This window comes from Osmia lignaria, chromosome 2 (genome assembly GCF_051020975.1).
Source record: "Osmia lignaria lignaria isolate PbOS001 chromosome 2, iyOsmLign1, whole genome shotgun sequence".
Taxonomy (NCBI): Eukaryota; Metazoa; Arthropoda; class Insecta; order Hymenoptera; family Megachilidae; genus Osmia; species Osmia lignaria.
In genome coordinates this window covers 12803728-12947906 of record NC_135033.1, presented here as the reverse complement: position 1 = coordinate 12947906, position 144179 = coordinate 12803728, and the positions used below count along the sequence as shown (strand labels likewise).

General features: G+C 36.3%; 8 protein-coding genes and 1 long non-coding RNA gene across 21 annotated transcripts in view; 4 read left to right on the top strand and 5 right to left on the bottom strand.

Moving 5' to 3' along the window:
• The window catches only part of LOC117608603 (uncharacterized), an 11898-nt gene extending 10288 nt beyond the window's left edge, over positions 1 to 1610 (bottom strand). Inside the window, exon 1 of the long non-coding RNA XR_004582382.2 lies at positions 1476 to 1610. This is a non-coding gene — a long non-coding RNA (uncharacterized LOC117608603). The remainder of the gene's footprint in view (positions 1 to 1475) is intronic.
• Positions 1611 to 9381: 7771 nt separating this feature from the next.
• LOC117608551 (uncharacterized) lies at positions 9382 to 12248 on the bottom strand. The gene is made up of 7 exons (XM_034333843.2): positions 12066 to 12248; positions 11839 to 11961; positions 11088 to 11150; positions 10962 to 11024; positions 10813 to 10854; positions 10661 to 10735; positions 9382 to 9520 (listed from the first exon to the last, which is right to left on the bottom strand). Exons 1-7 carry the CDS (start codon positions 12126 to 12128, stop codon positions 9446 to 9448), a joined length of 504 nt encoding a protein of 167 aa, XP_034189734.1. The 5' UTR covers positions 12129 to 12248; the 3' UTR covers positions 9382 to 9445.
• A 1847-nt stretch (positions 12249 to 14095) lies between these two features.
• LOC117608550 (arginine kinase) lies at positions 14096 to 23301 on the top strand. 2 transcript variants are annotated; one of them, XM_034333842.2, is made up of 5 exons: positions 14096 to 14347; positions 14759 to 15305; positions 15409 to 15574; positions 21433 to 21734; positions 22578 to 23301. In XM_034333842.2, exons 2-5 carry the CDS (start codon positions 14793 to 14795, stop codon positions 22740 to 22742), a joined length of 1146 nt encoding a protein of 381 aa, XP_034189733.1. In that variant the 5' UTR covers positions 14096 to 14347; positions 14759 to 14792; the 3' UTR covers positions 22743 to 23301. The 2 variants fall into 2 exon arrangements, with proteins under 2 accessions (XP_034189733.1, XP_034189731.1); XM_034333840.2 differs by having other exon boundaries at positions 14096 to 14358.
• Positions 23302 to 23649: 348 nt separating this feature from the next.
• On the bottom strand, positions 23650 to 31330 carry LOC117608600 (venom allergen 3-like). Its single transcript, XM_034333965.2, has 7 exons — positions 31265 to 31330; positions 30188 to 30358; positions 29996 to 30080; positions 29529 to 29664; positions 27310 to 27611; positions 24020 to 24251; positions 23650 to 23804 (listed from the first exon to the last, which is right to left on the bottom strand). The coding sequence occupies exons 1-6, from the start codon at positions 31271 to 31273 to the stop codon at positions 24094 to 24096; spliced, it is 861 nt and encodes a 286-aa protein (XP_034189856.1). The 5' UTR covers positions 31274 to 31330; the 3' UTR covers positions 23650 to 23804; positions 24020 to 24093.
• Positions 31331 to 34801: 3471 nt separating this feature from the next.
• On the bottom strand, positions 34802 to 56905 carry iav (transient receptor potential cation channel subfamily V iav). Of its 2 annotated transcripts, XM_076689984.1 has the most exons (14): positions 56349 to 56360; positions 54575 to 55748; positions 53512 to 53737; positions 50178 to 50293; positions 48024 to 48260; positions 46962 to 47113; positions 42110 to 42326; positions 41082 to 41243; positions 40541 to 40738; positions 39350 to 39459; positions 38239 to 38570; positions 37549 to 37797; positions 36805 to 37120; positions 34802 to 35039 (listed from the first exon to the last, which is right to left on the bottom strand). In XM_076689984.1, exons 2-14 carry the CDS (start codon positions 55397 to 55399, stop codon positions 34871 to 34873), a joined length of 3309 nt encoding a protein of 1102 aa, XP_076546099.1. In that variant the 5' UTR covers positions 55400 to 55748; positions 56349 to 56360; the 3' UTR covers positions 34802 to 34870. The 2 variants fall into 2 exon arrangements, with proteins under 2 accessions (XP_076546099.1, XP_076546096.1); XM_076689981.1 differs by having other exon boundaries at positions 54575 to 56905.
• Positions 56906 to 60652: 3747 nt separating this feature from the next.
• LOC117608740 (virus-induced RNA 1) lies at positions 60653 to 82483 on the top strand. The gene is made up of 4 exons (XM_034334301.2): positions 60653 to 60904; positions 75545 to 75757; positions 81487 to 81602; positions 81884 to 82483. The coding sequence occupies exons 1-4, from the start codon at positions 60838 to 60840 to the stop codon at positions 82172 to 82174; spliced, it is 687 nt and encodes a 228-aa protein (XP_034190192.1). The 5' UTR covers positions 60653 to 60837; the 3' UTR covers positions 82175 to 82483.
• Positions 82484 to 84860: 2377 nt separating this feature from the next.
• Positions 84861 to 87248, top strand: Syx5 (syntaxin 5). The gene is made up of 6 exons (XM_034334168.2): positions 84861 to 85034; positions 85097 to 85785; positions 86015 to 86271; positions 86332 to 86523; positions 86596 to 86717; positions 86804 to 87248. The coding sequence occupies exons 2-6, from the start codon at positions 85416 to 85418 to the stop codon at positions 86961 to 86963; spliced, it is 1101 nt and encodes a 366-aa protein (XP_034190059.1). The 5' UTR covers positions 84861 to 85034; positions 85097 to 85415; the 3' UTR covers positions 86964 to 87248.
• A 127-nt stretch (positions 87249 to 87375) lies between these two features.
• On the bottom strand, positions 87376 to 94544 carry Tango1 (transport and golgi organization 1). The gene is made up of 17 exons (XM_034334154.2): positions 94338 to 94544; positions 94107 to 94240; positions 92264 to 93986; positions 92002 to 92163; positions 91817 to 91905; positions 91594 to 91734; positions 91364 to 91480; positions 91221 to 91298; positions 90913 to 91137; positions 90505 to 90672; positions 90206 to 90428; positions 89997 to 90135; positions 89829 to 89918; positions 89636 to 89732; positions 89429 to 89552; positions 88568 to 89077; positions 87376 to 87866 (listed from the first exon to the last, which is right to left on the bottom strand). The coding sequence occupies exons 1-17, from the start codon at positions 94459 to 94461 to the stop codon at positions 87808 to 87810; spliced, it is 4203 nt and encodes a 1400-aa protein (XP_034190045.2). The 5' UTR covers positions 94462 to 94544; the 3' UTR covers positions 87376 to 87807.
• Positions 94545 to 98514: 3970 nt separating this feature from the next.
• LOC117608685 (uncharacterized) lies at positions 98515 to 143476 on the top strand. 11 transcript variants are annotated; one of them, XM_034334158.2, is made up of 14 exons: positions 98636 to 98759; positions 113868 to 114388; positions 129812 to 129875; positions 133641 to 133900; positions 135732 to 135795; positions 137359 to 137454; positions 137735 to 137835; positions 138042 to 138173; positions 138264 to 138437; positions 138778 to 140694; positions 140796 to 140934; positions 140988 to 141110; positions 141184 to 141573; positions 141851 to 143476. In XM_034334158.2, exons 2-14 carry the CDS (start codon positions 114179 to 114181, stop codon positions 141892 to 141894), a joined length of 3714 nt encoding a protein of 1237 aa, XP_034190049.2. In that variant the 5' UTR covers positions 98636 to 98759; positions 113868 to 114178; the 3' UTR covers positions 141895 to 143476. The 11 variants fall into 11 exon arrangements, 10 of the variants coding, with proteins under 10 accessions (XP_034190051.2, XP_034190049.2, XP_034190056.2 ...); XR_004582390.2 differs by lacking the exon at positions 98636 to 98759 and adding an exon at positions 111540 to 112344 and having other exon boundaries at positions 141184 to 141650; XM_034334162.2 differs by lacking the exon at positions 98636 to 98759 and adding an exon at positions 111541 to 112344 and having other exon boundaries at positions 141184 to 141369.
• The last annotated feature ends 703 nt before the right edge of the window (positions 143477 to 144179 follow it).

Here is a 144179-nt window from a genome sequence, read left to right as displayed (position 1 = left end):
TAAAGGGACAGTACACAAATTTCACTTTGGTCCATTGTTTGCTGCAACTGACAACCAGCCGCCACTTTGTATGCAGAACACTAACCCAAGCTTTGTGAAGTCATTTTCATCAAACTTCAAGCTTCAAGCTTCAAATTGATCCGGCAAAGTATTATTTTACGCTGTTTTTCAATTACCAAATCATGTTTGCTTTTTAGATTTCAAGATTAACCGCACTTGTCATGCAACAATCTAATATTTATCTAGGGTACTGGTTCAATATTTGCCAATGAATTAGTGCCAAATTGGAAATGTACATAATATGTATATAATATCTGATTTTATATGAAATATCTTTTTTATATGAAAAAGATTTTTCCAATTGAACTAGTTGAAAAATAATTCTTAATCAATCACGGTACCCTTTCCTTCATCAAACATAAATGCCTAAAAACTATTTCCATTTCAATGAAATCTATCGAAAATCTGTGACTCGTCGATTGGAGAATTCTTTTCTTTCCCTTTTTCTGCCCAAGCTATTTGCTCTCGCTCACTATTCCTTCGTTTTCTGTATTTTATTAATCATTCCAACAGAACATTGTACGTGTCACCCCATTCTGACGAACTTTGAAACAGGAGAAAATAGGTGCGTCGCGTCGCGTCGCGTCGCGTCGCGTCGGTCCTTTAACGGATGAAAATTGAATCACCACGTTTCGAACGCAACCAGTCAATTTCTAAGCGACTGGATGGGATGCTCGATTAGTCAGTGGAAATCTCGCCAATCCTTCCGTTTCAGGTTATGTCTCGAATCAATAAAAGAAAAACGTGGAACGGTGTTTCTCCCGCGAAACACTGAAATCGAAAGATTGAACGCTGACGCGCGACAAGGCTTCGTAACTTCCTGATTGATGAATGCTCGAGATACCCGATCGAATTTGCTGATGCGAGCTCTAATGCACCTGCTTCGTTATTACTTGCTCGTGGGAGAATCTGATTTGCATTTTAATATTGTATATTACATCGAAAATATTCACCATTTATACAATACTCTTTACACACGGCAATCAACAAGTTGAAACTTTCTCCGAATAATATATTTTCAAATTTGTACTTGACTTTCCCTTTCGCTGATGCCGGTTCGTAAATGTTCGTAAATGTTCGTAAATGTTCGTAAAGAAGAAAGAATCAGAGACGGTTGCTGGCGAGAAGGGTTACCATCGCTAAAGGGCTCACGTGTTGGAGGGAGCGTTACGTAGGTTAATGCGAACGTATGAATTACTGTCACGTAGCGGGAAGGTTTTCTGAACGGGATGCGTAATTTGTACCGGTGCCTGCAGCGTCGTGAGATGAATAAATCATCCGACACTTATCACAGGGAAACTTTCATACGTACGACGCGACGGGGCTGTATCCCTCTAACATATCTACCGCCCTGTGTGCACTGGACCCGTTTGCTTTTACCCTCGCCATCGTCACCTTTTCATATATGTACATACCTTTCTCTTTTACTTCCAAGTCGTCCAAGATTTCATTTATATCATACATTCAGACACCGAGACGTTTAGGCAAGGTTAGCTAAGGCAGTGACGACAGACGCCATAAAGGAAAAGGGGGTGCATTATTCCCGCTTTCATAAAGTACCTACTCAAATCAATTGTTTCCAACGCAAATTAATGCGGCTCGGGACTAGTTAGGTTTGATGAGGATTCTTGTCTCATGTTTTTTATAACTTGATTGGTTTACTCACTGACTAGATTACAAATGTGCACGCGAGGCGTCGCGTGTCGATAGATATGTCAGGTGTCCTATTGTGATTTGATGCGAGTTTATCATCCGTCAATCGGTTCACGTAGCTATCTATGTATGTATGTACAATGTATGTACTTCGTAATGCGACCGTTGTTTTACCCTCGTCGTTCTACCGTGGTACCGTGGTATAGAAAATAAGCCAATACATTCTCAGAATGTACTGCACCTATCAAATTTTTAAAGCTTTTTACAGCTTTTTCAAATTTCTCTGTATATCATAATTACTTTTCTACCAAATTTTCTTGAAACTTTTCCTTAATTCTACATTTTTTACTTCCATTCCTTAATGCAACATCTGAACTTTGCATACAAGGAATAGAATTTCTTCTTTGACTACGATAATACATGTAGGATCGCGTGATACCTTAAAATGTTAAGCTCCTATGGGGAGAAATACCCAGCCACGATACAACCATGAATCAGATTTAAGTCGAACGCGGAAACTGCAAACAAACGCGAGTAGGAATCCCAACGACGATAGATTTCGTGCATCCATCGAGATCGTAATCCCGTGGATCGCGAAATCACCGTGGAAACCTTTCTCCCTAGGTATCATTGTTAGTTTACGAGCGTTCAGGGCCGATGTTCGGTCCCTCTTCGACGAACTTCCTTCGAACCGATGCGCGATGAGAAAGTGAAACGGCGAACGTCCACCGCACGTGTGGCGCACGATACTTCGTGACACGCGTAAATCACGTCCTCCAGGGGAGTTTCGCGAGTTTCGAGTGTCTTGCCAACCCGAAATCGCCGATATACAATGTATGTAAGTGGAGGAGTGTTCGATCGTGCTGGTGGTGGTGGCGTGTACAGAAACACGGATCCGAACGTACGGATAGGAGGAGGGAAACAGAAGGGTGTTAGGCTGCTTTCAGACCTGCATTTCTTGGCCCATAATATGTGACCCATTGTAGAAAAATAAAATAAAAAGTGTAGTAAACAGTGAAATGTACACTGCTGAAAAAGGGAGACCAGTCAAAATTACCACCTCGAATATCTTTCCTCAAACTGTAGGAGTTAGAGAAAAAAATTGTCAAATAAAAATTATTAATAAAAACAAGATTGTGATAATTAATTCACAGAGGGTTAAGACAACAGTATAGTACTTGGACCCTAAATACTAAAACCAAATTGATGTATACCATTTCAGTGTGTTACGGGCTTTAGGCATAGGAAGGAAGGAAGGAAGGAAGGAAGGAAGGAAGGAAGGAAGGAAGGAAGGAAGGAACGAAGGAAGAAGAAAAAGAAGGAAAAAAAAAGAAAACGTGCAGCACACGTGTGGCCCATTCGTTTTGAATGTTCCCCTCTGCCAACGGGACCAGTTGGGGGAGCTAGGAAAAAACGGTGGCACACGGAGGGTAGTCACGCTTTAGGGGCATTTTTCAGCAGCCGCTTGTCGGCTAGCGTGTCCCAGCGTCCCTTCGTCCCTTCGTCCCTTTGCCACCCTCCTTTCCCATCTCTGGGAAAGCTCGATGGCTGCGTAGACGCCTGGCGTTACTGCAGCCCTCGTTGTTGATGGAGCAGACTTAACGGATCGATTTTCTTTTCAACAGTCTCTACGATATTACAACGGCATTTTTCTGTTCTTTGTTTCGAACGAAACATTTGTCACGACCAACTGACCGATCCTATCCGATCCTATCCGATCCTATCCGATCCTATCCGATCCGATCCTATCCGAACCGACTGAAGGAAGGACGGTAATGATTGTACGTTGAATCGAACTTTGATTACTTTTCAAGCTAACAGATTTGCAAGACAGTTATGTTGGAATCTTGGCGAAGATTTTTCAGCTTTTTATTAGCTAAAAGAATTGATAAATAAAAATTTATTTCTTAATTTTTTCTTTTCATTTTCATTTTTGGACTAAGATTTTAAGGACTTGTCTAGGTGAAATTAATGTTTGCTTTTTCTATTAGTTTTATTATCCATTTAGGACTGTAAATTTATCTGAAAGTTTATATGTCACGACGACGTCTTTCCATTTTCTATGTATGTATGTCCAAGCTACTCAAAATTCTTGTCTTCGCTCACAGCGAAGGTCGTAAATACGATCACGTCCCCTTTCTTTTTCTGAAATATCGTCGGTTGAGTATGAAACAAAGATAAATTTTCCATTTTTTATGGCTCGTTTAGGAGATTCTTGCCCAGTGCGTTCTTTGCAATTTAATTTGTACAAAGTTCTTGAATCGTATCGACGATGCTCATCTTGCTTGCTGCTAGTTTTACGCGTTTATTTTTCCACACTTTACAAGCTCGAAACTTGGAGCTTCGTTTCTTTCTGATTACGACGTGCTTACACTTTTAAACTATCTTTTCTTTAAACACGTCGTTCACCCTTCTATTTTTTCCTCGCTTTCCATCGACTTTCCTTTTGTTTTTCTTTCAATTTAATTAGTTCATTAGCTAACCTTAATGTTGGATTTATCCAGGCTTGAACAGAAAAAATTAATGATCTGATTAATTACTTCGAAGGCTGCGTGATTTATAGACAAATTTTTTTCAACTCTCTTTCAATGTTGATAATCAGAAATTATTTTTTGAAAACACTGTACATATAATGGTAGAATAATTTCTCTTGAATAAATGTACGATCGTACAGGATATATGAAATGTTGGACGTTATATCACATTTATCGCGACAAACGTCAAATTTTATATACGAAATGCCATTTATTTTTCACTAGCAAGCTCTTCAACGAAAGGTTGAATTATTGAGAGCACACCTGACTTTACGTATTTATGGAAACGCTTCGACGAGAACAGAAATTTTTTCTTTCAAGATTTCTTGAATAATTTAACCATTCTTACCGTCCCTCTATTCTTACCGTATTTCGTTCGTACTAATTCCTAATAGTTTAGACTTTAGACCTTAGTTTCGTGTGGAACAAATCTAAGTCATTAATTTTATTTATTTAAAAATTATTCTAATTTAATTTAATTAATTCTAAAGTTTTATTAATTTTCTATCCACCATGTTTGTACCATGTTGAAATAATAATAGTTATATATTATAATCGGCCTATATAAAGTATTAAATTATAAGTAAAAAAATACCACGTAGCAAATAACCATCACAAGTCACCCCTTATCAATGCTGTCAATTTTTCATGTGTCCATCATCTTTTATTCATCGAGGAAACGTCATTTCTCCTATTAATCAATGCGTTTTCGTTTCCTTGTACATATTAATATACGGGAGGGAAAGAAAGCGAGTGTCAACTCCTACCTATATACATCATGGAATAGAGAGCTGGTCAATTTGCACAATTCATACATATATATATCTCATCATTTTTCATAACTCATTTTTCTACATACATATAATACTTTCCATTAACGTCTATGTAGATTTTTAAAAATAATTATAAAAATAGGTTCAATTGTAACTGACAATGAGTAAGGAGAGAAGAAAAATGGTTCGAGAGAAGAAGCACTTTTCTCCCTCCACAGAGTAGGGGCTGTGTTTCGAAGAGAAACGAGAGGAAGTTTTAAGTTCACAATCGATCAGATGTTACCGTTTAATCCTTAATTAAGGATCGTACACACGGTGCTTTCAGGCGAAAAAGTCATCGTAATTGTTCATCTCTGAGGATCCGTTACATGTTCCGTTAGCTCGGGCAATTAGTCACGCGATATGCATGTGCATAAATTAAATAAATTAATCGGACCGTTCGATGAACGGGTGGGATTGGCAATTAAGGTGGCTAATTAAGCTTCAAGTTAATGAATTTTACTGTAAATCTTCATCGTACTATGGGGCTGAGACATTTAAGACAGGCCAGCTGAATAACTGAAAATATTTTTTCTGATAGAGAAGGTACTTGGAGTTCTTTTTAGAATTAAAAATAGCTATTTGTTGTAAGACACAATGAATTAATTATAATTATTAGCCTAATACCAACGCTATTCAAAATTTATCTACTTTTTATTTCGTTAATCACTTAGATTGATAAAATTAGATTGTTTAAAATTTGTAGTTACTGTACATTTTAAATCTTTTTCTCCAAATTTTACCTTGCCCTGGATTTTGGGACAATTATTAAAACCATTAATAATTTTAAATAAGAGAAATATGTAACATATTTCTGCCACGTTACTTTCAAAGTATTACGGTATATTCTAATTATGACATACGCGCAAAAATGAATAATGAAATTTTGCAAAATGTGCAAGTTAAATCTGTTATAGGCTAGAGTTAGAATCAAAGCTTTGATTAAAACAGTTGACCAATTTAAAAATTCTGTTAATTATATCGAAATATGCTATATGGGTATGAATTTCACTGGGTGGGCAATGGGTTCCTTCGCAATTAATAAATAATAATAATAAATTATTATTTAGAAATGCAAAACATACAATACGTAGTGGTAACTGGCTGGTTTCAAAGTTCCTACATATAATATCAGCTGTTAGGCAACAGGAAGATAGGGGAAGAGGAAACATAGAAAATATTATGGGGTATGGGGTATGGGGTATGGGGTATGGGGTAGTAATACATAATAATCCGAGATGGGCTCGACTTATTTCTCAGCCGAGCGAAATAATCTTCTTATCGTTAGCCCGAGATATCGCACTGTCTTTTTGCCTCGGTTGAGAGACAGAAAAGGTACGAAAACGGCGGCCAAAAACGGAAGAACGGAAGAACGAACTGGAAGAAAGCGGATAAAAAGGAAGTAAGTAGAAGCAACAAAAAGGGGAGAAAAGAAAGACAAAGAAGTAGAGAACGCGTTTGCATTTTCTTTATACCGGGATGCATATTACCGTTGTTGGCCCCGATAGTCTCTTCGATCGAAACGAAAATACGTGTAGGTATAATGTATAGGGTGTCGTGTAATCGTAAGTCAAAAGTAAGTGAAATAAAAATTTCAGATAATCGATATTGAAGGCTCGTTTGATATTGTATGTTCACTGGTTCGATACCTTATTGGATCTGAACATAACACCGACAATTACCTACCACTTGGTCATGGGTTTAATATTGTATTTATACGCACCAAAGAAGCCTTTATAATCGATTTTCTGAATGAAACATTTTCTTACTTATTTTCTCATGCTGGATCGACCTAACCAGTTAGGTGGTGTACCCTAATATACATAAAAATAAGTGGAAAGTATGGAAGAAAATTGCCTCGTACAAGTTACATTTTCGAGAAAATCGATTTTCAAAACTGTTTCGGATTCTGTTCATATTTATTATTCAAGGTACCTATACAATAAGGAAACAAAAGCACTTTGTTCCTAAACATTACAACTGACGTATTACAAACAATGAATCTTTTCATAGCTTTCAAATTTTTGTTTTTCATTTTTACAAATTTTTACATTAATATTTTCAATTCGTGCCTACCTACATATATGTATTTGTTACGATTGAGATTCTTTTAATCCTTTGCGAAGGAAATCCTTTAAATCTGTTTTTAATCCTTCACGAACGATTACATACCGAGGATGTTCCTGATACCTGACAGTTGATGTGAAATACGATATGCGGAAATAAATTTCCAATATTCTTTTTCATCTTAATCAGAAAACTGTGCATTTCAATTCCAAGAATACGATAGAATGTATTATCAGTAAAATATTATTGAATTGAAAATGATCGTCAAATGTCGCTCTCACTTCGCTCTGTTATAAAAGCGGATCACTATTAATTATAATTATTTATTATATTGATACGATAGACTATTGCAAAACTAATCTAAAATAATTTTATCAATAATATTTAAATCTCCGATAAGCTACGCTATCAAAGCACAAAAGCTTGAAAAAAACTGCTGCAGTATAACTCTATGATCTCCATTGAATATTGATGAGGATACAATATCCGAAAGCTTCTGCAATTGAGCAATTGAGCAATTGAGCAATTGAGCAATTGCACGAGGACATTTTAATAATTTTCATAAAAACTGTTTCATTTAAAAATTGTAAAAATTGTAAAAATTGTAAAAATTGTATACGTTATGTAAGTTTTGGTCTCGATCGATCCAAAAAGTAGGAAAGTTTGGTCAATCGTGAGGCTAGAAAATATGAAAAAAATTCTGCTCTCACAACAGTGGTACGACGTCGGTATTATAATATGTAATTGAACCTTTTAACAGGGTTAAAGAGGAAAGGACATAAGAGAGTATTTATTAGGTAAATTTTTTATGAAGAAAATGTTTACGGCACAGTTTCGTTCGAGTTGTTTCCTTATCGAGAATCGCTAGTTTTCATTTAATACGAACAGAAGAGCAGTTAAGCGACAGCGTGTATTAGGTAGTACTTATGTTAGGCAAAGTGTCGACCTCCATAAAAGCGAGATGCGTGCACGAGGCTGCCATGCCGGCTGTCACCGATCGATTTTTCGTATTTCCGTGTATCGATAGCCACGAGTCGCGCGGCAGCCCTCTCTGATAAGTGGATTATGAACGGGGATTTCGAGCGACAACGCGTTACGTTTGACGTAACGAGAATGGAGGAGAGTCGATGGCAAGGCGCATGTCGATGTTCAAGGCAGCCAATGGACTGGTTGAAATATTAAACGGGAGCAAAGACCCAGCACGTAGCCGTGGTTCAATTTCTGCGCCAGAGGCGACCAGCTCGAACGACGACCGAGGCGAACGGAACGGGCTGAATGAAAATAGACGACAACAGCCGAAGAAGGGGCTAGAGAGGGTGGGAACCGGGTGGACGCGACGCGACGCGACCCGACGGGGTGTTAGGATTTCGATGCCACTACCAGCGACATCTACATTCCGCGACTAGCTGCAGGGGTGGAAAAAGAATGAGTCGGCGCGGCGGGCGCATGCGCCCAACTGGAAATCTCGGCACCGATTCACCTTCGTATACATAGATATTTACATACATATGTTTAACCTAACGGATGCCGCTTTCTTACGGTTCATCTTGTTAGAAATAATTAGGAATGGCAGGGGTTGCCGAAGAAAATTCTGCACTTTTTATCAGGCCTCGCGGTGTCTATATAGGCTGACGAATAAACGAATGAGAAATTTTATTTATTCGTTACTAGTTGATAGTCGACTGTGGTCGAAATTGTCATGGGAGAGAGAATGAGGGACCGACCACAGGGTATTATTTGAATTCAGTTCGACCAGATTATTCGGTTTGATTAATCAACACAGAACGATGGTGTCTCAAAAGATAGCCGGGCCCGACCGGGGAGTTATAGTTATGCACACAGGGACAGTCCTGAGTTATTGCTGTCGCGTTACCGTGCCTCTGTTGTTCCATTGTTTCTATTATTACACACGTCAAACACGCGAATGAATTATACGGCCTGGTAAACGCACAACTTGATTCGCGGGGCTAACGACGTGTATGGTATGTACATACTTACATACTTACATACTTAAATACTTACATACACGGTCTGTTCGTGTTGAGACGATTTAAAGAAATTTAGAGTTTTTTAACATCTTCATCGCCTTGCCGTAATTTTCATCGAATAATTACAGAAACAGCGTTTTCTCAATCATGAGAAAAACGAAAGGTATTAAAGTGAAAAGTGAAAGAAAGTAGTGCAAAATTAAAGAATTTCCTCCTTCGTAACAGGAAAACTTTTAATGGTGCAGAAAATCGTAAAGTCATAAACGCGTACGAAGTCGATGCAGTTTGCACGTTCTTTATTGGGCAAGTTTGTGTTTGGTTAATTACATTGTTACTTCGACACGGGGGAGTTAATGGGACGATAATACACTTTCGGTAATTTGCTCCGCCGCCATTCAGTCTGCGCCTGAAATAGGTGCGAATTCGTTTTAGAAACGTCCCTTTTAAATCTGAATTTCATTTTGATAATTTTACAGTTATTTTCCTTTTATTTGTAAGATTTTTTTTAAATAGAGTATAATTTTTTTTATAATGTTACGATACAAAAATTAATTGAAAAAATTAATTGAAAGTAACGTTAACTCGCGGTAAATCAGGACAAATACACGACTGTAAAGGGTTAAAAGTCGCGTGACAAGTTAACTTAGCGTTGGCAGGTGAAAAACGGAATTCATTGCGAGAAAGGAATCAGTCGCGGCTTGGAAAAAGCTTAGATTTTACGATGCGATAATCACGACACCGACGAGAAAGCCACGACTCGAAAATTAGATTAAAACAATTAAAAGCCAACCCCTTTAGCCGAAAGACGCGATTCTCATCTTGTTAATTAGGATGAACTCGCAGAAATTCACATAGTTACAGATATGTATGTATGTATGTATGTATGTATGTATGTACAGGGTGACCCAAGACAATATCTTTGAGATATTTTTTAACAATAAAACTCTCTTAAATTTCGAGAATTTTTAGCCAAATTATGTAAATGAGACATTCGTATTAGTTAAGGAGTACGTGACACAATGTATGTACAGTTGAAACTTTTCAACTTTTCAACTGTTGTGTATGTTATCGACTGTTTCTCTGCCCGTTGATTTTATCGACGATTTCGCTGAAAAGCTGTTAAATGGAGAAAAGCACATCGTAAACGAAACTCGTGACCAACAAAAGTTTCAGGTATTGGCTGAAAGACTAGTTTGATTCTATTTTTATGTCACCGAGTCTCATTAAGTAACAGTTTCCAGTAGTTCACTAAAGTTCAGAGTTTACTGACTGCAATATTAAATTTACTTTTAAAGCTCGTTAAACAATATTCTATTAGTTTTTCAATCATTTCAACACCGTATTCAATTAATTGGACTTTTGTTTAAAATTCGATAAATCTATAATTTGAAATTTCAATTTTGCAACCTGTTGGACGATTCGTTTTTCTACAATAATCATTAGAATAACTAAGAATAAGATGCTTTTTTAAATTCTAAATAAAATTATAGACTTAATAGAAAAGAGATAGAAGAAAATATTGAAAAAAAATTTTCAAACACCTTACCTCTGGCTTCAACAGCTTGTTTATACAATTGATTTTGCTGTTCAGTATTTCTAGCTCCAGATGTTCCTTACAGAGCTGTCGAAATAAAGAGTTTTAGCCGCGATATGTTAGTTCACCGCGACCGCGATGAAATATATTCGAAAAGCACCCACCATTTTCCTCGTCTTCTCTTGAAACACGTCGGTCTGTTGCAGCTGGAAATCAGAAAGTAATTTACCGTTTCCTGTAACCGTGTATTGTTAAGAAAGACTCGACCGGGTGAAACGTGTTTTCCAGCAAAATTACAAGGAAACAAACTTACGTGTTTATGAATACAATTGTACGCCGGTCTGATGTCCGTCACGCTTTTCTTCCGGGGGATTTTCTGTAAATTAAATGTAATTACTGTTACTTCGCGGTCATAGTTTATTTGTCATCGTAGCAGTACCTTTTTCGTTTCCTTGTACAACTCTAGGAAGTCCTTTTCGTCTGAGACGATCGTTTTGGTTACCTGCAATTTTCAACAATACTTGAAAATATTTTATAATTTATTTTAATAGGGAAAGAATTGATAGGTTAAACAAGGGTATGTATGTAACCTAAAGATAATATAAGAAAGTACATACTATATGTATAAACATGCGGAAAATTCGTATTTTTCTCGTGAAAACAATGATCCTACTACAGAATCTGGACGGGTCGCGAATCTTGGAGCTTAAAGGTTTTAAAGCTCAAGGTTCGAACCTGCAGGGTTCTAGGTGTTTTGAATCGTGATTGCAGCTTCCATAGTTTGCAGACTCAAAGTTTAACAATATTACCTTCAGGTAAATTCGTAAGAAATTCGCAAAACGACAACATTTATATATGTACATATTTTTTGCTAGAAATCCAACTGAAACAGATCCGTGCAGGATTCGAATTAACTTATCTCTCGTCAGTCAGCTAGTTTATTCCCGATAAAGAAAGTAAAAGAAGAAAAAAAGTGAACTGTGTTACAGCGAAACGAGGAAGGAGTAACATACATATTTTTCTTAACCTCTTTCCCCTGCACTCGTACCGGGATACCGGGATCCCTGGAGAATCAACGATTAACGAAGCAACGAAGCAACGAAGCAACGAAGCAACAAATTAAGAGGTAGGTTAACGCGAAGCAAGTCTGCAACGAGGCAGAAGTTTGAACAACTCCTTGTGAAACTCACCAGCAACGAGCAGAGTAGGATGATCAGTATCATCAGCCAGGTGATGAACGTAACGAAGCCGCAATGCGGACCCAAATTAAACGTCTGCCTGAGCTTCGCGTCACTGATCAGAATGTGATAGATCTGAAACGAGAGTATACATCGTTTTGACGCGGCAAATTTTTCCTTCTTTTTTTTTCTTTTCCGTATTCGTTTCATCGGGTAGAGAGGCACGTATTTCTACGGACCAGCCATCGAAAAGGATTACTGTTCCGGGACCTGTAATATCTGTACAGTCTCGCGTCGTCCATGGCACAGAGTTAACCTGATAATTCTTGATTGTCATCACGTGAATTTCACCGAACCGCGCGTGTCTAGAGAAATACTGACAGCTTCGGCGGATCGTTTCTGACAGAGAATGCTCGACGTGTTGCGTGTGGCGGCGAATGTTGAAATATCGAGGTTTTATATTCAACCAACTTCAGAATTTTATTTTCAAAACGAAAATCTACAGAAATCAACAAGATTCGTGTGAAAAAAGTTTTCATTTCTTGTCAACGTAATAAAAAAATGTCATTTCGAGAAAAACACATTTAAAATTTCATTGCTTCTTGCCTCAGGTGGTGTAATATTTTTCCTACATTTTCCATTAGTTTAAATTTTTCGCTAAAAAACTAAAGAGCAGGAGAGTTCTTTTGTTTATCCCTGTGGATGGTGTAATACTGAACAAAACCTGTTTGAAATACGTTGAGAAATACAGATGCCAGGTGTCAGCGTGACGTTTATTTTCCCTGGTAAAAAATCTTGATCAATGGACGCAGTTAAATATTTTCACGACGTGCAGTTAGCGCACCGGAAACGGGATTTCATGGTTGTTCGCGATCGGAATGTCGATGTCGGAAGTCCGGCTGGTCGGATCAAGTTCGAAACAAATTCGAAGCGCTATAAATAAAGGACTATCCGGATACATTTCTGGATTTGTTCATTTACCTTTTCTGAATATTAGTATAATTTATGTTAGATCTTCTTCAAGAGAGGGTCCCTCTGAAAGTTTGAAATTTTCCAATTTTCGAAATCTATAGTTTAAAAATTTGTAATATCTGAAAATTTTTAAACGACTTCAAGAAATATTTTCAATTTGTCATACGGCTTTTTATCCAACTTTTTTTCAACAGGTGTATAAAGTTTTGACAATTGAAATTCGCTTTAAACTTAAATGATATATTTTAGAAATAAGAAGTAGTATACAGTGCGATTATACACTGCGAATTACAAAATATTCTTTTATATTTTAGTACATCTAAATGGTACATATCAGTTTTTTTTAATCAGTCTAAATGGGGTGCACTAAATACAGACCAGTTTAATAAGTTTATGGCTCGACGATTAAAAGCTCAATATGTATCTTTTTTTATCGTTACGTTGTATGTATTTACGTGTCTCTATGTGATGCTTTATTACCGAAGGAGCTTATAGCATTACTTGTGATAACTTTGCGACATATGTAATACAAGGTGAGTTATTAAGAATTTCTTCAAAACAAACTTGTGTAATATTGAAAATTTTCATGTAATATTATTTCATGTAACAGATTTGCAACATAATGCAATACTCGTATTTAAATGTCACCCTTTTGAGTAAGGTTTTCTTATATTATTAATAAAAGTATAAATAAACAATGGTGTTTTTAGGATATCGGAAATAAAGAACTGATTGTATCTCTATGTGTTAATTGTTGAGTGTTTATTTTAAAGTAAATTCACCTTGTTTTTTCCCGTGCTCCAGCTGTGTAGCTGGAAAATAAACCAGAAAAAATGTATATATCTTGTTTTATTTATACCGTAAGTATGTCTCACGTGTGCTCCTTAATTACGTCCGTTAACTAATTCCTTTAAAAAATGGCGAACGCACGAAGATTATTATTACTCACGGCTTTAACAAAACGAGTATGTACATATGTATACCTTTTTTTCTTTTTTGTCATACAAGTTTACAATCTTCTTAAAAGATTTATTGTGCATAGCGTTGTACAATAGTATGGTACTTATGCGTATAATGATACATATTAATTTTACAACAGCTACAAATCATTACCGACTGTTTGGAGTACTTTGATACCTCGACGTATCATTTTGAATATTGACAAGATTGCTTCGGTGCTAGTCACTGACGCGACGCAAGTACGTACGTACGACCTCGAAGACGACATGGACGACAAGAGACGAAAAGTTGAAGGCAGCAGCTTGCCGATTTTTTTTTTTTTTTTCCTACGAGTGGGAAACGAGATTTCGCGGTCGCATGGCGCGGCGCGGCGCGGCGTCGAGATGGCTATGCCAGAAGCGTCAAAATTCCGAATATTCACGTCGCCGTCGTGTAGGGTCCTTCTGGCGCACACCGGCAGCCTTGAGAGCGGCTCCCACAAAAAATATGTGTAATTAAAACTCGACGCTTCGGGGGATGCTCCGCGGCAAGGGAGAACGAAAGGGTCGAAAACGATAGAGACGTCCAGACGACGCGTGACGAGCGAGAGGTTAGAGAACAGTATGTAACGATTTTTCATCCTATGAGAATGTTCTTTCTTTCGAGAGCAGAGATCTTCGAGTTTCGATTTACCCGTTTTTGACAATACTAATTCCTAAGTTAGAAATTTTATTGTCAAGAAAAAAAATTCTTCAACTTAAAAAAAACATCTAGTGTTATTCTAGTGTTAAATAAAAATATGCTTATTTAAATTACTGAATTATTATTAGACCTCATGTTAGACTTAGGTATCAGTATAATAAAATAAATAACTGTAAACAGTGAGCCTACTCTGGAAATGTTGCAACCATGGTTTTGCAGCGACTGATCACACGCGTCATCTACACCAAACCAATAGACCAGCACGATATGTATGTACAAAAGGTTCATTCTTTTTCCCAATGCCCCCCCCCCCCGCCAGGATTAAATGAAGAAGTAGTCGAACTTGATTGAAAATGTGCGACAAGAGGTTATGCGCTTGCGGTAAGAAGTCGAAACCAGCTGAACCCGCCTTCATGAACCCAGACGACGAAAAAGTGAAGGCTTTGGAGGAGGCATACGCTGAATTTTCGAATACCGAAAGCAATTCGTTGCTGAAGAAACACTTAACCGAACCAATCTTCGACAAACTGAAGACACGTATGACCAGTTTTGGTTCCACGCTGATGGACGTGATTCAGTCGGGCCTGAAGAATCCTGACTCAGGTGTTGGCCTGTACGCACCTGATCAAGAGGCCTACGACGTGTTCGCCGATCTTTTCGATCCGGTGATCGATGAATATCATAATGGTTTCAAGTCTGACAACGTTCATCCTGCTTTAGAGTGGGGAATAGCCGAAGAGCTTGGCAATCTTGACCCTGAAGGAGAATTCGTGATCTCGACGAGAATTCGGTGCGCCAGGTCAGTCAAGGGATATTCTTTAAATCCTAGAATGACTGAAGCTGACTATCGGGACTTGGAGAACAAGGTATGGCCGGTTTCAACGATCCATTGTAATAGCTTACAAAAATTTCTCCATTCAGAGAAAGAAATAATTAGTATGAAAGGTATGAATCCTTTCCCACTTTTAGGTGCAAGAGGCTTTAAGCTCATTAGAAGGTGAATTGAAAGGAACCTACTGTTCACTGGCCACCATGGATAAAGAAACGCAACAACAACTGATAGATGATCATTTCCTGTTCAAGGAAGGAGATCGATTTTTAGAAGCAGCCAACTCCAATAGATTCTGGCCGACTGGTGAGTAATGGAACCCTCTTTACCACTCTAACTTTTCTCAAACTTCAGCAGATCGATCTCGTTACTTCTGCTTTACTTTTAAAACTGTTCGAAAAATTTGTCGCTCCACTGATTTTTCTTCGTCAAATCGCGTTCGGGATTTTCTTTGATAAATAATTCCAATTTTTTTAAATTTAATCTCAGGGTTTACTGTTAAATAACTGAATAAAGGTTTTACATTCTTCTCGATTGCATTCAAATATGTACTGGGCATTTGAAGCTAACGTTATTTCCTGATAATTAGTATTAACAATTTATTTTCTTTTATAATTTCAATTTATAATTGACACATAATTACAGCAGCAACAGCAGTTTACATTAATTTCTTACCACCTTCGTTTCGAAAAACGAAATCAATATCGTTCCTTCTATTTCCAGCATTTCCTACAAAGGTATTATATTTATACAATACTTCCTCAGGTTACGAACCGTAACCAAGTTGTAGGCATGTTTCATATGCTTTAAAGTCAACCGTGAATTCGAAATAACTTTAACTCGCTTCCGTAAAGCGATTCGATTAATCCTTGCCCCGAGTCAGCTTTAAACTTGGAATTGCTTTAAAGCGTCTCTGCATGTTCTCTTCGAGCAAGAAAAACCGTTTCAACCGTTACACATTCTTTTCATCCTTTTCATCTTCCTTTTACGAATTACCGACCGGTATGTCACGTTTGCGATTTAAAATAGCTTCTTCTTCAAGTTTAGATAGTTACTTGTTTTTTCTAAGTCGAACTTTAGAAATTAATGGAGAGTTATCCTTTAGCTAAGAATAAGTGTAGGGAAAAAAGTTTTCTACTATTTGTCTTCGGTGTCACCTAGTGACCTAGACACTACTTCCTCTTAACTAACTAATTGTAAGGGAACTAAGGGTGCCGACTGAGGGTATCTACACTTTTCCTTATTGCGAGTGTACCTACGTTCTTTTATTTACGTATATAGAGTGATTCAAACCAGATTATAAAAATATTATAAAACTAACAATAAGACTCTGTCATGCTGATATCTTTTAAGTATGCAAATAGATAATGCAATATATAATACTCCTACTAGCAAAGTTATTTTTTTAGAAAACTGTTTTCCGTTCGTTCAATAAATAAGAATTGCTGCACGATAAATTTTTTCTTCGACCTCAATAGCCTTTGCGTGTGTTACACATATACAACCCGAGTTTCTGAAGGGCTAGCGCAAAAACTTTGCAATATACGTAACTAATATTCACTTTACACTTTTCTTCGCCTATTTATTATTTCTATGTACAATATAATAATCAATATTTCTTCAAATTTCTATGTATTCAAAATCAAATTTCTGAAAAATTGAAGATGTTGGTTTTTTTCAGACTTTATTTGTTATTTGAAATTTCCGAAAATATTCCAATATAATTTATTAAAACACAGGGTTTTAGTCTTTAGGGGGTTCAACTGACTCGTCTGATCTCCCTTATTGTTAGTTACGGTAACCAGGACCAGGTGAAATGTGTGCACATCGATCCGGTCGATGAGCCGGTCGATGAGCCGGTCGATGAGCCGGTCGATGAGCCGGTCGATGAGCCGGTCGGAATATGCATAGGGACAGATTATAAAAAGGAAAGTGCGAAAATACAAGAGTAAGCAGGTTTCAAGTATTTAGAACTCGTTCCGGTTTATGGCGCGGATTGTTCTCAACTGTATGTACATAAATACATATGTAGATGTTTGGGTTGCCTCCTACAGACACTTGACTTGGTTTTAGCTGGTTTCTCACTTGAGACAGACCGAAGACTATACGACCACGAAGCTGATTACACACGTTCAGTGAGAACTGCATAGTTCGGCTTCTGGAATTGTGGAAATTACTCGCATATCAACAATGTGTTTGATAATTCTATATTGATCTGTTTATTTAAACGGAATAGTAAAATGAAGCAGTACATACATGTATTTAAATCATTCTAAATTAGTACATCAGCTGATCATTTGATAATTTGATCTTTATAAAACTTTGAATAGGAATAGAACATTTTTAATTCGCATCGTTTTTTTATTAAACTTCAACTTGAGTTATTCGTTTTACTATTTATTGTTTAACAGAGGCTATGAAACCTTCGAAAAGCCCCTTTAAATAACATTTAATCGTAAAGAAAAAGGGCAACAGTAGAAAAAAGTTTGATTGAATATTTTTTGACGTAGTATACGTATACAGAGAGTTCGAAGCAAACGTTAGTCGAATCGGTTAAAGCTGGTTGTAGCCAGCTTGAATTCACTTAAAACATTCAATTACACAATGCCCGAAGTTGGTTCGGCTCGTTGGAAAACATAAATCCTCGGTAAGCCAGACGGTGGAAATTGGGGGTGGTACAAGTTTAAACGAAGATTAAGTCAAAAGTTTCTCAGATTAAAATGAATTCGACGGGACACGGAGTAGGGAAATAGCGAGTTGACGAGTGTTACGACGAGTGTTACGACTGGGTCGGGTCCTCCCCACCTGTTTGTTGACATTTGTTGGTTTCGCTTTTCTCTACTAAATCCTGCATCCGGGGGTTAAATGGTTCGCGGAAACTTTTCGAACGGTCGTGAATGTTTCATACTGAATGTAAAAACATGAATTATTTTACAAGAGAATTGAGAAAAAATACAATTAAAAGGGTTAATACTACTAGACGGTAAATTATTGCGCGATGGGACCCTAATGTGTGATTAACTATACCAAGTATCTAATCGAAAGTTGAACGTTAAATAAAATACACTTAACTTGGCAACAGTTTACGACAGTATAACAAGCAATTACGAAGGCAAGGGAACAGATTAAAAGGTAATAAGTTATGTTGACGAAGTCTTCATGATAAGAGGGGGTAGAAGGGAATATCTCCTTTGGTTGGCTTTCAAAACTCTCTCTCTCTCTCTCCCCGAGTAGCTGATTCTCCCTTGTACATGCCCTAATCTCTTTAATATCCTTTAACCCTTTTGAGCCGTTTAATCTCACCAGCAAAGAGATTTCCCAAGGCCATCGTGATGAAAATCACTAATGCAAATTCAGTTAATCACGAAATCCGTAGTCAGCTTTCTGGATGACTACGAACCGCAAGAAGACAACCGTTATTTCACACATATCAAGCTTCTATTGTATTTCAATTAATTGGGGCAAATTGGTAGGGCCGTAAAGAATTGCCAAATACTAAACGTAATCAGTAGCGTAACTAGAAGTATTTTTAAATAAGAACTTATTAACATCATAATAATATCAAGTATAATTTTGTATTCAATTTAATTGAAATCAGAGTCGGGATCAATTGACTCCCTTTGTTAACTACACCCCTAGTTAATTTCTTACAATAAAATATCATACAATTTTTTAAAGTTAGGTTTGCTTTTGAATATACTGAAATTTGAAAAAGATACATTTCCTAGTCGTATATACAAATATTATTTAATTTCACGATGAAGAGAATTTTAATAATCAGTTCAATCCGGCGACTAAATATATTGTAATTCAATCGTTAATCAATCCAATGGTGATTAAATGCCTGCTTTAATCGTAAATTGTAATTGATATAAAGTAAAATATTCATATATTCATTATGTATGAATAAAATATTTCAATTGCTATTTCAATTATTAATCGTTAATTGTATTAAATATTTCTCTACGCTCTGTTGTTACGAAGTATTAAATGATCGATTTTGAAATGTAAATTCCGACAAAATTTGATGGCATAATATAATTATGTAAAGAAAATAGTAGGTATTACAATATACAGTAAGACCTAAATAGGTCTTTAGGTTTTGATCTTTGATATTAACCTTTTGTTGCATTATTTTGCAAATCTGTTATATGTATAAAATATTAATAATATACCGATTAGACGATTTAATGCCTATCACAGAAGAAAAAAAAAAAAAAAAAAAAAAAGAAAAACAGGCAACTATAAGTAGTATTGCATTATCGTAACGATACAATTCTGATTGTTATCCTATTTTCCTTTGACTCTACCCTTTTTTGCTCTCTTTTGGACGACCGATTTATTCGTTTCAAGAGCACATAAAATGATTATTCTAAAAAGCTCCTTTTCCTATGTTGTTTTGATATAATTGCACGTTTCATTCGTCTCTTCCAACTATCGCTTTTTGTATTTTACTTTTGATTCATGTTAACATGAAGATGGCTTTTGTTCCTAATTATCGTTGCTTGTTATTTCCAAGCTGTTCTTATTTCTTTTTTAATATTTTTATATTTCTTAAAAAATTGCATTACAATCTTATTCTGTTGACTGGTTACATGTTAAATTATTCCGATTTCCAATTAAGCGGATATTTTTTTTAATATAAGTTAGCAGTCTCCGAAGAGCATAATAAGGATAATTCTGGTAGTTTGCAACACGAAAATCGTTTCGTCTGGATAATCGAACCGCCGTCGTACCGTATCGATTTATCGGACCCACTTGCCTCCCCTTTTATCCGGATAATCGACGTTCGCCTGTACTTGCACTTCTTTCAAAGACTTCTTTTCTTGAAGATTATTCGGTATTAGGTCCTGAAAAAGCTTCATTTCATATTCTTCGCTTTCTTCGGTTCGTATTCAGATGTATCTGTTGCTCTTTTCCCTTCGAATATTCATTTTAAATTATTCTGTCAAATATTAATAATAAAATCATGTTTTTTTCTCATGTAATTTTAAATGTGTGGTAAAATGACAACTTCGCCAGCTAATAAGTAAATGTAACCCTCTCAAAGTGAAAATTATTCACCGTGAATCAAACAAAGATTAATCGTATATTTATAAAAATTCCCTTTATATCCTGCAGCGTACAACTGATTCGCATGATAAATGTCAAAAGCGAAATCTATTTCGTTGAACACGCAATTTCAATTTCCTCGTATGAAATATTAATATCTCTACGTAATACATTTTCAAACCAGAAAAGCTATGTTTCATAGAATTGTAATTTAACCAGATTCCTTTTGCCCGTATGAACTTAGTTTAATGGATAGAGTATACATATTTTCGGAAATTATTTTTAAGTAAAATAAAAATCTCTGGAGGTAACGCTGTAGCTTTTATTATTCAGATAATTTTAATAAACAAAGTATTTATTAACCGAAATGTGTTCTAAAAAATCTGTATTTTCGGAAACTGCAAATTGTTGAAAATTGTTTAGATCGTGAAACTAACAACCAGACATTTTGCATTGAAAACATTAGATGAAGGTTTATTTAATCATTTTCATCAGATTCTTAAGTTTTCAAATTAATGTACATAAAACATAAAAATGATGTTGCATTATTTTACAACACTTTCGTGTTACCAAATTCGGTCACATTTTTTTTGAGTCGACCAGTACCGGATATGGGAGAAAGTGCATAGCAAATCCGCTTAAAGGATTGTAACAGAACTATGATTTGCAAAATGTAAAACAAAATCATCGTTTCAGATGGATTTATATCAGTTTATATATAAAAAAAAAAAAAAAAAAAAAAAAACAAAACATTCATGCAATTTATTATACCGTATTTGAACTCTGTTATGTACTATAAATATTTATAAAAATACATCTATCTACAACTAAAAATATAATGGTTCCATCTAACGTAGTATAATATTATTTCTGAAAGTGAAACAACTAACTCCTAATTTTCTATTTACAACAATGTTTATCTAATTAGGAATTCAGAAGTTCTTAATTTGACTATAAAATCGTGGGAAATATTATTTAATATGCCAGAGACAATATAAATTGAAATCTCCAGAAAATCCATGTTAAGATTCGTAATAGTTATCGTATGGATACATATCGTCAAAGAAAGTTAAAGAAAAAGAAAAGTAACAGACGAATTGTCGAATTTCCAGGCAGAGGAATATTTTTTAACGAGGAGAAAACTTTCCTTGTCTGGTGCAACGAGGAGGATCACTTGCGTTTGATATCGATGGAAAAGGGTGGGAATCTGTCGTCTGTATACGCGAGGCTCGTTAAAGCAGTTACCGAGGTCGGGAAGAAACTTGAATTCTCGCCACATAGAAGACTTGGCTTCCTCACCTTTTGCCCGAGCAATCTGGGAACCACCATCAGGGCGTCCGTTCACGCACGCTTGCCGAAATTGAGCGAGGATTACGCGAGATTCGAAGAGATCGCGAACATGTACCATCTTCAGGTAAGAAACAAAATCAACTCACCTTCTTTTTCCCCTCGATTACTTTCGCTTCAGTCGTTGAATCTTATTTCGCGTACACTGCCACAAACTCTACAAGGTACTTCAACTAATTACGAACTACACTAAAACTATTAACTAAAATTATTTATCGCGAATTCGTCGCGGATCGCAAGAGCACGCGTCTAGTACTAAAGACTGACAACAAGCATTGAACTTGTAGCCAACTTCACTGCGACAAGTTCAATGCGAACCCCCCTGCCCTTGGCGGTGGAATCCAAAATATGTATTTCTTATTTCCTACAGTAGTACATAGTACATATCTAAAGTTATATCTAAGGTAATGAATGTACTATCACAAGTAATCAAAAACTTGGATAATATAAAAGGTCTTGAAAATTTATAATCATTAGAGAATTTAGTAAAATAATACCTCGGTATAAGTAACATTTCATGAACATAATTATTTTATTTCTTTCCATATGTTGAATTAAATAATTTCATGTATAAATGGTGCGATAATTATGATAATTCATAATTAAATAAATATAAAGCAAAGAAATAGAAATACAATGATTTTCGGTTTCGCGTCGTTCATCGCGGTGACGAAACAAACGCAACAAGTTTTCACGGCGAAATTAATGTTAATCGTTCACGCGTAATCCCAAGGGTATGCAATATAAACTAAACGAACAGCTGGCCATGAATATTTTCTGCTTACGAGATAAATATTTCACTCAAATTCTTTTTCTTTGCACCTATGAAACTTAAAAATCTGTTTTTTTTTCTCTCTGTTCTTTTTTAATCCCGCTGTAGGATTAAAGATTATTTTAATGAAATATTCAGATCAGAGGCACCCGTGGCGAGCACAGCGAAAGCGAAGAAGGCATTTACGACATCAGCAACAAACGTCGGCTGGGCTTGACCGAACGGGAAGTGGTTTTCGAGATGAGAAACGGCGTGCTCGAACTGATCAAACAAGAGAAACAGCTGCAAGGGGATACGTCGTAATATCGCGTGTCCGATAGAAGTCGATGAAGGCCTCCCGGTACCACCATACGTTTCCATCGATTTTCCCTCGATTCGACACGACTGCCCCTGTAATTCTTATAAATCGAAATATCCAAACTGTTTCGATTAATGTTTCCCCCTGTGCCACCAATATGTTTCCGTTACGACCACCGACAGTCAGAGAGAACAGTGAGAGAGAGAGAGAAAGAGAGAGCAAGAGAAAACACGAGCTTGGTTATCGACAAGTTGAAGCGGTACTCGTCTATTTCACTGCTTGAAAACGTCTGCGGCATTCCTCTCCGCTCTCCACTTCCCAGCGAAGAAACATCGATTCGTTATTAACTTCTGAAACCGTTGTTCTGCAACTTGATGCTCCTGATTGCAAGCCGCTGTTCAACAAACAATATTGATACAATGAATATTCATACTTTATTCTTTGTTTACTTCCAATTTTTATTCTGTTACGGCGCAATAACAAACTCATAAAACCAAGTAGATTTATATGCACATCTATTTTCCTGGAAAAATTTCAATTCTTAGGCGCTGATATAATGTAAAATAAAATTGTTAATATTATAAAAGAATATTCAAAGTTTGAGAAAAAAAAAAAAAAAAAAAGCGTTAATCTTTATAAATATTATCGTTAATTATTCATATCCTGTTTGTGTAATTTATTATTCTTTAAATAAAATTTTTATGTGTCGCGTTATTAGAATTTCATAATTTTTCAAATTATTGCTTTTCATACAAAAATAATTCATGGTCGATGTACAGAAATAAATAAATTTAACTTGACAACTTTCAGTTGTTATTTACGGGAGATTAACAATCACGGAAGCAGAATATTACATTTTTATTGCAGAGACCTTTCAGATCGAGTCTTCCTTCTTCTCTCTTTTATTCCGTTCTTAAAGATACGCTTTCGTCGCGTGAACGTTCCAGCAACTTTAAAGTTATTTAATGCCAAGAACCTGCTATTCTTGACACCGTGAAAATATCGTACACGTGAATGTGTCTAGATATAACAATAACGTGGAACGTAACATCAACAACCGTCTGAAACTGACAAGAGAACGGTTATGAGAACGGTTTCTCGGATATCATATTTGTGAGCTATTGCACCGGTGTGTGACTCTGACAATGAGAATAAAACAATGCTCTTCTCATTTTTCTATTAACAATTTATCAAGCATTTCAACAACTCTTCATTATTCGAGACTTCCTTTTAATTTTAAAATTCTAATAAAATTACTGAAACAATAAGAAAAATGCTTTACTTGGTAAACGGTTTATTGATAGCACTGTATCAGACAAACATTGCACCAGCAGAGTAACAATAAGTGGGTGGGGATCACGTCCACAGGCGTGCCAGCAATAATAACATCAGGTGAACAGGATAAATCGTTCCTTTAATCAGGAATGTACCGCTGGTCATTGTTTGGCTGGTTCTCTTCTGGCTCGATTCAGTCCGACGCTGCAACTTCCGTGACGGCCACTTCTGGGATTTTTCTAATAAAAATAAATCATTTTTTCTGCTATTTCATGATACGATTTCTTACATACGTTATTACAGTACTCTTCACACGGACTTTCATGCACCCTATATGTATGTAGTTGAAATGATCAAAGTTGATTGGTTCCAACACACATTCAGTGTACAGGGTAGCAGCTAGAATAGTGTATTGTCAATTCTTTCCTGTTTGAGTGTCGCCTAATTATATTATACCTACTACTACTTTGGTACTACATACTCTCCTACTATCCTTGCACATGAAATTGAAACGAATGCTCAAGTTCTGCATAGAAGAACCTCTTACTATATTGCACTCTTACACTATAAATTTTCGAATATAAATCATGTCGAAATATGTATTTAATAAAATGAAGAATATTTGCATAAAAAAGCTTTAAATGTTGGTTTTTCTTAATGTAGATGTTTCAACTACAGGTACAGTTGAGTTTCTTTTTTTTACTAAAAATTATTTCAGAATTTTGTAAACTAAATTATCATTTTTCAATGTTTTAAGAAAATCCTTATGGATAGTTGTTTGACAATTTTAGAACATGCAAGAATATCTTTGGACAAATGCGACCGCGTGATTTTCTGGATGTACTATACATCAGGCTATCCTATGAGTAATATCGCTTCGTTTCCTACGTCAAATAAACATAGATAGGTATCTTGTTTATACGCGATGAACGCACACAATAGAAATGGGCATTAATTTCTCGGAGCAATGTAGTGTATTGTAACCCAAACAAACCAGAACGGAGACAAAACATACTGCTTTAAGGCACTGTTATACCATGCTGTTTCATCACCTTAATTATTAATAAATTCACCGACGCGTTACCCACTGATGACACGACATATATGCGAATATAATTTGATTAAATAATTAAAACATGATAACGGTGAAACAATGACACTACCATTGGTAATATTTTATTCTAATTCAAAGTACTTTTAATTGAATATTAAAATTAAATTCAAAACTAACGTAAAAAAATTTACGTTGAATTTTATTATTTTTATTTAGAAGTTTGTTTAGCGTGGAAACAAGCGCCAGTAGCAAAATTGATAAAAATGAAATATTTGCACTGCTTGAAATAATTGGAGAATCAGCTTCGTAAGTACTTTCCTTTCGCAGTTTGTCCGTAGGAATTTGGTATTTCGTATTTCGTATTTCGTATATGAAACGAGTCACGCAATTCGAAACTGGTCGTTGGCGTTGTTTGGTCAACGACGAGAGAGAAAAAGGTGGCAGTGGAAAAAGTCGAAAGGCGTGGCGCGGCGCGGCGCGGCGTAACAACGGGCTTTATCTGTTCACGACATCGCTTGTTCGTGGCCGTTTCGTTTGTACTGTTTTGTGGCGCACCGTGTGTCGGAGAACCGGGAAATGTTTTGCGTTGTGTAATACCACGGGGGGTGAGGTCTTTCGATACTGCCCTATAATTCTCTGCGAGCTTGCATTTAAACAGGGGCAGGCATGTCGTTTATATTAATTGTTGTTGCGTGTCCGTTTTTTTATGGGTCAGTGATTGAATTTTCTTCTCTGGTTACCTGATTTCTTACCAAAGTTTATAAAGTTTCATTAATGTAATTACTCATAGAATGTTTTATAGTGACTCGCATGTTTACAAACTTTAAGAAAAGCCATGTAGAAACTATGTCCAAAAGGAGTTGAACCAAGAATTTGATCGTAGAGACCTCATGCGGGGAAACTGAGAAACAAGTTGAAATCTAACAATTCCGTAGTTGAAAAGCAATTCCGTAGACGAAAAAGCAATTTTTTTTTTTTTTCACGATTCTTTTGTTTAAATATTCTTGGTATAATTGTACAGTAACGTGCAGAACCTGATTTTCCAATTTCGCCTTTAAAACCTTATAAATAATGCGTTTTTATAGAAGAGAATTTTTAACATTCATTAACTTTTCAACTATTTCATGAAATATTTGTAATTGAGATTAGAAATGTTTAATTTCATTGCTTTCATACATATAATCAGACTACAAAAATCAGTTGAAAGAGAAAAAGAACATTACATGGTTTTGATATTAACCAGCTATACCTAGAGTAATTTCATATTCTGAGAAAAAAAATAAAATGTTAGATCTTCTAGTGGAACCGGGTACCAAGTTCTTGTGGGCAAAATTAATCCATTCATCATCCCGCTAAGTTTCTTACCGTTCCAAACAGTACGCGTCCCGTGACAGGCAAAGAATTACGTTAACCCGGTCAAATGGTGATCCGATAGCCTCTATTCCCGTTTCCACGATAATGAATCAATATATTACGTTATTAATTAAACTTTGACCGTCGATCTCGTCTTGACCCTCTACTTTAAAGGAATAATGAAATGCGAACGGAAAGAAGTAGCTACTTTGCGTTTGCAAATATTTTTTTGATATTGTATTATATTGTATTATACAGACGAAGTTACGCAATACCAAGGGGATCAAATTTCAATATTACATTTGGGATAAGACTGAAAACCATGTCACCTCTTGCAAAAGAAAACTAAAGCTTGGGCAAAGTAAGAAAAAGTAGAAGAAAAACTAGCTTCACCAGAAAAACAACAAAGATTCTTCAAAGCAAGGCAGCCAGAACGCTGAATGTATTTTTTGTAGTTATTTGTCTTCTGAATCCATAGAAGGTTGGGTTAGGTTTTTTGAATGTCAAGATTGAAGTTACTGTACAAACACCAGAGAGAGAACAAAGATAAGCATCTAAACGCTATCTTGGCCCATACATAGATTAAGAAATAATATTAACATTAACATTACTTCCAAAATTTATGTACCATATGTAACTTGGAAAATATCTACCTATGGAGGTAAAAGAGTCAAGTCTAAGTACATGTATAATATGTGTGTGAGTAAAACTGATCTGGTAAAAATCTATGGAACGATCGAATATTATTGAATGAACACGATCCTCTCGTCGCCATTCGTCAAAAGATTCATCCTCGTTAACTGTTTCGTCTAGTCCTAGTGGAAATGGTTAACGATCGTGGCGAGGAAGCGTGTCCTGAACGCAGGAGACACAAGGGAGGAAACACTTACGACAAAGTGCTGCGTATCGCGAGCTACGGATCGTCCCCTGCGGACAAAGAGCCGGCACACCATCTTCGTAGAGTTCCCTCGGTCTCTTCCGATCGAGGGGTCCGTAATTGCAGACGAGGGTCTCCACGCGATCCCCGAAACCGAGCTGCATTGTGCCCGTGACAGTAGCCGTCTCTTCACGACCCGGCGGTGAACCATCTTGCTTAGCCGTGTAAATTGCACGACCGCAACCGACTTGGCTAATTATCGCCGATGCGAATGCGATATATGAAAGGTTGCTTCGAGCTGTGAAGTTGACGAACCTGCAACAAAGATTAATCAAATTTTCATTGTTTCACATGCTTCTTGCCACGCTAAACTTAAAATTCAATCACACCCAAACGAGCCACTTGTCCTGGGCCCCTCATTTATAAATACTTAAAAAATTGCTAAATTTTTCATGAAATGCACTAGAAAGTGATATAAATAACAGTTCTAGAACTGTGCAATCGATGTAAGTATAGCAGGTATTCAGAATAAAGATTCTTCAATAACTTTGCAAAAAGATAATGTAGGAGTTTAGTGGAAGGGAGGGTACTAGTCTCCTCGGACTCAGAATTGGTACTGTTTTTGCTAGCAGTCGAATATACTCGTACACTCAGGCTTTTTCCTTACACTTGAAATACTTAAAAACAAAAGTTTCACGAATAGAATGACACGAGCTCGTTTCAGAAAAGATATCTTCAGTTTCTAAGCGATAACGTGAACCCTCGGAAAATTTAATGATAACGTCATAAATGATGTAAGTTTCAAGGCTGAATAATATCGAAAATATTAAATATATTTTTACATATGAATTTTATATTCTTTCTACAAGTTGACAAATGAAGTTTCTACTGTAATTGGTGTGCTGGGATTAAATTATAGAATTGTGTAGAATACTTTGCAAACTTTCACTATAAGGTTTATGTTGAAACAATAAGAAAAGCTTTGAAAAAAGCTTGGTAGCTTTGTCTACACCAACTATTTTTGGGTTGATAATTTCTATATAAATGTTCATTCGATCGTTTCTCCTAGTTGAAATCGATCAGTCGTCGTCAAATAGAATGGTTTGAGGTGGGTAAAGGGTATAGAAAAGCGTTAGCTGAATCGAGTGAGAGAGAGGAAGCGGTGTAAACCTTCTCCTAAATTCAGAGGCAAGTTAGCAGTGTGTACACACACGCACGCACGCACGCACACACACACACATCCATTGACAAAGCGAATGCCTTGGCACATAAGAGTCGTTTCGATCAATTCAACTTTTAGAGTATCATCGCATGCTGCGTTGAGAATGACAATACGTGTGGATTTTCTCGCGGACCAACACACGCTGATACGCGAGTTATATCACGTTGAATCGAGCACTGAAAGGCCTTATGTCTTTCAACTCCCTTTCAACTAGCCCACTTCACTCTTGATCCCTAGAAGCGTTTATCGTCGAATAAAGAACCGTGAAATTCTATTGAACTCGTTTCTTTAATCGTCTTCGATCCATCGTCGCTGAAAAATTCATACCGCTCTGTTTTTCGAATCTGTGTAAAGGCGTATATCCTTACTAATATATAATACATAGAAGAAAGCGGTGCAAGATGAAATTATTATGTAATTATTGACAGTATTTTGTCAAGTATCATTAAATACTAACAGAATTAATTCAGATTTAGGACATTTCCGACTGTTTGAAAAAAATATCCAAATTGATCTTGGCGGTCTCGCCTGTATGTATGTATGTATGTATGTATGTATGTATGATCTGCGGCTCCAATCCTATGATAGCTTTTTTATTGTTGATTGGGTAATGGCAGAAGCAATAAGCCCTTAATAAGTGAGCTCCATGATGGAGGTAAGGTAGGAGAAGTACTATTCGCGACCAATCAATTATGCAGCTCTGCTTCAGGTTCTGCTTACTTTCGGGTCGAACTACCGAAATATTTCTTTGAAATTATTGATACGAACAGTTTCGAAGAATTGATTGACAAGACGGCAGATTACGAATATCTAACTCAGAAACAGATCCATTAACTATACTATATATAATTCCCCTTCAGAAACCGTTGAAAAATAGCATTTCCAGCGGCAGTATAATAAATCTGGCACAACTTTTGACTCAACCGTGTTAGAAACTCTCTAATGCTCTCGAGAAAGGAAGAAAGAATGGGATAGGGAAAAGTGAAACTGTGTATGTACAGTGGGCTTACCCGAATTCCGCAGAATCGAAGTCTTCCACTTCGTCGTACCAGGATTGAATATGAAAGTGAATCCTAGCGGTGGACGTTGCGTTTCCCACGCTGTTCATATCGAGCACGTGCACGTTTTGCCATACTTGAAATCGTTCTGCAAAGAATATATACATACGATTCGTAACATTTAGTTATGTCTTAATATTTTCCAGGCTAATTGATACTTTATTGAATAAAAGTACCATATTATATTATTTAAACAAATGAAAATAACCCCAATTTTTCATTGATAAAAAGAAAGTTGGTTATATGAAAATAGGCAAACACTACATAGAAATATAATAAATTATTACGAAAATATTTTCAAATGGCTTTACTGGTGTAACACTGGTGTTCACGTTCGTGTACCTATTGTAGATATTGAAAAATGATGGGTGAGTAAAGGAGATTGAAAAAAATAGGATATATCGAAGGATGTTACTTGCCAACGTCTCGGCATTGATCTTTCTCAAAGAGGTTGCACTGCAACGCCCATCGCCTAGCGATAAAAGCGAGTTCATCATCCCAAAGCTGTAAAGAAAAATATTATGTATCGTCATTTATAAGATTACTTTAAATTGATCTTTTATTAAAAACAAATTAATTAGGGACTGCAGATCGATTTCGTTCAATCATACCAGCTCCATCATATATTTTGCTGGTCGTTGAGGACCTGGATTCCCTCTTTGTTCTTCACCACTAGCCACCGTGTTACGATAAGTATTGTGCCAATAAAGTATCGTATCAATGTCTTTCTGATCTAGATCAGCAGAATCAAGGTTTGAACATCTGGTTCCATGATCATCATCCTGAAAAAAAGAAAATTGAATATTAGAATTATAATAGTAGTGTAGAAGATAAGGGAGATATATATCAGACAAGGTAGGAGGAGAGGTGAAGATAAATGAAGGAGTTAGAAAAGCAAAAAAAAAAGAAACAGATGGAAACAGAAGGGAGAAGGTCGCAAGGGAGAAGGAACAAAGTGAAAGAAGGGATGAAATTAATGAGAAGAAAAAGGAACAACATACTTCTCAATTAACCCTTGAACAGCGGAGGCTGGGTCAATCATAACCTAAGCTTACAAATATATACAAGGATATTAACCTAAAGTTAAATGTATAATTTATAAACAAAAGGGTTTCATATATTGAAAAAATAATTCAAAAAAAAAAAAAAAAACAAAAAAACAGCGTATAATGTAGAAAATGAAAATGTTATGAAATACAAAATTAAATTAAAATCGTGGCTCTCTTCACGATCCATCATTTAAGGGTTAATAAATAAGGCATCGAGCAGAAATCTGTTCTAATTTCAAAACTCGTCTCGAATTCATTAATTAGTGTTTCTTTAGACTGCGCTTTAATTTCTACAGAGGTTTTATTTCGATAAAGTCTAACATTTGTCTCGAACTAAATAAAAAGAACCGACTATATTCCAATCCTATTAGATTTCATACTACCCTTCTGCGTTTAAGCTCCTAACAAGATGTGGATTAATATATTCTAATAACCCTATAATACAGATTTTGTTCTGCTCTCTTAAGAATCATTAGTAATCGAAGTTGGATAATGTCTGAACGTCTGTTTAACAATTTTCTTTTCTTCGACCTGCAAATCTCTAAACTTTAATAAAAATACTCCTTTTACGCTTTACATATGAAGTGCTATCGGATTTAATGGAAAGCTCCTCGAGGCAGCCACTTTCTTCAAACACACCTTTGACATACTGCTTCATCGAATTCGCTTTGATGCGCAACAGAGGAAGTGGTCCTTTCTTCCTTTTTCTTTTTTCTTTTTTCTTTTTTCTTTTTTTTTTTTTTTTTCTTTATGCTGTCAATAAATTTTTCAAAAGCTGCCAATGAAATCTCCTTCTTCCTCCTTTTGCCTCTATTTTCATCTCTGTTTGATTGTTTTGCCTAGCAGAGAGACACAGATTCAATCCTTTTGTTCTCTTCTCAAATTGATGTTTGAATACTACTTCCAATTTAAAATTGATTAAAAAATTGATTCTTACACTATTATCATTAAAATTCCTCGAACTTTTATCAATAAACAACCGCAATGGCTTTTGAAATATACTTTTGAAAAATGTTGACTTTTATTAAATGTTTTCATTCTACTCGTTCCACATACTTAGAATTCCATTCAGAGAGTTCTGAAGAGCCATTTGATCATTTCATTAGCCCGGTATTCAGAAAATAATTGAATCGAACGTTACAGGGAATTTCAAATGGTAGCGGGTGGTTGAGAATTACAGGGAAATTAATGATAACGACAGGGTACGATTGACCTAATGGCATTTAATCGAAAGGTTTCTTCTCGCTTGGCTCTTGCATTAACGTTGATCGAGTGTATAAAACAAAGCTACCCGATGCACGTCAATCACGCGATCCGCTTTAGCGATTCCGAATATGTATTCCTCTGGTGCTTCTATTTTTATACTGTTTTTTTTTTTTTTTTTTTCCATTTCAACTCTATGTATATCCCTCACTCTTTTCCTATCGACATTTAAAACGTTCGACAGTACTGGCAGACTATTCAAAATCTATGAAAGCTATGCACAGGAAATTAATAAATTCCACTTCTTCCCTAATTAATGCGTTGAATGGCAGCGTAGTAATTCCAGTTTCGTTTTATTAAATGCAAAAGTATTAAGGTATCCTTATCTCATCGTCAGGAAAGAAATTCATAAAACAAAAAGGGGTTAACTCGTTACCTTTACAATCACCGAGGCATAATAATGTTCCTACATGATCCCCCAAGAAAAGCCCAACATATCCCAAGCGAAAGTGAAATATTAACGTCTCTCCTCTGTCCTCAGCCCCTTGTAGCCACGTTTAATAATTCTTGGATAAAGCAGTGAAGCGTTACGTACCGGAAATTGGCACATGGTGTGATTTGCGGAAATGTGGCAGTAACGAGTGGCATCGTGACGGAGGATCGGTGATATTGTCCCTCGTAGCATGCAATCGCAGCAGCCCGTTAAGAACAATAAGAGGCAGAACGGGATACGAGCTGTCATTTCGACGGTGGAGCTTTCAACGACCGAAAATCCGCCGCGACATTTTATCTTTTGCGTTTCACTGCTGTCGGGTGGGTAATCTCGCCGCTACCTTCACCTCGGGCCAATGTTTTCCGAATCGATTTTCCAATGAAACAGCGACAGGCCCGCGTGCGACCAAGGATAATATTTTTCCAATCTGGTAACGCAGAAGCAAGAAAAAGAACGGGTTAATAATGTCCTATGAGATCGATAAAGATTTCTTCCTCAATCGTTTCAATTTTTCAAGTTTTATCATACTTGAAATTATTCGGAAGAAACTTTTCTTGGATATTGAACAATAGAGCCTGTGGGTCAATCGTAATCGAAACTTACAAAACATATTCTAATACGAAGCAGAAAATTCAATTTCCATGGTCTGCCGTTCGAGACTATGTTAAAACAACTATTCCAATTTAATCTGACAATGAGTATATGTATGTATGTATGTAGAATATAAATTGAAATTGTCAGATTAATTTTCTTTAACAATTAATGACCCTCGAAAAATAGTAATAATATTTCCTGTTGTAAAATATAAATTTTGATAATAAAATTGTGTGAAAAGAGGTGAAACAGAGGAGTCGAAATATTACATGTACGAAATATAAATATGTACGTATATGTCATTTTCGTGTTATTTAATACATTAATTTTTCTATTTTCTACTTAATTATAAAACTTGGCATATTTCGTTGCATTTCCGTCGTCAGGGGGTGAGTTCTTTTTCGTAATTATGAAACGCGTTTAACAACGCGATTGACACCTTCCTACCTTTATTGCGACGTAACAGTCGCAATCTAAATAATTCTAATCACAGTTTTCAATGTTTTGTAAATTATAATACCAATTAAACACCTACCACCAGTCTTCTCTAACTGTTCTTTTCTGGTGCTGTAAGAGAAACTCGGCCTCGTGGAAAATATAAAATTTCGGTTACTTGGTTGTTTCCGAAGTGTTCTTTTGTGCTCTGCCGTTCTCATTTCGAGGAAACCACGAGCGGTCGCAAAACTAGCTTCACCATCTCGAAAACTTTCTGCCTCCCACGCGTATTGAAACAGTAATGATACGAGAGAAGGGAAAGGGTGTCGGCAGGATAACGAAATGAAAACAGAAAACACGTGCTGAACATCTGAGAATCGTCCAACTCGCTCGAGTTGTTGTCGGTCTCGTTTACGCGTTACGTTTCCGCCGAGGGAACGATAGATAGAATAGGATAGGATAGGATAGGGTAGGATAGGATACCACTGATTTCAAATAAAAATTAAACATATACATATAATAAATAAATGCTCCTGTATATGCCCGAATTCTGTTATCATAGTTTTTAACAAAGTTAGTAAATTTATATTAAGTTATATTATCTGAATAACTAGATTTTAAGCATTTTTAAAATATGAACCAAACTCAATTCTTTCGTGTCTTTCTATGTAAAGTGTAGAGGATGTAAAATGTATACCCTTTGGCACGCAGCACGATCTTTTTAATTTGGACTTTCTAATTAACCTGGGAATATACAATCCTCATAAACAGCTACGTTCATCCTAATATTCTGTCTGCTTCAGTAGTTCCTGGAATAATATTCTCCTGGAATAATATAAAGGGAGACTCGTGAAAAGGCGTACATTTGCTGAAACGCATTATTATTCAAATCAAGTTATCTTCTTAAAATTGTTACGAATTAAATGGCACTAATTATCGGATACTTAATAACTCGAACGAATGGTGAAAACAATCCATCTTCCATTCTCTGAAAACTCATCTCTCGAAGCTGTTATGCTTCCATCAAAAACATTTGTCTCGCACGAGTCCGAGCAATTAGCCAGCCACGTTTGTATAAATATTTTTCCACATCAATCTTTGTTTTCACTGTCAACAAGTAGCGATCACTATCAAGAGGAATATGAAAGACAATAATAATTTTAGAAAAACAGTGTAAAATGTAGTAAATGAAAATAATATGAAATTAAAATCTACGTACACTTGGTAGTTGGAAAAAGAAAACAAGTACATATTTCTAGATTTTTTTTATCATTACAAAATTTTTTATTTATTTTTCCAAATCTCTACTGCGTTGTATCCTTTTATACTAAAATTAATTCAGAAGAGAGGAAAATTTTCAAACGAGCATACAGAGCATCCATTGGTTCTTCAGATTTATTATCAAGAACGGAATTTCCTCAATTACCATTTCCGTGGATAGCTTCCGTCGCGTCGCGTCGCCGCAAAAACAACGTCCGTTGTTTTGGCCAACATGTCGAGGATAATATCGTAAAGTTTCGTTAAGGACTGTCCGGCACATTTTCATCCCAAGCCAATATCGTGTTCATGTCTTTAATGCCGCGTGTGCTCCATGGTTCGAGCGGATCGGTGGTGGGCGACGTCGCCTTATTCCGCTCGATCGATTCCCTTCTCCTTTCGCCGGAATCCTCCGTTTCCTTCGGCGATACCCTGTGCATGAATTGTGCAGAACAAGAATACCATTAAACCAACGGTCAATCGGAGAAGCGGCTATGGTTTCGGGAAACTAGGGGAACTCGGCCGCGAACGTAAATTTCAGAAGGGTACAGGAGGATGGGATGCTTGCAAGTTGCGATTTACCGGAAACTTCCTTTCTATTTCGAAACTTTCGTTACAAGAATAATTTTATCAGTTAATTGATTATGTGATAATAATTGACGATAATAATGTCATTCTAATGGGAATTGGTATTAATGTCAAAAAAATTCACCAAATATCAAATAAGACAAATTGTAAGAAAAAAAAAAAACGAGGAAAATTAATTCCATAAATATAGAAAAATCATTTTTATAAAGTGTACTACGTTTTACACTACCACAAAGACATTTTCTCCCTTCATGGTATCACGGCACAATTCCAATATTTTTTTTCTTTTTGTTTCAAACGGATTAATTTTGTATTTGACATACACGAAGCAAACAATTCAATTTGTTTTGTAATAACTGATTGCTTCCTGCGTTTACATTTTTTCTCTCGTGACCCATATCATCCTGGTTGTTCTCATCGTCAGTACTCTTTATCAAATTGTTTCGTGTATGTACAATGCGTAGTCCGATTCCATTTTCCGCGAACATACGTTTGAAAAAGAATTACTACCGATTGATTGATAATTTATCGTTTCCAGCCAATTACAATAATTCAGATTTCACTGACGATGAAATCAGATGCAACAACAACAACAACAACAACAACGGACACGTAAAATCACTTTTAATGTTAACATCGTTTCCCTTAGGGAAGCCTGATTTGATCGCGAGTGTAATTTACATGATCCCATATAAGAACGAAAAATATAAAAACCCCTTTTTAGACCCGTTTTTCCTGATAAAATTTTTGCTATTTTATATAGATCTCTAAATACTCGCCGTTCCTCGAAGCAAGGAGCTCTATTCTTGTCTCGAAAACGTGTCCCAGTTCTTGCTTTTCTTTTTATCAACACTTTCGTGACTTCCACGAAGCGTACCGTTTCATTGTTCAGGTTCGAGGTGTCGTAGCCTCGAACAACGGGGCAGAGCAACGATTAATCGTCACAATGAAATCATTGTATGCAGGTTGCACGAATGGTTGACAGTGTTACGTGGTAAGAGCACAATTCTAGAGAGTTCGAAACGCGATCTTAATTCCGGCCACGGTCGAGGATTTAGATAAAAAAAAAAAAGGGAAACGAAGAGAAGAAGACTTGGAGGAAACGTGGCTGCGAAAGTTCCGTAGAAAATTGCGACAGAGGAAAACATCGACGAATCTAAATGGGAAATCTATGTTCCAATATTGCGTGTTCCACGAGTCTCAACATGTCGACACAATCGATTGTCGATGCTATTGTGCAGCCAAGCCGAGCCGAGCCGAGCCGAGTGTTTCCAAGAGTCTGTGTGACTTGCCACGAACGCCACGAACGCCACGAACGCCACGAACGCCACGAACGCCACGAACGCCATGAAACCCTTTCTGGACGACTATTATGTTGTAATTACTTTTTCAAGCCGGAGCAGGAAATTGTGTGTTTTCTATACTTTCGTTTCTCTGCCGGATAGAGTTTCGTTGAAAGAAGACCGACCTTCGCTTCGGTTTATTTCAATGCACAAGCGAGTTTCATTTGCCTCTTTCCTCTTTCCTCTTACAAAGTTACCGATCATTGTTTTGCTTAGATTTTTCAGAGTTGAGAAGATGTAGAAAAGCTTATAAAATAATCTGATACCTGTTTCTGGCCGTTTTTGGTCGACGCTTCTGACAATGAACTTTATTCCTCGATCCACAGCTAACATCGTTCTGCTTTGTTTGCGACTTAATTGCCTCGATGGATTCGTTTCGACTTTCACTTGAATGGTTCGATGGGTTCTCTTCAGGCTCGTTGCGCAACTGCTGGTATCGAGGATTTCCTCCGTCACCGGATGCGGAAGACGTCGATGACAGGTCGTCATCGGTGCGCCGCGAACGTCTCCGTGCCGTGATAAATCTGCTGTTAGCTGATCTTATTCTACGGAGACGGGCAACCGTTCCTAGCAGGTTGTCGCCTGCGATAAGACGATCAATTTTCTTCAATTCAACGCGACACTTGCTGCTCTATCGATCGCCATACTATCACTTATCTTGGATAATTCTATTTATTTTTCTATCTGATCCTGAGTAGCGTAACGTTTCATGATTTAGTTGGCTGTTTGACTTATTGTTAATTAAGAAATTTTCTACAGTTACCCACTACTGTGTTTTCGAAAATTTCCAAATAAATTATTTTTTATTTCTGATTAGGAGTCTTTGAATTGAGCAATAAATTAAATTTACCAAGGACGCCTTATTAATACAATAAATTATGACAGAAGTTTCACAAAATTAATTGATAAACTAATTCTCCAAGAAACTAACTATCTACTAAATAATATACCTATCAAAGATATTAATATTTACATATACGTAAGAATTACAAGAAAAAATTCATAATTACCAGCAAAATCGTTATCGCTCGATTCAATGAAATATTGTTTCTTCTTGACGATAACTTGTTCCTCCATCGGTATCTTGGTCATCGTGAATTGTTCCAAAATTTGTAGATTTATTTTTGGATTAGCAGGCGAATCAAAATCATTGGCAGCACGTTCCGCTATTTTCAATAGCATTTTAGAGTCATTCGTACTTTCAGAGGCAATCACAAGTTCCAACAGTGGATCCTGATAATTTTCAGTCAAGCTCGAACCTATAAGACAAACAAGTGAAAATACTTGGAAATTTTTCTACCTCCAATTTTTAATGTGATTACATGCAAATAGTAGACACTTAAAAAATTCAACAATTCCATGTATTTATTCTTTTCATTCTAATTGTAAAAGAGAGAAATATAATAACAAGTACAGTATCGATCAAAGTAAACTTCTCTAATCGTAAGTAACTTCTATCTTCTTAGAAGAAACTTATTTTCAAATGTTTATGAAACACTTTTTTCTCGCTTGTAAATGAGAATACCCTCCGCATTGCGGTGCTTCGGTGCCAAGTGTCTACATATGTATAGGAGATTACAAGTGCTCAAATATTTCGGGTTTTTGCGTTGTTAAAGATGCATATTTTAAAAAAGTATAATAGATTGATTTTTCGAAGCCCGATTATAAAAAATTTCATTATTAACAATATTTCTACTTACTGTTCGCATTCTTCAAGTTCTTTTCCTGAATATCCACAGCTTCGTTAAATTTCTTATCAAGCTCAGTTTTACCATTTTCTTGCTTGTTCACGATCTCTGGAACGGATTTCCCTATTATCGATGCTTTATCTTGATTATCCGTTGTCAACTTTGTTTGTCCATCATTGGCAATTTTTGCTTTCGATTGTTTTACGTCAATGTTAGTTGGAATCGATCCAGTGGCAGTGGAGATGTCCAAGTCATGGGCAAATGCCATAACGTCCAAGGCTGCTGTTAATGCATCCCCGAAACCAGCAGTCACCGCTGATACCCCAGGCTCGGCTACGTTTGGACTGTAAAAGCAAATAAAAGAAAATTATTTTCTTTCTAAATCACTTTTAATATATTAATATCGACAAAATTAGGGTTTTCACAATTCCTATTTCCCTTATGTCGCCATTTTCCCAACGGATGTCCACTTTGCTCCATCTGTACATGTTAATTCACTTCTTTTTTTCTACAATTATTATTTTCTACAAATTCCTATGTGCATAGAGAACATACGTTCGTTGATGGTACTGGAATTCTTGAATATTATCATTTATTTTTTCATTCTACAAAGTAGAATAAAATAATACTACAATATAATTGATTATTGGTTCGATTCTGAGAAATCTATTCTCTACTATAGTCAACAGTTTTATTGTTCCGCATTTACTCTGCATCTCGGTTAAAGTTTCCAGACCATTCGGAAAGTTAATGTTGCTAGAAGTGGAAACGGGCAAGCAATTACACAGGTGATAAAAAGCATCGTCGTGGTACGCTCTGAATCATCCCGTGCAAGGTCGACAATTGGAAATTTATGTTCACGATGTTCATGGACATGTGGATTCCACGAACAGAAAAATATCGGTCTTACATTTCTAACTCTAGAAGTGATAATAAGTTTCTTTATATTTACAGAACAAATAATAGCATAGTCTAATTGCAAATATGTTTCACATTGATATGTTTAAATCAATGCTTCACAGATTATCTCTAGAGTCTAAAAAACTATCATAATGTATGTCAATTTTAAAGTATAAAATATTTAAAAAAAAAAAAAAAAAAAATATTTTAGCAGTATTATTACCTTGCTCTAACTGGTGTAGAAAAGGAAGCTCGACCCCACATTACACGTCGCAATTCTTCTCCTGTCATTCCGCGTTTTCTTAACTCGTTGATTGTTACTTTTCCCACGCGCTACAAACATAGAAAAAAAAAAAAAAAAAAAACAATGTTATACCAAAGGTTACTTCAAAAGTCTTTACACACTTTTTGAGCGTGTTTTTTTGAAATTTAAATTCTTTGATAAACGTCTACATTTCTGCATAGATATTCTGCAAGTAGACATAAAATGTAGGATGAGTAATTAAAATAAGACGGTAAGCTTTCCTAGTTTTTAATATGATATCGATCAATTGATAAAAAAAATGATAAGAAAATATTTAATTACGTAATAAGGTTCACAGAAAAATATTCAAAGATTTTTAGATTAATCTAATAGTTTCATTGACAATCGAGATGTCACAATATTATCTCTCTAATTATTACATCAAAGATTTACAAATCAACAGCATACAATAATGGAGAGTACACAGTAGGTAATTGACGTTTACATTATTGCAGAGAAGATTCTATGGAAATAATTAACATTATTCGATACACGGGAGTACAGCTAATTCCAAACGTTTACTATTTCATGCGATTGTTCTATTCGGTATACAATAATACCGTCCTGATCCTATTATAACATTCTCGTTTGAATTAATCAAATAGATAATCGTCTTTGATCGGGAGTGTCTCCTTCAACCGTTCAAATTTTGACTCTTTCAAAAAATATGTAACCTGTGACTTGTTAAAGGATTTATAGAATGATCTGCTAATCCTTCCTTCTAGAAATTAAGAATTCTCTTTTTATAAAATAAAAGATTCATAATAGCTTCTTTCACACATTATACAAAAATCTCGGCCTTCAGTAAATCCGGTTCCATCCTGGGCCTGTTGAAAGACTCGTCAAGAAGGCTCTCTAACAGGACGAAAAGCTTAGGATACAAGATCGGATTAACTGTGAAGCATAAAGAGTAGCCGAGATTTTTGTCGAGAAATGATGCACGTACTTACATGCCGAAACGAACCAGAAGGTTTTAATAAGTGTAGGAAATTTTTTATTTTTTATTTTTTATTTTTGATTAATTCTTCTTTTTCTTTCTGATTGATTGATGTCATAAAAATTGATAAATTTCTAATCGAATGGTACTAATGTTAAAAGAAAAAAAATTACCTTCCAATTAGCCACAGCACCTTTCCGTTGCTTCGCCTTCGTCTTCGATTTACTTTTAATCACCAAAACGCCGCGTTGCTCCGATGCTGGGTTGTTCGGGTCATCACCAGGCCCCAGTTTAATACTGTATTCTTGCAAATAATTCTGTGCATCCTTCTGCGATACCGCTCTCTCCAGGGAGACCACGATTTTCGCCCACTGGAAGCAGTTAATAAACTCTAATGATTTTATCGAACGCTCTAGGTTTAGAATCTAGAAGAAGGAATGAAATATTTGTGAAATATTTCACAAAAGAAATATCAAAGTATACGACAGTGTCTTGAAAACAGAAAATATGCCATTTCTGAAAATTCTATGCCATTTCGAATGAAAGAAAACGAAAATTGGATAATCTAGATCACTACAACTGTTAATTTCTCAATTTATTGAGGAAGGAGTTTCTGTGGAATCGGCACAAAGTAGGTGGACTAAAGATAGCAAACAATTTAACACGTTAGTTCCCGAGATCAGCAGTTAATTATATCGTTCAGCACATATTTACTTGCTTCACCCACTCCTTCTCGCTTTGCTCAATCACGTGCGCGTAAGTGTTACCCATCATGGCAATTAGCATGTTCAGTAGTAGTATAGGTACCAATACCATGAATATAGCGAACACCATCTTCGACAAATTCGGGTACGTGGTGTAGCTGAGGTCTGTGTACTGAAACAAACAATTATATTATTTTCTTTACTATAAATTAAATATCAAAAATAACACAAGTTCGAACTTTTCTAATCTATTATAATCTATCAATGAAAAATTTATTTGTAGTAAAGAAAATTTTTCTGAAGAACAATTTAATCTGAAACATTTGCAAAACTATAAATATTAATCTTTTTCTTTTTCTTTTTCTTCAATTAATTGACTGATTAGTTTCTAGGATATAATAGTTTCACAACTGTGAAACAGGTATAGCATTCCTTGATACCCGAGCGATTAAGCAGCTTGAAAAATAAAGTGCATGATGCAGCGATTCGGGAAAAAAAAATCGTGTCACGAGCAAGTGCGGCGCGGCCATCAGAATCGTTTTGTGGATTTTCGACCGGAAATTCGAACGCAACCACGTTCCTCCGCTTTTTAATTCAACACATTTCACTAAATTGTTAGGCGAACCGTAAAACCGAGCAATGATTTTTAACGGATGTTTCGTGAATGTTATTTACAATCCATGTCCATTGTGAAGATGACCATGTGTATGTACATACGTATGTGTACATACACACGTACCTACTGTAATTAAAATAGTCAACCGTTTTTTAAATAGAAATTGCCGACTTCAAACGAAAATAGACAATAAAGATACATATAATTTTATTATTTTTAACATTCATAAAACATTGTTTTATAGTCTGATTTACAATTTCAAATAGGAAAATGTAAAAAGAGAGAGAAAATGGTGGCGTAGTCGTTAAAATAAGTAAAAAATAACGAAAAGTAAAATTGTAAGGGCAAAATTCGAATTCGAAGGGCTGAGGGCCTGATACGGCAACACGGGGAATAAAAGGATGATTTATAGTCGGGCTTACGTTATAATCGCCGAGGGTTACTTGAAACAGTGCCATCCATGTGGAGTGATAGGAATTATAGAGAGATGATTTCACTCCTGGAAAGCCTTTGTACAAAAAGTAGAACGACTGGCAGAAACCGAACAGCACCACCATATAGATTATCCCGAAGGTCAACATGTCGCCGGTTATCATGCTGTAGACCATGGTGACGAATGGACCGGTCAGCCGGATAGCGCTTTTAAAACAGTGAAACGATGTGCGGTACAGTTCAGAGCTCTTTTCGGCCAGTTTTCAGAGGTTACGCCCCATTTCTCCCGCCCGCCTCGAGGACTAACGAAGGCCCTCGCGCGGGGCATAGCGAATGGCGGGAGGAAAGGGGCGTAGCCTCTGAAAATTGACCGAAAAGAGCAGTTAATTCCTATTTAAGAATTTATTATGAAATCATGTTCATTTTAGTTAGAGGTATCCGCGTGCATCGTGCAACAGATATCGATCCTTCGACGTATTTACTGTCAGCGAACATAGTCGTGCCATGGTCGTCCAATTCAATGGTGATCCGTAGGATAGGAAGGCAATGACTGGCATCTGCTTCCGGAGTATTTACATAACGCGATTACAAATGCAACGATCTTCTAGCTGCTGTCGATGCGAACGGTTTATTACATTTCCAAAGGGTTAAACCTTCCTAACTGACGCTTCGCACTGCCAATAGGAATTTCCTATTGCATAAATTACCTTATCCATTAAAGCACGTTACAATTTTCAATTAGAATTTTCATATTAAACTACCTTCTGTGAACTTGTCGCCGGTATACATAGATCTGCTTATTAATTTAAGTCCACGTACGAAATACCGTCGAAATGCAGCTCCAACTTTGTCATATTAAACAGTAAAAAATATTTTACACACGTAACGTTACTAAGAACTTGGTTGCAAGGATTTTGAATTGATGTTCTTCTAGCAGGATGGATGCAGATCCCTTTCTGACAGATTATAAACATTTTGTCAAAAATAAAAATAAAGAATAATATCAATTCAATAGCTGATGTTATTATACATATAAGAAGAAACTTTCAATAAAGAAAGATATTATGCATGGACATATATTAGGCATTAAAGTTAATCAATCGAATGGCATTTGGTGGTCGCATTAAATTCCAAGGATTTCACATTAAATTTCACCACAATTATGTTCACCATAATTCACGGCAATTGCTCTATCACCACCAGCACCGTCAGGCTATAATTATCATTTCTTCCAACTAAAGATATCCAGCGAATTTTATGCTAAACCAGTTCCAGTAAAATTCACTAATATTAGCATTCTCATCATTCCATGAATCATTATCATTATCAAATAACAACTTATCCAAATGTGAAATTCATGTTTTTTCCACTACTCTACAATGGCGATTTTTTTCTTCATTTTTCTCCTTTTAAGCTGTGTGTCAACCAGATTGAAAGAGGAGAGAGTCGCGGAAAACCAATCGAGAAATGACAGAGTGGAAGAAGCATCGATCGAGCTACCATTAAGCGGAACGACAGCTCGGTCCCTTCTCGCTTCCGTTAATCGATCGGTGACCTTATCTTGTCAAGAGTTACCGACGACACTCATAAATCTTCGCTTTTTCCCACTGCTAAGTAAGTTCAAGGGAAAGTACAGTCACCGTGGAAAATAATAAAATCGAAACAATACCAGTTCGGGTACACCGGCCGTTGCAAGAGCATTGTATTTCTTTTTTCTAAAATTCAACTACATATACGATTTAAATGTTTTAAAAATGCTGGAGGGACTAATGTTTTTGTTGTTTTAAAAAATTACTAATTTTATTCGAGATAAATAAAATTAATTAAAAATAGATATATGATTGTCCTGATTGGGTATCTATCACGTTATCATCGAATGGTTCGATTTCGAGGAAGGATTTAGATTTAGGGTTTGCATTGGTTGTAACAAGCGATCCACTGTTTGGAGAATCGGTTTAGTTCCACCAATTGCTGGACTATAGCTTACAAATCTGAATTAGGTTCTTGGATGGTAGACATTCGATTCATACCATACCTGGTTATGCTACTATCTCACTCGTTCTCTCGCTTTCTCTCGCTTTCTCTCGCTTTCTGAGGATTATACCTCGTTAGGCTTGTGAATCTAAACTATGCGGGTTTGCATCTCGAGAGTAGATGAGCCACAATAATTATGTTCGCTTCATCTGGCTATAATTAGAAGTCTAGGCACGATGCTTTCGTGCCGACGAATCTGAAATATTTCCTCGTTAGGTAAGTGGAAACGTAAGCAAATTGTTATACATCCAAGTTAATTATTTTATTAGAATAACTCCTATTAAATATTAAATACCAACTTACATATTCAGTATTTTGAAAAATATAAATTTAAGAATACTCTCTTTCACAATTTACATTTTGCGAGTTGTGTTTCAATCACAGACGAGGAAAAGTTTTCGAATGAAAAAAGAAGAAAGGAAATCCAGAAGTTGTATTTAATAAAGCATCGATCTGCAGTCAAATTTCGTGGGAAATTAATCTAAGGCACAACGGATAAGGCACTTATTGCCAAGTGAACGGCAGCAGTTATGGAGGACAAGAAATCTGGTGGTGATAGTTCGAAATCCTTTGAGGAATTACGCCCCTGTACGTGTAACTATGTTAACCTTCAACCGAGAGCTCGAGACAAAAGAGGAGCCTGATGGATACTGGTCCAATAAATAAAATACTTTTTATTATGACATTATCATGCTGGATAATGTCATTCATTTCAACCCTTATTACGTTCAATTAAACCCGCACGCTTCGCTGAACGCCAGTTCTATCCTTTTTCAATCACATCGAAATTCTAAAAACGTCCTCTTAAATGACGAGAATAAAAATTTAATAACAATTTTATTAAGAGTATAACAATTATGAAGCGTATATCGCTAATTATGATGTCCTTTTTATTCGAATTCCACTCGATCTCGGAGACGTTCGTCAAAGTGAAGTTCGGCTTGAAATCACGGCAGGAAGGATAGAAAAGAAAGTCGTCGTCTACGAGCAATGAAACGTAGAGACGAAGAAAGAGGAGCTGAAAGTTCTGCAGTAATACCTGCAGGAAAGTGGCCATGGAAAGGACGTATTGCCAAGAGAGGCGTGTGCATGGTAATGCGAAATAGCCGGCATTATCTCGTCGTAAATCACGTAAAAAAGAGGTTTGAAATGCGGAGGCGCCTATCGTCTGTCCGATTATTATAAATGCCTTCCTTTTTGCTTCACCGGCAAACGGATTTAACGAACGGAATTTCATGAAAATTCCCGATTTTCTATTCCCGATTGATTGCCGATGATCGTTGTACATCGATCGAGCAAAAATGAAACTCTCTCATCCGTCTTGCTTCGAGACAAATGAGAATACGACAAATTCTATGAAATTTTGTTTTTTTCAATTATATTCAGAATGACTTCTACGAATTGGCAGGTGTAAAATTTAATTGAATTGGATTTTTGTCGCGTACGCTTTATCGTTGAAACGTGACCCATGATGAATTCAGGTATTTTGCGATGGTAGACTCTGATAAAAATTTAAATTGATGTATTTAAATCAGAAATTTTACGTTTCATGTGCGATTGTTTTATCTGCGAAACTATATTTTCAGTAATTTTAATGTAGATTTTAGATATAGGTAATATAGTTTTGTTTAAATTTTATATTTCATTGTGGAATAAATAATGGTAAAGGTGATGGTAAAGGAAATAATATAATAACTCTATATAAAAGTATATCACGATTTTTGTATAACAGCGACTTTTATAAGGTTTAAAAGTCTAAGTTGCAAAATCAGGCTCTACTGTAGAAAAAAGATTCAGCTGAAAATCTTTATCTTAACGTAAGTATAAGATTTCTTCATTTCTTCGCGTGAGGTCGCCAAACGTTGAACCTTAAAATATAGATAAGCTAAATTCCATGTTTTCGTTTTCAATAATACAGGAAAATAATTCTGCTGAAAATTCCTCTCAAATTAATTCTGATAAATAAAGTAGTTTAAAAATGTTATTTAAACTTTGCATCGCTTGCTAAGCTCGAATTATTATAGTTTCCTGGAAACAGAAGTAGTTTGTCTTCTTGAAAAAAAATTAGGACGTACAATAAACCGATGTTACGTGTCCAAAGCACATAACATTTATCGAGCACTCTTTTATCACTCTTCATGAATATTTCTATCGTAAGTTCGCAAGCTGCACCGACGGAATTTCGAACCCGTACTTGCTCATTAACCGACGTGTTGTTAACAAAAGCTACAACGCTGTTAATAATTCATATTTTATTAATGAAACCGGTGTATCAGATGAATTTTCACTTACAAACGCGGCCTGGTTAATGAAACGGACACACATGAATATTCGATCGTTAAACGTTATCATGGAAACGAGGTGTATAAGTGTAATGATCAAATAATAAAACGCAAAGTGTGTAAATCTGATGAGAGAGGGGTTCATGGGTATGTATTCAATAATCTTTAGTTACACATACTATTCGATAGCCAACTTATACAACTTATATGTAGATATTTTAAAACTAATTGTAAGAAATAAAAGAAATAAATTAGAAATAAGTTTATTTGAAAATGAGAATGTATGTAAATAAATTCCAAACATATAATTATTTTAAATAATAATACAAAGTAAGAAATAAGTAATAGTAATAGCTAATAAAACACACTTATGGTATTGGAGTGGTAGTGACGACCACACATGAGGAAAAGGCATCTGCATTTATTATTTAATATTGTCAGAAAAAAGTCAGCATTATAAAAATCTATAAAGGATTTGTGAGAGTAAGTAAGAGTAGAATATTGATCGAAAGTAGAGGGTACTTACCCAGCGAAAAACATCAAAAGAAACCAGGAACCAGGTACAGCAACGACGAGGATCGCGTCTTCGGCGTGCCTATTCCCGGCAAGACGACACGGAATGCACGCGAGTATCAGCAGGTTGCTGATCAGGAATATCAGCTTGGCAGGCTCGTGACTCTGAAAGGCAAATGTGCAAGTGAAACGTCAGAGGTGGCGCGTATTCTTGCACGCTTTACGGTCTCCCGCAGAGGAATCGATAGGCCATGAAATTCCGTGGCAAAGGGAATGCATCGCAAACGAACTTAATAATTTAATCTCCATCTTCCACGCGACATTGTGTTTTAATCGTTCCGTGTCATGCTATGATATACGCTCGTGTAAAGGATTACAAGAAAGATATCGACGCGTCCATTGTTCTGATAACTTCATTCTTACGTTTTTCCAGAAAAAAATCGAGCACAACTATCAGATTTTATTTTATTCTTATTGTTAGTGTAATTATATTGTAAAACTATATTGTAATTAATCAAAAAGGTGTGAAACTTTCTTATTGTTAGATGTTAAAAGTGTTATTAACGATAAAACAACCATTTGTGGATGGATCCAAATGTATCCTATGATACATTTAGTAGACAAAGTTAAGTCAAACAATGATATATTGTCACAAATATACCATCTTGTGACAATAGGTAATAGGTAATAGGTAATAGGAACTTTTATAAATTCTATGGTGAAATTTGTGAAATTAACGAATTTATAACTACTGAAAAAAGGCGGCGTACAGCGTGTGACACGCGATAGTATTGTTACGCCTTCCCTTCACCTCTTAACGATAAAGTTCTGTAGCCCGCTTAGAAAGATTTATCGTCACGTTATTTATTACAAAGATGTTTAAAAGCTGAAATCCAAAATAACAATAAATCGTTACTATCAAGTATTTTAAACATAATATACGGTAAACCGAGGGTGGTAGTAACAATTTGATTTTTATTATTAGAACACGATATTACGCAAAAACTATTACGACTATAATGCAACTTAGACATATGGAAGTGACCGATAAAAAAGTAAAGCATTGAAAAATTACCAACTGTTTCAGGAACGACAGTAAACCAATGTTGATGATTTCACCGCCTAATTGGACCAGAATATAACTCAAGACGCCTATCACCGTGATACACTCGGCTATCGTGCGAGCAACTTCCGTTATTTCTTCTGGCCACTTCATAAGAGCAGTATCGACGTTTGAGGGCCTGAAGTAGACAGCCAGGGATAACGATGTCAGGTGAAATACCAAGATGATCAGACGCTTCAGGAACTGTAACTTTTATTGGAGAACGGTAACATCGAGTGATATGGTTGCTAGCAGTACGAGGGTCAATAATTATCCGTACTATTTCTATAATTTATTAGAACAACAGTGAAGAGAAAGAGTCTCAATTATAATTAGTGCACTAGCAAAATTCTATGACACTTATTCCTTAAAATTGAAAATTTTATATTGATTTATTTTAGTTAACCGAAACGGCTTTTAAAATGGCCGTATACAAAGTTAACGGAGCGTAAACGCGTAGAATTGATTAAAAAATTCCGTATTTAAATACTGCCAGCTGGATTTTTCATGCGAAACAATGGAAATAATATACTGCACCCTGTGACGCGTGTATTAGTTTGAAAATTTTCCCTGTTGAAGACAAAAAGCAGAACTCCTGTTCGAGCTAATAAAAGACATAGGTAGTAAGTATGTAGGTATGTACTTGGCAGTTTAATTCGATTTCAAATTTTTTTTTCATTTATTTGTTTCTGCTGATGATAAGCTCTAATTTTTGTATTGGAATAATAATTATATTAATTTGAAAACCCTGTATAAGTACAACAGAATATTATAATGTCACAACATCCATAATGAATCCCAGTTATGGTGCTAATTATGGTCAGATTCAGACCGCATACAAGCGTCAAATGACCAATTATACCGTGATATTGTACACAGAGATTAGCACAATTTTAGAATAATTAATCACTATGCACATTGGATGGTAACAAGCCGTTGCGATAATCCTGTAAAGAGTGAAGAATTTATATTGAATATCTGCCAATATATTTTCATGTATTAATTAAATTTGCACACCCTCGATCTCAAGACACGAACCGTCGTCACTGATTCGTACAGAACACTATTCTTTGCATTAAATCGTTCACTGCAAATGTATGAACGGTTTAAGGACATCTGCTCGTTAACCCTTTGGAGGTACGGAACAGCCCATTGGAGATACGGTTATGACCGCAATCAGTTGAACCGTACGACATCGACGAGCATCTTGCCGAGATCATTCAGAGATTACCGATATCCTGGTGAATACCCAGCCCTGAATAGAGATAAATCGCTCGTGTATTCAACGGTTGTAGAAAACGGTCCGTCGCGTCGCGTCGCGTCGTCGTCGATGCTACTCGATCGTCCTCGCGTCGAGCACACTCGGATGACAATCACTCCGTCATTCGAACAGTTCTCGATGTCAGTCAATAATCGTTGAAATTAATTTGAAATGCTGCTGGGTTAATAAGTACACGCGATCAACGTTTTATGTATGCTCCTTAGCCCCCCAGGAGTGATTAGAACGTACGATTGACATATGATATGCATGTCAATTATTATTGCACGTCTACTTGAAGGATAAAAATATTCGATAGGATGGAGTGTTCGATACATGATTGATAATTATGTTAATTTAGTGATTAATTGGCTGTCAAATATTAAATTATATGTGGTAATCGATAGAATTAATTAACAATACTATAAATTGCTTGCATAATGAAATTTTATTACTATTTTATTACTCAGAATTTTGGAATTCTGAAAAATAAATAATGCAGTTAAAAAAGTTCAAGCCTTATAAATAATTTTGATTTAATATATCAGATTTTGGAAAAAACAAGCCTATTTTTCAATTACCACGCATCGCGTTTCATCTATTATCTTATAATTAACAAGATTAATATTTTCCCGGTGCAATTATATGACAAAATACAATTAGAATTTTCCTTGAATTTACTTGGTAGACGGTTTATTATAGTAGGATTTGATCGGAGAAATATAGTTGATGGCTGAAGGATTAATGAAGAAAACTGTAGCATCTCCACGCGCGCGCGCGAGAAAGCGCATTCTGTTCGAAGCAAAGCAATGAAAAATGCCCGCAAAGGAACTGAGCGAGGAAGGATATCGTCACGTGGGCGCACTTACCCGCGCGAAGGTCTTCCATTTTTCCTCGAGTAATCGCTGAATAATACCACCGTCCAGCATGTCCAAGTGCTCCTCCTTGGTACCGTTCAGAATGATAAATAGCGCAGAGTTCCAGTCTGAAATAGAAATTCGGCGGGGACCGTTTCAGGTTAATGGAACATCACTTTACGCTCCACTCTGCCGCGATAATTATGGGTTTTACATTAGCGGCTATATGTATATACATGTATTAGATGCACGAGTTTCCGCCAGCTTTTTCTGTAACCATGCCACGTGCGGTGCTAAACTTTCTTGCATGTAAAGATAAAAGTTTACGTGGCTTCCGTACCGGGAAGAATTCCTCGGAATCGTTAATCCACCAGTCCAACTTGCCGCGAACCACCGAAAGTCAACTAATGTTAGTTCGATGTACTTGAATTCTCGTTGAACACATACCTAAACGGCTTTACCGGTAATTACTGTTTTATCAAAAGTTGTATTAATGTAACGAGGGATGAACTTTTAGAGAGTGAATCTTTATCATTTACGACTATTAAAGTCAGAGTTAACTATTTACTGTTGCAATAGTTTAAGAAAAAAAAAAAAAAAATTTTTTTCTTCATTATTACAGTGGCAAAGAATGGACACCTTTTTCGAAAGCAAACTTTCGAGACACTTTAAGCCACCGTGAAAGCAGCTTTGCCTGGCTCGACGGACGGCTGATTAAAGAGTCTGGGAAAACGCGATCGAGCCTTAGAGCATCGCGAAGAATTTCACGCCGTGAAACGAATCCGACGATCGCGGCATACGCGAAACTTCGCCAAAGTTACCAGGGAAGTCAGGTGAACAAGGTTCGATAATCAATACGGGGAGTGACACGATTCAAAGTTCATTGCCCGTTGTTCGATATTTGTCAGCTCTCCAAATCTTCTACACCCCCCGCTACGTCCTCGGTACCCCTCTGTCTCTATACATTTATCGTGTATTTATCGATGAACGGATGCAATATAAATGCGTGGGAATCGAAGACCGTTTAGAGCAGATGCACTTTCGGAAACGTTACAAATCAGCGAATACTAGCAAATGGAGCACAGACGGAACGTATTCTATGTATACATATAGGTTAGAGCGGTTCAGAGACCATAAATGAAAAATTAATCATCTTAAGATTGCATCCGAAAAACGTGAATTATTTTTTAATATTTCACTCTTACCTCCCTAATAGGTGCTATTAAAAGACACATCTCATTCAAAAAAGACGACGCAGATTTATTCTGACTTCATTTACGAGTAGTTTAAAATTGGGCACTCGGTGTAGGTACTAACCTATACTCGTATTCCAAGAAAGCACGATAGTCTTGAACGTTTAATCTTCAATTTTACGTGGTATACTGTTAGATCGGCGGACAGGGGACCCGAACTTTGCGCAGACGGCGAATTTACTGGAGTACATGGTCGTTACCGCAACTCGTAATTATATCTAACTCTAGAGCAGCCTCTGAGAAGTTTTCCCTGACGGTCTAGTGGCTCTCTTCTCTCCCCACCCTCTCTCTTCCAACTATTCTGGATCTATGGTGATGACCAGTCCGCAAAAACGGACGTTCAACCAAAGTTGAATAACGATTTGCCTTTGCCGCTTCGCTAGCCGCTATCACTGATGATCATCCCTAAGTGCTGTGCTCGGATAATTATTAACGTTTTAGCAGAGGCGGCCATCCGTGTTCCCCATAATCGATTTAAGCTATCTTTCCGAGCTTAATTCCATCAGGGAACATCAAAAGTCGATAGCTGCTGATATAATAGAGCGGTAGATTGTATCAGAAACCTCTGTCCCCATCAACGCACACGCCCGATGGATTTTCATGGAGGAAGTCGATGGCAAAGTGGCGTCAGAAAATTCATCGATCAATTTAATCGGTATTATCGGTTTCTTCATCGATTGTCACTGAACGATAAGTATTACTTTCATAAGGCACTTTCACTGCCCCCTTGCGCAATTAAATTAATATTATTACTGAAATTTTATAAATTATCTTGACCTAACCTAATCTAATCATTAATGACCAGAAGGGTCGATCAGGTAAACCTCTAGCAGAGGAAAGGTGTTGCATTTGCTCTTCTAAGCTCTCGTCTAAAATCAAATAGAAATGAGATAAGGATGTGTTCCGGTAACTTTACGTTAGCTTGCGAATAAAGTACAGAAGAATCCAGCAGAAACAAAAACGCGAAAGAAGAGAAGAAGCGAGGAAAGTGTGGATTTTGGTTATACTGGTTTACCCGCCAGGCGGGTTGGTTGGCTAACTAACTAACGGACCCTGGCTGGCTGGCTGGCCTTGGCTTACAGTAATTAAGCATACCCGTAGAGGGGTGCAAGCCAAAAGTTCACCCCCTTCTGATATACTCTCTCGGCTGAGCTATCGGTGAATCCATCGGATGACATTCGCGCCGTGCTGGCAAAGACGGCTATGCTTGGGAACGAAGAGAGAGAGGTGGGTGAAAGGATAATGGATTCCGAAACTAAATGAAACGCGAGCACCCGACTCCTCGTCCGCGGCTAATCTCGAAACTTCGTTAAATGGCCGTAATTGCATCCTGCAACGACCCGCTTTCCCTTGTCTTCTTCCTTCTTACCCTTCGTCCTCTCTTCATCCCCCAGCTAGCAATGTGGAACGGGTTCCTGTCGTTGCACAATCTTCCAGGCATCCTTGCTCTCAGCTATGAATCACCTAAACGTCGAGAAAACTCGTCGATAGTACGCTTTACACGAGATACGACACGAGACAATCGGAAATTTGGATGCAATTTCGCGAAAGTCCGATTGCCAACCCCTTTAGATGCAGATCGTAGTTAAGCTACGCGACGCCTTTCTGACGGAGATGAATTTCATGGAAATTAGACGACGGGATATTGAGCTCCTCTTCGATAATGTATAAGATATGAATCCTACTAATCTAATCTCTTGGTAAACAAATTTAAGTCCCACTTCGGCCCTGAAGTTACAGACAGATTTATTAACCACTCGATCCTGACTTTAGCTGAATTCTTTCGGTGGTTTGACCAAAAGTAAAGAAGAAAAATTAAGCAGTTGTGTAATCTATTAAATAAATGATCAATTCATCATATCTGAACTACATTCGTCAAAGAAACGTCGATCGTAATTAGAAAAAGGTAGGGCAATTACGTAGCATTAGCGAGTGTACTCGGCAGCGACTTAAGGCCAGTTAGCGGGTCCTAACAATTATGCGAAGACACGTCACAAAGTGAGTGGCCACTTGAGCGTGGCTCGTGAACAAAGAGGCCAGGACGACGACGATTCTCGAAAGCGTGTAATTCGATTAGCAGCATTACGACGTACTTGTTCTGCCGTCGGGTAACAGCGTGTCGAGTGCATTGAGGGGGTACGCCGAACAGGTGATATTACTGTAGCGCCAGAATTCTCGTGCAGACAGTTCCAACATCTCACGGAAGACCTCTGCACGACCCAGCTGGCAGGCGAGCGTCAATGGGGTCAGTCCAGCCGCGTTCACGATCCCATTGCGAGCTGGAAGCTTCGGATGTCGAAGAGCATACCCGAACATATCCTGCGTTAGACAACCACCTTTTTACATATCAACTTTCCACGCTCTTCTATTCTTTTACCATGAATCGAAACTCGTCAAGTTTTAGTCATCTACTAGTCTTTTCAAACAGACAAAATAATAATATATCACAAACAATAAATTTTATTAGATACGGTGTAACAAATACATAAGCAACTATGTAGTAATTTAATAAGGTTCATAAAAAACATGTAAACCAGGTTCAGACGTTGCTACAAAGCTTTGCAAAATGATATTGAACCTTTGCTCTTTGATCTTTCTCAATCAAGGTATTGTATATCAGGTGTCACCATAAACAAAGCATTCTCGTTGCTTAAAAAATACAGGTCAAAGTACTTGAGTGTGATATTTTATTGCCTACGTGGTTATAAAACATCCATTAAAATGAAGGAAAGTAATTAAAAACAATTCGAAACTCTGTTTCTAATTACTGTTACAAACTTTGCCTTGATAAGCTACTGCATTATGTTCCATTATACCATACACAGGTAACTTTCCATATATGTATAGGTACTGTTACCCTCCGTATAAAAATAATCGAATCTAATAAGAAAATCACGCGGTTACATAAATTATTCAAAGCCAAATACAGCAAATTGAAAATAATAATATGAAAAAAGATTTTAATTTGATTAAAAATGATTATTTTATAAATTTTAATAAACACTCCTGTAAAAAAAAAGCAAAGGTTTATCAGGTTTTATTTTAATTAAGTATGTATGTAACATAGGTGCATCCCTTAGGTGCAAGGTTAAAAATAGGTTAGAATAGGTAATTTGGTCACGAAAATATTTCAAGCCCATTGAGAAAAAAACTTACCAATTTATCACAGACTACCACCATGTGTAGTATCATATTCCCAAAAGAATCCTGCTCGTCAGGATCAGCGCCGGAATCGAGGAGCAAGTTATAAACGCTCTCGTTCGCGCAGCAGGCAGCCCAGGCGAGAGGATACTCTCCCAAGTAGGCTAATCCCTCGTAATCCGTATTCTTGGCCGGGTTCATTCGTTGCTGGTCCCTGGGTAGGAAAAAAGTGCCGATTGCGCGCTGAGAAATAATCGCGCCCGCTTCGACAAGGTCTTGCACCAGTTCGTTATTATTGTACGCGATAGCCAGGTGTAGTGCACTAGCGCCGAGGTATTCCTCGCCCTCGACCACGTCGATAGCCAATCGTGGAAAGCACTTGAGGAGGATACGCGCCACTCGCGTGTGTAACCTGCTATCGCATATGATCAGAACATGCAAGAGGGTCTCCCCTAAGGAGCCTCTGTATTGCATCTGCCAGCATGCCTGATGATCGTTCCATTGTGCCAGAGGATCGAGCCGTGACAAGGAAGCTTCTATCGGAAGTACGACTTGCTCGAGGTCCCGGAATTTCCAGCGTAGATACTCCGCCCGATTGATCACCTGGCCCTTCCCGTCCGCGTACATCAGTACACCGAACTGTTCCCTGATCAATTTTTCCACCTCCGGTTGGCCGCCTTGATTATACGCGTCTATCAGTTCGCCACTCTTTTTGTAATTCGCCAAACGATATAACAGACATTGGTCCTCGTCGCTCGCCTGACTGATCACACGGTCGAGGATCGAGCCAGCGTCAACTTGGCTACCGCGACGACCTCGACAGGAGCAGACACCACCCATTCAGACATCCCTCTTTAAGACTCTGTCACTGACGTTTGTCCACACTCGATCCACTCGTACGCTTATCAGCCACCAGCCGAGCGAGATCCTCCTCGAGTGTTCTCTGCTCTCCTCAAGAACAACGACGATTCTCCCATGTTTGAACGGTAACCCTCCTATGGCTAACCACGATCAACTCCGTGCGGAGACGGTCCTTGAGATTCCATCAGGCCGACGAAAGGTGGCACACAGGTGGAACAGAGTTTTCAGGCTATAGCAACCGACAACCGGCAGGCAGGTAATCTATAAACAGTGCCTGGCTCCGGTAGACACGGTAGGGTCACTGGGTGATGCCTCAACTCTTACATCCCTATACATAGAAATTAATCTTTTTCTTGGTACATTTATTGTTAGCAAAAGATAGTTTTTGTTTTTTCCACCTATTGGAATTTTACACGTTTATATTTTTAAGAAAAAAACTGTATTCCTAGAGTGACGGACAAATATTCGTTCCACTTTTTGTTCGCTCGACCTTAGCACAGATCGTGACGTCTGGGTATATGTACTCGTTCAACTTTAAAACCCGATTGGAAGCGAATATAACAACGAAAACTCATTCTCAGTTATAACTTTAAAAAGAAGCAACTACATATGTATATTGCTTTCTACAATTTGAGATAATAAATAATACATATTAAACTATCCGAGTTACTATACAAATGAAAGTAAAATAATTTTCTTCAGAAAACTTTATTTCCAATAAGGTATCTTTTATTGGCAAATGTCTATGTTTGACGTTAGTAACGAAAGGGTTAAAAGTAGCCGTAATCGCATCAGAAGAAGACTCATACCCGCATTTTTTCTATGTTTATTTCAAGAAAAGCTGTATTGAAGAAACGGGGAAGAGCACACGTTTCGAGGAATACGAAAAGTTCACCAGATTGCCGTAGCGGAATACCAATTTACTTACGGAACATATGTAACATCCTTTTTGATAAGATCACGCTTCTGGAAAAGGGTGCATGTTATTTTCCTCGAAAATATAGAGAATCAATAAAAATAATGAAAAATCCTAATAATATCAACAAGAGGGGATTGCACTTCAACCCTACATGCAACAATCTTCTTTCACTTTTTTAATCGATCAACTGACCAACTAAATATTAATTACCGATCACTGATCTAAAAATACCGTAAGGCATATCTCAAGACACATCGCTATCAGTGGATCTTTCAACTTGACATCCAGAAGTCATCCAGAAGTATTCGCTGCCACTGTCGAAACATTGTCGCCGCATGATATGTCACCCCATGTGCCGGGCGTCAACAATGTGTCGATAGCATGACTATCTATCACCACCACCCATCAAAATAATGCTGAGACCACACACCGTGTGTGTGTGTCCATATTTGATTAATAAAAGGAACCGCCGAATCGATGACACCAGGAAATTCTCTATAAATTCTACGACTTTAATGCAAAAACAATGAGCCAATTATTTTCACGAGAATAAGATCAACTGTTTATTAGAAACGGCGCGATAATAGCCCGACGGCAAATTTTTCTCGGAAGGAGTTGAATAACGATCGCAAACGTCATTCGGTGGTTTGCCATGGCCGCGTGATTCAAAAGCAACGTTATTTGTCGTTGATTCGATGAATGGTGAAACCGGAATGCAGCTTTCCAAATTGACATTCAGCCGATGAATAAGAGTAAATCACTCCACGTGTATGTACACGTCTGTCGTTCGTTGTACACACGTTAGCACGTGGAACAATGAAATAGAAGCGTGTACAATATACATTTAACCCGATGGAAGTGTATTTATCTTTTTCGGCCGGATAATGCATAGTTCGCAGGAATACATACATACACCGTGCAACAGCATATCGTGAACGTAGAAAATCAATCAAACGTCGCGAAACATTTTTACTATAATAGCAAAATAATATTTTTTAATTGTTTTCTTTTAATTATAGACCCCCACAGCATTTGACATGATTATTAGTTCGTGGAAAGTTTATTAAAGCGAACCGGTTGAAATTCCTAATTTATGTTATGTAATCTACTTTTGTTTTCCTCGACCAAATCGCGCAATTCAAGAGCTCTCGAATCTTCTGAACACATCATCGTTTCTACAGGTATACCATTCATGTTGAAGGAGGAAATACATATGTAATATGTAAATGTAAGTGTATATATGGACGATGTTATTACGATATTTCCAGCTGCGATGACTCAACATTTGCGTCGCACAATCGTGCTGGTACCAGTCTCATCGTCAGTCAGAGGATCGCATTTACTGTCATTGCACCATTAGTAACTGATAATGAGAAGGCTGCCGCCACATTATCTAAAAAATATTCGGTTGACAATTCTCCACATGACTATTGTTATGTCTTGCAACGTGAATAAATAACGCTATTTCTATTCGGACCAAGTTTTCTTTTAATGTAACGCTTATTTTCTAGAAACTCGTTTATCATCGTAAATAACTAAAATAAAAATAGAGCTTATCAACTGCACGCTGCGCTGTATTAACAACTTGGTATTATTAGAAACTTCGAGTAACTGTTTGCTACTAGTAATTAGTGAAGCAATTAGCAGTTTCTATGAAAATTCTACAAATATGAACACTTGTTAGCTGGTAAAAATTATAGTACATAGTTACAATCATATCTCCAGCCGTTACTTCGTTTCTTCGTTTCTTCGTTTCTTCGTTTCTTCGTTTCTACGAATCGCGTGTCCGATAAAAGCGACATATAAATGTTTACGTAGTAAAGATATATTAAGGAAAAAGGAAACTGTCATTGCAATAAAATCATACGGAAAAATTATTCTCTCGACAGAATCGTGAAGCGGACATACTATCTACGCGAGACTTTATGGAGATCGATAAAACACCGGAAATCCCCGTACATTTGAGCGCGACCTGCGTTGTTTACGAGACACCGAATTAACGCTTGTGCCTAGTCTTCCCAACGAAATAAATCCACGGGAACTGATGATCGTTCGATTTATTCTATGCTCGAATTTCACGACTTCAACGAACCAATGGAACGGAACATTGTATACAGAAAGTGAATTGATCCGGCGTTATTACAGGATATCGTAGAATTAACGAGGATTCTGCTTATCAAAAATTTCTTTTATTTTATTTTTCGATGGATTCGCCGTTGCCCATATTATTTTATCTAGTTGACATCTGACCTCTTTCCGTTGGTATTTTCTATCAGTTATTATTAACTATTGCATGTACAAAAGGTATGACAATAATCGACAAGTTTTACAAGTTTTGTAAATTAAATTAATATAAATTAAAAGATACCTTTTAGAAAAATTTTTGTTTCAATAAAAAGTACGAAGATAAAATCTGTATCAAATAAATATTTCGAATAATTTTCTAACTTTTCAATGTCAATATAGAAATGGATATGCAGGTTATTGATACAAGAGTAAATCGGACCATATCCACTGGTGTGATGGAAAAAGTTAAAATATTATGAAAACAAGATCGCAGTCGTTTGGTGAAACGCAAATTTGCAAAATCGCCGGCGATCTGGAAAATTCACCGGAACAGACACAGCTGCGTTGATGAAACTTCACTTCCAATTCTGTATTCCACGCTCGTATAATTGCTAAACGTGCGGCATAACGGTTCGTACATGCGACCTTCAAGTATCGGGCATTTACTTATACGGCCATTTAAACTATTTGATCAGTGACCCATGGAAATCGTTCCATTAACTCGTAAGATAGACTATGACTATCCGTTTCTTAAAAAATTCATCAATAAATGGTTAACAATGGCTAAACGCGTGCCATAATAGCTCGTACATGCGACCTTCGGGTGTCTCAGACATTTATTTCCACGACCATTTAAATGTAACTTAAGATCAGTGAATCATGGAGGCTGTGAACTATCAGCGTTCAAAGCACACTACTTTTTAAGTCGAAAATAAAATAGAAAAATATATACTTAAAGAATAGGAAAGCATGTTAAAAAAAAAAGTGAAAATTCCTATACAATTTCATTCAAGTTTTTATGAATATCTTTTAATTACAAAGTTACATGATACTTCGAAAGTGGATTATTTACTTATCAATCGAAAGTAATACCACTTTACGGCAATTATATGAACCTATCTTGGCAAGATACCTATCTTGTTTTTCCATCTATCCTGACAATTTTCGTCGATCGGCAGAAACTCGTTTTCAAATGTTCTGATTTACCTTGCATCTCTCGACTCGAGATTCGTAATGCTGAATGCGACGTGTGTACTTACATACATATATGTATATCCGTTTCAGTTGAAACGAGGTTAAAAGTTAAAAAGTCTACTTATGCCTTTGACGATTACGACTAATTATTAAGTATTCCACCACTGCTGTTGCGTGTACAGTTACTCTTTCGTTACGGATAGATGAAATGATCAGTTACATTGGTCAGTAAACGTGTCATTAACGCGTTTCTTTCGTGTAAAATTTTTTAATATTGCCAGAGGATAAAAAAATAAAACGTGTACAAGTTGGTTTGTCGATTGAAAACACGCGAACCATACATACCTATATCGTATGTACAAACAGAATTAACATTTGAAATGACGACAGTTAAAATTAAAATAAATAAATAAAATAAATTGAACGTAATTAAATCGATTAACAACGGAATGATTCAATGTTGAACACCGATTTCTAAGAAGACTTATTATAAAATTATAAAATTATAAAATTTAATGTACAATTGAAATGTTACGTTTGAAACACCAGTTCCCGAATTTATATGTATACAATACTTATGTATATACCATAAGCGCTAAAAGTGTGATGCATAGGAACGTATCAGGGAACAAATAACGCAGCTGCAGCTGACTGTTATATGTCCATACCTTTTGTAAACTATTAGCTGCAGCAACGCCTTTCAAAGTGTTTATGCCCGATCATTAACATAAAATGACATATTCGTGATTCGAGGAACAATAACAGAATTTGTTCGTCATGTTCACGGAGTTGTCCATTCCCTCTCATTAATATAACTGCTTTCATTATGCAATTCCTGTATGAAGTTTACGACCACCATTAATACCATCAACAATAATGTTTACACAATTATTAAACATCGTACAGCACAGAAGGAGATTAGTAATACCGAGAAAAATCGCGTCGTGAGTCAAGCTACGCGCCGCATAGCCACGTGACAGGGAGGTCACGTGACCGGCGCACGGAGCGTCGGGATTGGCCGAGCGACGGACGAACGGTCTCATATAGAGTGGCACGAGGTAAAAGCCGTAGCGCAAAGCGTCAAGCGAGTTTGAGTGAGCTGGTTCCGTGAATGACCTTGATCCTCTCGTGTGTTCTGTGACAATCTCGTTCCTCCAAACCGAAGCCATCAGTACTAATCGAATCATCGTTGTAGAAAGTTATCCGAGCAATTTCCAAACAGCACAAGAAAACGACAATGAAAACCCTCAGCGGCGTATTGTTGGTGGCGGCGTGTCTCCTCGCATCCACGCACGGCTTCCCCGGTAAGTACACCACTTTCTTTACAATTACATCGTTGATTTTTAAAACGAAAACGAAAACGAAAACGAAAACGAAAACGAAAACGAAAACGAAAACGAAAAACTACGAATATGTGTATAAAGGGACAATTTGTTTAGAAGTAATTACGGTGACAGATGGATTGTTCGCGTTCAACGTTAACTAATTTTTCTCCACTCGACGACAAACTTTGACGCACGTTTTCATTCTAAACTCGTAGCTTCTTAAACGATCCAACGTTTTTTTCTCGACGAACAAATAAACGGACGTAGACAAAGCGGTCGAATTCCTTGGCAATAGTTAAGGTCATATTCGTGATCTTGTCGCGTGACAGCTGAGCAAATGCTGCTCCCAGCGAAAGGAGCATGCGTGTACATGCGCGGAAGAGATATACATACATATAGATGAAGGTTATAGGGCGCTCGAAAAGTTACGTTCAGTAACCACAACCTGTTTGTTTTGTACAGAACGTTCAATTTAGGTTACAATTCCGTTCTTCTCGTTTTCTCATCTGTAACTTTGATAATGATGTCATAAAGGGATTTCGAATACATATTAACCAAAAATAAGGTCAGGAAAGAAACCGATTCAGGATGTCGAGTGACTCATCATAACAATTGTAACGACTGGATCAGTCCGTTCGATATCGAGTCGTCGCGTCGCGTCGCGGAGAATTGAAAAACATTTTTTTCGTTTGTTTGCTACGAACAACGGGTCTCGTGTCGAATATTTATCACTGTCGTACGATATACCTATACGTTTAGAATAAACGTCTCGAAACGTTTAATAATAAACATGAAGAATAGATAGAGTTGGTAGTTGAGCAGATTAAAGTGAAATAGACTCGTTTGTAACGTTCGTTCCTTGAATATTCTACGACTTTCTGCTCTGTGAATCCTTCCGCTTCTGAATACGTTGAGGCATGTACGTTTGTAAATGGACTTAACTTTTCGCGGAGGGAACGTTTTCCTGCCAGAACAAAGCCATCTTGCTATAAAACTTGGCGAATCAAGAGCCGCTTGCCCGCTGCTGTTTTATACAATTTTATACGAAAAGTTGTACGCTAGATAAGCGTATGCACAAAATACTCATTTTTTCGCGTTCTTCGTCCGACGCGCGACTTGTGGAAACGGGAATATTGCCAATTGGCATACGTCTACTTCATTTCCACGGCGCCGAGCCACCACGCCACGTCTTAATATGGTGCATCAATTAAAGTTATGCCGCTTTAAGAATTTAACGTTTCGCTCTATGCGCGACGTGGCGTTGAAATTACTTTAATTCTTCAACACCGAACCCTGGGTCAATCGTGACCTAAACTTACAAAGTATACATATATGTATAAGGATATTATGTATAATTTTTAAACGAAAGAATTTCATATATTATTATTATTATTATTTGAGATAATTGTCACCTCGTCTTGTAATATTTAAAGCATTTTTCTGAATAATCAGAAACTTGTGGTACTTGGACCGTTTACGAGGTACATACATAGTAAGGAGATAGTTCTTAAAGCATCCAGTCCTTTGGATTGCTATGAAATTCACTTGGACCGTAGACTTTGCTAATTAGCGTCGGCGTCGTTTTTATTGGGCCGTAGGGGGGAGGGGGGCTCGTTTAATTGGTGCCGTTTCGTTCCGAAGATAATTGTTCAAATGAATTTCTGTCGAACTTCAGTTTACTTCGTGTAGTTTTCATCCAACTTTCCTGTCAGTCAATTATTTGATAAATGTAGGTCAAAGCGTTCTCCGATACCGGGAAAAATTTAATCCATTCTATATACATACCACTTTGAACGTTATAATTGAATAAAAGGCGAAAGAAGGTAGTAGAAATTACGTAAAATGAGGAAAAACAATGCGATGCCCTTGTAGATTTCTTAATGGGTTGACTTTAGAACATCCCATATACATATACGCAGTGCTTACACTCTGTAACTACGTATTAATATTTGCAACAATTTACAAACCCCAGTGTAGAGTTAGATGAATAAATTGATGACTGCTTGTGGAACATATGCAAGTGTTAGTATTTCTCGGTACTTCACGAACATGTTTTTACTCTGCAATTGCGATTCGTTCCACAAGCAGTCATCAATTTATTCATCTAACTCTACACTGGGGTTCGTAAATTGTTGCAAATATTAATACGTAGTTACAGAGTGTAAGCACTGCGTATATGTATACGGGATGTTCTAAAGTCAACCCATTAAGTAGTTTCATATATTCAGTAAATATATTATATTTTTATAATAATTCGTAACAGAATAAAGATTTCTTTCCATGATGTGCTAAATATCTACTTGATATTTCAGCGAATTAGTTTAATTTCTTTCCATTTTCGTTCAAGAAACGTGAGATAATTTGAGAAAAGTACTCCAGACATTGAGAACACAAACTTAGGTAAGAGGTGTCCAGTTATCGATAATCTGCGAATCAATACTAACGAAGATAAAAGCAAACAGTGTGTGTATTTGCTCGGTCATATTTTTACAAAAGAAATCTCTGTATTTACCTGTTATCGAAAGAAAAAAGGAAGTTGAGATGTTAGTCTTGCAAAATTAGTATAGAATAACATCAGCATTATCGAATTCGATAACTTTAACTGATTCTTGCCATAAGCTTTATTTGACATTTTGACTCATTGGTAACATGCACCAACAATGATAGCAATAACTGCTAATAATAGTTACTTATCAAAATGGGTCATAGGATAAACAGAAAAAAAAAAAAAAAAAAAAAGAAAAGATGAAACTATAAAACTCATGACTTCCAGTTGAAGATCTATATTGTACTATGTAATACTTTTTAAATATACATTTTGATTATAAATACCCCTTAGCCTAGTATTAAACTCCGCAACTTAGCCCTAATCTAGCTCCAACTCGTATAATCTAACCCTACCCCCATAACCCAGACCTAGCCTCCCCTAAACCATGACCTTGCTCCAATCCCCATAATTTAACACTCCCACCATAACCTAGTCCTAACCCTGGAACTTAGCTTTAATCTTTCAACTTTGCATTAATCACCATAATATACCCCCATAACCAAGCTCTGAGACCTTCCAACATATCGTTAGCCTTAACTTTTATTAAATTAATTAAATACTCTAGATTTTTACTAATAAAGTAAATTAATCTATGGGCTTGTAATAACAAAATACATTTTTATTTCTGGTTCAGTAAAACGTAAAAAGTGTAAAATACGTTTAAATACGTTTAAATACGTTTGGTAACGCGAACCTTACTCGATGAAGAGCGAAAATAACTTTATGTTACATTTGTAATTTAAATTAGCATTGATAATTGCTGTTTACTGTTCAAAGTAGGAATCATGGGAGATTAAACGGTGGATTTGAATAAATGATACATATTAAAGCTGTTGGTGACGTGTATGGTCGTCCGAATAATAATTAGTAATATAAATATAAATTTATCTTTACTTGGGAATTACTTATGACTTTTAACATATACCTACATATAACGTGTGTGCTTCTGATAGCCCCGGGTTCCAGAAATCTGCAAGGGGTTTCACTTCCTCCAGTGACGAATTCACGCGACAGTAACGCGTCCAATCGATCATGATCGCTCGTAAATTAATTTGAACCACGGGATCGGCCTGGCCAGAGTTTAATTATGTCGCGAATAGGATACGTGACTAATTACTTCCGACGTCGTTCGATCATTAATTACTTTATCCAGCATATCGCGAGGCCGTTGTCGTTTCTCTTTTTCCACCGTTCGACGTCCACTTTCTTCCTCTATCTGTGCATACGTATTTACGCATCCGTTGCGAGCGTAAATAGGATGTTTGCGCTTCCTCGCGCCGTTTCGTGTCACGCTCAGTTGCTCGGTTTATTGTGTACATATACGTAAATACCTTTGCCTCCTATCCACCGGCTTAATAACCGTCTGCTACCGTTTCTCCTCTCCTTTCATGCAAAAAATTCGTTAACAAACGGCTGAATTCTAGAATCACGACGCTTTTGTTATTGCGATACGCATGATATAAGATGAGAATTTAATACGTCTTTCATATTCTGTATTTTACTATGTTTTGTTCTACTGCGGATGTAATGCGATGCACATGGGTTCAGTTGTATCGACGATACGTTTCTAATATAAATTAACAAAAGCCAGATTGTATCAACACGAGACTAGATCCACAATAGGTACAGCTTCTCGGAATCGGATCAAGGGAAGGTCTAAGAGTTAACGACCTATCTATAACGAATATGTATCACCTGATCGGGAGAAGAATTTGTAATAACGCAAGGCGTGCACAGATTGATTGAAATTAGGGTCAGCCAGTAAGGGTATGCTTTTCTTGTTAGTGTTTCAATTATTTTATATCTGCGCACGAAACGCAGCCACCGATTATCGGCAAATGGTATTATTTTGCCCGTCGAGAACAGGCCAGCGATCCGTGTTGGCGCAGTGTGGTGTTGTTCGGCTTGCCTTGAATGGCACTGGCAGCGTACAATATGCGCGGCCATTAGGTATGCCGGCCGCGTCGCAGCGCACTACCTACCGCCTTCCTTCGAGTAATTTAAATGAAAAAAGCCAGCCAGCCAGCCAAGCAAACTGCTACCGGCATGCTTTTTCCCTCCCTCCGATGATAGCTGCATTCGTTTCGCCGTCCTTTAGGTCAGCTCTAACGCACGTTCTCTAGGGGGGTCAATTTAGCGCACAATCATGAAACACGTTATCAACGATTTAGCTTATTGAGCATTATGGGAACCCACGGGAGGGCATATCATAGTTGCTGACAATCGATGAAGGGGCGATAAGATAGTCGTATCTCTACTCACCTCTACCTATTGTTCTGTTAAATGCAACGCTCCTTGGTCTCCAGGATGACCAAGTGAAAAGACTTCGGATGTCTTAATTAGATTCTACATACCTTCTAAGTTTCATGGTTGTTTTTTCAAAACTGACAGAGTTACAGCAGATTTTCTAAATCAGTGTTAATTAATTGACCTTTATTCTTTAAAAGGGAAATGCTCGATCAGCTTTAGGACCACCCTTGAAAATTTCGAGAGAACCTATCATTTTGTGAAGCACTATGTGTTCTTCCATTTATTCCACCGATGTAAATCAGGCTTAGGATTCTATAATTCTATCCATTTTTGAGTTGGAACTATTGGTATATCGGATTCGATGTTCGTCGAAGCTTATTGAGATACGATAATAGGAGAATGAGCTACCCACTCTACAGCTGAAAAGTATTTCTCCGCCATTAACGCATTTGCGCCAGAAGGGAATATATCTGTTCATTTAACCAGCTCATTATCCAGGCAGCCGGATATATCTACCTGCGCATGGTCAGAGCTAATTAGATATAGGAATTTATGCCAACTTCTCATAATACAATGATTATGTGCACTTAGTATTGGTGTATGTACCTAGTATTAATAATCGAAAAACTGTTTATACTATATAATATATAATAAAAATGGCACAAAATGATTTTTTCAATTACTAAAAGTAGTTTTCTTTATTGAAAGTTAATCTAATCAGAAAAATCATACATGTAGTCAATTTAATTATACTTGATGTCAATCTAAAGAGAGGACAGTTTAATGATAGATTACATAATTTTCAAGAGAAATAATTAATGAAATAAATGAATGTCTTTACTTTCCTTTCTATTCCACACTGTTCAGTTAGTTATATTATATCAGGATCTAATAGTTCCCATTCACTACGATTCCACTCCTACGCTACTTAAATTGGTTTCCTTTCAAATACATAATTTCATTTAATAGTTAATTTGAAAATTTAATGAATTTAATACTATTTTAATAATATTTAAACGCGAGCCCGGTGGTAGGGGCGGCTTTGTATATTATGGGCAACTAACAATAAGAATCCATAAACTGTGAGAGGACAGTGCTCTGTAGTGAAAAAAACACGAGATACATACTTACATCTGCGAAGGAGTCGTGTGTTGCGTTCCAGATAACTTGCAATGTATCGCTAGAAAGGACGTGTTAGGATTGAACTTTTGTTCCATCTTAGAAACTATGTAGATACCTGCAACTTACATTTAAGTCGAAGCGAGCGTCCGCGTTTTTGAAAATCAATACATAAATACATACTTATGCACACGTGGCAGATAAGGAAGCGCAGAAAGTTTTAGAGAAAAGTTTCGTGTCTTTTAGTTTGGTAATATTAGGGCGGTTGTTACACTTTCTAAAAGTTTATTTTGATGAAACTAAGAACATACTGAATGCTTTGAAGTATAAACTTTTTTTTAAGACAATGAAAATTTCTTTTTTTTTATTAAAATTAAATCTAATTTCAACTATGTTTGTTTAAATTACACTGAAAAGCATCTCTTAATGGTATAGTATGATGCAACACACGTTATATAAAAACGTAATGTAACCATCAGTTGTAATAATGTTAAAATATATTTGTTAACGTTACTGCTATTTGAGACACATGCAGGTATACTTTTACAATTACACAGTTTCGTAATATGGCTTTGAATGCGGTTGATTTATCGAAATAAGAAGTAAATTAGTGTTTTCCGTGACGGATGATGTACCAGAGAGGACCGCGAACATCTATGATGTAATAATCTAACATACGATTGTGTTATACATTGAGAAAACATACAGTTTAAGAACAAATTAGATTTTAATAATAATTATTAAAACACACATATCGTAGTGTATTTTTTGAAAATATTAATTAATGCTTCAATTTTATGAATAATGCTTAAAAAGTAATATTTAACATATAATTATGAATCCTTGCCAAAATTGGAAGTAACAATGATTATTACTCTACCAAAATTAGTATGGCTTATCTTATTGGTTGTATTACCGAAAGAGAATTAGAGACAGAGAAACGACAAAGGTATTCTTAAAACATGCACCTCTTAACAAGATGTTGATAAGGCGTGAAAACTTTCAAGTCTCGTATAATTTCGTATAACTGTTCACGCCGAACTTCCCATATTAACGCTTCGATCCACGTCGACAGAGACGGGATAACACCTTTGTGAAAACGATTAGTTAAATAGCTTCGAACTGAAAGGGGAAGATGCTGCTAATTTTGCTGAGTATTTTATCATTTTTATCATTTTTATCATTTTTATCATTTAGTCCAGTTATACATAGGTACCTTTTACTTGATCTTCTCTTGTAAGACATAAACAGTTGCAATTTGCAATATTTTAACAATTTTTTAATAGAAAGTCAGCGCCGAATTAAGGGGAGGTCTAAGGAGAACTGCACTTTCTAAGGGGATTCCTTCTAAGTCTTCCATTTACTATGTGAGAAAATATTGATTTTAATAAAAATAAAAATTTTTATTTTTGAATACAATTTATCAACCAAGGGGGCTCCTGAATATTTGATAACCCTTGGTCCTATAATTAACAATAAAATAAATTTAGTTATTTTTATTGAAATTTCGAGCTTCAATTTGATATACATGATAAGTATAAAATTTTGTAGTAGCTACTTTTATACGATGAAACCTAATTGAAAATTTTTGAAACAAATTGGCCATTTTATCTATAACAACCTAAATACCTTGAGTGTTCGGAGCGCAATCACCGTTTCGATTTTACGTTATGTACAAAGAATTATGGAAGCGTTCGGTCAGTCGACAGACAATCCAATTACTGGCGAGTTGCGAAGCCATAAACTTCGACCCCTGTGGTCGCTAACTATCGAGTAATTATGAATAGTCGAGTGCATATCGCGCGTGGAAATCAGAATTGAATTGGTTAGTTGGAAATTCATTTGGAACCAATCACAGGATCAACCCCCTATTATCTCTCTGTTGTTTCTTCATTCGTTTAACTCTTTCACTGGATGAAATTTCGACACAAAACACGGATTTATAATAACGACAGATATTCTTTGACGAACAATGTAGAAATAATTTCTTGTCAGAGACATACGAATTTTCTCTTATAATAACAAATATAGCACTCGTCAATTTTCAGAGTATAAAAATGGAAATGTTAATTCATGCAATCTCTTAGTATCCACGGAGGATGAATAAAGACAAGCAAATCATTGTATGTATTCCAATCTGAGCGAGTGTGAATGTACTCCGTTCACCTTACAAACACTATTGCAGCGATAACGGTTTATAATTAGCAATTCCAAGCGAATGGAGTACTTAACGATCCACGGAAGACACGTTTTGATTGGCATTTCGATCGACGTCGGGTTATTGTCGTTGCGCTTCATTGCTCGAATAACTGCAACTTGTTTCTCAGTTTTCCTCGTTCCATCGATCGAAATCATCCATCACGAAATCGGTACATTCATCGTGAATTGCATGTTACGAAATAGCTGGAATAAAATAGGAGGTTTCATTGCCTAAAGCTGTTTGTCGGATAAAAACCAGAATGCTTCAGAATGTTTCAGAATGCTACAGTTACCTTTATTCAGCTCGATTAACTCGTTATTCTAGCTGTACTTTTTCAAAAAGCTTAAGATTCATTTTTATTTGGATATTTTTAATCCTTTGCAGAGATGATGAGTGGTTTAACCGTTTGAGTGGCAAATGCTTTTCTTGTTCCGTGTCGAAAAATAAATAACAGGAAATCTTACAAAATCTTACAAAAATGTAAAATTAAATGACAGGGTTATCGCGCTACATAATGCATTTTTAGCATAAAACTGGCACAAAAATTTTGAAAAACAATAGCCGCTCGATAATTAAATTGCAAACACGCTAAAGCCGGCCTTGAATCTGCGTATGCTTTCATACATTACAAATAGCAATATGTATTATAAATCTCGTTGCATTTGGAAAATATGCAAAGACCTCGAAAATGTACGCACAATTATTATCCATCTGGTAAACAGCTGCGAATGACAGGTGTTAACCAGTGGAACTGTCGAAAATTTTCATTAAACCTGTAGTCTTTATTAAACTGTTATTACGCCGTATCGCGTGACACAATCAGAGGATCGTGATAAAAATGAGAGGAAAAAATTGATTCGATTCGATTCGATTCGATTCGATTCTGAGGGAATCCTGACTAGGTAAATTTGTACGTATTAACGTGGCCGGTTACGCAACGCAGAACAGTCGGACGCGTATCGCATTCCGTGTCGCGTATCCAGAGACGTGAATTGAATTTTAAAAATTCATCATATAAACCCGATACGCGATTACGTTCGCTGAAACTAAACCGATCCGCATAATTTGCTAAACGACACTGACGCTCTATAACGCGCGTTTTATATCAATACTCCGGCTACGAAGAACGTGCTTACTAGAAGCAAGAATGATTAAGAAAACATCGATGGATATAATAGGCGATTCCTTATTAGTTTCTGCTTCACCTTCCATACGACTCGAGAAGCTTACGTAATGGGATTGCTCTGACAATCAGAGGATAAGCTCTTTTAGCGACGTGACGAAGAGATATATGTACGTATGTATGTCCATGAACCGAGAACTGTAAAACATTCGATAAGAAATTATTTGGATAATAAAAATATGAATAAAATAAATTTTTCATTTCTTAATAAAGGGTGGACTGAGACTTTTTAAAATTTCCCAATTTTCTGAAATTATTTATTCCTTGAAAATCTGCTTTAATAGCTACCTTGTGGCTCTGTTCCTATGGGCAGTTACATTGTACATATATCCCATCTGACTACATACCGCCATGTTTCACGGCTGTTCTCCGCGCTGCAAGATTCGTGACAAATCGCTGACAGGTCATTGGAAACGTTAACCAAATCAAGTAGGATAACATAAGTGAATGAATGAATGTTTCTTCATATTTTTTTTGAAAAACAGCCTATTACATCCTTTAATTACGATTCAGCAATCACGTACATAGGAAGTTGTAAAAGAGCGTATCTCTATTCGAGCATGAAGTTCATTGTACCGTTTGCCGATGTATTACGACACGGTTGTTGGCCGTAGCTAGGAAAACGTGTCGACGATGTGCAGAGAGCCGGTCGCATTCCAAGATGAGAGTTGGCAGAGGCAAAGAAGTGGAACGACTTCCAATTATCGACAGCCTCTAGCGCGGAAGTGCACGCGTTTCAAGGACTTGGCGAATCATCGTCGAGAACTTGTTTCTTCGCGATGCATGCCGCACTTTCCATCCATAATTCTGTATCTATATACTTGTATACTATATACTATATACATATGTAGTTTCCTGCACGTTTGCGCAACTTCTTGGCAAGGGCAACGAGCATAACGAGGACAAGAGATATCCTCTCTCACGGTCAACCGTATATCCTTTCGAGCCAGTCAGCTGCACATATGCATTTCCTACCGCCACGTTACGTTACACGCGCATGTACCTATGCAATCAATTTCATTATGATAATTCTTCTTCTTCTTTATTACAAAGAAGCCTCTATTACAATTCGAATGCGACTTCGAATGTGATAGCTGGCCCAAAAACTTTAGAATGTTGTGTAGCGATTGAATGATTACTACAGCTAAATCTCTCATGTTCTTTGAGATACTATGAGATCTATGCTCACGCTCCTCCCAGTAACCTTAATGTAAATTTTGCAACATATGCAATATCTTTGCGTGAAATCTTGATTCCGGTTGTGAAGATTATTATCAGTACATATTTGAGTATTTACGGTCTGTTGCCTCCTGTTTTATGGTGTCGTAATTTTCTTCAGAATCACTGCGTCTTTAGATTCGAAATGAAGGTAACTGCTATGCTAACGAGACATTGAAAGTTAGCAAGGATACGAGTTGAGTAAATGTCATTATAACATCCTAGGCCGTGAAAGTATCAAGGTTCTGGTAAATGTTAACAGCGAATCAAATGTCAACTATTACAGATATATTATGTAGATATGTATAATTAAGGGATTTAAATTATCATACCAAGTACGTTAGAATTTCGATTTCAAGTTTTCACAATGCTGAAGCGTATTGTCGACGTCGTTTTTAACGACGTGAACCTTTACCTTTGCTCTCTTTCTCCTTCATTTTTTGCTCTCTTTGGCCCGTCAAGCTGGATAAGCCTGTCCTTCTCCCGCTCTGATAGAAAGTGGAACTTCGCAACGGATGCACCACCACCGCACCGCACCGAGATGAAAACGTTTCAACCACTTATCTCACCGAGATTTCATATTTTTTGCGGAGCACGCTCGCACCGGGATATAATTTTTTCCGGTTACATACCTGTTTGCCTGACGTCCGTTAATCTTCTACGCGTTCAGCTTGCAAAAAGAACTTGATACACGGAGATGATCCAGATCTTAGGAAGCAAATTTTAATTTAATTCTATTTTCAAAATATTGCTTTATGAAAATACTGAAATGTGAGTGAAAATACAAATTCGAGTTATGTATGTTTCTCTAGGAGAAACATTATCATCCGCTTAATTGCCGGCTATTAATTCAAGTGGTTGTGTCAATAGTTATAGCTATACTAAGAGGTTCATCCTAATATTGGTTCGTGCTAGTGTCATCGAGGAAGCCGTATCGACGCTGTGTGCATACGTACCTTGTATACCGTTCAGTATACCATCCAGTGTAGCTGTGTCGATGCCCCACTGTAATTACTATAATTACCCGATGTCCAGAACCAGACGGTCCGCGTTTCGAACGGCCGAATTGATAAGCGCCCCAATTAAGCGCCTCGCCACGCCACCGGATAAACTTTAACGAATCCCACAAAATCACCGAACGTGCATTGCATACGTCGCGATTTCGTTTCGTTGCCTCGCTCTACAACATGGTCGCGTTAATTTCCGCGACAAACCGGATTGTCTGGACCGGCTAAACAGAACTTTTGCTGCTGATCGATCGAACTCGAACACGCTTCAAATTTCCTTGGCATAAAATTCAGAATTTTTCCACGTGAATTTAGATAGGGGGCCCTTTTTAGGTAAATAAATACGTCCCAGTGTATTATTATTATTATTATTATTTTTAGTTTTTTCTCACAATGAACCCATGAAAATGCAAATAGGAAAAACTTTGGACTTGACTAAAAATTTAGCAGCTGAAAATCAGGTAGAATCTCTAATGATCTATCAAAGTTTATTACACTCCGCCTGAATCATCCGGTATTCAGCTGCACCGGAACTCGTCGATGCAGTTTCGGCGGGGTGAAAGAAGGGAGGGGGAGAAAGAGAGAAAAGGAAAGGGAAATATCAGTTTTTTGCTCATCGTCAGAGCATGGGCTTCATGGAAAAGAAATGGAATTTTGCCAAGGCTGAGCCGCGCGGTTAGAACGCCACCGTGTATTTTATTCTGCAGTCAATGGCACTCGCCATCCACTCGCCGTACTTCTACACCCTTCCCTGTTTCCCTTTTTGCAGGCATCGCATTAAACCTGCCTAATGCCACTCGGGAAAGAGTGGAAGGTGGAAAAAAAGCAGCCGATAGATCGATCCGATCCGGCTCGAATTTCTCAAGGGACCCAGCTAGTACAGCTAGTACAGCTAGTACACCGTGCTAGATTTCCCGTTTTCCCGTTAGATCCGACATTGAATAAGAAATTAAAACGTAAACGATGCGATCGTGTCACGTGTTTGATTCGAAGGGAACCCACGAAACGAAAGTAGGAAGTAATAGCGAATTCGTCTGGCAAGAATCAACCCCTCCAGGGCAGAATTCAATAAAGGGGGAGTATCTTGTCGTCGACGTCGTCTGTCAAAACATTTCATTTTGCGGTGGCAATCTCGACGATTTTTCATCATCCTGACTCTCGTGAATTTCCCCGAGAGCTACGATAGACTGCGCCCGCTCCGAGCAAAAAGGGTTGCCAGGCAGAAATTAGATTTAATCAAATAATTCACTCCGACACGTTTTTCGTTCGTCAATATGAATTGACGACCAGCAAATTGGATAATCGCCAGAAATGTTGGGGGGAAAAAATTCGGTGACTTCGTGGAATCTGGAGTATTTATTTCTCGTTAGATTGTTCTCTATTTCACTGACATGTGCAGTGACAGAAATCTACGTTTTGGTATAATAATCTCAACAAATGGGGCCGGGGGGGGGGTCGCCATTTTTCCTGGAGAAACCTACTATGCTCGATACTGTAGAAGAAAAGTCAAAATTACTAAAATTCTAAATAAAAACTAAAAGTATTAAAAACAGTTACCTAGAATAAAGAAAATTATATATGTAACAAGCCTTTTCAACCTAAAAGTATCTGAATAAAGTTTGCAGACAATAAACAATCAGCTGTAATTCAGGAAAAATAATATTTATCGAAAAGATTTAACTTATTGCTACACGATCCAGGTGGTTTTAACATTCGTTATACCACGACTCGAGAAAAAGAGAAGTGATTAGGTATTGAGACGTCGACAAATGACCGACATAGATTATCACGGAAAGACTGATATTACATTTATTAGCGTGCGAATGAATAGTCGCAAATAGGTAGATCGATCTCATTAAGGAATAAAGCAAATGTACTGTAAGATATTACCTGCTGTTGCTCCTACGTAATAACAATCTTACGGCTTTCCGGATATATTCGATACCAATCTGCTACGAACGAACTCACCTGCTGATTTTCTCAATGATTATTTCACCGATGAATCAGCAGTCGAAGAAACGAATTGCATTAACACCTTAACTGACATAATGAAAATCGACATATTCAATAAGACATGGATCGTTTATTTTGAAAATGGTGTAAGTCCATTTTTAAAAAATAATTTATTTTTACGTGAACAACTAAGGGGGAGGGAGGGGCTTTTTCAAATATTTTTTGAAAAGCAAAAGAAAAGTGAAAAAATTATGTTGACACCTGTTCGAGAGTTATGGTTGTGTTTTGAAACGTAGAAAAAAAAAAAAAATTGACAAATATTTCTCACTACTCGCTATGCATTATTCGGATTCTTTTGTACGAAAGTCGATTGTACAGTTTTACATTTCACCTCAAACGGGCTGTCTCGAAAAGATTCAGCGTTCTTTGAAGAAAAAGAAGCGTTTGATATACAAACGAGAGGAGGCTGTTTAAAAGAAGAGTCGATCGATCATTTTGAAACGATACCATGAAACTTTAGGTACACGCAGTGCTTTGACACATTACAAATGAGACGTCAGGTGGTCAACTCCCCCACCTACACCGTTTTTTTCTTTCAACCCTTGTCTAGTACTACGTGCTTATTGATTACCGATTGAGTTTGTCCATGCGTATCAAGCTGTCTGCACAGAAGTACAGAATCCTGCATTTTCTAGCTGTAGCAAAGTGAGGTCGATGCCACTAAAAGGGCTGAACGATAAATCATTTCGGGAAATTCCTTGTAAAGCATTAAGTGCTCTATGGCTTCTGAAAGGATCCTGCTCGCGACGAGCAAGAATAATTATATCCTTGCCTTGCATTTGCCGCGTTTCAATTCTAAACGGCCCTCGACGCGACTCGGTACGGTACTCTGAATTTTCGCCGTATACCATTCCTTTTAAGGTAAGTAATTCACCCTTAATTTTCAGATTACAATCCTGACAATGAGAGAAAGGTGTAATACACATTGATGTGTAATTTAAAAACGCGTTTGTTATAACATTTCGAACGTCTGATTGTATCTATCCGTTAACGATGCTTCTAATTTTCCTTCCTTTTGCTATAATAACTTTTTAAAATCACTTGTTTTTAATTATAACCATTTTGAAATTTCCTGTTTCAGGTGCACGTGATAGCGACAGTGATGAAGAGAAAAATAGTGACACGATTTTGCTGCTGCCAAACGGCTCGTCAGTTCGTTTCATGCGACCATACGGTGGTGCTGGTTTCCCTGATATGAGCTTCGAGGACAGTGATAGCGTCGAGAATCCAACTTGGACATGGAACGGGATGTTCAGATCGAATTTCTTAGATGGATGGTATTCGCGTATACAAGGTATGCGAAAGACAATCTTTACCAGAAAATAGCTGAGTTCAACAGTTTAAGTATTATTGCAGTTAAGTATTGCATTGCACAGATATCTCTCCGAACCCATTCAAAATGAAATTAAAACATTTAGTAATTAAGAATACGTAGTATACACCGAAAGTAAAAGCACCGAATTCAATTGTAGAAGTAGTTTGAATTTTTTATTTACACCCACAATAGTATGGGTATATGAAAATCTGGATAAGAAAAGAAAGGATTTTATTTAGGTAATTTTCACGCGAAAAAAAGAAAAGAAATTGAAATTTGGTGGGTCAGCCCCAAATAGACTTGTACCCTGACGCGATTGGAACGACCGCACGTGTGCCGCAGAAACGCGATCACGGTTCGACAAGCACAAACATAAAATTACACGGATTCGCGCTCGCAATCGTGTCCGTATTCCGCTTACATGCGGTTTGTCAAACGTAACTTCCGGTACACGGTGCGCGCGATCGGTCTGTACATATACATACATACATAAGTACAGTAGGGCCCGATTGTCGTTTCCCGTGTTGCTGATAGTGCTGATACGTGAAAGTATCCGCGTCCTCGTTGTTGAAATTTCTCCAATTTCCAAAGCTTTATTACGCTCTTCGCTCTGATGACATGATCGCTTTAGATTTTAGATCATGGAAGAAAATGACTTGCTCGTTAAATGAAAACTACTCGAACGACTATGAAAATGATGATTGTAGCGTAGTGTGTTTTCTAGGTGCACGCTATACGCATATTGTTATGCATGCATGAAATGCGCTCTGTTGGTAGGGATGGCATTTAGAAAGCCATATTTGACAATTCCTGCAGATTCCAGTTACGTGATGTGATTATTAAATCACCTTTTAACCCTTTCGCATTCTTGGACAGAGTGATTTCATTTGGTTTTTTAGACGAATGGATCATTGGCATAACTAGATCTCATAAAACATAGTAGCCGTTAAATCGATGTAATTATAGAATTATATATCGGCGATAAAGAAGACGGTCGTTCGGACTATACTAATGAAAGCAATTAGCAAAAATTACCGTCCTAATTAGCTGGTCGTGATTACTGCGGTATCGCGGAAATATCTTCTCCTTCCTTCTCTGCTTTGTTTCGCTCTGTAACGGAAAATTGATTTTATAGTCTTCAAGACGAGCGCCATCTGCAATTTGTTGCCAATTCCATGAGCTTCTGCTCACGTTTCCCAGAGCAATTTCATGAATATATCTGCATACTGTTAGGATGAGTTTCGGAAAGAAGAAGGACGAGGGAAAAGAAACGGCAAAGAAAGAGATGCCTCACAGAGATGTCGTCCGATGGGGAAAGATTGATTACATTATCGCGTGGAATTCTTAATGAAGCCGCGTTTCAAATCGTTTGGCGAACTTGGCAATTTCATTTTTTTGATAAACATCACCTTCTCATTTTATTTTTTTCATTTTTAAGAGGATAGCAGGGTTGAAACTGTATTATACTATACTAATATTTATAATATTAGGTATATACAGTTTATATTTAAATAATTAAGGATTTATTTTTCGAATTGAGTGCTTCAATTTGGTATTGACCTACCTAACTAGATAGGGGCCAGAATTTCATAATTCCAGATTACCACTGTTCGTTCCAGAGTTTTAAAATTTCAGACTTTCTAAATTAAAATTAAAATGTTCCTAACTTATCCCCTTACTTTATAGGGGATGCTTGTTAAAAACCTTAAAAAATTAAATTATTTACTTAGCTAAAATTTTCAACTAACGATAAATCAGTTTGAAACTCTACAAATAGTCTCTTTTGATAAAAGTTAATAAAGTTGACGAATTTGAAAGAAATGTGGAAGGAGTTGCGGTGAATTCCATGCTCGTGATAGCATTTCCTCGAGAAATGAAATTTTTTTCCATTGCTCTAAATATTTCATGTAGCATTAGGCGAGGTGGAATTAAAAACGCGTTCTAATTACATTTTTCGTGACGGAATTCGCATTGCAACCGGACGCGCGAGGCTTATGAAAGTTACGAATCGTTTGTCCTATAAATAGATAAATATGCAATATAAAATATCTGAAAAAAAAACACTCGAAACTCTTGGTTGGCATTCTTAAGCAGCAAGGTCGGCTACATAATATGTAACGAGACGTAATTCGAGCAAGGAATACTTTCACCTTTGAAAGAGCCCACAGTTACCTACTTACGTAGCCGTTGATCTCGAAACAAACGGAGAAAAAGAAGGGTAATCGCGGGGCTGCTCGATCCTGTCTCGTAATGAATTACGAGCTGAATTGCGAGCCGAAAGGTTTCGGTGAAAGAGCCAGTAATTTTCGGTAATCGCCGATTGCACGACCCGATGAATCGTTATTCAGATCCATGTTACGTACCCGCTGTTAGCCAAAGTGGAAGAAAGGTTCTTCAGGATTAAAAGTTGCCGAATCGATACCATGATTGATGAGAAAGTAGGATGAAAATGAAGGATGTAAAGAAAAACGGAAATGAAGGAGAGAAATAGCTGTTTTAGAAAAGAAATTCAAAAGCAACATAGTAGATAATCCTTTATTCAACAAAAATTAGGATTCGCATACTTTATAATATGTATAATAAGTTACGTAGAAATAATAATAATAATCTGAACTATCGGAACTATCAAACTTTTAAGGACCACCCCCTTGAATCGTAAAAAGAAAGGACGATAGGCTATTAGAGTGGTAATGTAAGGTAGCATTATACGTTCCACCTTTCGACTTGTTCTTTTGTAATTACTTGCCGGCAAGGATTCTGAAAGCGATGTCATGGTCTCGTTTTACCGGTTTTTGAACACACCTCGTTTATTCTTACATAATTGAATATAGTTCCCTCGGTGAACAAGGTGAAATTATTAAGACCACTAGAAACCAGAACGAAGGATAATAAGCTGATTCAATAATGAATCGAGTCTTTATTTCGTAGCTCCATATATCATGGAATTTATCAAATAAATACATACATGATAACAATTTCTACAATATAATTAACCCGTTTCTGTCCGCCGTCTTTAATAATTAATCCTCTTCATTACTGATAATACGCTTTGCAGCATTAATTCTAGATATTAAATTTTAATAAACAATGATTATAATTGTGCTTGATAAAGCATGGTACGTTCACAATGAAATCAAGCTCTCCTAGGAAAAATGCTGATATACATATTGATGTTAAAAGTAACTCGAGAAAAAATAATACGAGTTTTAATTATTAAATATCATAAAATTTATAAAATAACTGAAAAGTGTGAATTTCATTTCATTCGAAGAATATGTATCTACTGCGAGTAAATACAACCGAGGAAGTTACGTTTCCGTTTTTCCTCAATTAACTTTACCTTGCTTGTCTTAAACATTAATTTTCTTTTTTTTTCTTTACGATACGTTTGCTAATGTTCGGATCGCCAGTGAGTCTTCGCGGTTGCACAGATCGCTCGGTTGTAACGCGATAAAACGTTATTGCCCCGATGCAGTGGCGGCTGTCCTAGTGTAGGAACGGAAAAGTGAAATCGCGGCCACAGACAGGGTGGTCGTGGAGCGACACGAAATCGATTATCGAGAAAATTACCATAATATCGTTTACGTTGACGTTGACGTTGACGTTGACGTTGACGTTTACGTTTACGTTGAATCGGTGCTCATTAAGGCGACGAATTTAAAGAGAATCATTGCGATTTTCGGAAAGCCAAATTTTCTCCGATTCTTTCGATGTTGAAGTTTTTCGAATAGGTCAATAAATAAATATTTAAATATTGGAACGTTTTGATGGAAGAAACTTAAATTTCTAAGCTTCTTGCTAATAGAAGAAGCATACCCATCTAAGTACAGAGCGTTTTTTGGAAAAAATTGAAAACACTTTTCAAAGACCAAATTGCAAAATGGGGCTCTGTATAATTTTTTAATATTAGATATAAAGAAAAAGTAAAATTGAAAAGTCATAAATTTTACAAAATATTCAGTCGTTAATGTGTTAACAGAACTTGTAAGTAACTCATACACAATTCCAAGGTATGAAAGAGCCCTCTTTCATCGCTCGAGAAGTACATACATACATAATTCAATTTCCGTATCAAAATCCTCATAATACGTGAAAAAAAAAAATAGTGAATCTCTATCTCTGATGCTTTCACTGTAATAGGCCATTAATTCATAGGCCATTAATAAATGGAACAGCCGATAATTATATCCAATCGCTACGCGCTGGCTGACAATGAGAAACAATTACCAGCAATTATTTAGCATTTTCGTATCTTTGACGACAAACGACCACAATATATGTACTATGTATGTACATACATACACATATACACGCAAGACTGTTATTTCGATGGTAAAAGACACAGGATTTTTCTCTGGTAACGAGAACGTGGTCGAATAATGAATTGGTGACGTATCCTCGTTAAGATTCCACGTATGTACATACCAATAATTAATCGATATATAAGGTAGGTCATTTTATTCCTCATTGTAAACGTAATAAAATATACTAAATCGATCGCGTTATCACGTGTCCGTACATTCATGGCCTCGATTCGAATATAAATTATTGTCACATTGTCGACTTATTTACAGTGCCAGTCTTATCCGTTATTTATTAGGTGGATTTCGAAATATACCAAGTCTGACCCCTATTTAATAGCGTGAAAGTATCTTAGAAGGAGATGAAATGTATAACACTTTCGACCCAAAATGGTATACTTATCGTTAGGGAAACGATAAAATTCTGATTACAGTCTGATTATATTACCTATAATTCATACACGTACCACTTCTATCTTCACGTACGGTCATTGTAAAGACTGTTCAATAGAGAAGCATGCATTGCTACCGCTATTTAGAATGACAATACTGTCAGGAGCTGGAACATCCTTGAATGTGACACAGAAAAAATCGCATAAGGTGGAGCAATATTAAGTCATTACTCACTCAGTTGTGCTGATAAGACGATTAAGCATCATTTTCATAAACGATTCTATAGAAGCAAATTATAGTTTCTATTTTAGTCTCTGCCTCTCCTAGTAACCTGGCCTTAATGTTTCTGTACTAGCTTCTTAAATTATTTCTCAACTTCATTCCATGCTAACAGTGCAAGTTCCGATTGTTCTCGATTTAAACGCTTCGGACGAGACGACGATGTATCTATTACTATCTGTGATCGTTTATGAATGTGTAATTGAGAGACGATATTAAATATTTTATACTACTAATAAAGCTAAGAGACCTGACCCACCCCTACGCGCGCCCAATCCTATACTTGCTCCGATACAGCTGAAATATGTAGAAAGTAAAATTTATACAAATTTCTATTTCTACTTACCACTTACTTACATTCTTCGAGTTCTACTAGAAAAAATTTTGTATAAAATTTCTAAAAGTAGAATTGTTAAAATTTTGAGAAGACATATCAGCTCAACGGGCCCGGATATGTTAGGAGGTATACATATATGTGTCATTCTCTAACGCTAAAAATATATCAATTCTTGCACCATTTCTCAAAATATTCCTATACGATTCGAACACGTTCCATGAACTTTCAATATTGCATTTCGTTCTTCAATTTCACATCTCTGATGTCCTTTCCTTTATCCCTCTTGCTTCTTCTCTCATTCCACTCATATTTCTTTTTTTTTTTACACAAAAAGTAGGGAGAAAGACATACGATGACAGATTCCAACTTTTTATTTCTAATCTCCGACCTCTTTTCAGCTCACATGAAAAGGTTGAGGGATCAGATCGCTGGCATTTTGTCACGTATTCCCGAGGAAGGCGTCGTGCCCTCGGTCAAGATTCCTGAAGGAGCAAACACTACTTCCACCACCAAGGTGGGTCCGTCTGGCTCGTTTAGCTAATCATCAATTATTAGTTTTATTGACAAATCTATACTTTTCTTTAACGTTTTCTTACATATCTCTCCAATTTTCAAATCATTCGAATATGTATATTATATTAATTAATAATGTTCCTTAACCATCGGGCAGCAAAGTCTGGATGAGAAGGAAATTAATCGAAAATTAAATGTGTAACTTTTAAACGAAAGAGTTTCAGATATTGGAAGAATAATTTTAAAAAAGACTTCCGCTGATTCACTTCTGTTTGCTTCCAGATCATCGATGGACACGTAGTGACCATAAACGAAACGACCTACATGGATGGTGACGACGAGTTTGGAACGCTGATCCGCATCCGCGTTATCGACGTGAAACCCCAAAACGAGACGATCTTGTTGACCGAAAGCGCAGCAGACGCGGAAGTAACCACTTTGCCAACCATAACGACCAGCAAAACCGCCACGAGCAGAGATGAGAACACCACAACACCGCCAAGAAGCGTGGAGACCGTCGAGGATAGCGACAATGAGATACCGAAGAACCAAGTCGACACTCTGTCTGCTTAAATTGACAGAGCTAACATAAACAGCTTAAAATATATCTGTTAGCGTTAGAATCCATTGAATCCGAAAGATGGTTCATTTTGTGATGCTCAGGTATTCAAAGTGATACTCATGAACGTTCAAATCTTTTTATTTTTCAGTATCATTTTTTTTTTCTTTACAAATCTATTTCAACGTTCTTTTTTTTAATCTTTAGTAGCTCGTTTGTTTTGTAGATTTAATTTCTTTTAAATCAATACACTACTGGAACTATTTTCAGGTACGAAACAGTATAGAATTAAAAATGAAAGAATTTATTAATTGGCAAGGTAATTCCATATAGCATATACGGCATTGCTAAAATAAAAAATTAAAATAGATTAAACAATTAGTCATTGACACCTTAACTACCATAACCCAACGATAGAAGAATTTTAAGTCGTGTAATTAAAATGTCAAGAGACAGAATTTTGTATACCGGTAAAATTACATTAGTAATTAGAAGTAGCAAACCAAAGCACTAAATCGAAAAATAAATCCTACCCTATCCCCTTAGTATAAGCCACTGATAAAATACATCATCAATGAACGAGTTACTCTAATGAAAATTAATAAACCATAGAAATAGGACAAAAATAGAGGAAGGGAGATTTCCGTCCGCCATTAAACCTTCTTTCGGATTCGAGCTGATGATTCCTGTGCGAGAAAACACTGTAAAGATTCGCGAGATATCAGAGTGTCAACTATCATAGTGCTATAAATTGATTTATGCATTATATATATTTACATGTTTTCCAGTAGTTAATAACCGTATATTTATAAGTCGCCTGTGTGTCGAAGCAAACACGGTTGTAATGTTTATTTGAATCCTATAAGATAAAGATGGGCATTGTGGCAAGGACAAGCTACGTATGTATATGAACGTCTAAACTACACATCTGAAAATCTTAAAATTGTTTATTTGCCTATTCAAATATTTATGTATCTTGTTCCTGCCCTCATGCCCGCAGCTTCTTGTATAAGATGTACCAGCAGTAGTGAGACTATGATAATTTACTACAGATTGTACTATCTATGGTAATTCGATCGTGATATGGTTTGAAAAGAAACAAGTATATCTTTCCTAATTGAAATATTTCTTCGAAATTCTATTTTTCCATTCCTCTATTTCTAAAGGCCTCCCATTAAGAATATAATAAAAATTTTATACGTGTATATTAACCTTACTTGTAGTAGTCAACCGTATTTTATTTATGCTAATGAGTAATTGGAGAAAACGTTTAAACGACGTTCGTTTGTAAGTATGATAAGAAAAAACAAGTGCAATTCGATATCGAACAATTTAAAGATATACCTATTCTTATTAATTATTTGACTGAGTTTGGATCGAAATATAAAATTGTAATAGAATTATAAAGATATATTTTTTAATAAAAGAAAATGTGTTAGCATAAAGAATAAATATAGTTGGCATAATAGGGTAATTTCTTCCCCTTCCTAAAGAACACATTTTAATTAATTTCATAAAAGTTGGTTCTTGATAAAAGTTCAACAGCTAGCATATAAACCAGTGAATCTATTAAATTCAAACTCCGTAAATATAATCATATTTTATTATTCCTTCTGGCTAGCTTCATGTAGGTGTATGCAAATAGTGTTACTGGTGCTTCGGGGTCCGAGACACCCCAGGTTCGAATCAGGTCGTACCCATCACTATCCCGAACAAGTGAGTTTCACGATTTGTTCGTTTCTAGGTCTTATATTTCGCTAGATTCAGTCGTACCCATCACTACCTCGAACAAGTGAGTTTCACGATTTGTTCGTTTTTAGGTCTTATATTTCGCTAGATCCGGTCGTACCCATCACTAATCCGAACAAGTAAGTTTCATGATTTGTTCGTTTTTAGGTCTTATATTTCGCTAGAACCGGTCGTACCCATCACTATTCCGAACAAGTGAGTTTCACGATTTGTTCGTTTTTAGGTCTTATATTTCGCTAGTTGCTTCGGGGTCCCTAACACCCCGGATGCCAAAATGTCGGTATGCAGTGTCACCTGTGCTTCGGGGTTCCTGACACCCCAGATGATATGTCGGTATACAGCCTTCACTGGTACATACCTCGGGGTCTCAGATACCCCGAATGCCGTAGTGTCGGTAAGCAAAGAGTGTCATCAGTGCTTCGGGGTCCCTGACACCCCGGATGCCAAAATGTCGATATGCAAATAGTGTCACCGGTGCTTGGGGTTCCTGACACCCCAAGATGATACCATGCATGGTCACTGGTGCTTCGGGGTCCCTGGCACCCCGGATCCTATATTATTGGTATGCAAAGATGGTCACCCGCGTTTAGGGGTACTCAATACCCCAATATGATATCAGGTCGGTACGCAGAGGGCGTCATTGGCGCACCGGGGTCCCTAACACCCCAGGATAATATCAGGTCCGTATGAAGAGGGCACAATCAGTATAATTTTTTTCAGGGTTTATTTAATTTACTTCATTTATTTTCTTTTTGCTTATTAAATAAGCTCATCAAAGGGAAATAACATTCATGATTATATCCCTCTTCTGGGTCTCAGCCGAGGACCGTATTTATTTTACTTTTTCCAGTTATTTATATAATTTTATCCCTCATTATAGGCCAAGGCCATCTCAGTATCCCTTACATCCCTGCATTCCTTCCATCCCAGCATTCCTGCCATCCCAGCATTCCTTACATTCCTGTAACCCTTAAATACCCTTTTCTTTTTTTGTTTTTTAACGTGGTGGAAATCTTCAGAGACACACCTTCAGCCCCCCTGGGGAGGGGCCGGAAGGAATAATAAAATATGATTATTTTTAATTTTTCTCAGTGTATTTCGTTTGTAAATCGTTTGTGATTGATTGTGAGTCTATTTTTAATGTTTGTGACAAATTACTTCTTTTGTAATTAGCAATTTTATTTCAGTCATGATGTGAGCCGAAACTTTTTAGTAATTTTTTAAGGTAAAACCGTTCAGGGCTGACATACGTGAAAAGTCGTTATTTGCATAGTTCTATTTCACTTTAGCAAATGCAGAACTTGGTATTTGACATGGCTCAAGGAAACGAATAACAATCATCACACAGGGTATAGGTAGAATGGGTAGACTATAGCTGTCATGTGGACGTGTCTTTTTCAATCTGTTGGTACATTTATTAAATAGCATTTAAGTTAGATGATTAGGTATTATATCTTTAAATCTATAAAAACGTGAATACGTAGACAAACTTATTGTGAGAATGCAATGCCAGCACGTAGACGACACGTTAGCTCCGAGGTAGACCATGGTTTCGTGATCACAACCTCAAAGAGTCCCTGGCAGGGCAATACCATAAGTCAGCAGTATAATCATGAAAGTGAACGGTGCGATTTAACTAAAAACGAAAAGAAGAAAGCAGATATCGTAGCAGCGACAATGACGTCGCGCGACAGGACCAATGAATTCGTTAATGCCATCCGGACGATGCAAAGCAGGACCGTGACACGAGCAGCGGTTCTGCAAAATCCTCGTCGAGCACGTCAATTACAAAGCTATTCAAATTTTATGATGATAGCTAAAAGTATTGGAAAAAATATAGCGAGCACGTACACTAAGTTAGAAAAGCTTGCTCTATGTAAGACCGCAATAAACACTTAACATCATCTTATATTAAATGCATAAGTGTTAAACATATGCAGCAATCAAAATGTTTGAATATATTGCAATATTTGAATACAAATTATATAATATAATTAATTCATTACAAATTAGCAGTCTTTTATCTAAATATTTTCTTAAATTACTGGGAATATTTTAATTTTGGTAATTATAAAGAAAAATTATATGTTTATTAATTATTTTAGTGGCAAAAAGGAAATCTATATTTAATGACAGACAAATGGAAATTGATGAGTTAACAAATATCATAAAAACAGACTTAAAAAGTTTAAATCATCAGATAGGAAAATTACAAGAACTTGGAAAAAAGCAGCGGGATGGATATGGTGCATTTCAAAGTCATCATATGAATTCACACTCATCTTCTATTGTAATGACCTTACAATCAAAGCTAGCAAACATGTCAAATCATTTTAAAAGTGTATTAGAAGTTCGATCAGAGGTATGTAAGAATAAGATTATATGATGCAATAAAAAATAACATTTCTGTTAAAATATACAGAATATGAGAGAAGAGCAAACTAGAAGGCAACAATTTACTCAAGGTTCTGTATCTACAATGTTACCTCCAAGTGTTGCTGGGAAACAAGGTTCATTATTGCTTCAAGAACAAGATTCTCCCTCATCTACAGTTATAGATTTGGAACCAGCAATGGGACAGTTAACATTACAGCAAGCAATTCAAGATGACTCTGTAAGCTATTTGATATATTGAAAAATAACATTAAACTAAGTCCATTTTGATAACAGTATATAAATTTATTAGATGGCATATGCCCAGTCAAGGGCAGAAACAATGCAAAGCATAGAATCCACCATAGTTGAACTTGGTGGAATTTTTCAACAATTAGCGCACATGGTTAAAGAACAAGAGGAGATGGTGGAAAGGTAGCAATATTTTGATAATTATAAATTTCATATTATATCAATATAAAATATATAACATTTATTATAAAAATGTAATCAAATTTCAGGATAGATAGTAATATAGAAGATACAGAATTAAACGTGGAAGCAGCACATGCAGAAATTTTAAAATATTTTCAATCTGTAACAAATAACAGATGGCTAATGATAAAAATATTTGCAGTTCTTATATTTTTCTTTATATTTTTTGTAGTGTTTTTGGCATAAAACAATTATATTACTATGATTATTATTATTATTATTATACATATTTCTTCATTCAGTTTTGTAGTTGACCATTCATATCCATTTGCGATATAAATTGATCAAAGAACGAGGCGAATTTTTATAAAACTATGACTCACTAGCTATAGAATAGTATATTCAATTGCATTCCTCGACCTCTTTGTTGAATTGTGAATACTGTAAGTATTAATAATTAAAAACTACATCAGTGTAGATTAAAGCTACATTGTTGATTGTAAACTGTAAAAAGGATACTATGGGTAATAAATGTATAATTTTCAATGTTTAGTAATTTTTAATGAATATATGTATTTATAAGGATACGTGGTAATGAATTATATAACATAATAATAAATTATGATTTATTTCAATTTTTTAAAACCTTATATAACAATTGCATTTAACCTAAATTCGTATTACAATTGATTTCCCGATTTGATTATTTACGAATACATATAAGTTTCGGACTTGAACAAAGAATTATATATAATTACATAAAGAAACATTTTTTACAAGCTATTCTATATGTGTGTCAATAAACCTATAAATAATCAAATGTATATGTATGTACAATTTGTTTTTCTGGTTTTTAGTGTAACAGTGACGACATTTACCAGATACATTCCTAGCAGCAAACTAAGTATGTACTTATCACATTTTTAAAGTACTATATCAAAATTGTATTACTGACTTTCTATTAGAAAGTAAAACATATTATCCGTCACTGTTACTGGTTTCTAAAGTTTTTTTTTTCTTTTTTTTTTATGAGTATTTCCTTGCTAAAAATGATGTATGCGTGAAGATGTTTCATAATAAAATAAAAGATTTAAACTTTACTATTATGATGTGTCTTGTCCAAAGACTCTCCAGAAGAATGTAAGGAACCTGAAACGATAATTAACTGTAAATAACATGTTGTGCTTTATAATTATTTCTATTTACAGTAGAGTTCTGATACTGCAGCATTCGATGAATCGTATTAAGCACGAGCGTTTTTTAAATTATTTTCCTTATTTTCATCGCATTGCGAATACATCACGACACTGCCAAAGTCCCAATCATGCCGCATTATCGGAATTCTAGGGTATTAATACCATAAAAATGTATAGTATGCAAATTATGCGTTAAGAAATTTAAATACACGTTACTGTTAAAATATCGAAATCAAATGTCAGTTCAATCAATATTCATTTCACTTTCCAATATAAACGTAATTTAAATTTTAAAAAATTTGTGCTTTTCAAATGACTTGTTAATGATCCTTCATTTAATTTCAATACTTTATACACATATGAAAGCACCAAACTAAACAAAATAGCATCTTTTGTATTAATAGCAAAACAAAATCAAACTCGACTTAGTCAACCTGTTGTATTGCATTTATTTGCAATTATTTCCCTCCATAGTACTCCAAAATTGTCTCACTTTAGAGAATCGCTTGCGTCCTTGCATGCATAACAACAAAAAAAGAATAGAAAATAATGGTGATGTAAAAAAAAGAAGAAAAACATTTGGTAGCAGTGAAATCGATCATTTTAACGGGTGGTGCCAATGTCTTGCTGTCGCTTGTCATTTTATACACAAACCTTTGTGATTTCGTATTCGCTCTCGTGGTGGGTGAAAACCAGAATTGCGTGGATGTGGCAGTGATTCGTCCCCCCACGAACGCGGCGTTCCACGGGGTGGAGGCAATATCGAATCAGGAGGGGGTGGTAGAGGTGGGTGAATATCGCTACCAAATGGAGGTGGTGGTGGTGATCTATGATTAAAAGGTGGAAGTAGATGTGGAGACATAGGTGGTGGTGGAGAACCTGCATTGTCGTACCTGTTGGAAGCAGAAGGATGTAGAGGCATAGGTGGAGGTGAAGATAACCGACCGCCCAAGGGCGCTGGTCGCTGGCTAACTTCATAGGGCGGTACTCCGGATGTATTTGGTAACGGGGGCGGTAAATATGGTGGAAAAAGTGAATGCAGATAAGAAGGCGGCGGTGGAGGAGGAACATTTGAAGAACCAGAAAACATTATAGGAGAACTGGATGATTCTGCTCCTATGAATAATGGAGGTGACGTTGTTGTCTCTCCATTTGCTTCCAGTCCTGTTTGAAAATCAAGTTAAGAAAATACATTTTATATACTCCCATAGTGTTATTTTTAATTTTAAATGTGTACCAACAGTGGATGGACCTAAATATCTTTGATAACCTTCATTATGAATTAATAGATTTCTACATTATAATTTCTACTATTATTATAATAAGAAAATAATAATGTCTCATAAAATTTAATACAATAATGTAAAAGGCTAAAAATACTTAGTTTATACTTTAAATTTACTGGAAATGAAACAATAATGGCTACTCCAAACAGCGACAATGGTAAAATAAGGCCTCAATGACTATAAAATGAAATGCATTCAAACAAGAAATACTTATGTAATAAGTACTTACGATGTAATTTTGCTTCTGAATCTGCATCATTAATATTCTTTTCTATTAATGTAAGTCGATTACGCAATTGACCTGCTTCAACTCTGGACTCTTCTAAGCGACGTTCAACTTGTCGAGCTATGACCTAAAGAAATTATTTATTCAAAAAATTAATGACATTTGAAGTGGTAATTAAAAACAGTATATACATATATTCTAATTTCATACCCATTGTTCGTGTGCTTTCGTTTCAAGAACAGAAATCTGATTTTTGTATTCCCTTTCCTGATCCAGTATTTCTCGTTTTAACATTTCCATTTGTTGTCTACGAAATAATTATACACATGGTTATCAGTTATAGCCATCATATAAGAAATCATTACATTACAAAAATATTTTAGATAATAACATTAATACTTACTTATAATTTTGTATTTCATTTTGCATTGTTTGTATTCTTTCTACAGTGGATACAACTTCACCTTGCTGTTGTAACCAAATAGCTTCTTCCCTATAATGATGTAGAAACAACAATTATTTGTTAAATCACATTAGTTCATTTATACCATTTGAATTAGACTTATCATACTTTTGCCTTTGGGCTTCTTTTTCTTCAAAAAACTTTGTTAGTACTTCAAGTCGCGTTTCTGCATCTTTCTTCTCTTTTTCCGCTATCTTGCATTGTTCACTCAAGGTAGTTATCTCTTCTTTAACAACTTTCATATGTTCTGTAAATTTAAAAGAAATATGTGTTTAATATTATGAAATTATTAATGTAAATAATATTGCTAAATATACCTTCCAACAAGTGGTGTGCTCCTTCAACTTCAACTAATCGTACTTTTAATTCATTTCTATCTTCTAATAAAGCTGTTGCCTCTGCTTTAATATGGGATACATCGTACAACTTATCCAAATCCAAGTTATTGGAATTCAATCGATTAATAACTTCCAGTAGGTCTTTCGTTTCTACTTCTTTACCTTTCAATTTTTTCTGTAAGGTTGTTTTTTCAGTAGAAATCTGTAAATAAGTATACATAAAAGGTAATGACGTTCCTCTTATAATACAATCAGTTACATATTAATTGTATACATACTTCCTTGATTTGCATTTCTAATTGCTCTACCTTATCAATCAGTGTTTGTTCAAGGCTATTCTTACTTTCCTTTTCAAGTTTCAAATTTTCTGTAAACCGAGCGAGCTCAACTTCAACCTCTTCATATTCTTTTTTAAGAGAGGCGAGCTTTCTTGATAAGGACTCATTCTGGAAAACATTTGGCATTAACTAAGATACATATACGCACAATAATACATAATTTACAAAAACATATTTAAAATGTTGTAAGCATGAAATGCTTATAATTACGAACCTCGAGTTTATCAAACTCAAGCTGCGATAAATACGTAAAATAAACTCAATTAAAGACGTATTTTTGTCTTTGACGTAAGAAAAAAAATATATTGGAATACAAAACTTTAGTATTATTTATAAATATATGCATACCTCTTGATTTTTAAGATTAAGAGCATTCGTTAAAGACTCATTTGCAGCTTGCTGAGCATTTAACCTTGCTTGCAAATCTTCAACCGATTGGGCTAACGGATTAACTTCGTTATTTGACGAAAGCACTTCTCGTAACATTCGTTCTAATTCTAATCCAGCTTCAGTAGCACTTTCCAAATCTTTCTCCAAAATAACAATTTGATCTTCCAGTCCTGCTTTTGCTTTCTGCGAAAAATATTATATTATAAATAAATATGGCTGCTTTTTAAAATGTATTACATACGAACATATAAATTTTAATATTTTACCTCTGAAGCCTCTAAATCGTTCCATAAAGAATGTACCTTTTCTCTTAAATTATGCTCATCATTTTTAGTATGTGTTAACTAAAATATATTTAATACAAGTTTAATATGTTATAAACATATATGCATATGAATAAGTTTATTACCTCTTCCTTCATCGTTTTCAATTCATCATTTAGCATTGTACATTCCTTTGTTGCAACAAGTAAATCTTTTTCAAGTTTATTAACTTTAGCTATTAACTGTCTATCTCTTCTCATATTCTATAAAAATACAAGACGAATAAAGTTCCATTCTATTTGTTTATGTCTTTTATTCTATTTATTTATTTCATTTTAGTAGAAGTAAATATTATTAAATAGTATTTGCTTAATACCTCAATGTAATAATATCCCAGGGAGAATATAAGTGTCGCTGTAGCAGTTACACTTAGATACATTAAAGTTAACCAATAGCTGGGTTCTACCTTGATTCCTTCTATTATAACATTTCCATTAATTTCAAACGTTTCTTTTTCCTGGAATAATGATCTTAATTATTACTGATACTGATAAATTACAATAACGCGTCTAATATTTTCATCATATATTAACACTTACATTTGCGTAATCATTTTGAATGTTATCTTCAGGAGGACATGCATCGTTATCGGCTGTGCAAACGTCAGGAGTGGGAACTTTTACAATGTCTAATATTAGTATTGAAAAAAAAGAAAGTATTGTTTCTTCATTAAAAATGTTACTCATATTTTAACGTACAAAATTAAATAACTTGCATACTACACCTTGAATTTCATGTATATTTTCTGATATTGATTCAATTACAAATGGGGTGTCTACAGTACTTAAACTTTCATGTGGAATTTCATTGTGTACGATTTTGTCATTTTTATCTTCTACTAAAGTATTATCCTTTGTATTGTCAATTTCACTTTTTGCTTCATTCTCTATTTAATATAATCATAAAATAAGGTTACACTTGAAATTCAATGAACATTTTATTACACACAATATTAAGTTGAAGTTATTTTCAATTTAACTACCTACCAATCTCAAATTGTTTATCTGTTTCAACATCTAATAAATTTCTGTTATGAAATTGATTAATGTTCATCACATTTTCTGAAATTACATCTTTCTCTGCAGGATACAGTAGTTGTTCTGATAACTCCAGATTTGGTTTAGTCTCAGGTATTTCATTTAACAGCTGAGCTGTTTCCACAGAATAATTACTTGCATTTGTAACATCTTTCAAATTATCATCTACTTTTGTTATTTTATTTATTATTTCATTTATTTCTTTCATATCATGATGAGTTTCATATGATGTATTTTGCTTTTTGTTCAATTCTTGATCATTTTCTTCGTTAGTAATAGTGGTAGCATTAGTATCTTCTTTAAAGTTAAGATCAGAATCCTGAGATTCAGATTTAAATGGGACTGTTGCTGCTTCAGGAGTTACTTCAGCTTTAGTATTTTCAATATTAGATAATGTTTCAACAGGTTTAGTATTTTCTTCTTCTTCTTCTTTAATCTCATCTTTATTAACATCAGAGAATAATTCCACAGTACTTTTTACAACTGATTCTAAGAAAAAAGGTGCAACATGTTCATTGCTATGTTCATTTGAGTCCTCGATTTTACGGCTTTCTTCTTTTAATTGACTTTGTTCTATTTTTGATTCTTTATCATTTTCTAATAATTTAGCATCTATTTTATCGATGTCGGTGGCATTTTTCACGGAATCTTTACCATTTTCAGTAAGTAATGTTCTTTCTGTTGCACTTGTAACATTTGTTTCTAGTGTTAAAGAAGATACATTACTTAAATCTTCAGTATTTTTAATTTCTACTTTTAATTCATTTTGATCACTTTCTAAGAGTGTAACATTTTCTGAAGTTTGGAGATCTCTTCCTTCGAGCGCGATATTTTCTGTATTCTGTACATGTACATTACTGGCAATTGTTTCATTTGTATCAACATTATCTTTTCTATCTACCTCAATTGCTGTTTCAGCTTTATCTTTTAATTCCTCTTTAATGTCATCAAATGTAGGTGTTTGAGAAATGTTGATATCAGTGTTACTGTCCAAGATAGATGCATCTTTCACAGTAGAAGGTAAGCTATTTTGTAAATTTTCTACTTCATTTTCTACTTTAGTTTTAAGATTTTCAGTTGCTTCTACTGATGGAATATGTGCAACTCCAATGTTATCTGGTAAATTAAATATTTCTTCTGAGCTTGTTATAAAATCCTTAATATTAAGGTTATCAGAAGTACTTTGTTCTTTTACTTTTAATTCATCGTTCAAAAGTTTTTGTGGCAACTTTGCATCTTTTGTAAAAATATCTGATTCATTTCTCTCTTTATTGAAATTTACTTCTAAACTATCAACTGCATCTTGTTTATTTGGCACTATTGTTGCTTCTACAACTCCTGTTGCAGAAGCTGGTCGCACAGAAGGTTCATCATGCACCATAGGATCTAAATGGACTGTAGTCCCATCTATAACTGCATAGGGAGGAGTCACATTCTGTGGCAGTTCTTCTGTGGATTTAAGATCCAAATTATCAGGTCTACTACTTGAAGCTTCAATATCTTTTGTATCAAATACAGATTTATTATTATCTTTCTTAGGCTGAAGCTTCTCCTTAGATACTAAATTATTATTAGCCAACTGATTAATAGGCACTTCATACTGCAAATCCTTATGTATAACTTTATATTCTTTTAGAAAACGTTTTGGTACATATCCATGTTTTCCATTTATCTAAAATGAATGAAAACCTTTGAGAGTTACACGTTTAGAATCATAATATTTTAAATAAAAATAAATGTAATCTGTATCAATTTATTTATTTATTTATTTATATAGCGGTAAATAAAATACCTCAACACCCCATAAGTCAGTTCTGTTGCCTGCTTCTTTACTATAAACTGTGACTTTTACACTAACGTCAAATTTTAATAAACCTGGCTCATTTGGAATATATTTAATTGTTGTTCTAGCCAACGAAACAGGCTCTAGATAAAAAATATTGAAAAATAGTTTAAGGTGATTAAATTAAAAAATACGTTTTATATTAGATACATATTGGAGATAAAGTATGGCTTCAATTACCAGAACAATCGGGGTTATAACATAATCGTTTATCTGATAAAGCAGACGAACATTGTGATATTGCACTAAATATTATTGCAATAATTAAAAATAATATATTAATAAACAAATTTTCTTTCGTCATATTTCCCCTATTGAAAAGTTCCACATCACTACTAACATATAATGAAACAGCCTTGGACGCACATTTTGCCCTGAAGTAAGTTACAATAAGATAGTTCGTCGGTTCGTCGGAAGGAATATTCTTCAGTCTCAACCGAACACCGCCTATACCTCATTGTTTGATTGGTAATTCAATTTCAAATAAAATTAAATCGTATTAAGATATTGTATTAAATTGTATTTCAGGTGTCAGAAATACAGAAAAACAAGAAAGAATTGTAAAGAGAAGACCAGATTCATAGTTTCTGACATCAATTCGACGTTGTCTTCAGAAATGCGTGAGTTAAACTTTTTGACTCTTGACAAAAATCCAAATTGTACTTGAAACTACACTACCTTACTTATTTTCCGTTTATATCGATATTTACTTCAAGATTATTGAACCCTTTTATGTTTTTGGTACTTTTTCTTATAATTTATTGTTTTAAACTGTAAAAGTTAATTTCCATGTTATTGACTATTCTGCCGATATAGATACGAATTAGAATAATATTTTTCTCATTTATGTTACTTTTGTATCGATAATTTCTTAAATAACATTATATATATATATATTTTTTTTTAATTTATTTCCTGTAATTCAGTACTTTGAATGGAGAAAAAAAGATCCTGATTTTTTTTCAATATGGCGTCTATAATCTTCAAAACATTTTAGCGGGAAATTCAAACATCCTACCTATTTTAGCCATCGTACAAGCTTTCGTTAGTCGAATTCAAATCAATTTTCACACGATGATTAACATGTCTAATAATACTATAAGCATTTAAATTTAATTAATATCGAATAATTCAAAAAAATTATTCCAAAATTTTTGTTCCAAGAAAATGCAGATTTTTACAGATATTGATTGATTGGGTGCAAATGATGTATTACTGAAGCATGTATTTGAAAAAATATGTTCTTTTTTGTTACAGGATTACATTCGAATAAAACAAAAAATAGCAGAAATGCAATATGCAGCTGTTAAATGAATCTTCGCCAAAATATACGTAAGTTTTATTATTATTATGAATAGTTGCACTATATTATTACAGTAAATGCAATATGGTAGAAATGTTACTGTTTTATTAATTACAGAATGGTCAACCAACGTTGATATTTCAACAATGAACATCAACTTACTAAGGGGATCATCATGGTGCCTTCTTTCCATCTACCTTTCAGCTACTCACCAGTTCGGTAAGTCAAAGAAATAAATTTTTTTTTAAATTTTATGTGAGCATAGTGATCCACGAGTAGATGTATGCTCGTAGAGATGGGATTAATTTTCATATTGTTATATTTCTTATTTGAAACTAGGGATTTCATGTCTCTTTTTTAAATAACTTGTAAAATGGAAGTTATAGTTATACTTGTAAAATTGAAAGCCACTATCCTCACTAAGTAGTTTGCTCACTTATATTAGTTTGTTCTTATATTAATCCTCCTACTGATGGATCCTATACTAGTATAGTATAAAATTCTATACTAATCCTACTATGTATGTACACGTTTGGTTCCTTAGAACGCGTAGAACCATGCTATAAAGGAATTTTTCAAAATTTCCTTATTTTTAACACCCTACTTTTAATTTTTATTTAAGATTCCCCAAGAATCATTGTAATGACCTAATACAAACCTTAAGGACACTTTTATGTCATTATATGGAATTTCCCACTTAGGGATGCTTTGAGCAGGACTAGCTCTCAAGCTTAATGACTACTATAAATGAGATAGTATCCAATGACAACTTCGAGTTTCATGATCACAGTATAGAATTGCTCATTCCGACAAAGTCCTTTTTATGAACAATGTACGATCCTTATTAAGGAGAAAAGGTTGATCATCGACGAGGTGGTAGAGTGAAATAGAGGGTAAGAGGGGCTGGAATAATGGGAACGGCGATGAGCCTCCTTTCACGTTGGAGAGAAGGTACGCTTCAGGTGCGTGAAGTTGAGATCGATATTGCAAGCAATTCCCTGGGTCATGGCATGCCCCTGCGGCAGCCATCGACTGCACGCGATCGTGCTAAAATTAAATGATGAAATTCATTCTTTCTTTTTCTCTCGTCTTCCCTAACCCTCGACATAATTCTGTTCTCCCTTTATTACCCTTCCCCTCTTTCTTTCGTATCCTCTTTTTAGGCTTTTACCCTCCCTTCTTTCTCGTATATATCAAGGTTTTATGTCTTCCGTTTTATTTCATTTGTCTCGTTCGTTATTTGGTCGTCGATCTTCGTTTTAACATTTTCTGAATTACATATATGTCATTGTTTATCGGTGACGTAACGCAGAGTACGTCATTCAAAGCGCCGTATGCGTTCTTGCATTGATTTGTAATATAAAGAGGAAATTAGATTTGCAAGTAGGATACACACACCCTCTGTTTGTACCAAACATGGGTTTAATTGTCTAACCCAGAAATGTCTAAACCCCTGAATGCAGTCTACCGAGAGATTACCTCACACCGTGTTCATTTATTCTTCTGTGAAGTTGTTAACGTTGGTACTGGTCGGTAAGTACTCTACCCTAAGAAATCGTACTTACCGACGTTCGTACCCCTTCACAGCTGCAACCCGAGAGGCACGAACACTGACGATGAGGTGGGGGAATCACTCGATAAACTAGGGTCAGGTTTGGGTGCCTCTGATTTAATCATTGCTATAGCAAAGATTTCGTTGAAATTAATGCACACTTAAGTACTTATGATATAACTCTTAAATATGTAAAGAGGTAATCAATGTTTAGGATCTTTAATTTCAAGTGTACATACAAAGAGTTGGGTTTGTTCAGTACGTCTGCCAGTGGGTGGTCCAGTTTTTGGTACATTGAAAACTGCATCCCTTGTTTTAAAAAAGCTAGGGAAAGATTAAGAATATTAAAAATTTTGCGATTCAAAAGAAAGAGTTTGGTATTTTACAGATAACATTAATGACTTTTTAGGTCAAATCAATTAACTCTGCAGAAATGCATCGAATGCACGCGATACTGCTAAATTTAAATCGACGAACTGCTTGGCACCTGTATGTATTTACATGCATTTTTGTACGACGTTAACTACAGTCAACTTGATAATTACTTATAATGGAATGTTAAGTGCTTTGGATGTTTCATTAAAACAAATGGGCTGAATTGCAATCTTTATAACCCATTATCGTTTTAATCTATTTAAAGTTTGAAATTATAGAGACATCCCTAGTCGAACTTAATTAACCGATTTCATTAAACGTTCATCGACCAATCAATCGAGCATTTCAATCGTTAAACAGGTACATACTATATTATGTGACACTATATTATTGGTCCATAAATTATTGCCGCATGCGAGTATAAATTCCGTGGGAAGTGTAGAAGTGACGACACAGTCGCTTTGTAATCTCAAGAGAAGCCATCGAGAAAGAAAATAGTTGATTGTCAGGCCGAAACGTATCGACTATATGTATAGCGCCGCGACCCGATTCTCATCGTCAGGCATAGTCCTCGGTGATCGTCGCTCACGCTCGTGAGCGTTCGGCCGTTTCTAGGCATGTCCGGGAATCCATTCTTGTGGTGGGGGGTGGTACCCTTATTGAGAGCAGGTTTGCTTCCAAAATCTGCCACGGAGGGAGGGCTCTATGGTTGTGCTCGTCGTGTTACAGAGAATTCGGAATAATAATTAACATATACGCTACTGTGGCGTGGGGTTTGCACCGACGACCTACGTATGTATGTACCCCCTTGATTGCAGCGCTGTAGGGCTAGCGGAGAATTCACGAAACTTTTGTTCTTCATTAAGTGAATCACTCCCACCAGCAGAGTTTTCAGACCTGTGTATACGATCGTACTTCTAGGCGAGTGTCTTCTTCGCTTCGAGTCTCATTGATCCCTCGGACGCGGTTGCGCGCAATGGTCGGCAGACGGCAGTGGTACTCGGCTCGACCAATCAGCTGTCGCGATTACCCTGACTGCGTCCGAGTCTCGTGGCCCTCGGCCAGCCGGTCTCTTGTTGTTTTCCATCGTAGGCTTCTCTAACCCATTCGCTTGTTCGCTGGTGCGCGTTCGAACGGCGATAAACGTCAAACGCGATCGTCGGGAAGGTTAAACGCGTCGACGACGGCGGTCACGGCGCGGCGGAGGCGATTAGTAACGACGTCCTTGGTGACAAGGTTCGAGCAGATCGTACGCCCCCTTCTTGTCGCCGCCGTCACCATGATACCGTACTCCACGTGCTTGTCTTTCGGGGGCCGACGCGACGCTCGTCGCTGGGTGGTCTTACACGACGAGTCCTCCTCTCCCTACCCGGTGAGTCGCAGTAACGAATACGCACGAGCACGCACGACGTGTCACGTTCAGCTGAAAAGACGCGCAACTGCCGCTATTCGAAATCTTCCTCTATTTTAGTGCGATAACAGCCGAATGAAGGGGAACAACTCGTGTTTCAGCACACCGTGTTGCTGCACATATGTATCATTACACACATTTACTAGAGAAATAAAGCGAGACAGAGAAAGAGAATAACGCTTCGATTCGCGTGCGCAACAATGCCTCCGGGTTCGATGAACGTCTTCGATTTCCTTGATTCTTTAGCTTTTGTCCAAGAATGTATATACATATGCACCTGTCAAAGAAATTCGAGCGATTTCTCATTGGACGTATTACATTCGATGCCTTTAAGTCCTCTGATCGTTATACATATTAATGTTTTTCTTAAAAAATTTTGAAAATTAAAAAGGAAGCTTTTTATTGGAGTATGCTCATCAGCAGAACGTGCCGTATGCTACTGATAAGGTCCTCTTTTATATTTAGGCACTTAGAATGTCCTAAGATATTCCAAATTTTAAGAATAACAGAAAAATATTCAATAAACATATAATAAGTTATTTAAAGGATGAAGGAAACGATCGTGAACCTGCTCTTGTTGTTAGCATGTAACAATTTCATCTTGTATTAGACGTATTAGACTTGAAGTGTATTAAACTTGAAATTCACTTACCGCTGACCCTCTTGATAATTAGGGTGCTAATTAATTTTTGTCTTGATTATTATTACCGATCTATTTCTACATTGAGCAGTATGCTCGATAATTTCCTGTTAGGAACGCCTCATGCTTACACGCATCACACACGCACGCGCGTGCACCTTACTCTATTGCTTCGAAAGCCAATGAATGTATGTACATACATACATAAATACATACATATATGTATAGCTATACATAGGTATCACATAAATAAAAAGACTGCGAAGAATGCCATATACCATTGACGTTCGATAATTCCCCATTTGTTAAAAAGACTTTTGAGTTTCGCGGTACTGGACGCTGTGGGTGGTTGGACACTATCCAGTAATACCGTACGTTGTGACCACGCCGCTTTTCCGCGACAAGTATGTACAACCTACCGATCAATATTATTTTTTGTTTCATAAATCAAAATTCAGGCAAAACAAATCACAGGACATAACAGATGATAAATCACTCGACACTGTCGATGAATCTGCAGTATTTGTCTTTCGATTATTGATGAAGTGTTAAAAGTGTAACATACTTTTGGATACTGTTAGTTATCAGTTTAAAGTCTCTGTTTTATTAAAATTGCACAAAAACGGAGTAATATTCTTATTTCATTTATTTCAACACCTTACATTTTGTGTAAATGAATAATTCACAAAAAAAGAGAAGAGGAATTGGGTTGGGGTTGATATTAACTTTTTGAGCAAACATAAAAAGAACTAATCGAAAAATATATTACTAAATAATTCTAAAAAGAAGAAGAAAATTTTTGCTAAAAGGTATTTTTCTTAAACTTAAACTTATCCTGCAAAAAAACTAGCGATAAGTAGATGATCCATTTTCATGTGAAATAGATGATCTCTAGATAAAGAGAATATAACAAAAAGTGAAGCACCGAAGAAATGTAGATGATCCCTCTTCTCAATGACCGATTGAATTTGTATAAAAACGGTGAAGTACATAAATCTATCACACTTTACTCGTCAAGTCTGATAACTTTATTCTTTTTCTTATCGTTTTCTTGCAATCTAACCTTAAATTTATCTTCATACTCGTTTATTTTGTATTCATAGTTGGAAATGGACTTATGTACTTCGTTACTATTAAAAAAAAAAACAAAAAAAAAACATTATAATAATCACGTATTTGCATCTTCACGGTTCGTTCACATGCTCTTCTGCTCTCTTTATTTTTCATTATGTCGATCAATAAATACTTCCTTGTAGTTTTCTATTTTTACATACTTTGCATACGTTGTTCCATTATCAGATAAGTGTTCAACAAAAACAAGTTAATAATTTGTAATGCATCAGTTTTTTTTATTATTCTTCGTATCTCTAAAAGATTACAATACTTTTCATAATGTTTAATATTTTAACATTTAATTCAGGAACGTTCGGCGCTAAAAATACTCTGTTTTCGAATTATAATTTTAAGATAAAATCGTCAGCACGGAAAAAATTGTTGCAAGAGAGACAATATAATGTCTGAAGAAACATAAAAATCACATCTATTTACGAGAGAATACAAATCAACAAACCAGTTAAATTAACATAAACAAGTCAGGTTGTTTATCAATCGTATTAATTTTCGACCTAAATTCCTTTTTTTTTCTTTTTTAAATAGCGTGACGCATGAATATAATTTGTGCAAAAGTTTCGTCTATATCATTCATTGTCTAATTTTACAATCTACTTGTTTTCCTAGATTCGTCACCTGATCATAAATTAGAGCGTTCAGGAAGTGAAAAAAAATTCTGTAACCTTGACATCCATATTCATTATTCGAAATGCGGCTACGGAATGAATGCGGCCCAAATTGCACGTGCAAAGTTAATAAATTAATTGAATTCTAGAAAAAGAGAACAGGAATGCAAAATACTTTTTATTGTTGATTTATGTAAGTAAATAAGCTTGGCTGAATAAGTTAGTTGAAAAATTGTTAAGTTTGCATGCTAGCTTCGTTAATATATGATGAGCGCAATGAATGGTAATTGCTGTTGGCAAAGCAGTAATGCAACGGGGGGGCGGAAGGATTAACTGACTCCTTATTAAGAAATGAAAAACTTGTTTGAGATAAAGAAAAATAAAAAAAATTAAACTTAATATTATCATGATGCTAATTAGGTATATCATTTTTTCACCCCTTTTTCAAAAATTGCAATTCTTTTTCTACTCGTACATTTGAAGGAAACACGAGATGACGAGCAAGTTATACAAATAACGGAAATAGTTGGAATAGAATATCAGGCAATAAAGATGTAGGGAAAGGAGGCGAAGGACAACGTCGAAAGTACTACGTAAGTACGTAAGTACTACTTACCTCTACTGTCTGTCCGAGCTACTCTTAAGGGTGTCGTTTCTTCTCCTCAAGGTCGGTCCAAATGCTCGATGAAGCGATTAAAAATGAAAGTAATAAATTGGTTTAAAGTGCTTTCAAGATGGCAATCATGGCATAATGGCAAATCATGAGATGGAGGAAATGGAAAAGTACCATCCTGGAGCGCTCCATAGACCCAACCGAGCTAGGCTTTTTTCCCTTCTCTAGTTGGTCTCCCATTGCTTTCGTTCGAATCTATCCGATCGGTGGTTTCTTCTCCTTATTCGTAAATCTTCGATTACTTGCTAATGATCTTTGATAAAATCGTTACAAATTTCAGGTAGTCGATAGTAAATTATTGTTTCAAACAAAAAATCCAAAAAGTATTTCTTATGCATTTTTCTTTTCATCTGCAACAGTTTACATTGAAGAAATGAAAAAAAAAACAACTGAAAAGTTGGAGAAAAATTGAAAATACATTTTAGATAATACATTTTATCTAATATGGATAATACATGTTACAGTGTACTTTTGGTATATTTTTTTGCTGCGTATACATGGGGTCATAAAGTGTCTTCCATTTGGTCAGGAATCGAGGAAACAGGTTCAATTCTATTGACCACTTACGATCGTGTTAACTACACTTCACGTGGGTGTTGAAACAAGTTTACGCAACGATACCATTTGCTACTAATGCGTTTTTAGACTTTGCGGCACGTTAGCCCATAAAGAAGCCGCAGGGGTGCCGTACAATGCGGAGAATATAGGAATTCATGGGGTTGTACGACGGGAATGAAAGGGCAAGATAAAAAGGTTGGAGAGAGAAGGAGATACACAGGGAAGGGTGAGAGTAGCACGAAGGTGCTACTCGCATTGTCGTCGCGTTACCTTTATTAACTACATTTAATAAAGAGTTTTAAATATATTATTGAAGGGTCCGAAACAATCGCTTATGTAATTCATTTTATTACTCAAGCAGGCAGGCTTTATTTTCTAATTTTAGATATCGGCGACTGGTCACTGAATCGTAAAATATGCGTTTTGTCTTCGTTTCAGAATCCATAGACTAAAATGATGTAATTGAATCGGAATTTTAGTATCGCCATTGAAACTGATTTATGCCGCAAGGTGTCTTTCACTGTCATTCTATTGTCTCGTGAATGTATAAAGTGTAGATTTTATAGAACAGTGGTTCTTAGCCTTTGATGTTGCATACATACTGGAACGCTCCTTCTATAATTAAATAAATACAATAAATGGATATAGTAAGCAATTTAACAAAATTTATAAAATTATAAATATTTAATTGAATAATCGATGAGATGGTTGTGTCTGTTTTGAAATTTCATGGATGACCTCTCGGGGTACGAGTATCCTATGTTGAGAACCCTCACTGTAGAAGATGCTGCGTGAATCAGCCACCACCATTTTTTAACTGGTGTTGATAGTTTAACAAAAAAAAAAAAAAAAATGTATATAAAGATAACAACTTTTTTCCAACAAAGATGAAATTATCTTGTGTTTTTTGACTCTTGAATAGCAGAGTCTGGGTCAATCGTGTCCAAACTTAGAAAACAAATACAAGAACATTAACCTAAATTTAAATGTATAATTTTTAAATTAAAAGGTGATCAGGAATTTACCTGAATTTAACGTTGATTCCAAAAATATAAATTTAGAGATTTTTTTATTAAAAAATAAAAAACTGTGACTGTGACGAAATCAATGAAATACTATGGATGATAATTTTGCCAGATTATTAGAGATGTCTGAAAAGTCATGGCGACAATTACGAACACCTTGTATAATGACGTTTCTGCTGACTATGAGAAACGGGGTGTCGAAATGGATTAAAGCATGATACGACATATTATCGTTGTTGTCACACTGGCAATCTAGGTGTTAATACACCCCACTGGCTGTGGATGATTCGCCACGGGGAAAAATAAGATATAATATTTGGCTGGAAGGAAACGTGGTCTCGCGATACGTATTAATAAAATCGTATTTATGAAGAAGAAGAAGAAGAAGAAGAAGAAGGAGGAGCTGTTTGCTTGCCACGTTCCGGCAGAATTGAGCCGTATCGTATGTAAATTGAACAGCCGTCTGATATAAATTCCGAGGAATGCGACATCTTGAGAAACGATAGAAGAATGCGTTTGTACGGAGGCCAAAATTCTTCTCGAACTGCGTTGGAGAGTCAGTTCGCGGGTAATTTAGTTGATGGTGCTGCGCCCTCGATGAAGCACCCTCACGAGGAACGATTCGTAGCCTCCTCAGAGACCCGAGGTCGATTCTGCCTGTTAGTAAATATTACTTAACATTATTACCTGTCGCCGCGGCGCGGCGGGGTGACGTCATCTCAATGGACTAACGAACGAGGACGTTCGTTCTCGTTGCGTATCGCAGCTTTTTTACTCGATTCGACTTGATTTCACCCTTTCAAGAGTAACAGGTACTTCCGGTAGCAATGATCAGAAGTTTTAGGTAGTTTTAGGTCGTTTTAACCCCTTAAGTAGGTACTATTAACGAACTATACGTGGGTATACATTCGCGATTTCTGAAAAAGCCTCAAGTCATTTGGTCCAAGTTTTGATTCTTTATAATAATTATAATTCGTTTTTCAACCTTTTGACGTTTCTTTTTTATTTCATTTCGTGATGAAATATAAAAATAATATAAAATAGTAAGTAGAAAGCATCTCAATTTGAAAATTAATTATTCCTATTCTTAATAATTCCACTTTTAATATGTCTGACTATTTATATCTATTTCCACTGTGATGGTCAACGTGTCAATGGAACGTACTAATTGTAAGTAAGTTAAGTACGTTAGTATCGGCATGGCACGATCCTATTCTTACAGCGGTTTCCCCACTACTTCCTACGAGTCGATCAGTAGAGTAGACATATGTATTCCCAAACAAGCCCGACGGAAACGTTCGAGCCTGTTTTACTACTTGCTGCCTGCTGCCTGCTGCCTGCTGCCTGCTGTCTGCTGCTGACGCGTGAGTTAAAGTATAGAGCAAATATGGATAACACGTAGTAAAATGAATATGACCGGTAGTCCGGTCGAGGCGACTCGTGAGGATAATTAAGAGCTCGAATTACTACATATTACCTAGGGAAATTTCCCTGATATTATAATAAAAATAACGCACCGGTATATGCAAACTTTTTACTTTGAAAAAGGCCTTGAGCCAGCTCTCCGTATACCATTTCTAACCATTTCTACTGCGGTGGTAGTCAACGCATCAACACATTATTTTCAGCATCGAAGCATTGATGTTATGCAAGATAAAATTATTCGTCGAGTTCGTGTGCAATAATAAACTGTACTCTTGTGATTACGAAATGGTAAATTGATACTATGTTTCATTTGGCAGAACGCTTAGACGCGTCTGCAGAGTCTAGCTATACTGAATACGATAAGCTATAAATCGTGCGTTATTCTTGATCGCTTATTTATTTTTAAACACGAGTCGCATAGTTTGCACAATAGTAAACAGTTGCTCGCTTAGCACAAAATCACTGTGCTTCACTTGACTTGACGTTTTTTATCAATATGTTAATAAATGTATTTTTCGACGTACATACCTACATATGTATATGTATAATGTAGATATGATTAATGTGCATGTTGGTGCCTACAGCAGTTTTTGTCCAACTACATAATCCTTTAAACCCTTTACGGCTCAAGGAATGATTATATTGTATATTACATAATAGTTGACGTGGTAAGAAAAAAAAATAAAGCGATCAGAGAGCAAGCAACCCTTGTAATCGTGAATCCGCCCCGCTAATTATACTGTTTCCTTTCAAAGCATTCCAATTGGAAACGTTTACACAAAGATCGACGGAATCCTGAGAATGTCGGTAAGGAGAGGGATTCGATGTCTCTCCTTTGTACAGGTAACTAGAAAATTAAGAGGAGCGTGGGAACTTGTTCTCAAAGCGAAAGCGGCATATCGACGACGTTGGAAATGCTAAAATCAACAAGGAGGTTACAGTCTTGAGAAGTAGGGGAATTGCATAGGAGACATTTTCCTGAAACAGGAATGACGTACAATAGCGCGCAACCAAGGTTTCCTTCGATTAACCCTCGCTCTTTGAATGCAGAGTCATTTTGAGCTAGTATACATATGTATACTGTATAGGAATATACTCATAGTTATACTATGTACCTACCGATCACAAGACTAGTCCCGTTAGAATATAATTAGACTTAACATTGTTTGCCCCTGAATTTTTTTCTAAACTAGTATGAAAACTTTTCAAGACGCTTCTGTTTCAATAAATTGGATCCCTATCTCTTGGGATAATACGTACGATACATTGTTATAACCGAGAATGCCGTATAATCGATGATTTCTGACATCGTACCCTTTTCAGAGTCTCCCTTATTTCCTTGCGACTCGCGTATAAACCCTCGGAGAATCGACGAGATACTTTCAGGGAGAAAAGGAGGAAAAGTTATACCTTGCGAGTTGAGCTCCCGATGAAAAATATTCCCCATCAACGAACTGTATCTACCAAGGAAATGGAATTCCATTGTACGCGTTCGCCTTGATTTAGGGTAAGGGATAGAGCACTTCCTAAGCGGTAAGATTTAAGGAAGTCGACATTTCTGTGTTAAATTACATGTCAGAAGAAACTTCAGGTTTCATTTTTCAATGACTTCCGTAATTATTGGACTGTGGTTGTTCGTGCACCTAAAGTTCTAATACACATCAATCAAAAGATTAATATTCTCAAAGCCATAAACAACTGTTGGCGTAAATTCGTCTTTCTGGGGTGGGTCAGATTCCTTAGAAATTTCGACATTTTCAGGATCTGGAATTTAGTAAGTCTAAATTGTCCCTAAAATCTGAAATTCTGGAAATCTGATGTTTTGTAATTTTTGAATTAAGGAGTGGCCACTTGAAATTTTGGCCACTCTACTCGATGTAATTAATTTTTCATTTCGGATAAAACTGTTGGCTTTCTTTTCTTCAGAATTATCCTTTTACATAAAAGAGTAGATCGTGTCCTATTTCCACGCACACCTGATACCTTCGTCTCAAAGAATTACGTACCCTATCAGAAATTCTTGGACTGTATTCCAACTACTTTACCAACATTTCATATTTCCTTATGTAATTCATCTGTATTATTGATTGTCGAAGAGCATACTATGCTCTTATAGTGTAAGACTGAAATTGTGACACGACGGAACCCCAACTCATTTTACATTCACCGTTTGACGGTATATAAATAGTATCTTTGATGAAAGATGGATTGGCTAGGGTGAACCAGTGCCAGCCTCTTCAATCTTCTCATTTCAATCCCGTAAAGTTTTTTTTGGTGGGAATTTTTCAAAAGAACATCACCAACACATTAAATATCATTCCTACATATTATATTACATTACATACAGAATAATTTGAATACCGTTGTACATAAGTATGTTCTTCATTTTCAAAAATCAATAATAATTCGAATTTAATTAAACTTCCTGAAAGCTTGCAAGAAAGAATATCGAATATCCATCAATACCTGTAAGCCTCCGATGATAAACCTTGGCATCAGCAGTATTTTCTTTACTGTACAAAAATTCTCGATATACCTCGCGTATAACAGTATATGTATAACGATCTCGTAAGGCTGGATCCGGGGCTCCAGCCGATGAGTAGCAATGCGCGCGCATTCTTCCCAGGAACACCTTTTCCACGTCCGTTCTCATCCCCCGGGCATGGCGAATCACCCCTAACCCTGCCGCAGGTCCACCATTGGCAAATTCGAACGCGAGCTGTAGAATTTGCGGCGTCGGGTCGCGTCGCGTCGCGTCGCGTCGCGTCGCGTCGCGTTCTTCTTTTTTTTTCCTTCTTCTCCACGAGCAAACTTATACCCAAGTATTAATAACGTTACACACAATATTCGCGGTGACGTGTAGTTTAATCAACTATTAGAGAGTTTCAAACGAGCTGAGTTTTGACCTGGCTCCGCGCGATTTTGTTTTCTCACCGCCTGTTGGGACTTTGACATTTCGGCCGGTTCTGCTCGCTCGGAAACTCGTATGTCGAGGTTAGCTATGCAAATTTCGGGACATTGTTGCACTGGTCCAGAAGAAACTTGGGTCCTATTATTATTTTCGATATTGTAACAGAGGGATTCAATTTTTTACAATTAGGTAATATTGCTATATTAAATATTCAAACTGCTGATGAACTGCTCATTTTTACAATTAATTATACGAAAAAATAGTTTCACTGCAATTGAAATACTATAACTGCATAATTACATAAATACTATAATTACAATATGTAGGTGGCTAATCAAAATTCCAATTTTTTTAACTCTACCTATTTCTTCAACATAACTGAATGTCATCGATTATAGCTAAACATTATGAAGCTTTATTGCGACCATTATTATTGAACACGTCATTTCGTCATTTCCCTGTTTCTTTCTGTACACGGCTATAGTTCAGGTAGAATGACATGCAATTTATTTGAAGAAGGACCGTGTGACACTCGAATTCAGAGGTGAAACCAACACACGTTACACGATCATTCCTCTCAAAGGTACTATCCCATAAATCCTGAAATGGCTAATCGATTTAATTATAAACGGAAGTAACTGGTTTTCTTTCACGAGTTCGCGCTGGTAAACAAATTATCCTTATCCGAATGAAAGTTGAAGAAGTAGAAAAGGTCATAACGAGTAACCAGACAGTAAGAACGATAGATACGAAAAGAGAGAACAGATAGATGGAATAGTTTCATAGCACCTACCTTGAGTTGAGTAGGGGAGAGAGAGAGAGGGTGAGATAGGGTGGTTGCAGTTGCGAGGTCAATGACCGACCAGCAGAGTCGCCCCAACAACGGTTGAATCCAACCCACGAAACGGACAGAGGTTCTCACTATCAGTTAAACATTCTTCTCTTTTCTTCTTTTTACCCATCTTTGTGGACTCGATTGTTCCTGTTACTCTCTGTCAGAATATACTCTTTGATATCCGTAGATCTGTAATTAAAGGATCATTCAAACAAACAGATAGAACAAAGTACATGTTAGCCTTTTATAGAGAAGAAAGCTATTTAGGGAAGGAGATCTTATCAATCATCTCGATACTCGACAATTACCAGTATTTGGTGTAGTAATTATTTCAAAGCATTATTGGAGTGACACTAGCCCCTCTAACGGACAGTGAAACAGTGAAACAGTGAAACATAGAAAAGTACCAAATTCACTTTTTTTGGACACAATAATTATGATAAATTTTGATATTTGACGAATAATAACCAGCTAGAGTTACCCTATGTAAGTAATTCCAGCTGCTAGTTATACGTCGAAGTATGTACCTTGACAAAGTCAAGGAAAGCAGTACTCGTATTTCTACCACGGTAATAGATATGTACTTGTACTGCTTTACGTACCGTCTATATTTGGACTCCTTAGTTGAATTTCTAAATACTCGAGCCGTCTATTTCAAAGTTTCGTTGCGTGAAACGTTGTTGAACTGTAGCGGACCTGCTTTACTTCTAAGGTCAGCATACGGATTAAATTCTTACTTGTTTGTAAAAATAAGCAATAATCAAGTAGGAACGTTTCTACGACAAAGAAGTAATATTTTTTTACAATTCCACTAGAGGTGCTACATGCTTTTGATAAAACGATCCTAACAGCCGTTAAGTATGTCAATCTCATTCAGGATCTAGATGTAATTCTCTAAAGCGGATTGTTGCCTAAATTCCCTAGTCATTGATCAGCTGGAGCATAGCCAGTCGTGTTCGTTACAAACGTATTCAAGGATCGTGACAGCTATCATGAAAAGTGTTTCGCAACGAGCCGCGAAGGAAGTCAGAAGGAAGGAATGAGGTTTCTATGGCGCTGCCTAGGTTTAACGTAAAAGAGAATACAGGTCAAGTCTTTTTATAGCGGCAAGGGCAATCTCACGATAATGCAGCCCGATTTTCTCCCTTTGGGATTGTCGTTGCAAAGAGGAGCAGTAAGAGAAGGAGAAAGAAAGGGTTCACTGAAAACATACCGTTATTTTCTTTATCCGCAATTGCCCCAGAGAGAGAATCTCACCTTGGATCGTGTACGCTCTGTTACGTGTGTTTTCAGGGTCATACTTGGGCGACCTGATGATGAAACGAGAATTTCTAGATGTTTAGGAAATAATATCTCGTACAATAGCTTTCTCGGAGATGGTCTCGTTCAGATAGCTTCTTGAATGAGAATGGACCTTCTGAAGTAAAGTATCAGGCATGGTAGCGTTCCCTAGGGAAAATGGCGACGTAGGGAAAGAAAGTCCCCCTAATCGCGCGACACTATTCGAAATTTTTTATATTTTCTTTTGCTTAAAATAATCCAGTGACAAGAATATTGTTTTTTAGCTGCATTGTTTTAGCTAAATCGTTAAGTAAAGTGTTGATACCGTTTATTTTCTGTCTTTTAACATACTCTTCAATGTTATTTCAGCAGGTAATCTGAATTCGTCTATCGTTTCATGGAATAGACGAGTTGCATCCGCGTTTTCGATACGTGCGAATACGTTATCTGGTTCAATTGTACATGTAGAACTGGAAACGTTTATCGATTTTTCATCTGGCCATTTCTGGTATCTATGTAAAGTGCAGAGATAGGTATGGACATCACTATAATTTCAACGACGCATCGTCAGGGGTATTTTGTAAATCTACGAGCACTTGGATTTCACCTGTAATTTATCGCGGAATAAATGTAAGAATGCGATATGTAAATAATTAAATACGTTCGCATATCTGTTTCTGAAAAAGATTTCGATGAAATTGCCATTTGCAATAATAATTAATAATGAATGTTGGTTACATTTGATTTGGATGATAAATGAATTTTAAATTATTTTTGAATTAATTATGGGGTCCACGGTTATTATGTATCTAAAAATGAGTGACAAATACGTCCATTCAGGTAAACTGAACGTTTATTATCCAAGGTAATTAAAAAGGTAATAAAATTGCGATGTCCAAAGTTGAAATGATAGATATCTGACCTAATAGTTGAAATGATTACTCGAAGTATGTAGCTTCTTTACTGGTTCTTTCATACAACTGACGTTATAGATCAAGGTCATGTTATTTAAGATATTTAAGATTTTTAATTCTCCAAGTTTACCCACAAAGCAAATTATAACATTTTGACAGCCATAATCGTCATTGAATTTATGACCTTGAAAATGTTATGTACCTTTTTAATATCTAAACAAAGTCTATTAATAAAAATTGTATTTTAATTCCATTAATGTACGCCGGAAAATGATTAATTTTCAGATTAGTAATTATTGATAACTGGTACATTAGCTAGAAATCGACTAAAGGATGATAAGGTAAAACACTACGTATTGTAGTCACGAATACGTGACATCAGCCATTAAAATGTGGAGGATTAGAAGCTATCCTAGAATATTTATTTTCGTTAAAACCTTCGAACCTACGCCCATATTTTAATCAACAGAATTCGATTGGGCTTGGAGAGGATTAAACTTGTCTCGCCACCTTTTAACTCCCCACCGTTCATCTCTAAATACCCGATTCAATTCCTCCGACCATTGAATTAGACACGGACCATAAATCTACATATCCGCGAACTTCCCCTCCGAGCTTAAAACAGCAACGTAGTCGCGCCATCGATATGCGCTTCCAGGTTATAAATCTGTAATGAATCGATAAAAACGAAATTCTTATGACCGCGAAATCGTTGCTGCCCTCAGCCTTCGCGGCCGAGGGTAGCAAGTGACTCGCATGACGTGCGTGTGTAAATACGTGGCGGCTACGTCGTGACCGTGTACGCGCGACGACAAGAGGAAGGAGAGGGATCCGTTATTGATCTTCTCTGCTCGTGTACGAGAGAGAGTTCCCTCTCTTCTGTGAGGAGAAACGTATCGGAAGAAGGCGAGAAGCAACCGCATCGGGCACTCGCGACGAGAGCCCGACGCGAAGTGAGAGCTACTCTCGTCGCATCGCGTCGCGTCGCGTCGCGTCGCGTCGTGTCGGTAGTCCGTCGTCCGTCGTCCGTCCCGAGTAAGCGTTGCGCGGTTCGGAGTTCGGCTAGCCTGTCCGGGAAGCGTGGCTAGGTGGCGAACAGGGCCGAATAGCGACGAAGACGATCGAACGTAGCCGAGCTCGACATCGGCCGTCTTGTCGTTCGGATCTAGTGGTTCAGTGCATGCATAGCGGCCGGCCGGCGTGCATAGTCGGTTGATAACGGAATTGGAACCTTCTTTCGGCCCTAAATCATCGTTTCGGGGGGGATTATTTTTCTATCGCTGCGCTTTTGTTGTATGGAAAGGTGTGCGAAGTAGGGGCGAAGCATCGAGGAAAGGCGCCGTCGTGCTCGCGCTCTCGTCGGCACCGGGCCTCGGGGCCCGGGGGCCATCCCGTAACACGCGGTTATGGAGTTCCTAGGCTCGTCCCGGTTAGGAACCAGCTACAATATCTGTGCGCGGGCGTTACCCCGTCGGTTTTCTTCTCGCGTACTAGTCAGCAATTCCGCTGCGACGACAGCCAAGCCCTGAATCAAGCTCCGTGTCAAAGGTATCATCGCACTCGCATCCCATTTATCGCGACATTTTTCATGCTCGATGGGACCTCGCGTCTGCTCCTTTAATTCTCGAGAAAGACAGGTTTTCAACGAAGAGAAATACAATTTTCCTCCTATCGATAACGGCTAACCCGATTAAGCACGTTGTGCGGTTAACGCATGATCGAAAACACGAAGAATCGTGCTTTTCTTAACGGTAACAACACCATCCGTCTCCTATTCGCACATAGCATAGACAGGGAGCGCAGAGACGGCATACAAACGTGGTCCCCCTTGTCCCATCTTTTTTTCTACGCCTCTTTTGCCTCGCGTACGTTCTTTCAGAGCGCACTTTCGTCACACGGTTATAATTGCAGCTCCGTAGGCTGCGAAAAATCTCGTTTAAAAATCGAGGTCAAAGGGAACAAAGATTCTTGCTTCCGTGCTCTCCTATCTTATCGAGAGAAAGGGGTAGCTGGAGGATTTCCTTGTTTACCGAACGACCTATCAGATGCCCCCCCCCCCTCACCGTCATTAACGACGACGTAAACGAGGATCGACGATGTGCCTAGTTAGAGAAAATCGCGATCACGATTTTTTTTGCTTTTTCACCTTACCAAGCACGTGCGATGCAGCTTCCATCCGTGGCTAAATTCACGTTTCCGTTTCTCAACGAAGACGTGTATGTACGCGAGCATATACATACCTATTGATTCTTGCTTTATTTCTATCGAATCACTGCGGTCAGAATCTTCTCTGTTCTGCTTTTTTCCCCCGATTTTCATCGCAACACATTTCACTCGTCACACTTTTCACAGAGACATCGTCGTGGTATTATTCGAAAGGTCGAACGGTGTGTACCTTCCTGCTTACCGATGGATATTCGACACCGTCTCCTACCGAATAGTTGAATCGTTTACAATTTGGAATTGCTTCGACGGTGGTTTAAACTGTTATGAAAAATTGTCGAGCGATTTAACACGTTGACTGCCTTGACGTTCGCAGCTGACTAATCGAATAATTAAAAAGCACGAGAGGAAAGAAGAACCCGAATACCATTAACATTTAGAAAGTAGCAAAATAAAATAACACTATTTTCGTGTTAATCAGACGCGTTGATAAGCATTTCTGGAATGTAACCTTGTAACACTTGAGAAACTGTTGATTAATTATAGAAAGATTTTTTAAAAAGTCCGAGTTATTGTACTAAATTTAATGAAAAAATAAAAAAAAAAAAAAAATGAGTGTATTTCCAAAAGCTTTGAAAAAGTATGAAATTTCGAATGACGTTTAAAGTGCTTCGAAGCGATTATCTATTATCCTCGGTGTACCTTTCTTTTCTCTGCATTGTTCATCGGTACACGATGTTCCATTCACGGTATGGTTAGACACTATCGGACGTAACTCCATGCCAATCGATAGTTCTCCGAGAGATAGGGCAGCTGGAGCTCCTCCCTCGACTTCTCGCGAAATCTGTGGACCTGTTTCCGATTCCCGATTCCCGATTCCCGATTTCCAACGTGGTTTTCTGGTGCAGGTGATATGCTCGTCGGAAGAAATGCTAGCCTGAAACGCACGGTGAAAACGGGAGATCGTTGGTGGAACGAGTCGCGAATACGAGCGAACGATCTCTGACAATGATGACCGAAAGATGAAACGGAATCCTTATGGTGAAATCTGCTAGGAGGGAACAGTTGTATCGAATAAAAATAGAGGAGAGAAAGGGGGAATAAAGGAAGAGGTAGAAAACTGGCGTCCCAAAGACGTGACGGTGGATCCCGCGGGACTCGGACCCGTCGACGGACAAATGGTGGTGGATCCTTGTCGAGCCGTGGAAGCGCGACGGGTATGCAATGCGGCCTGTGCGCCGTCGTCGCGGGACTCTTTCGGAGAGCCATGTGTATCGCGGGCAGCAGACGTGGTTCCGGGGAATCCTGCTACCAGGAACTCACCACCGAGGCTCAGGTGCGACGGCACTCGCAGGTCGCGCCCATTGAGACCGGCCTGAAAGCGGCTGAGATCGCCGAACACGTTAAAGAGGCCGTTCAGACGCAGGAGGTGAGAATTTTACGCTCCGCATACCTACCCATTGCTTTTTAACCTTTTCACACGCGTGTTGTAGACGGATCTTTTTAGGAAATATCGAGTACCTACCTATCTGGTATCAAAAAGTAAGGCTACCTTAATAATGATTTCAACGAAACAAATGATATCGAAACATATAATAAAATACTTGAGAAAAATGATGTAAACGTAAATGGCTATGAGACATTAAGATTAACCGTTCGTGAAAGGTTTTCATATGCTCGGAACACATGGGTTCATTAAGTTTCTCGCATATACAGGCTGTCCGCGCTATTAGTTCCCCGTGGTTTATCTTGTAAGTGGTAGGTTCATGAAAGAAATAAAAAGGATCCGATGTGTATCCTTCGTTCCTACCTGTTTAAGACATTAAAACTCTCATATCGCAGATCATTGAATTTATCATCTTGATAGCTGCTTTCATGGGGTGTCAAAAAATTGTAGCTATTACTTTGAAAAAATTCATGTTATTATTATCAGATGGGAGGCATTCTAATTTTGACCCAGCTACCTCTATGATATACATATACTTAGAAAAATCCTTTTATAGGATAGTCATGTATATTTATTAGCTTAGAATTAGATTTATCATAAGATTCTCTAGATGAGTATTGTATGATCTTAGAGATCAGGACTTGGCAGATTGAATTTATTCTCATAATCTCGTATACAGTCTTTGTTGGATGGATTTGTAACTGGAGGAAGCGAGTTTATTGTCAACCCAGATATAATCAGTCTCTTTGTCTGTAAGCCATCTATTAATCAGCCAAAGAGAATGCACTATCTTTTGTGAGATGTTAAAGGATCAATGCACATTATAAGCTATTGCAGCTTGGCAGCAGAGCCAATTAGAAATAAGAGAATTAAAAATGCAAATTCAAATTATGATTTCAGTTCGAATAACGAATTTTATATTTAGTTGTTTAACACGTTTCAAACGAAGAAAATGTCCATCGAAAATCTGAAATATTTTCAAGCAGTTCGATGGATACTGGCATCGATAGGTGCGATAATGTTTGTTGTTTCGTCAAGTGGCTCTCGTTCGTGCCTCGTATTGCAGCATGGCTCTCTCACCCTCTCTCTTACTCGGTGAGAATTTTAAAATTAGACCTTAAGGTCAAACGTTGGTAGCTGTCGTCATCGTCGTTCCTGACCTAGACTCGTTGGGGTGTAAACTTCGGCACGTAGTTACGGATAAGGTGCGAATGGGAAAGAAAGGAGAGAGCCTCGACTTAACTCGTAAACTTATATGTAGAGGTGTGCTGCTCGGTTGCTCTAGCGATGGAATCGAATCCAACTTGTAACTACTTACTTATCAACAGATTTAACTATTATCGAATAGTCTATTGTGTAATTAACAGAGAACAAACACCTTATAGGGTACAGTTATATTATATCGAGCCGTAAAGTGGCTCGATTCCTAACGCGGAAAAGCGTTCATCTTTTTAATAGACCAAGTAATTCTGATGCTGTATTGTTCACGATACTTTTCATTAAGAAATTTTCTACAGATAAGAATAAGTATTAATCTGATGGTGCAGCAGTTGGTGAGTAAGATGGATGGGGGATGAATTTCGTAGCTGAACTGATTTAATTCCGACCTGTTCTTAATGCACTATACATACATATATGTATGTATGTACATACATATCGTGGAGCAATGTCATGAAAGAGAATGCCTTTCAGTTAATTAAAATTTAATTTGCAGTATTATGCTCTGTATTTGATGTAAATGTATAGTAAATGGAAAGGATGCGTTATGCCACATTGCATTACGCTTTTCAGTTAAAACCATTTCATTAAAATAAGAGAATAGCAAAGTGACGATGAGATTACAGAAATATTATATTTACTTTACAAGCAGTGGCAGAACCAGAGCGTGGGCGATAGGGGTGGACTCCCCCATTCCCAGAATAATAATACTATAAAATATAAATTAAAAAGAAATTTTAATTCCTGTAAAAAAACGTATATTCACGAACTTTTACGTATCTCCCCACCCCTCTCACTCATCGCCCGTCACCCTCAAAACTCTTTGCTCCTTCGCTGTTCACCAGTTTGAAATTTTCCGAAAATCAAAGGAATAATATTTATGAACACGTTGCTTCGAATATACAGTATGTATGTATAAATTTCATATTAGTAATATGTATACCTCTAATTGTACAAACACCTTATAATGATTCTATCATTTCTTAGGCTTCGTGTCATTACTAGACTGAAAATATTCGTATAAATACATAAATTTCAATAAAAAATTGAGAATAAAATAGTTGTTTATTGGATTTTACGTATCTTGTTTTTTAAATATGTATATAGGTATATAGGTACTTACACACGAGTGTGCATTAATGCATTGCATCTTTTATACGCATCTATCACATTCATTCTGTAGTAATGAATAATATTTACTAAACATTCTGATAGTGATAAATTTACTTTTACCAATTTCTATTTTTCATGAACGGTCGCTATTTGGGAGAACGGCCAAACGTTTGCCAGGATTGCATTTTCATGATAAATTATTAAAACTCAACGACGAATGTTGCAACAAATCCTTTAGACAGTTGTCATTTGACATGCAATGTCAATCAAAAGTAATTACCTCCCATAACTGAGACAAAGTGATGTTTACAAGACACAGCTATTTTAAATAAAGCATATTACATGTAAACACGATGATAACTCCTAGAAGAAAATTGCTGACATAAACTAATAGGTATATTTCATTATGCATCTTTATTCTTTTCTCAAATTATGGAAATTATAAATTAAATTGCATCGTTTAAATAAGTATATTTTGAAGGAAATAATAATTTGTTAACTTGAAATTCTAAAGGTTAAACAAAACTAAAACTTTTTAAATTAAAATTCAGATCCGTTTTAACTGAAAATACCGCAAAATCCATCGAAAACAAAATTTCCTTCATTATTTCGAATGACGCAGAACCGAGAAATTCTTATACGAGCCGATTCTGGGTGCAAAAAAGAATGAAATGTGTCGGATGAAATTTTTGCACTTGACTAATTTTAATTTCGTCAATTGTAGGTATTTAATCGTAAGAGCTTACTTCAGACTTGAGACACAAAGTCAATTCTGCGTCAAACAGAATAGAATATACAATGGTTGAAATTAATGGGTTATCGTCATGAAAAGTCATGACTCTTGGTTGCTTACGCTCTCATTATCTCCCGTTTGTTATAATTACTATATATTTTTAGCAATTTCATTTCGTACAATCAGCCTCAGTTGTATGTATGTATGTATGTATGTATGTATGTACATACCTGTGGAAACTACCAAACCAATCAAAATGATTCACTTCAAGTTTCTTCTCAAGTATGAGTTAATGATTTTTACTAAAATAGCTACTATTAACGAATAAATCGGTGATTTTATCAGAAATTTGATTCCAATATAACGGACGTCATAGAAATAGGGTTAAAGTTAAATGTTCGATTGTTGCAGTTGTAGGTGAAATGAAGATCCCATTATTTTCGATGGTAGGTCAGCCTACACTAGCGGTTGCGATAACCGTATTATCGTCCCGTCTCATAAACTTGTTTCGCGTAGTTTACGAGCACGCGCGAGTCTTAACTGGCCGTGTACCAAGTACTTACACTCTGTGAAATAATGATCGGACCGCTTCGTGGAACCACCGTTTGTTTCGCTAACTATCATGATTTTCGTAAGAAAATTGTCGCGGCCCGGATACAGATAAAGTACTGACATTGAAATACATACTACCGAAAGTTCAGCCTCCAGTGAGTTAAGCAAATCGATTAAAGAAAATTCGACGATATTACAGTAGAAAAAGTTACAGAAACTTGAAATAATTTCTCTTCGTGTGCCACTCAAGAGATTTCATTTAAATAAATAAAAATGAAATCTCCCTTCCCAATTTCAAACGCGTGTTCTAGATACATATATACTCGTTTGTCCGTTTCCCAAGCATGTTCGATCATTCAAACGGGCCGCGTTTATATCCCCGAGACCACGGCATTAAATCTTTTGTCTTTCGGAGGGCGGGACAGTTTATCTTCCACGGATAGTGGCCAGCATGAAAGCGGCTGCAACCGGCGACCGGCGACCGACCAGTAAAAATCGGGTCAATCTCTTATTGGATCTATAAAACGTGCCTCCACTATAAAATAAACGAGCGTCGTACGTGTGCAGTACTCGAATTCCTCTCTCAATCAACGACGTCGCGTAGGCAAATACGTTCCTTCTCAATCGAGGTCGAAACGACGAAACTCGATTCCTGCTACCGGTTATTCACCCTTGCATGCCGAGTACAGGGTCATTTTGACCCAGTATATATTGCATATTTTCTCTGTGTATGCTTCAATTCCTTACTGACGATATCCAAGAATTCCGATCGGTCCTAATCCTAATGAATTACCATTCATTCCTCCTCCAGAATAATTTAATCACGTAAGAAAGAATCAGTAGAAGCAGTAGAAAATAACTTACAAGTGTAATTAACATATGGTGATTATCGGTATCAATTCCTTCGTGATAACCATATCGTATCGATTTGGCTACAGTTTCGAATATTTATCTCCAGCATCGTGACAGATTTGTCAATACACACTGCTCAACACCTTGGTTATTAAATTCATAGTACGTTCTCGTTGGAGAACGACGGGCGTGTATTAATCGCCTCCGTCCACTTTCTATCGTAAGTGACCGAGAAACTCAAACGTGACACCATAGAATTTCAATCGATCGACATTCTTTTTGTAGGTATTCGAAACAAAGAAAATAAAACAAAATAATATAATTTTCAAATAAAAATTTCATTTATAGTATTAAAAATTCAAGTAGCTGATGATTTTATTTTCCCCTTATATGGGGCCCCTTTCGCTACACTGTCATTTTCTCCAGGGAAACTTGAAGCGAAGGGGGACATAAACATTTTCCTTGGGATAAGCCTGATTTTATCGCAAGTGTACGAAAACAACAAGTGCTGATTTGCAATCAACTTGTTAAAGAAAATATTGGATTACATACTTACTGTTGTTGGTATACCTAACCTAGATATGAACTGCAAAGTGTTAAATTTGTTGTGTCGGTCAGTACTGCCATTTCATTCTAGTCAACGCGTTTTATTCGTCGATTCTTCTTCTGTCCTCGGCAGACAACGCTCCTTTATGATATGAAACGAGCTTGTAAAGATATGATACAGAGAACGTATGGAGCGTATAAAAGTTGAAGAATGTATACGTATATGTAGAGCGCGAATGGGCGGAAAACTAGTGGAAAGCTGAGAACCGAGTGCGAGTCGCTTCTGCCTGATGCTTCGCGTCGTTCCACTTATTCTTTAAATAGTGCGAGTCAACAAATCTCGGTTCCATAAAGTTCAGAATTTGTCGCGGGGGACTCCTTGGAAGTTTCTTCGTTCTGACCCGATTCAAGACACCCCAGTCAGAGTTGAAACAACGAACGAAAATATCCATAGAACCATAGATTTCGCAATTGTCATTTACGTATTCCGTGTAAATCCGATTCGTCGTCGTCGTCCGTCGTTGCATCGAAAGTAGTCATTTCCTTTTATGTTTTTTTCTGAAATAATTCTGAATGTCTCGGAAGACGATTTGTTATCGAAACACCTTGTTGCAACTGACGAGATCATCAGGAGACATCATCCGAAATGGTCAGGACAATTGAATTATTCACGGCTAGAACAGTTTAGAGGTGATGGAATTTACGTTTCATCGACCTGTCATGTCGTACGGTGCATCCATTATGCAATTAGGTACTCGAATAACCGTGAAACCTCTGAACGTTTTCAGCCGCACAGCTGCGCGTTCGTAGACGGACATGTATTTTTGCAACTTATTGGCTCGAAAATTGATTAATTCAAAAGATATCCTTACGAAGGATATTAATCTATTCCTCGTACAGCAGAGAAGGTTAAATCTGACTCTACCGTGGTTAACTCTACTCGAGGGTTAAGAACGAATTTGCAAGGGAATTGGAATTGGGGATGATCCTTTGATAATGGAGTGTATACCGCTACACACTCCATTAAATTTAATCTTTCCCTACTTGCGGCGCGTTTCCTGCTCGTTTACGACGCCACAGAAAGTGGTCAGTTTGAAACGGTCCTTGTAATATACATATGTACGAGTAGCGTGTAAAGTAATGCGTTAGAAACGGCAGCTGCGTTGCAACAGACAAAGCTAATCCAAGCATCGTTGAGATACCAGCATCGTCACGCGATCGCGAATCTTTAACTTTTTATTAGAACGCTGCGTAAGTTCTGTTCGTTGATCTCTTTCGAGTCGCGAGGAACATCGTCCAAGTGTTTGGCGCCGATTTCGTTCGCCTTGATACGACTTATTAAACGCTGAATTCTAACAATAACCTACCTTCAATAATTTACACTGACTTCCAAGGTCCCAATTTTTCAATTATGGAATTCCGGTATTATGGAAATTTTAAATTTCATTTTCAGATTCTAGAATTTGGAGATTTTGGAATTTTAGAATCTTTTTAAATGATGAGGGTACCTTGGGTCCTACCTAGTTACGCCAACGACTATTTGGAATTATTGAAATAATAAAAGAATTTGGTGTGTTATTTTGTTTTTTCAAAAAATCGATTTAAAATGTGATGTCATAGTGTAAGTTTGAACATGAACGATGACGATATATGTATGTAGAGAAAGTCGTGGTTTATCTTTGCGTTTTTTTATCGGCTGAAAGAATTTCAACGAAACGTGTCAGTGTACGCAAATTCCCCTGCTGACGAAAATATACCGGTTGAAAAGTTTATGTTCAGACAGGCTACATATCTGGTCTGGGCGATGTGTCGCGTGTATGTTCCTCGCATAAACACGCTATAGTTAGGGACGATGAGTAACATTTTCAATGTAGCCTGGAATCGAAGAAAAATTCATTGCCAAAATGAATTCGTGTGTACGAACGTGTAAAATCCATCAAGATTAACACGGTAATTGACGCCGTAAAAGTAGCTATATATTATATCTAAACTGACATGGAATAAAATGAATTATCTAGAATATTAAGATCAGTTTTTAACAAGCTTACATTAATGCGAAATTATAAGATCAGGACAGGATTGATCATTTGGTTTCGAAATTAATATTTCTTTTGAATAATAACATTGAATCGTAAAGGGCAACAGTAAAGAAATTTTATTCAATATTTATTGATTAAGTAAATGAATTATTGTAATCGCTAAATACATATAGCAGTCACTATATCATTCTTCATCCATCAACTTAAATAACAGAGCAAACTCTCTTACCCTTGTTACCGTTCTTATAAAAAATTTATATTGGAAAGCAATGAAAAGAGAATCTTTCTCAAAGTACACTCGGCGTCAACAAAGCTGTCTGTTTACACTGGTAACAAGGAGCATTTGAACACACAAACCGTAGTTAATAAATAAAGTTGTTAGCTGAACATTATTGGCGGGACCTCGCGAGGAAAATTCGCAAACATTAAATCAATTATTTCAATTGAATAGACATTTTTATTAAAATTTCGCTGTGATACGATCATTCTTATAACGATCACTATTATCAATCGAATATAGTAATTGGAGTGATTAGGTAGAGTTAAGGTGAGATCTAGATTGACCCCTTTCCAAAAATTTTAAAATTCTAAAATTCCAGTTGTTAAAAATTTCGAAAATCCAAAATACCAGATTTCATCCACTTCTTGTGACAATAAATAAAGAAGAAGAAAATAATATTTCTTCTATAATTTGCTTAAATACAAATTTATATTGTTGGATATTTTTTTCAACTAAAAAACAGTTTGAAACATCCCACGAGAGGCAGCAATCGATAATGAGAGTTTTTTTTTTACAAAATCTCCGATTGTTGGAAATGCTGAATAAGAAAAATTGCGAATTTTGTGGAATTAACGCAAAATTGCATCGTAGCATTCGCGAGCATTTAATATTAAATGGCTGGATGGGTGGGTGGAATACGGGTGGAATACGGGTGGAATACGGGTGGATTTTAACGGGAGAAAAAACATTTAGAATAAATGCATTCTCCCAGAAGTGAAATGTATTATATTTATAACATGACGCAAATAATTCACGAGTATCGTACTTGTTTCATTCTCTGCGTTTAAATGTTCATTTACGAAACAGATGCTTGCGATGAGTATCGATATTCAAAAGATATCGTTTTGCGTTTAATGCAGATAATACAGACAGGTTAAAAATTTTCTACGTCAACCATATCTCTTATTACGTTCCATTCATCGTCAGATCAATAAACGATTTAATTCAATTAATTCAATTTCAATTAATTTAATAAAATTTATTTAACTAATACAAGACACTTAGGACCAAAGGGATGCTAGTGGCATTTTTTGAAATTGTTCAATTAAGAATAGTAGAAACATACCTGTCAGAAGTTTGCCAAATTATCACTAACATCTACATTACGTTGTAATTTCAACTGTGTAAATAGCATTTGCAGTGAAGCTAATTTTTGCCCTGATAAAATTGATTGGTATCTTAAATTAATAAATTTTAACAACTTACTTACCGTTTGCAGATGTATAAACAATGTCATCTTGTAACTTAATAGTATTTGAAAATTATAGCACATTTTTTACATATCAGTGGGCAACAATCAAGTGTTATCAATCAGTGCAATAATCAGTCCCTATTCATAGAAAAATTGTAATAAAAATATATGCATTTTTAAAAATTTCTTATGTAACTAATCAGAAACTATAAATATTATATTGATATCATCAATTTTAATTGGTAAATTTTCCGTAACACACTGTTACTAATTGTTAATACCTTATACACATGTTTAATGATTTTTAAACAGTCGCTAGTCGTTACAATCATATTGTATCTGCAGGTTGTCAATACGTTCCTGTCTCAATCACGTGCGTTTGTTTACCTCACTGACTCTCAATTCGTTGAACAGACTATAATTCCACTGCCATGCCGGTGAACGACACTCGCTCATTACACTCATCTACTATGTTTTCAGATTATATCGTTAGTTAAACCGGTATTATGATTTTCAAATACATTTCGTTCGATATATTCGAAGAGGAAGAGCAGAAAGCGTTTCGTAAACAGCGATTATTAGGAAACTTAATTAGAATAGAAATACTTAGATAGATAGATCGCGCATGCAACGTGATGTTGTTATCGAGTTAGAATGAGTGCGCAGCCTACGCAATCGCAAACGACATTTTCGATTTTCGTTCAACACCGGATCGCTACGATACGATGTTTTGAAAATAGCAGAATTTAGCAGAATTTAGCAGAATTTAGCAGAATTGAGCAGAATTGAGCAGAATTGAGCAGAATGTAGTTACTCTGGCAAGACAATTAGTGCTGACTGCTAGCAACGCGAAGATGTTGCTCTTTTCGTTTGGCTCTCGTCTTTCTTTATCAATCAAGTAACAGGAGCATTTTATCTTTTTTTGCTCATTCAGTCAATTACGATAAGTCTTAATCAATCGTTATTAACCCTCGCACATCGATTACAAGGTCATTTCGACCCAGGTCGAAAAATAAAATGTGCAAAGTACGAAAATGATATAATTTTTCATATAATTCGAACCTTCAAACCTATTTAATTATTAAAGCTATAATTATTAAGAGTATAAATAGTTAATTTTCAATTTTCGAATTTCAAATTTCAACCTTTTTATATTTGCTATTTTACGTTATTTGTGCCATAACAATATTATGTGAAATGATGGTTTTCTATTCTTCTCTTTTAATTATTCAGGCATGTGTAATTTGTGGCGCTGGTCACCGGTGGTGACTCCTATGGCATTCAACGTGTTAATTAAGGATCGAGATGACCATAACTCAAAATGTTAATTCTATAGGCTGGCTAAAATCATTGAAAATATCATTTGAAAATGTGTTATAACATAAATCTGTGTTTACAGAGTTATGCAATTTACACAACTAGCTTATGTAATGGAATTGGTACAAGTAGATCGTTAGGTGCGAATAGAAATTTGAATGCAACTTAATAAGCTTGGCTTGAATAAAATCTCTTCTGCCAGATTATTTACACGAAGTTGGCACAAATAACTGACACGGTGCATACAAGATTTTGATACTTCCATCGCTGCCACGAGATCTGCTAGATCTTGACTTGACTTGACTTGACTTGAATTCATGAAAATTTATAAATTGTTCTCTTATTTTTGAAAAATTTTTGAAAAATTTTTGAAAAATTTTTGAAAAATTTTTGAAAAATTTGTGGTAAACGATTCTTCGTAAAAGTCGTTCTTCTACGGATAGTTGGATGGTATACACAATACTATTTTTTTTTACTTTTTATTAAATATAAAACAAATTTTCCAAGTAAACTCTTTTATACCCTCTCTTTTGATCCTATGATATTTGATCCAGTCAATATAGATATTATAAAATGACACACAGGTGTTACGTATAGGAAATTTCTCTTGTCATAAAAGTTTATTTTAGTCTGACCTCGGTGCCGCAGCAAACATATTAATGTATTTTGGTTGCAACAGTATTTTTTGAATGAGGAAAGAAAAATCTGCATCGCTTATGAAAATAAACAGTCTTTAGGAGAAAGGGACACTGATGTACTCGACAGCAGCGGTGTGATACACGTTTTATAAATGCTCGTGTCGATTTAATTTTGTGTACTTAGCGAACGAGACGAGGATACAACGAGATTTTCGCTGACATTATGATGTTTGAATGATGCAGTTACTTTTCATTTACCTCTCTGCAAGAGCAATCTTAAACTGCTCGTTTCGAGATGTTTGTTTGAATAATGAGGCTGCTTATTTTTTTTCTCCGGAATTTACTAAAGAACGTGTTATAATTCTCATCATAAATGATACATAGAAATTTTTAACACTTTTTTATATCGGAAATTTAATATCAGATTACATATTTCATAGAGAATTCTTTTCTTCCTATGTTTCAATGATGTGTTTTCTTATAAATTTTAACCCTGTCGACGCGACGCGACATTCTTCGAATATATGAAACTCTTCTGTTTCAAAATTATACATTTAAATTTTGGTTAATTTCTTTCTCTGCGTTTTATAAGTTTGCGTCTCGATTGACCCAGATTGCGCTGTTAAAGGGTTAACACATTATCTCATCGAAGTTTCTATATATTTTTATAAAACACAATTTTTAAGTAAAATTTTTACTTTAGAACTTTTAGTAAATTATGGATTGAATTATTTATAGTAAATATTTATGTACATAAATACCTAAAAAGGGCAGTTTAATCGTTGCGTAATAATTTCACGATACTAAAACCATTAAATTTTGTTCGCCAAAGGCAGCATTTGGGTCGGCATGAATGTTTACGTTCCTCACCCCGTGAAATCGATCCCCCTGAATGCTGATCCGCATCTTATTTTACTCACCGTATTGGTATAGCTACATAGCGTATATGTATGTATGTACGTCGCAACAACTCAACTGAATTCATTATACTCGCCTGAATGGCATCCCTCGTGCCTTAAAAGAGATATTCAAAGTCCAAGGGTGTCACTCGATGGATCCTGAAATGTTCGTTCCGCATTTACAAAGAAGCGTTCTAAAATCTGATTAGAAATCGTTTAAAACATTAGAGAGAGTGAGCAAATTTTTAATAATTGTATTACATAATGTATCGTGTAAGATAAACAAGATTAAGGGTTACTCCTTTCTTCTTCGTTTTTTTTTTTTTATCCTTGACGCTTGCTAAAAACGTTCGAGTGCATGTAAAGTGGAGAAGGAAGAGAGAGACGGAGTAACATAGCGGAAAGAACGAGATAGAGCGAGTCGACCTGAATTTCAACGCGGTGACCCTAGGTTCCGTGACGTCACGGGATTGACTTACCTCGGCGCACGGCGCGGCGGCGTCCCGCGTGTCCTGAAACATTCGCGGCCGCGGCGTCTGATTGGGCTTGGAGGGATGAAGAAGTGAGTATGGTAGACGGAAGGTGTGGGTGAGATTTAAAAAGGTTCGCAGCAATTGCGTTAAGCAGCCGTGACTGTCGTGTCACGGCACCGAAATAGGGTTACTTGCAAACGAGAGATTGGTGAAACTAACGATAAGGGTAGCGAGGTCTTAAACTTAAACTCACGGTGGTTCCAACTTCTTCCATCCTTTCCCGTAAGATACGGCTATTTACCGGTGACAAGAGTGCACGCACCTCTTTCGACATAATGTTTTTCAAAGCACAATAGATCAATATACGAAATATGTACAAGAAGGGGACGCGAAAATGCTTCCTTGCATGCATCGCTATTTCAAATCAAAACTATTTGTTGGTATTCAATAATTTACAGCTTAGTTTCATTTAATTTTATTTAACCGTTGACGTGTTTAAATAAACTTTTCATTGATAAGTGATGACCCAGAGAAGATTATGCAGAAGTGAAATCGTAGATTAGTACATACTTGTTTTAGTTTCTGCTTTTCGGCATTTAAATTAGATATGTATGTGCATCAAAACAGGAAGAAGATGCTTGAAAATCCAAATAAACAACTTCCAGACATGAGGAGCCGCCTTAAGGTTGGTGTATACATTCCGACCAGTTCGATCCACAGAACCGACTCGATGGGGGATGTGTGCACCAGACTTAAGACAGCTTTTCATGTCTGGAGGCTATTTATTTGGATATTCAAATATCGTCTTATTACGATAAATAGTTGGGGCAAAAATCATTAGAGGACACTTTGAAACTCTGTTCTTTACATTCTCTTTTTCTAACGCGTTTATGGATTAGAAGAGTAGCTGTTGAGAGATCTTAAAGTCAAGTTCAATATGGTCTGGTATACAGTGGAAAAGACAACAATCAATATTCCGTGAAACTGGCTTACGAGAACGGCTTACGTTTTCGGTTGCATCGTTGATAATAAATCACGCCCGATTAACCGTTTTCAACGACGATGACCGTTTCTGCGGATCGTTCGTCGATCTTAATGGCCACTGTCCAGTTTCGTAACCGCGGTAAATCCGGAGTCTGGAACAAGTACAATTAGACAAGTCTGACATACCTTTTTAATTCTTATTACAACAGAGCTTACGATATTCTCACTTTTAATTGTTCAACTACTACATTTATGGAAATGATCGTTTCCATCAAGGCACTTCCTGTCTTCAGGGACTGCAGCCACGGGTTTCTATTTGTAAGCAGAGAAAAACATATACATATGTAGTTTGTGAATAATTTGTCGCATGGAAAATTGTTGACTGCGCTCGGAACAACTGGTGGACACGCTAAAACAATTGATTACGAGCAATTATTGCGCTTAATTAAAATATGAATATTAATATTACCGGCTCGGAGCCGGTATGTATTATCATGCGTAGCGTTCAAGTGTCGCCATTATTCTAGCGCGGTTTGTAACATCGCACGAAATACCCCATTATTTTCATGGTAATTATCTGTTAAATGAGAATTGACTGCAGTTAACCGCATACTGGCCGATGAAATAATTTTATCGAATAACGTCAATAATTCAACGAACGCGATCGATACGGTATCCAATTTTGTATGTACGTATCGTAGAACCTGGTAGCCAGAGGTTTAGTTTATTTTCTGGATAATGTTGCTTTAATAAATTAACCTAATTACCCGAAAAAATTAACCAAATTGGAACCGATATAGTCTTTCGCGTAATTAGGTAGCACTCTAAAATTTCAAAGTTTCTTTCTTTCAAAAGTCTCACCTTAGAAGGTAAGAGTACAAAAAAGTTGATACTTGCAGTTAATTAATTATTGAAAAAAAAAAAAAAACGTATAATACACCATTCTCTTCTTCGTACAACCCTTGCAAAGCAGCATTTGTGCTCTTACTAACCATCTGTATCTTCTTTAATGCCTATTTACGTCTCTTTTCAACAACCTCTATTATCTTCTCTTCTCGTTTATCGGCAAAATTGTTTTACTTCCAACATGGATTATTATCTCTATCGTTTTCATTAATAACCTTCATTAAAAATCGTTACTGCCAACTAACCAGCAATGTCTGCAATTTTTATCGGAGCAAGTATCGGAGCTTCGAAGCGAAGTGCCATATTAAGCCATTAAAACTTTCATTATTATTTTGCATATTCCCACCTAAACGTCGCTCTAGTAATGTAGAAATTGCTTTTATAATTTCTTCAACTTTATCGTTAAAGGTCTTCTTAACTTTCGTCATTAACATTATCCAAATACTTGTATTTTTTGAAGGAGGATCACACTAGGAGGATCCGTTAAGCGTCGTACATGGATGTAAGTACATACGTCGTTAACTGGAATGATAATTCAAAGATTGGCTCCGAACCAAATTTTCATGGACGGTCACGAACAGATATGACTAGCGTAAAATTTATTATTCTATTCGTGACAGTATGATATACGTATAATGCATCGAATTAAACCAAATGTACAATCGTTTTGCAAGCACAGAGGGAAAATATTGAGACTGTAAATCTCGCGGCTTAAAATAAACAAATGCTGTGGGAACCGTGCTTGGATTTCACGATCAGATGTGACTGATCCTGTACATACAAGGTTGTTCGTAGTAATTAATGAAATTAGTTCCCCCCAATATTCGAAAACATATTCGAAAACTCTTGTTATTGATAATTTTCTATTCTGAAATATAGGTGTATGTATTCGGAAATAATACTTACAATTAGAAATTTTTCAAAAGAATCCATCGTTAATTTTTCCTCCAGGTCGGCTGGCCTGGACGTTCACGAATTCTGGCCAAGTTCACGAACGTTTCGTACGTGGCCGGCGTAATGAGCAGGCATCCTCCTCCAGTCGTTCCTTCGCGGATTCTTGGAATATTAGGTAGGCCTATCACGAAGCAGCTTAATCGTTACCTGGGAGGCGAATTCGAATCCAGGTCGTTCCATTTCGCGATTGGCAATGCACCAATGAAAAGTTCCAATTGTCGAACGCTGCCAGCTCGGGGAGGATCGCTTCCCGACTAAATTTCACACGACCCTTTCAACCTGCCCCCTTTTTCCTTCACCTCATTGACGCTCTGTATCACTCTGTATGACGCCGCACCGTATGCTCTGATACAGAACCAACGTGACCATATTTTTTTCATAAATTTCCCACTATTCTAGAGCGTTCAAAGAGAAATAATTTTGTAAAAAGTCGTAACACTATTTATATAATTAAAGGTTTATAGGAGTAACACTACTACATATGTAGTATCTACCTCTACCGAAGTAGCAATGAAATACGAAAAGAATTCAGGAGAAGTATACTCATGGAAGTATATTTTTGAACTAAAATTCAAAATCGACAAAATCGAGCTCTGTATCATACGCTGCTGTACAACTAAATTAATTACTAGAATTACATTTATAGAAATAATAAATTATGAAATTATGAAATTATGTGTTTAATCGATAATATTTTTTATCATTACAGAGGAGAAGCGCAGAGATAACGGTGGACAGTGGGGAACAGAATGCTGTATTCGTCCGTCTTTCCGGTGAGTGCAACTATTAATCAGTTTATTTTTTTTTTATTTTTTATAGGGTAACTGCGTACCTTTTATATCTCTCTAACCATGTGACTAACCATATTTTAAAATTCAGTTTACTTCATTTATTTGCACTTTGTGTAAATGTGAAATTGAAAAACTTCCATCTAAACTTTAGTTTAGTTTCCTGAAAAAAAAAGATAGTTCAGGAAATCTGCATAAATATAAAATAGAAGAATTATAGACACGATTGATAACTTTTTATTTATGCAGACGCGTTAACTTTAAATCGAAGGAAGCAAAGTAATAAAACTTCCGGTTCAGCTGGATGGTACAGGAAGCGGCTATGGAGAAGAACGTGATGTATGACGTATTTTACGCTTCCTGAACGTCAATAAAAATTTCAATGTCCGATCAATTCGTTGTTTGCATGTCCGATGAATAACTGTTCTATGTACCGTTCATCGTAACGAATTTATCTTCTCATTAATTCTGTAATAGAGATATTTAATTTTAGTTTAATACCATTCTACATATACGTTTTATAAGTTTCGGTCACAATTGACCCAGGTTCCACTAAGATACTTAGTATCATCTGGTATTTGATTATATGTATACATAGAGTACTCCAAGACTTGAAGGTACCAGTTAAGAATTAAATAGGGTAATTGTGCCGATTAGAGAAGATTCTAAAAAATACATGATCAAAATTCATATGAAAAGCAATTTTGTACTGTTAGTTTAATAATAAATATTTTTTTACCAGTTCTTTACCAGTTCTTTACCAATTCTTTACAATACAAACGCTGGGTTCCTCCTCTATTGATTTCCTCCAGTTAACCCAGATGCTCTGTAGCGTTTATATCAAAGGATTTGGATAGGCTTTTCACTGATAGGGTAAGATATAAAGAATCCGTCCTACAACGATTCAATCACAATGCTTTGGATCCCTGTCTTATTGGAAAATAAATTAAATTACCTTCTACTATTCTATCTTCTCTGTAGATTTTCTTCCGAGAAATCTACTAAATAAGCCTCTCTTGCAGTCTGATTTCAAATTCTCATTTCATTTCTAATTATAAATCATTATTATCGTATAATTGAGGACGTTCGAGGTAAACGGAGGAAACTCAATTTTTTCTTGCCAGCTATTTTATCAAATTATTGCTCTGACTTAAAATTAAAGGTGCATATAATACTGATATCTCCGCATAATAAGTACTACGATAGACTCTCGTTATATTGCCGTGGACGAAAATTTTGCAAACATTCAGTTAAGGTAGATAAAAATCTATGGTAATGGAAGAGTTTCACTACTAGTATGTATGCTTAAAAATCTGTGTCAAGATTTAATCGCTCACATGGCAATATAACGAGAGTATATTTCTACCTATAATTGTACCTATATTAAGAAATTGTTAAAAAATTGTTTTCAATATTTATTCCATTTATTCCACTTACATTCAGTGATTTTATAAATGAATAACACCCAACAGTGTTAGAAATTTTCAATAAAATTTTTCATTCCTGTTATGAATAAAGAGGTTTCAGAATTGTGGATGAAGGTTTTGAAATGATGAAATTGCTTGAAACTTTTTTAATGAAACTTCATGCTTTCTTTCATATGGCATTACAGTTTGTGTAGAAAGAAATTTGATGTTTTTCATCGGAAGTAATCTTATAAACCCGAACATTTAATTAAAAACATGCAAACAATTTCTAACAGAGTATAAACTAATTTAAATTATTTAAATAACAAATTTTCAATCTTACTTGGGAAGTTTACTATTAAATTTTATTGTTGTTAAATTCAAATGAAATTAATAATTTTTTTTATCATATTAAATTTTGTTAAAAAATTCTGTTGAAATTCTGTAACTAGTAATGTGAATAAAAAAAGGATTCTCATAAACTAACGTAAGTGAACGTCATAGATATCTATTGCAGGGCATTATTCACGAGATTCTCACAAATAATGAGATTGTATAAAGTTAAGATGATGTTATCATAGGTTATTCAATACCTTTATTGCATCGTTACATAAGAAAAATTCTAAGCTTCATTTAGAATAATTAGAACAACCTTGAAGGCTTAAAAAATACAATGTATGTAAAAAGAAACTGAGCCTCAAATGTTCATCATGCTCTATCGAATAAAATTTATCTTATTCATATTTAAATTTAAGAGAAAAAGAAATAGGAATCTTTATCGATTATTTTACAAAATAATAATAAAATTTAATGTGAAAAGAGCTGTTGTCCTGTAATAATAATAATAATAATAATAATAATAATTATTATTATTATTATTATTTTAAATAAGAAGTCACTTCTGGAGAGACTCAGGGTTTTATTAAACAAACTTATAACAGAGTACGGTTATAAACATTGTTATTGTATACCAGGAAGACAATGCCTGAGCTATGCTGGAATCTAACGATAAGTAGAAAACAAACGAACAGAGAAAGGAAACTAAAAGCGATAACCTCGGTGAAACGTACGCGCTATAAAGTCTGCCGTTTTCTTCGACTGATAACACGCACGACCGCAATTAGGTTAATTAGACAGCCACGATGCGTGAACGCGTCACCAGAGAATAAGAGTGAGAAAGAGATAATAAGGGAGAGGAAGAGTTGCAGGACTCGCGTTCTATTTCTACTCGTTGCGAATTAAATTTATATTCTATTAATAATCACCTAATGGTATCACATTATAAATTATTGCGTTTCTTTCGACATGCAATTAGAAGATAAATAAGAATACGCTATTTTAATTCAAATTAGTGCAAATGAATAAATAAGTAAGGAAAATTAAAAAATATAGTAGGTATTTTAGTTTGCAAAAAAATAATAGTTCCAACAGCTTACAATTGGAATAGGTAATGATTTTTTTCACGCTAATGTAATAATTACGCACTCGATACTTGTAGAATGGAAAAAAATACAAATGGAAATTAACGATGCTTAACAAGATTCATAAAACACATTTACGATGTGCTAATGAATTTCAGCCTCGTTAGTAGTTGCTCTAATTGTAAAAGGTTCGAGCGTTTGTCTGTAATTAGGCTACTCAATTATATTATTGGTGTAGAGAGAAGATAATAATTATCGAGTACCTAAGGAATTACAATAATTTTAAGCTAACTTCGTTTTAATATTATTAGAAAACATTTTTCTTTTCTCAATTTTTTTTTATCTCGAAATGCACTCTTATTGCCTAAAGAAATAACCACCAACTCTCCCTGACAATTACACGTTTGCGTAACGAAGCGTTGGCTAGAAAGCATTGTCAAATGACTTGGTTGCAACACGAGAGATCATCTTGCCTGCTAATAATTTCTGTTACACAATTTCTAGAGTACGTCGTTGCGTCGACAGCGTATTATTCGACATTATGATGCGTACGTGCACGTATATGATTATATGATTACAGCCTTTCTTTTTATGCAAATGCTGGAGCGTGACACAAGCGACGTATGAAACGCTTAATGGCCTTTTAGTTTCTATTAGGTTGTTACAGATCAAGTGGCTCAACAGCTATATGTATAATTTTGTTCGAAATAATATTTCGGCATTTTCAAAAAATTATATACATACAATATACAAGTATAGGTATGTATAGTATGAAAATTCAATTTAAGCTGTTCTCGCTAGAAATAGAGAAAACCCTCCACTGGAATTTTTTTTATTTTTCAATTGCCAATTGAAAATATTTTCCGATGCTACAGCCATTTTTCAAGCAGTAATTCTTTCGTTTTCTTTTGTTTGTTTAACAGAAAGCGCCGCACTGCCAACGTCAGGTGTGTCAGCAACTATAACAGAGATTCGGGATGAAGCAAAACCGGAAGCAGCAGCGTCGAGACGTTTGTCAGAGGTGGACCGAGTCCTGCTGGAAAGTTTGGATATCGGTCACTCGAGACCTAGGCCTACCGGTCGATTCCTGACGATGCATAAAAGACGTCGTAAGAGGCTTACCACGAGATCCTTAACTCAAGAGCCTGGTATTCTGGACGATATTTTCCACGGCCTGGTTCAGGTGAGCTACCAATCGTTTCATATAAACTTTACGCACACGATCTTGGGAAAAGCCGCCTCGTCACGAGACTCGAGGGAGAGATGTAACATTTTTCATAGAAATGATCGAAACGTTAAAAATTGTTAAAAATTCCGTTACCTTTTATTAGTAAAAATATTTTTCAGGATTATCTTGAACTTCTTAGAAATTTTCCATAGTACCACCTATATTATGCAATTTATTAAACTGACGTAAAAAAAATCAGTTGATTAAAATCAGCAGGTGTTTGGGTCGATAAAATCCGAAGCGTTTAAGGGACTTGAACCGTTAGGTAATTGAGGTGGAAAACCGATGATAGCGGTCAAACGATCACAACCTTTGAGCGATTTAACCGGTTAAGTGCTAATACGACATTACTGATCAGAAATGATTGTGACCTATACGCATATGTGTGCGCACATGTGCGCGTGTGAGCCACTAATTGTGTTTAGAAGCAAATTTACACGTTCGTTGGTTCGTACGAATTTCACCGAGCAAGAAATATTACCATATAAGACGGGTGCACACACCAGCTGGTCATTAACAAAAGAACTCCCTAGCTTGTTTCGTTTTTCTTTCGAGTTTATTGACACGGGAAGTTCAACAAACGCAGTTCGCACCGATAATATAATCATTTCATTTTTCTAAAATTCGAATTCAGCTACAATAAATTTAAATTTATAATTAGATATCTCGTTATTCTTTGAAATATTATATTTCTACATAACTAGATACTTATTGTTTGTAATTAAAAGAAAAGTATTAGTTACAAATCTTAAATAGATAATATTAAAATTAAGAAAAGGAAGATTTAAAATTTAAGTAATACTTTGTTTCAAGAGGAGACATTTTTTGGAACGAGCTTTAGTTCAGGACACCCTATATAATTTTTGAAAGAAACGTACTGATACGCGTTTTGCTTGCAAATCTCGCAGACTTTCCCTATGTAAATATAAACTGCAAAATTATAAAAAGGAACGTAGCGTTCGCAAAATTATACAAAAAGAAATGTAGGTACCAGCAGAGAGATGAAACTCGAAATGTTTCTGGCAAATCCTCGCGCAGGGACCTACTCCAATAAGTAGGATACATATTTGTATACGAGCTCCAAGTACACTCGTAAGAAAAGTTAGCTAAACGTTAAATTAGTTGGAGAAAATATAGCAGTTGAAAGTTAATTGTAACTCTATAAAATGATGAAAAGCTTAATTGCTCATTTGAAATAAATCTATAGAAACTTTTGAAAGAATTCTAATTATATTATTAGATTGTTGCATAATAAATGGAGATATCAAACTATATAAGGAAGGTTTACATAATTGAAAACTTTAAGCTGAGGGCCTCATGCGGAAAATTGAAAATTGTCTCTCCTGGACGGGGGGACAAGGATAGCGCAATAGTGGTTTTCGTTTTCGTTTTCGTTTTCGTTTTCGCGATTTCATAATTCAAAGTTTCTGAAGCGAAGAAACAATATTTTTTTAAATATTCTTTATACAATTATACAGTGTTGTACAATTTCGCCCTTGAAACCCTATAAACTTCAAATACTCCATAAAACATCATGGTTATACTCAATCGATCGATCGATCGATCGATCGATCGATCGAAGTAAACATATGCTGTTCACCGATCATTTACACGCAAAAGAGCACGTTTCGGGTCCTTAACGATTTACTGTATTCTCAAGAAATGAACACGGTTGTTCCATTACAATGCCATTGTGCTCGGGGGACACGTTTCGATCCTTTCCGCGCACAACGAAACCGTCCATTTCACTGATGCTGATCTATTGTGCGTTGGTGATTTGTTGCAGTGCGTGTTACAAAAGGCCGGAAACTGGCGATTTAATGCATTCACGCTGGAAACAGTGACGGGAGGTAAGCAACTATGTTAAAAATCATGCTATTCTTGCGGTTATATCACGATATCTAAATTGCCATGATAAACACCCACCAACTAATAGTGTGATGTATAATGCTTTTTTCTTTAATTCTACACTGTGTAGTAAAATTTAGAATAAATATAAAATATGAAAAAATGACAAAATATTTATTTTTTAATATTCAAACATGACTACATATGCATCATTTTTATAATTTATTTCTATTTCGATTAGCATGTACCTACATTTTAACACATTATCCACCGGTCATAAATAAAACAAATACACATACTACGACCTTATAATTCAAATAATAACTAAAGATTAAAAGGGGTAACCTTTCTTTACAATTTCCTCTTAATTGAAATACATCTAACTTTCATTAATTCATTTGAATTATATGTGAATTTGTAATAATCAAAAGGTTATTAATTAATTTTTTTTCGATAGTCGTTACTTATTAATAAGCTTATTAATAAGCTTCCGTTAGATAAAGTGTTAACATCAATTAATTACGATACTCTGGAATGTTGTAATATTCCATTTTCATATCTATTCATACTTAAATTATTTGGCATTCTGATTATAATAATCTACACAACACAGACTAAAAATACTCTTGTTCGTTAACATTTATTCAGCATCAAAAAGAAAATTAATTATAATATTTTACAACCAGGGTCAACAAGCTATTTTCCCCGGGAGTTAAAAATAATTTTTATATCTATCTCCATAAAAATTTGTCATAACATTCTTTATTTCTGTCTGCATAATAATTTCACTTTCACCTTTTGGCCCACAAAGCCTAAAAATATTCAATATCCTAAACCTTTTCCATCTAGAACACTTTATTACAATCTAAATACATTTACATAGTTCCATTTACCTACCCCTTTCCTAGTCAGAGACGTGGAAGAACAAGCACAGCAGGTTTAAGCTAACGAATGGAAAATGACGATACTTTACTCGTACAGTGAGAAATCTGGGAAAATCGCGGTCCGATATTCAGCTTCTACTTCATTTATTCCGCCCGCGTTGGTTTACGACTGAGAAAAGTATGATATTTATGTATGTAAATCAGCAACGTCTTTCTCTGACTGGCGTGCCATTAATTCCATGATGCATCCCTGATAAAAATTCATGCGAACAATGGTAAGCGTCGCGCGTCGGCGTGTTATTTGAATTTTAGAAGACATCGCCATGTTCGGGGCGAAATTTAGTAGAAATAAAAACAAAAGGAAGATGGAGGAGGATGGATCCATTATGAACGCGATACCCTTAACTTTTTTTCTTTCATTATTCAAATTTTTTCGCTTGAAAAGATCTTACGGGTTTATCGTTATCTCGTTATACCATTATTATGTACCTAAATTAATTATTACACTTTGCTCTTTTTAACACTAGTGTTAACTACCGACACACTTGATGTTGAAAAGCCGGCATTATAGATACATACTTACATACACATACATAGAATGTCAGTTTCGCCGCATGAGGCCCGCAAGATCAATTCCAAGTTCTTTTCTAACTTATTTATCGGTTTGCATTTGATTTTCAGGACGTTCCCTACCGGTGTTATGCGTGCATCTTTTTCACTGGTACGGGCTACTGCAGCACTTTAATCTAGACGTGGTAACGGTATGGAAATTATTTGGTAAGTCAACCCTATACGTACCATATGTATGTATATGGCGTACAGTAAAGATTCGATGAACTTTCTATAGAGTGGGTATGACCGGTCTATAAGTATATCACGCATCCGGAAGTCGTTTACACCTTCAACCATATGAATTATAAACCATAAACGTCTCTAGAATCTTATCTTCTAATATGTACCTTTGATCATGATTGTCGTGGCTGAATCTTTACTTAAACTTTCGAAAGATTCTAAAGCGCAAAGAGCAATGCTCTTTAATCATCTCGTTTGATTGCAGCCTTCATCGAGGAAGGTTATCACAGTACAAATCCTTACCACAACAGTATACACGCCACAGATGTTACTCAGGCTATGCATTGCTTCCTCCAAGAGGAAAAGGTGAATAACAGTATCCTTGTTACTCGTATCACCCATCAAATATTCATTTCATTCACTCACAATCAGTTTTATTACTTTTAAAATGCTGTCGACACGAGTCAGTTTTGTTAAAGGTTCTTGTGACTCTAAAAAAACTCAAAGATTTCTAAATTCGTTCTTTACGAATTATTGAAAAGGAGCTCGTTCAACGTTTCATACATTTATAGATTAGAACACACTTAACCAACTTGGAGATCATGGCTGCACTGATAGCCGCGGTGACGCATGATCTCGATCATCCGGGCGTCAATCAACCGTTTCTGGTTGCCACGAGCAATCATTTGGCTGCTCTCTATCAAGTGAGTCGATCATCTTCGAGACGTAGTTTCCATTCGAAACCGTGTGCAAACTGAACAACAACTCGACAGGTGACATTGAATTCCTTTCAGAACACGTCGGTTCTTGAGAATCATCATTGGAGATCGGCGATCGGCTGTCTGTTAGAAAGCGGCGTCTCGGATCAATTGCCTGCTAACGTGAGACCTGAACTTCAACGACACATCAGCTCGTTGATTTTGGCCACGGACATCACGAGGCAACAGGAATTTCTCGTTCGATTCAAGGTGAAGGTCTTTGGTAGCAATTAGCTGGCAATCAGTCCAATTGCACAAGAGTGCTTCGTAATGTACCGTCCGCGTCTGCACACACCTAACTAATTAGGTTTTACACAAGCCTAATTAATTTCTAGCCAATAATACAGTAGAGGTTACGATCTGGAAGTAGCTACTCTCCTAAGTTTCAACTTAGTAGACGCGGATGATACAGGTGAATGGGACTAACTAAGACCTTTTTTTCATCATCGATACCTCGAAAACATAATTCCAAAAGCGATCCTTTTGAATCATTGTTAAAATAATGATCGGCGGTATCTCCTCTAATCGTTTTCTTATGGAATGTTCGCAGCACTATTTGGATGAAAATCTCTTAGAAATGAAACGACCGGACGATCGGCACTTCATTTTGCAAATAGCTCTGAAATGTGCAGATATATCGAACCCGTGCAGACCGTGGGATATTTCAAGGAAATGGTCGTACAAAGTATGCGAAGAATTCTTTCGGCAGGGCGATTACGAGCGTCGATTGAACCTTCCAGTAACGCCGTTATGCGATCGGCATACCACTAGCATACCAAAGATACAAGTTGGATTCCTCAAGTTCGTCGTGACGCCTCTGTACGAGGAATGGCATCGTTTCCTGGGCGACGGATTAAGCGTATCGTTGATGGAGCATCTACGCGGTAATCAGAAGAGATGGGAAGCCTTGAATCTGCAGGAAACCGCGGAGGAAACGGAAACGGAGATATCCGAGCTGGAGGAAGCGGAAGACGCGGTTAGCTCTGTGGATGATCCGGTCGCGGACGAGGACGATACAGGAAGCATCGACTTGCTGATACCAGCTGCGTACGTTCAGTCTTCCCGGATGCAAAGCCTACCGGCGCGAGTTGGCTTGGAACGCGTGGGAAGACGTCATTCGGTACCGCTGAGCGTATCGAAGCCTTTAACGTTGCTGCCGCGAAGCGCAGCCAGACGCGAGAGTCTGCCCACTGAGCAGAGTAAATCAAAAACGAATCTGTTGCTAAAGTTGGAGGAGCAAAGCTTCCTGGACCCCAGCTCGTTATCGTTGCTATCGTCCAAGAGCAGCATTGGCCAGGAACTCTCACCGAACGCCAATACCGGTGAGAGACCTGTCAGCGCTGAGAGTCTTCTACCAGAACCGAGTATAGCTAGCATCACTAATAGCGCTGAAGCGTCGAGGCTAAGTACAGTCTTGCAGCCAGACGCTCAGAAAGCGGGTACACAATCGAAACAGTTAACGAGGCAACAAACCTTCCCTCCCCTGCAGCCATACGTTAGAATGAGATATCTGTCTGCCACCGCGGAAATGGCGCAATGCTACTCTCAGATCTTGATAGAGGGAGACAGCTCTAGCTCGTCGTCGTGCTCTGCCAAGGAGAAATCTTGCTCGGATGGTCGTTGTGGTACACCGCCAAAGTTCGAGGGAACCTCGTCACAAGTAAAGGCTAGCGTAAAGATAACGAAAGAGATTGAGGTACCAGGGAAGAAATACGGGTCCGCGATTCCAGAGTTGTTTAAGCAGAAGATGGAGCCTCCTTCGAGTGGCGATCATTTGAGACGTCATTCGGTGCAAACTATCCGCGTCGAAGACGCCAGCCTTAAAACTGGCAAAAGGCGACCCTCTTCTGCTCAAGGAATCGATTTCACGCAGAGTTTCTATGCGTCTTTGACCGGTTCCAGCGAAGAGAAAGAGAGTCGTGCTACTGAAACAGGCTCCAAGACGGATGGTACTTCCGTCTTTGTTTCGAAAGTGAAATTAGATGGTGATAAACCGGTAGGCGAGAATCAACGGACTACAGTGGCGTTCAAGTCGGATCAGTGCAGTTCGATGCAGGTTACGAGAATGAAGTGCATCGATTCTGAATTACGAAGATACTCAACTCCTGTGCCAGAAACTAAGACAATAATGACTGATAGCGGGGGTAGACGATTTACCGCAATACCAGTGACCTCCGAACTTAGTACTCATAAGGTGTTCTTCATCGGAAGCCCACCGGATTCACCGCCTCTCGTACAAAGCGTGTCGTCGTCCAGCGATAGTGGTAGTGAACCGCGACGAAGTATCGGTGGTGGTGATTCGAATAACGAGCTCGTTTCTACTGGCAGCAAACGTGACTCGGAACCTATGAAAGAAAAGAGCTCTAAGATTGCCAAATTGAGCCACGATGTACAGATGAAGGAAAACGTTGATCCACGGGCGGTAGAAGATCCTAAAGGGATTCCTTTGTCTCGAAAGGGTAGTCAGGTATAATAATTAATCAGTTCTTTATAATTTTTTATTTACACAGAATGTTTGAATTCCCATGAAAACGGGTTAAATAATGATTCCATTTTCCACTCTGTCAGTCATGGGCTAGAAGGCGTGGATCTGCTCCAGTTGGTTTGCTATCAAGATTAGATGACATCGCAATGCCACCTATACCATCTAGAGTTGATCATACTTCCAGACGTGGGTCTGTACCCGCTGACATTACCAGGCATCAAGGTAAGAGCAATTCATTTCAGAAACCCTGCAGAATCTAATGGTACGTATTTTAGCTGGAGGTGTCAATAGATTAGCCTTAGGACCTCGGGAGGGTAATGTTGCAACACCTAGGAGAGCCAGTCTTCCACAAGAAACTGCTCTTGGAAATCTTCTTGGCAATATTTTATCTTTAACCAGTATGTACAACACATCCTAACTTGTTGCATTGCAACTCACTTAACATTTCTTACTAAAGTTGCATGTTTTCAGATGAACGAGAAAATCTCCCAATAAATAATAACAATAATAATAACAATACCGGAAGTAGCAACAATAACGGAATAACAAGACTAATCGATAGCACCGGCCCTAGCATGCCGTCCCCGCGGCGAGGTTCAGTGCCAGCAGACATATCTGAATTACGCCGTGATATGTTCAATAGGAGTAGTATAAATGGTAAGCCTCGTAATCGGAAAAAGATTTTGAGGAGGAGAAGTTCCGGAGGACCGGAAATGTTTTCTGGAGGATCAACAGATGGAAACGATAATGGCACATGGCTTAAATGGAAGAGGGAACTTGGAAAAAAGGACTCTATTCCTGAACCACTCGTCAAACGAAGAGGTTCCCTGCCCATAGAGATGGTGGCCATTTCTCATGCTGGTCGGTACAATCATAGATAAAGGAGGATGTCGTTAAACAAGCCGGTACCATTGCGTTCTCCACTAATATTTATACGAGTAATTGATTTGCTAAACTGATTACAAGAATAATTCAAACCAGTTTAGTCCGTAGTGTTTAGTAACAAACCCGGCATTAATCATGCGTATGATCCTTAAAGGCGTAGAAAAGCTATATGTAATACGTTTGATAACTTCTCTAAACGTAGGAAATTAATTATAGATTCAATTTAATAATATTTATCGTGTATGTACGACAGGATCTGGATCAGGAGCACGAAGATCAAGCTTGTGGAGACTTTAGCATGCAGCAGAAACGAGTGGACCGTCCGTGATACCAGCGGTTAACATAAGATCATCGAATACTACCATATTGACAGTCTTTCCTTACAACATTAGCAGCAACAGCGATGATTGACTTCCACGTTTCAGAATTGCCAAAAACTGGAACTCTTCTTACCAATCGTAATTGTGGGCAAGTGAATTTTGCAAAATTAACCACGATTTGCAATATTTGCAATATTTGCAATATTTGCAATATTTGCAAATTAAAACAATTATAAAAACAATTACAACGACAGCGATTTCTGCATCAATTGCTGACAATTTCAATGCTGTTGTCATAATAATTGATAACTATCGTATACTATATTCATTGGGACAGAATACAAATTTAAGATTGGCAAGATAGTAACATGAAATTTTATGACAGGGTTTAAATAACGAAAGGAGAATAAAACTATTAATTAACTAAAGTCTTCCCCGCAATTTACGCGTCCGCGTGGAAGAAATACAATGTATACACATAGTAGTTATGTGAGCTCTACATATATCCATTTGTGCCATATACACAAATGTTGTTAAAAACAAGATACAGTCAAACACAGGGTTCAATATGACGATTTTAATAATTAAAATGCCTAGGTATGGAGAAGGAAAAAAAGACTGGTAGAAAAGTTCACCGCTATAAAATTAGACACTTAAAGTGACACGTAAATTGATTGAAATGTAATGATATTTGCTCATAGTTAAGAAACTTACAATTTTTTAAAGAATTCGGCAGGATAATATTTATCTTCACTCAGTTAGTCATTCTTAGCATTCGTCATCCCCATCAAATTCGTTTATGCATCCGCCTTAATAAATCAAATTTTTTATCTCCATCGACGACGTTACGAATACGTATGTACAACGCAAAGCGATTGAATTTTATTTTTAGGTTGAAAATAAGGAATAATAATGGCTATGAGACGTATATAAGTATATACATATGTATGTAGCGCTGATAAAAATGTATACATACTCAATATCGGATGTAGTTTCCTTTGAACTTTAATGAAAATCGAAATAGACATTCCATTAAAACAGATAGTATGCAATGCGTAGAACATGAATGAAAATTAATAATGGTGAAGTTGTTTATTACTATTTATCATCATTCATTATAACATCATAATCATAACCATCATTATTGTCATCATCGTTGTTGTTATTATACATACATATATATAGTTACGAATGAAAATCTTAATGATCGTTAAAGTAGATAGATATTGTAAACTTAGGGAATAATAATATGTGCGTTTAACCATGAAGTTAATTAGTTAGTGAATTGCGTGAAATTATAATCATGATTGTTTACTATCGATGAAAATTAAAGATGGTTACGATGCATAGGTTTACGGTACGTGAACCAAAAAATAATCAAAAGCTGTGACATTTGTTTATACTCTCTCCTAAAATACTAATTCAGTTATATACCTTTTTAATTAATAAGATTTAGTTACACAAAGTACAATTGTTAAACTGCCTATGCACAAACGTATACAATATTGTCCTGTTTTATTGTAAAAATCTTTTTATTATAAAATTATTATATAAAGATACGTTAATAGTATTTTTAATTACTTTTTAAATGGAGAACGAAAAGACATTGTAATTTTATGTCACGTACTGCTATAACCTGTCGTCCCTCTGACTGTCAGAAAGTAAAGAACTATTATTAAGTCATTGCAGTTTGGTAATGATATATAACAAGTCTAATAAGTTTATAACTAATCAAAGTAATAATTGATATCTGTATTGATGTGATATAGATAGGTCCTCCATTTTCCAAGCAAAATGTTGCCAAGCTTAACAAACTTTCTCTGATAAAATTTTTAATCTTCTCGATGCAGGAACTGTCAGAGCTTTATGTGTATTTCACTCGATGACCAGGAAACAGAGGTGGAAAAAAATCGCCTTAAATAGATTCTCAGTCTTTAAACATAAAACACAGAAACAATTCTTAAGTTTTCCTATTTCTAATGCAGAAACACTGCATCAATGACTTGTTGTATAAGTGTATTAAGTAAGTTAGCGTAAAACTACTAGTCTTTCTAACTCTTAATATAATTTGTACATAAATATATATATATATATATATATATATATACACATATATATTATATTCTCATTCGACAAAAGAAATCCACAGGCAACACCAAGGAACACATTGATGAAAGATATTGGAAAATTTCATTAAAAACTTTATTTATTTATACTTTTTAAGAAATTTACCTTTACAGACAGACCAATGCAAATGGGACT

What these genes read in the sequence shown, in the direction of transcription:
- LOC117608551 (XM_034333843.2), bottom strand. Translation starts at nt 12,128, where the DNA reads ATGGACGACGCGAGACTGTACAGATATTACAGGTCCCGGAACAGTAAT. An exon ending in ACAATTGTATTCATAAACAC is followed by an intron (nt 10,855 to 10,961) that starts GTAAGTTTGTTT and finishes TCTGATTTCCAG; the next exon opens with CTGCAACAGACCGACGTGTT. An exon ending in ACAAGCTGTTGAAGCCAGAG is followed by an intron (nt 9,521 to 10,660) that starts GTAAGGTGTTTG and finishes CACCTATTTCAG; the next exon opens with GCGCAGACTGAATGGCGGCG.
- LOC117608550 (XM_034333842.2), top strand. Translation starts at nt 14,793, where the DNA reads ATGTGCGACAAGAGGTTATGCGCTTGCGGTAAGAAGTCGAAACCAGCT. An exon ending in ATCGGGACTTGGAGAACAAG is followed by an intron (nt 15,306 to 15,408) that starts GTATGGCCGGTT and finishes TCCCACTTTTAG; the next exon opens with GTGCAAGAGGCTTTAAGCTC. An exon ending in CGAACATGTACCATCTTCAG is followed by an intron (nt 21,735 to 22,577) that starts GTAAGAAACAAA and finishes TGAAATATTCAG; the next exon opens with ATCAGAGGCACCCGTGGCGA.
- LOC117608600 (XM_034333965.2), bottom strand. An exon ending in CAAAATATATGATGGAGCTG is followed by an intron (nt 30,081 to 30,187) that starts GTATGATTGAAC and finishes TTTTCTTTACAG; the next exon opens with CTTTGGGATGATGAACTCGC. An exon ending in AGATCAATGCCGAGACGTTG is followed by an intron (nt 29,665 to 29,995) that starts GCAAGTAACATC and finishes TATTCTTTGCAG; the next exon opens with AACGATTTCAAGTATGGCAA.
- iav (XM_076689981.1), bottom strand. Translation starts at nt 55,399, where the DNA reads ATGGGTGGTGTCTGCTCCTGTCGAGGTCGTCGCGGTAGCCAAGTTGAC. An exon ending in TAACCCTCGGCGATTATAAC is followed by an intron (nt 41,244 to 42,109) that starts GTAAGCCCGACT and finishes TGTTTGTTTCAG; the next exon opens with TACACAGACCTCAGCTACAC. An exon ending in GAACTTGAAGAATGCGAACA is followed by an intron (nt 37,798 to 38,238) that starts GTAAGTAGAAAT and finishes TTTGTCTTATAG; the next exon opens with GTTCGAGCTTGACTGAAAAT.
- LOC117608740 (XM_034334301.2), top strand. Translation starts at nt 60,838, where the DNA reads ATGAAAACCCTCAGCGGCGTATTGTTGGTGGCGGCGTGTCTCCTCGCA. An exon ending in ATCCACGCACGGCTTCCCCG is followed by an intron (nt 60,905 to 75,544) that starts GTAAGTACACCA and finishes TTCCTGTTTCAG; the next exon opens with GTGCACGTGATAGCGACAGT. An exon ending in ACACTACTTCCACCACCAAG is followed by an intron (nt 81,603 to 81,883) that starts GTGGGTCCGTCT and finishes GTTTGCTTCCAG; the next exon opens with ATCATCGATGGACACGTAGT.
- Syx5 (XM_034334168.2), top strand. Translation starts at nt 85,416, where the DNA reads ATGCCAGCACGTAGACGACACGTTAGCTCCGAGGTAGACCATGGTTTC. An exon ending in GTTAGAAAAGCTTGCTCTAT is followed by an intron (nt 85,786 to 86,014) that starts GTAAGACCGCAA and finishes TAATTATTTTAG; the next exon opens with TGGCAAAAAGGAAATCTATA. An exon ending in CAAGAGGAGATGGTGGAAAG is followed by an intron (nt 86,718 to 86,803) that starts GTAGCAATATTT and finishes ATCAAATTTCAG; the next exon opens with GATAGATAGTAATATAGAAG.
- Tango1 (XM_034334154.2), bottom strand. Translation starts at nt 94,461, where the DNA reads ATGACGAAAGAAAATTTGTTTATTAATATATTATTTTTAATTATTGCA. An exon ending in ACGATTTAGAGGCTTCAGAG is followed by an intron (nt 91,138 to 91,220) that starts GTAAAATATTAA and finishes TATTTTTCGCAG; the next exon opens with AAAGCAAAAGCAGGACTGGA. An exon ending in TTAATCTTAAAAATCAAGAG is followed by an intron (nt 90,673 to 90,912) that starts GTATGCATATAT and finishes AATGTTTTCCAG; the next exon opens with AATGAGTCCTTATCAAGAAA.
- LOC117608685 (XM_034334158.2), top strand. Translation starts at nt 114,179, where the DNA reads ATGCAATGCGGCCTGTGCGCCGTCGTCGCGGGACTCTTTCGGAGAGCC. An exon ending in TTTTCCACGGCCTGGTTCAG is followed by an intron (nt 133,901 to 135,731) that starts GTGAGCTACCAA and finishes GATTTGTTGCAG; the next exon opens with TGCGTGTTACAAAAGGCCGG. An exon ending in GCTTCCTCCAAGAGGAAAAG is followed by an intron (nt 137,836 to 138,041) that starts GTGAATAACAGT and finishes ATACATTTATAG; the next exon opens with ATTAGAACACACTTAACCAA.